The 141682-nt window shown below is 46.9% G+C and overlaps 17 protein-coding genes across 17 annotated transcripts; 10 read left to right on the forward strand and 7 right to left on the reverse strand.

The window, feature by feature from the left end:
- Nucleotides 1-10994: 10994 nt before the first annotated feature.
- Nucleotides 10995-12909, reverse strand: PtA15_1A784 (uncharacterized protein; the record flags this gene model as incomplete). The annotated part of the gene is made up of 8 exons (XM_053165847.1): nucleotides 10995-11006; nucleotides 11094-11136; nucleotides 11207-11276; nucleotides 11349-11581; nucleotides 11653-12109; nucleotides 12201-12396; nucleotides 12455-12591; nucleotides 12651-12909. 8 exons carry the CDS (start codon nucleotides 12907-12909, stop codon nucleotides 10995-10997), a joined length of 1407 nt encoding a protein of 468 aa, XP_053016998.1.
- Nucleotides 12910-13046: 137 nt separating this feature from the next.
- Nucleotides 13047-13874, forward strand: PtA15_1A785 (uncharacterized protein; the record flags this gene model as incomplete). The annotated part of the gene is made up of 2 exons (XM_053165848.1): nucleotides 13047-13145; nucleotides 13206-13874. The coding sequence occupies 2 exons, from the start codon at nucleotides 13047-13049 to the stop codon at nucleotides 13872-13874; spliced, it is 768 nt and encodes a 255-aa protein (XP_053016999.1).
- A 1125-nt stretch (nucleotides 13875-14999) lies between these two features.
- Nucleotides 15000-16693, forward strand: PtA15_1A786 (uncharacterized protein; the record flags this gene model as incomplete). The annotated part of the gene is made up of 10 exons (XM_053165849.1): nucleotides 15000-15092; nucleotides 15150-15188; nucleotides 15255-15324; nucleotides 15399-15424; nucleotides 15500-15792; nucleotides 15876-15895; nucleotides 15972-16204; nucleotides 16289-16297; nucleotides 16429-16537; nucleotides 16641-16693. 10 exons carry the CDS (start codon nucleotides 15000-15002, stop codon nucleotides 16691-16693), a joined length of 945 nt encoding a protein of 314 aa, XP_053017000.1.
- A 974-nt stretch (nucleotides 16694-17667) lies between these two features.
- Nucleotides 17668-18589, reverse strand: PtA15_1A787 (uncharacterized protein; the record flags this gene model as incomplete). The annotated part of the gene is made up of 3 exons (XM_053165850.1): nucleotides 17668-18198; nucleotides 18280-18459; nucleotides 18533-18589. 3 exons carry the CDS (start codon nucleotides 18587-18589, stop codon nucleotides 17668-17670), a joined length of 768 nt encoding a protein of 255 aa, XP_053017001.1.
- Nucleotides 18590-24504: 5915 nt separating this feature from the next.
- PtA15_1A788 (uncharacterized protein) lies at nucleotides 24505-26763 on the forward strand (the record flags this gene model as incomplete). The annotated part of the gene is made up of 2 exons (XM_053165851.1): nucleotides 24505-24589; nucleotides 26513-26763. The coding sequence occupies 2 exons, from the start codon at nucleotides 24505-24507 to the stop codon at nucleotides 26761-26763; spliced, it is 336 nt and encodes a 111-aa protein (XP_053017002.1).
- A 4506-nt stretch (nucleotides 26764-31269) lies between these two features.
- On the reverse strand, nucleotides 31270-34396 carry PtA15_1A789 (uncharacterized protein; the record flags this gene model as incomplete). The annotated part of the gene is made up of 9 exons (XM_053165852.1): nucleotides 31270-31406; nucleotides 31531-31753; nucleotides 31825-31904; nucleotides 31966-32005; nucleotides 32080-32136; nucleotides 32201-32779; nucleotides 33049-33056; nucleotides 33943-34183; nucleotides 34265-34396. 9 exons carry the CDS (start codon nucleotides 34394-34396, stop codon nucleotides 31270-31272), a joined length of 1497 nt encoding a protein of 498 aa, XP_053017003.1.
- Nucleotides 34397-44340: 9944 nt separating this feature from the next.
- Nucleotides 44341-45352, forward strand: PtA15_1A790 (uncharacterized protein; the record flags this gene model as incomplete). Its single annotated transcript, XM_053165854.1, has 5 exons — nucleotides 44341-44542; nucleotides 44635-44668; nucleotides 44818-44898; nucleotides 45027-45070; nucleotides 45204-45352. The coding sequence occupies 5 exons, from the start codon at nucleotides 44341-44343 to the stop codon at nucleotides 45350-45352; spliced, it is 510 nt and encodes a 169-aa protein (XP_053017004.1).
- Nucleotides 45353-59122: 13770 nt separating this feature from the next.
- PtA15_1A791 (uncharacterized protein) lies at nucleotides 59123-59878 on the forward strand (the record flags this gene model as incomplete). The annotated part of the gene is made up of 1 exon (XM_053165855.1): nucleotides 59123-59878. One exon carries the CDS (start codon nucleotides 59123-59125, stop codon nucleotides 59876-59878), a length of 756 nt encoding a protein of 251 aa, XP_053017005.1.
- A 3503-nt stretch (nucleotides 59879-63381) lies between these two features.
- PtA15_1A792 (uncharacterized protein) lies at nucleotides 63382-64976 on the forward strand (the record flags this gene model as incomplete). The annotated part of the gene is made up of 6 exons (XM_053165856.1): nucleotides 63382-63413; nucleotides 63492-63572; nucleotides 63989-64100; nucleotides 64178-64502; nucleotides 64619-64770; nucleotides 64953-64976. The coding sequence occupies 6 exons, from the start codon at nucleotides 63382-63384 to the stop codon at nucleotides 64974-64976; spliced, it is 726 nt and encodes a 241-aa protein (XP_053017006.1).
- Nucleotides 64977-65861: 885 nt separating this feature from the next.
- On the reverse strand, nucleotides 65862-68038 carry PtA15_1A793 (uncharacterized protein; the record flags this gene model as incomplete). Its single annotated transcript, XM_053165857.1, has 6 exons — nucleotides 65862-66143; nucleotides 66254-66959; nucleotides 67055-67238; nucleotides 67313-67484; nucleotides 67582-67717; nucleotides 67803-68038. 6 exons carry the CDS (start codon nucleotides 68036-68038, stop codon nucleotides 65862-65864), a joined length of 1716 nt encoding a protein of 571 aa, XP_053017007.1.
- Nucleotides 68039-68202: 164 nt separating this feature from the next.
- PtA15_1A794 (uncharacterized protein) lies at nucleotides 68203-69894 on the forward strand (the record flags this gene model as incomplete). The annotated part of the gene is made up of 7 exons (XM_053165858.1): nucleotides 68203-68491; nucleotides 68587-68810; nucleotides 68889-69028; nucleotides 69122-69139; nucleotides 69265-69421; nucleotides 69537-69716; nucleotides 69796-69894. 7 exons carry the CDS (start codon nucleotides 68203-68205, stop codon nucleotides 69892-69894), a joined length of 1107 nt encoding a protein of 368 aa, XP_053017008.1.
- A 4702-nt stretch (nucleotides 69895-74596) lies between these two features.
- On the reverse strand, nucleotides 74597-75380 carry PtA15_1A795 (uncharacterized protein; the record flags this gene model as incomplete). The annotated part of the gene is made up of 3 exons (XM_053165859.1): nucleotides 74597-74683; nucleotides 74748-75110; nucleotides 75234-75380. 3 exons carry the CDS (start codon nucleotides 75378-75380, stop codon nucleotides 74597-74599), a joined length of 597 nt encoding a protein of 198 aa, XP_053017009.1.
- Nucleotides 75381-82695: 7315 nt separating this feature from the next.
- Nucleotides 82696-83915, reverse strand: PtA15_1A796 (uncharacterized protein; the record flags this gene model as incomplete). Its single annotated transcript, XM_053165860.1, has 7 exons — nucleotides 82696-82907; nucleotides 82999-83100; nucleotides 83158-83211; nucleotides 83301-83348; nucleotides 83509-83563; nucleotides 83640-83662; nucleotides 83768-83915. The coding sequence occupies 7 exons, from the start codon at nucleotides 83913-83915 to the stop codon at nucleotides 82696-82698; spliced, it is 642 nt and encodes a 213-aa protein (XP_053017010.1).
- Nucleotides 83916-84107: 192 nt separating this feature from the next.
- PtA15_1A797 (uncharacterized protein) lies at nucleotides 84108-84440 on the forward strand (the record flags this gene model as incomplete). The annotated part of the gene is made up of 2 exons (XM_053165861.1): nucleotides 84108-84328; nucleotides 84395-84440. 2 exons carry the CDS (start codon nucleotides 84108-84110, stop codon nucleotides 84438-84440), a joined length of 267 nt encoding a protein of 88 aa, XP_053017011.1.
- A 1353-nt stretch (nucleotides 84441-85793) lies between these two features.
- On the reverse strand, nucleotides 85794-87064 carry PtA15_1A798 (uncharacterized protein; the record flags this gene model as incomplete). Its single annotated transcript, XM_053165862.1, has 7 exons — nucleotides 85794-85975; nucleotides 86063-86167; nucleotides 86245-86301; nucleotides 86391-86438; nucleotides 86577-86645; nucleotides 86725-86787; nucleotides 86914-87064. The coding sequence occupies 7 exons, from the start codon at nucleotides 87062-87064 to the stop codon at nucleotides 85794-85796; spliced, it is 675 nt and encodes a 224-aa protein (XP_053017012.1).
- A 1245-nt stretch (nucleotides 87065-88309) lies between these two features.
- Nucleotides 88310-91739, forward strand: PtA15_1A799 (uncharacterized protein; the record flags this gene model as incomplete). Its single annotated transcript, XM_053165863.1, has 7 exons — nucleotides 88310-88686; nucleotides 88798-89048; nucleotides 89124-89503; nucleotides 89698-90671; nucleotides 90741-91076; nucleotides 91145-91431; nucleotides 91519-91739. The coding sequence occupies 7 exons, from the start codon at nucleotides 88310-88312 to the stop codon at nucleotides 91737-91739; spliced, it is 2826 nt and encodes a 941-aa protein (XP_053017013.1).
- Nucleotides 91740-118117: 26378 nt separating this feature from the next.
- PtA15_1A800 (uncharacterized protein) lies at nucleotides 118118-118487 on the forward strand (the record flags this gene model as incomplete). Its single annotated transcript, XM_053165866.1, has 2 exons — nucleotides 118118-118385; nucleotides 118456-118487. 2 exons carry the CDS (start codon nucleotides 118118-118120, stop codon nucleotides 118485-118487), a joined length of 300 nt encoding a protein of 99 aa, XP_053017014.1.
- Between the last annotated feature and the right edge of the window lie 23195 nt (nucleotides 118488-141682).

Below are 141682 nucleotides of genomic sequence, written 5' to 3' on the forward strand. Positions count from 1 at the left end.
TGATGTCTGATCCATTTGAGAGATTGATTTCAGCTAATGTCTTCCCCACAAGGGCGGCCCGAACCACGGTGTATTTGAAAGATGCCGTATATGGGACAAACATTGGACCTAGAGAAGACAATTACTGTCAGCAATGGGGTACTTGAAAAGATAAGATTAATCTGGTGGTGATGAAGGTGGCAGTGGAGGTGGTTCACGTGTTTTAGATAGGTCGGATTATGGGATCAATTTGATGCAGCACTGGAACGTTCTGATTGCTGGGTAGGATTGATCTGACTTATTCCAACTGCCATGGGGGTGAGTGCAGTATTTCAGCAGGAGACTTGACAGAAGCACAGAGAACCACAGAAAGAACACTTACATGTGCTGGATTGGCCAATGGGATTGACTCAATGCTGCACTGGATGGATCATTCCAATTGTTGTCAGCCATCTGTTCCTTTTTGGAAATATCCTCATGAAATTGTAACCGCAATAGCTTGCATGCCGTTCCATCCGCATATGCTTGATTGGGTCCGCCATACAAGCGGTGGACAGCATAACAATTGAGTTGGGGCAAGTGTGAATTGGACTTACCAGGGGTTGCAACCCGGTTATGATTCAGAGCAAGCAGAAATGGAAGCAAGACCGGCAGCCAATCGTTCCAATTGCTGGGCGGGATCAATTTGTCTGGTTCCAATCACAGTTGTGGTGGCCTTGACGTTGGTTTTGGCGGTGGTGGGTAATGGGTGTAGTGGGTAGTGGGTCGAGGGCAGTGGTTGGCGGTCGGATGCATTGGTGGCAGGCTACACTGGGATCCCCCAAGCACAGTCCGCGCGCACAGCCAATTTCAGCTGCGCAAAGTTTGGCAACTGCGGCCAAAAGTTTCAAGTTTGCGGCAAAAGTAGCAAGCATTTTTGGGCCTGCTGTACCTGCTATCATCAGAGTAGATGAAGTCAGTTTTCCATCTCCGCGGGCAGCTTGGGCTACGGAAAGAGGTTTTCTTTGCTTACCTGATTCCGCAGCTTTTGTGGTTCACGGCGCTTTCCTTAGATTGCGCCGTTTGCCAAGGTCTGTATTCTTACAGCCATTATGTCTTAGTGGTTTCAACCGTGTTCTGATTGAGTTTTGATTGAGTTCTGCATGACTTCTTGATGATTTATGGATGAGTCCAGGATCAGTTTCAGAACAGTTGTGGATGAGTTCAATCATTTTTGATTATTTCTTACACTACTTTCACCAAAAGCATCCAGCACGGTTCCGTAAAAAGAGTATGGTATGGCACTCTCTGGAGAGTGCACCAAATCACCCCTGGTGTGAATGAATTCAGAAAATCTCCTCAAAAGGATTTCTGCACTGATGGATGAAAATCAGATACAATTATTAAAGGATTTGGCTAATTCACCCCTGGGATTGCGGGGCACTCATCTTGGCATGATATGGCTGGGTGATGGTGTATGTGTCACACAAAAGTGCGCGTGTACATTTGTGTGACGCAATGTGTCACAGAAAACCGCACAGGTTACATGGTTTTGTGACAGTTGGCCCCACAGAGCCAAAGTCAAACCATAGTACCAGAGCAAAATCAGACCTCCCCCTAGAGCTGACACTTTGCACCCGCGTATCTGCGGCGGGTGTGGGTACCTGCCTGAATTTTGACCCAGAATGGACACCCACACCCGTACTCAGCACCTGCTGGCAGTTACCTGCAACTTCCATGGGTACCCGCTGTTGAGGGTAATTTGAGCACTTATGCATTTTGGATATGCATTATGTAAATGCAATTGTGGAGGCTGGGTATTTCTGAACTTGCAAACTCTGAAGTTTCTTTTTCTCTTGGCTTTCTTGCTTACAACCACTTCAGTCAATCGGAATCAAGTGCAAGAAGATCAAGACTCCAAAAGCCCTAGTGACTCAAGAACCAGAAGTACAGAATAACTATCACCTCAAGTCGTCAACTAAACATTAACACATTACATTCTTTGAATCAACTCAGCTCATTCAAGTTGGTTTAGGAGGAGTAACATCAAGTAAACACATTAGGAGTAAAATGTGTTGGTTTCTTTTATCTCTAATTTTTAATAACTGTTTTCTTTCCACTAAATCCACATTGTTTCTAGTTATTTGTTCTTTAGTTTTGAGTTCTTTTCATTGTTGTTGTTATTGTGTTCAGTTTCCTTGTTTAGGATATTATCTCTATCCAGTTCGTCGTTTTTTCTTTTCACTCATGGTTGTTTCTTTTAGGTCTCATTTTGATTTATGATTATTTTCATTGTTTAGATTTCTATTACTACTGTTTAAAAATAAAATCCAAGATTTACAACAAAGAGTCTCAACATCACATCATACCCGCCAATGGGCACTAGGGGCAAGCAGGGCTGTGCAGAATGGTGATTTGTGCGCGGGTACCTGACTGAATTTGGATCCAGACTGTACACCCGCACCTGCACCCAGCGGATACCTGCGCACTTCCACGGGTACCCGCCCATGTACGCGCCAACGGGTACTAGGGACCAGCTCTACCTCCCACAGTATCACTACACTCCATCCAAAGTTTTAACCATGTGTAATAGAAACAACTTAGAGATGGCCAAACAGGTCCAGGTACCCGCAATGGGTGTGAGTTCTTGCTGTGAATTTCTCCAATTTTGGACACCCAGACCCAGACACAGCACCCGCCAACGGGTACCAGCAGTACTTGAGGTGGGTACTGCGGTTACCGCACTGGTGACCGATTGAGTGGGGTATGTACACACCCCTCTTGATGGCCGGTCATTGAGCGCAGTACACACCCCTCTTGATGACTGCACATTGAGCGGGGTGCACATCCCACTCGGTGACCGGCAATTGAGTGGGATGCACACTCAACCCAATGACCGGCCATTGAGTGGGGTTGTAGGCCGGTCATCAAGCAGAGTACACACCCTGCTCAGTGGCCGGCCATTGTGATCACCCCACTTGATGTCCGGTCATTGTGTGGGATGTGGAGGTGTATACTCCGCTCAACAATGGCCGGTCATCAAGGGTGTGTACTCCACTCCATGACCGTTCATTGAGTGGGGTGTGTACTTGGTGACCGGTCAATGGTCATCAAGTGCGCATCCCACTTGATGGCTGGTCATGGAGTGCACCGGCCATTGAGTGAGATGTGTGTCCCGCTTGATGTCCGGTATGGAGCTTTGACCGGTGCTAGGCCGGCGAAAGCGCTGGGAGGGGAAAAGATGCCTGGTGGCTGCCCTCACGGATTGGTCCTGAAGGAGTCGTGCGGATTCAAAGTGATAGCTTGTGTGGAGGTGGTTTTGATTTTGTTTTGCCGGGGTTTGGATCCTCGGCGGCGGTTTGGTTTTGTTGAGAAAGGATTCTTGATGAGAATTGGACTCCTTGGATGCTGGACTCTGGGCTCTTGATCTTCTAGACTTGTGATGGCGGATCAGAATGCCATGCCTCTCCCCTCCTCCAAGTTCCGCAAACTTGGACTCGGGGAGACAACATGTCACATACATTTCATCATCTCCTTGCGCGCCGTTGTGGTGATTTATGTAGGCGAGCGCGGTAGAATGTCCACGCGGGGATAGTGCGGGCGGGGAATGCACAAAGCTGCTCAGGCAGAGTGCATTCCGGTGACATAAGCACTGAGGATGAGGTCAGGAAAGCACGCTAGGAAAGCTTACGGAAAGTCACGCGCGGATTGGAATGCACGAATTGCGGATTGCGGATTGCGGATTTCGGATTGGGTATTTGGATTGGAGCGGAAAAGACAGGGCTGGACTGCGGCGGGACTACACACGTGGACTGGTAGCAGCGGCGCGTCAGCGGGTGAGCCATGACAGCCAGAGCGGGTTCCACCAGCGGGTGGAACCGGGGTGAAGGCGGTGTTGAGTTGTATGTTAGTCTGCTACCATGATGTATCACCACAGTATGGAGGGCTGTTGGATTGACCCATGAGCACTACCAACCAACCACCCAGCTGGCAGCCACAAGCGTCTGTAGCCTAGTTGGTAAAGGCAGCACTCTAGTATGTGTCTCAGCATAGCTGAGGTCGTGAGTTCGACTCTCACCAGACACATCTTCATTTTACAGTCTCTACAGGCGGTGGCAAGAGAACGACTGACGGGGGCTAGACAGAGGATGGTGGGAGGACAAGCGTCGGAGAGGAGCGGAGTCTGGGAGAGTGACGAGCGGGATAGCGGGTGGATATGGAGGACTAGTGCGGGAAAGTGTCAGGTGTGCGGGATCGGGTGGGAACGGTGACATGCGTGGAGGGAAGGACAGGGGTGGCTCAGGGTTTTTTCTCTCTTTTCATCATCCTATGATCTTTATCCTAGGGAATTATTACGGATTTCACTCATCATTGTACTTACAACTACGGACATACGAGAGTTATTGGGAGATTATCTGTGTTCTTATTCTTATTGGAGAGTTACTGCGGATTCTTGTGCTTACGAAGTGCGGAGCTTTATTCACTTGCGGATTATTACGCTATAGATCAGGCTCAGTAGAGGAGCGCTGAAGGCTAGCGGAAAGTAGCAGTGCGGAGCCGAGTTACCAACAATCACACAGCCCGGACATCAATATTCTTGAAGAAGGCGGTCAGCGGACATTCTTCACCAGTTGTACCAGCTTTCTTTCTCACACCGTGCACGCGCAACACAACAAACACAAAGAAAATCATAAAAGAAAACAGACCAGCAACACTCAACAGAAGAAAGACAAGAAAAGAAACCAGCCACAGAACAATGAAATAATAGAGAACAATCACAAAATGAGAAACAGAAAACCAGAACAGAGAGAGGAGGAGAAGGCACCAAACCAGAAAGAAGCAGAGAGAGAAGGAAAGGAATCAGAACCAAACAAATAAACCCACAGTACAAACTGTGTTAGGACCAAGAAAATAAAAGAGTCTTGAGGGGGGGGGGGAAAGGAAATAAGAAGGAAGTGAGAAATCAGGAAAAGAAAGGGGAAGGGGAAATAGCCTGAGGACCTTGAGCGCTGAGAGTCTTGATCTTGAGTTTTGAGGCTTGAGGCTGAGTCTTGGACCTTGAGAGAAGCGCCAGTGAGATTGAAGACTGAAACCAAATTTGACTACAGTTTTGTCCACCACATCCCACCACCACTTACAGTCTGTCCCTAGACTGTGCGGTCTCCGCCGAAGATCCCATTGAACCAAGCTGAAGAAAAGAAGCAAAAGGGGACTCGCGGGTGGCTCACGAGAGTGGCGAATGTAGAGCTTACAACAAACTTTTGGTAGTAGATACCCAAGGTGCATACCGAGGAGGGGGAACTTACTTTTGGTCTCCAATGCCCCCACGAGGAAAATATTGCTTGACCTGGTCCGCCGCAAACCGGCGTTTGAGCTCCGTGCCGTCAAGCTCGGCAAGAACATAAGAACCGCCTGAAACTTGCTCAACAATCCGATAAGGTCCGTTCCATTTGTGGGCGAAAAGCTGCCCCCACTGGACTTCCAAAGACCGGTTATACGCCAACACCAGGTCTCCAGGAGCAAGGGGTCTGCGAAGTTGACTAGAGTGCTTGTCCTCCCAATAGCGGATGGACTTGGCCCGTGATTTCATCATTCTCTTGTACGCCACTGCCCGCGCCTCTTTGCTGCGCTCGAGCTGCCGGGAGCGCGCCACTAGTAAATCAGAAGTACTGCGCACCTCCTCCCAATCGACCCCAAGAAAAGATTCTATGTCCAAATCTATCGGAAGAGCGGCACACTGACCAAACACCAACTCGTAAGGGGAGTAGCCCGTCGTGCGCTTGGTTGAGATACGGTCGGCAAACAAAACCAACGGCAGGAACTTCCTGTTGAATTTCAGTCTTGTTCCTCCTCATCCCCAAAATCCCTACACTATTTCCTCACACCATTCCATCCTTTTTTATCCTCCTCTATGGGCTTGTTTTCAGATCAAAGTTATCCAACACTTATGTTGCCCCCTCTCTATGTGGTCTGTCTTTTATCCTTGGTCATGCTTCTCTCTTACTATCTTGTAGACATTGATCCCTGATTAGAATAGAGTATGTATTAGCTTTCCAGGTTACTGCTTATCCTCTAGATTGCGCGCTTCTCTGATGGGGATAATAATGTACCTTTTGACATGTCACAATGAGTTTGAGAAGTTTCTTATTCAATATTCCTTTTTATTCATTATTATTCTCACCCACATTTTGACCACATGTACATAGACTACTTATATGGTGCTAGATACATGTGAATCAAAACCATTGGTTCTCTCCCTCTTTTTCCGCCCTTGAGCCGATCCAGTGAGAAAACCCTCCTCTCACTGTCCAGAATATTCTTGCCGCATCTCCGCCCCCTTTTTGGGTTCTCCGGTCGAAATCTCAACACTTCCGACAGTTCTTACCTGACTCTCCCGCTAACTTGACCAGCGCGGACTTAAGGGGTGCATGCCCGCGCTCGACCATACCTTGAGCTTCGGGATAGTACGGTGTCGAGACCCGATGCTGGCCCGGTAAAGCTCTGAGCATCTCTGCCAGAGCCCCGCCAAACTCTGAGCCCCCGTCAGTCGAATAGGAGCGCGCTAGACCGTACCGCATGGTCCAGTGCTCTTGCAGAAAAGCCGCAACCGCCTCCGAGGTGATGTTGTTGAGGAATTTGGCCTCAACCCAACCCGAGAAGTCGTCGCGGGCCACGATTAGATACTTGGCTGCGCTGGCTTTGATGTGAACAACATCCATAGAAACTCTTCCAAACAAAGTGTCCTCGCCCATCGGGTAGCGCACTTCCGTCGGCCGGCGCAGGTCGCGCTTCTGACAGGCTTCGCAGCTGCGGCACCAGAGCTGGACCGCTTTCTTGAGACTTGGCCACCAGAACCGATCGGGCGATATGTTTCTGCGGTGCCTCGATGACCGAGGTCTTCGTGCAAGCGCTGAAGAATTTCCTCCTGCTTGCTCGGAGTAGTGATCACGATCCGTGGCAGCGGGCTTCCCCTTCGCAGGAGACGACCCCCTTGAACAAAGAAGTCCGCTGCCTTCCTTCTTAAAGCCTGAAACGAAGCTGAATCCATGTCTGTGGGTCGGGCGAATGTCTTGAGGTACTCCTCCAGTTGTCGCCAGAAACCTTCCTGATAGCCCGTGTACGCCGGAGCTGCCTCGGCTGAGAAAGAGGTCAGCGGCCTAATGAGCGGCGCCTCCTCGTCAAATTCTGACGCGGGTGGATCCGACTCGTCGTCTCCCTGCGGCCGACGGGAAAGCCCATCCAGCATCGTGAACGATTTGCCGGGGCGGTGAGAGATGTTGAAAGAGAACAAATGGATGAAAGCGACCCATCGCGTCATCGGGGCGTTGGGTAGGCTTGGCGCGTTGATCATCTGAATGAGAGACTGGGCGTCGACGAGGAGCTCGAAATGTTGCCCCCACAGAACATTTTGAAGCTTCTTGAGAATGCGGGCTACACTGCACAGCTCAAGTTTGGGTTGTGAATATCAAGACTCGACGTTAGAAAATAACAAGGACTCGTATAACACGGGCCTATCTAACCCGTTGGCATCCTCCTGCGTAAGGACGGCTCCCACCGCATGAAAGCTGGAATCCACAGCAAGCGTGAGACATCCCGCTGCTGGACCGTAATTCACCTTCACCAGCACTATGTAAAAGAATCCAAGCAACTGAAAGGTTTTATTGCTTGTTAGAATACTATTTACAAAGGTATAGTTCTGAGATGAGTAGAAAAAGTCTGCACGAGTATGCACCTGAAAGCAGGGCAGAATGTGCCTGGGATCTGTGTCTGAAAGAATGTTTAAAGGGGCAATGCGCTTGGCGCGGTGCTGTCACGTCGACGGTTATACGCGCGGGAAAAAGGTCCTGTACGCCAAGCAGTTTGCAACGCAAGATACGCATGATGCCGGCTTCAGTTTATTTTTCTGTTTTGTTCTTTCTTTTCTGTCTTGTTTTCTACTCACGGGTATAAGTTGAGTTATCGCAATAACTTTGTCTTATCCTGTCTGAACGCTTCCGATGCGTCTGTTTCTAGTGGATGAATGAATCAATGTCTGCGTTAGATTCAGGGTCTTTTCTTTTTGTGCTTGGTCTGGTATGTGCTGTACTGATGGATAGCTGTCGCTTCCAATAGTCTGCCTAGTAGTTCTGGTTGGTTCTTGGGACCAAGTCGTTCCTCAAGAGTTCTGCATAAGAACACGGCAAAGTTAGTCTTAAGGTTTTAAGTCTACTTTCCGCTTGATCTCGGGACGTACAAGGTTCTCCGTCTGGGCTGAGTTTGGCTTTGGGCGTTGACCGATAAGGTTCTAGCCTGGGTTGCTTCTGTAATTGACAAGCAATACTTTCACGTCAGCTTCTGTGGTTAGGGCTGGGGTCTGGGACTGGACTGCAAAAGGCTTTACCTTTCATTGCAGCTGGGCTTGGGCTTGTGCCTTGAGCCAACGGTGGGCCGCTACGCTGCGCTAGAAATCAGCTAACTGCCAATTACAGCAGCGCGGCTGGCAACAGGATTTTCCAAACTCCCTGAATTTTGCAGTCCTAATTGACTGATCCCTCAGGGAGGCTTATAGTTCAATCCACGCAAGGCAAGCAGTTGAATGCTGCAAAACAGACCATGTTAGCTGCACTGTACTCCAAATGGAATTTTGGCTCTGCATCTGGTAACCAGGATGTCCTGACTCCCTGATGCAATGGTCCTGCTGGACCATTTTGATCAGGGAGGCTCCTAGAATATTCTCACCAGTTTAAGTGGTTTAATGCTGCGGAAAGGGCCGCGTAATCCGCTGTTAGCTCATTTTTTGTCGTAGCGTAGCGGCCCACCGTTGCTTGAGCTACCCGGGCATGCTTCCTGGAAGGTTGCTGCGGGGCTTGGTCTGTATTCCTACACTATGTCCCGACCCACTAACGACTTAAGCCGCGCAATCCTCCGACCAGACAAACTCGACATCCTTTCGCGTCAGCCACCGTAGGGGGAGGCAGATTTGAGATAACAATGGGATGAAAAGCCAAACGTACACTACCACGCCTAGAAATCCGCGAACCTTGGTGGCGTCCTTTGGGGTCGGCCACGAGATGATCTTATTTACCTTGTGTTTTGACATCCGTCAGCCCTCCTTGCATACCACATGGCCAACGATCTCCAAAGCCGGGACACACGCTGCCAGTTTAGATGCTGACACCGTCAAACCCGCTTCCTCAATCCAAAAAAGGACTCGCTCCAGAATCTTGGTGTATTCCCAAACAAACCTTTGCACACCAGCATGCCAAGACAGCGCTTCGTTGTCGTAATCCGAAACCGGGCCTTTAATGCCCCCATTGTCAATGAAAACGTCCGCATGGTCCGGGATTTCCTCCTTCAGAACCCACATCATCTGCGCCTGGTAGACGGCGACAGAATTAGTGGCACCCTGCGGGAGATGGGTCAACTGAAATCGGCCCAAGGGGGTGTCAAAAGTAGTCAGGGGTCAAGAAATAGGATCTAAGGCATGTTCGTCGTATCCGCCAAGAATGTTGCCTAGCCCATAGCAGGCGCGGCCCAAAAATGATTCAACAAATTCTTCAGTAGCTGTAGGAACGCCAGCATCCTTGACTGTCACCCGGTTCAACGGCTGAAGATCATGAACAATCCGGAGCTTCCCATTGCTCTTCAGCACGCAAAAAACCAGGGAAGAATACGAGGAGGTCGACTGCTTGTAAAGGCCGTTCCGCACTCGCTCGCGGAGAATTCGATTATATTTGTCTAACTTGGCGGCAGGTATCAGAATCTTCTTCTTTTGCCACGGTTCATGCTTGACAACCGGGATGATTTAGGGCATCCCGTACAACTCCTTCAAGAGACCCCACATTGACTGCTTTGATACTGACACCTGTAATGTGAGCCCTAGATTTGCTGGAGGAGAGGAGCAGCATTGGAGCAGTGTTGGAGCTGAAAACAAAGCTGCATCATGTCACTTCCCATCAAGTGACTACTTTTTTGTCCTGGTGCTTGATGTCTGAGAAGGTTCTGACAAAGTCCCATGCCGTCCCATCATCTGAGTTTGAGCTGAACTCAGACTCTGGGGTTGTGACATCCTGCGGGACAGGTCATCATACACCTGCACACCTCTGCACGCACAACAACAACAACAGAGAAAAAACCAAAGCCACAACCAAGAAAACACAAACAAACAACACATCAAAAAACCAACCCTCCACTCTGAGCCATACCGACACACACCATAAGAAATGCAAAAGGCCAAGAGACAAACAATGAAAGAAATCCAACAAAAACAAAGAAACAGTGAGCACAACAACAACAGGTACTGATTTCTTGAGACTGGGAGGATGTGAGCTGAATATCTTGAGGACTGGATACACTCCCCGCACTTCTGATTTGATCTGAATCACCGCCTGTACCATTTGGCGCACCACATCTCCACCACGCTTGCAGTCTGTCCCTAGATTGCGTGCAAGCCATTGCCATAAATTTAAAACGGAGAAGAGGGGAAGAAACCCTCACCAGGGAAAATGTGATGACAGCTGGTGGCAGGTGACATTGAGTAAAAAATGTTCAGGCGCCTGAGCTACTGTGGCAAGACTCCACTATCAAAACAATGGCCCCTTTGTGGTCATTGGGGAGTCCCACTCAATGGGTTTTGGAGTATGATTGGAGACTGAACAAGAGTCTTCTTCACATCACCTGCCCTCAGGTGACCTCAATTTTTCCCTGGTGCCTACAGAACAAAAGCAGAAAGAGCCAGACACCACCGCAATTCTCACACGTGTGGCTGAAGTAGGGTCTTGATGACAAACAGTAGTCTGGGTAGTGCATACCAGGAGGGGGAACTTGCTTTTGGTGAGAAATGTCCCCGCAGGAATAACCCAACCTCTCCTCGAACCAAATGAAAAGACCTCAAGGTGGTAACACTCAACTCCCCCTCTACGGCTGTGATACACAAAAAGAAAGAAGAAACAAAACATCTTGATTGCATTACAAAAAAGTGAACATGAAGAAATGGAATGATGTTGGTGCCGAACAGCAGGAGTAGAAAAGATAATAACATTCATAAATATTTGTATTTATCGGTCGACCTGCGAAAAAAAACACAAGTGATTCAATCAGCTGCCCGTGCCTCCAGTAAACCAGGGATTGTTGGCGACAAAAGAAAGAGCGAGTACTTCTCCGAACACCAAATCCATGGTCCCGATGATCGCGACCATACTACAAAAAAAGAGCCAACGCGGTCAGAGACAGTGCGCAAATGGGGCGCAAGAAACGGGGGGGGGATTACTCTGGCAGGAAGTGGTGTCGGGACATGAAGTCGGCGCCTGCGAGATGGGCGAAGCCAGGGGCGCGGATGCCTAACGCAGGGCGCAAAAGCAAGGCGTCAGCAGAGCGGGACCGAGAATGGAGAGAGGGGGGCGGGGACGGACGGCAACGGTAGGGACGGTTGGAGCCGTCGCTGACGAGATAGACGCCCATCTCGCCCTTGGGAGCCTCGATGGCTGAGTAAGTCTCGCCCGGGGGGACATTGTAGCCTTCCGAGAAGAGCTTGAAGTGGTGGATCAGGGCCTCCATCGACTCTTTCATCGTCGCTCGGGGCGGCGGTGTTAGCTTATAATCGTCTACTTTGATCTGGCCTGCTGGCATTTTGTTCAGACATTGACTATCCAAAAAAAAAAACCCCCGGATTAGGGTGTTTGTATGTGTTCTTGATTGGGAGGCGGGGGACTTTACTGGATGATCCGTAGAGATTGACGGAATTCTTCGGTTCGACATAAGTAGCGATCGTAACAATCGCCGTTTTTTCCGACAGGCACGTCGAATTCGACTTGATCGTAGGCGTCGTAGGGCTGGCTCTTACGGATATCCCACGGGACGCCGGAGCCGCGGAGCATGACGCCGGAGAAGCCGTAGTTGAGCGCGTCGGTCACCGACACCTTCCCGATCCCGATCGTCCGCTCCTTCCAGATCCGGTTCTCCGTCAACACTTCCTCAAACTCGTCCACCCGGTCCGAAAACGCCGTCGCCCACGTAAAGATGTCGTCGAGCAATCCGTGCGGTAAGTCGAAGGCTACTCCCCCCGGGCGGACATACGCCGCATGGAGGCGGGCACCCGAGACTCGCTCGTAAAACTCCATCAGCTTCTCTCGCTCCTCAAATCCCCATAAGAATGGCGTCAAAGCTCCGACATCTACAATCAAATTCAGCAAAAAAAAAAAAAAAAAAAACACCTCAATTGAGTGGTTTACAAGCTTGGATGTGATAGCAAAACCCAGCTTTACCCATGGCGTGAGTGAGGATGGCCATGAGATGGTTGAGGATTCGGGTGATTTCGCCAAACATCGTTCGGATCCATTTGGCTCGATCAGGCACCTCGATGTTCAACAATTTTTCGACGGCTCTAGAGTAGCACAGCTCGTTGGTCATCATGGACACGTAATCCAACCTGTCGAAGTAGGGCAAGGCTTGGGTGTAATTCTATCAAGATGACAAGATCAGTATACAGAGGATGCGGGTGGGGGCAGCAGAGACTCGCCTTGTATTCGATCAGCTTTTCGGTGCCTCGATGGAGCAGCCCGATGTGTGGATCTGCGCGCAGGATTTCTTCGCCATTCATCTCGAGGATCATCCTCAAGACGCCATGAGCGGCGGGATGCTGGGGTCCGAAGTTAACTGGAGGAAAGCAGTGAGTGATGAGGATGGGAAGATTGGGGAGAGCGAGGGGGGCGGACCGGTGAAGTGTCTCATTGTGCCATGTTTCTTGCCCTGGCCTTCGGCGAGGATGGCTTCGGCGGATTGGCCGTGCAAGTCCTCGACGACGTTGGGGAGGCTCGCGGGCGGGGTTGAGGCTGAGGCGGCAGGCGGGGTGGATGAGCTGGAGAGGGGGCGGTGCGGGTGGCTTGGGCCTGGCCGGAGGAGCGGGGCGGTGCTGGGCGGGGCGAGTCTGGCGAGGGCGGAGAGCAGGGGTCGCTTGAAGGCCGTCGAGAGCATGGTGGCGTGGGGTGGGGGGTGGTGGTGGCTTCCCGGCTGGGGGATGTCGGCGTCCCTCCGAGGGGGGCTGCGGCTGACATCGCCCCGGGGGGGCTTCTTCCGCCAGGGGCCCCCGGGAGACATCCACCCCCCACGAGATGCTCACGCGGGACGAGTTCAACGAGGGATGCCAGGAATTCATCAGCCATGCCGGCAGACACGCCCGGGGCTGGAAGTGGGAGACCCATCGCCCAACAGTTGAGTCGATCGGAGAGGAAAAGAAGACTTGCTGACCCTCTCTCTCTTATTCTGAACAGGCGATACTAGTAAATCAAGATCTGGGGTGTCTGCACAACGAGCCAATCGACCGAACGCTGTTCTTCGATCAAGCACCGGATGGGCGCCTCCGAGCAGAGAGCGACGTGAACGGGGGCACCGTTGACGAGCACGAGGACGAGGCCGGCCTGCCCCCAGTCGCGGCACCAGACCACGCCGACCATGGGCCCCACGAGCGGATCAAATACCAGGCGTCGGTCGTCTATTCGGACACCTATGGCGTGCCCCAGCTCCTCTTTCAGGCGTACAAGCCAGGTCCGTCTGCGCCTCCCGGGCCCCACGAACATGCGGCTGAGATTGGCTATGTGGTAGATGGGACGCATCTAGACTTGCAGGAGCTCGTCGCCACCGATATCTTCTATCGCCTAGACGCCCCGGCTGTCTACCCGCGCATCCTGATCGGCCAGCCCGCCGAGAGGCCCGCACACCAACAGCCCGACCAACACGAGCCGGCCGTCCGGCTCCCGATCCTCACCAGGACCATCCATCCGCTCGACAACCTGCCCTACTGGGGCCTCCATCCCTGTAACACCCAGGCCGCGTTGAAGGACATCTTGGATAACAACCACCCTCGACCCGCTCAGCACCACCATCCTCGCCTGGTCATCGAGTGCTTCTTCGCTCTCGTCTCTAGTCTTATCAGAGTTTAATCCTCTTCTGCGCTTCTGTTCCTCCGGCCATACCTTAATGGTCATATGCTCTCAGAAACGCAGAGACTTCATCTTGTTTGTCAATTCTAACCATCATCCGCTAACGCCACCTTTTTGTTGCGAAAATGGGTCGTGCTAACACCCCAAATTAGAAATCCGAAATGAAAAAAATACTCACTGAATGCACAAGCCATTGGAGAAATTTGACTATAATGTACATGCAGGGACATGTAGAAAGAATCATTGCATATCATGGAATCGGAAATTTGTAGGAATGATCAAAGAGCTGGGAAACCTTGACAAAACACCAGAAGACTTAGCTATTTTTGTCTACCCAAACCAAATCTTCTAAAAACTAGCTTGACTATCAGGCAGTAATGAGCCAACCATAAAATACAACTCCACAGAATCAATAAACCTGATGGAAGAAGATACCAATTTTTGGATACATAGCCTGCTGTTGACACTTATATCCTCCAAGTGTGTTGAAGAAGATGGTTTCCCTCCAGCAGGCCACAGAAAATCATGGGCAGGGAGCTTCAACATAAGTTCATCAGACACTCCGGAATCAGGAAGTGGCTGGGAGGCTGGGTATTTTGGCCCACCAGCACGGGAGATCTGTGTTATGTATATCTGGATGAGATTGCAGAGGCTCAAATATCTGGAGCAGTTGCCCCAATGCCGGGAGCTCAACTGTTACTCCTGCTTGGCTGGTAGTGGTTGGCATTCAGAGGCCTCTAGATGCCACCCCAGATCTGACATTAGCACAGTTCCCACCCAGTCCCACACACATGACAGCCACTTTAACATGGTTCTTTTTGCAAAAAAACAAGCTCCAGGGTGTGTGAATTTAACCCCAGCAGCTTGCTTGAGCTCAGCCGACGCATGTTTTGGAGGTGCCATCTCAACGAACTTTGGCCCTGTGGCAGAAGAAATGAATGTGTGGCGGGTGGTTGTTGGCAAGGTTTCGGGATTTTTATGTACATAGCTGTGGACAGGATTGATGGGCTGTCAGGACGAGGAGGACGGCTCGTATACAACTGAACTGTGGATGAAACTGGAAGCTGGCGCGGCGCTGGGCGAGAAAGTCCACAGCACCAACAGCCACCCTCCCCCACCGCAAGCATGCCTGCGCTCTCCCGGCTGACGCGGAGCTACGAACGGGCCTTCAAGCACCACCCCTCGCTCACCCTCGCCATCACCAACGGCTGTCTCAAAGTAAGCTCGACAATCCTCCACACACCCATCGGCCCAAGCTGACATCTGTTGCTGCAGTGTCTCGGCGACTTCCTGGCCCAGTATCTGCCGGCCTTCGTGAGTCCGCTCGGCCCGATCTGTGCCCCGCACAGAGCCCGCTTAACCCTCGTCCTTCGCTCGCAGTCCTCCGGACTGCCGTTCGTCCTCGACGGCCACCGCTCCTTGCGCTTCTTCCTCTTCGGCTTCATGCACGGTACGCACGCCTCCCCCATTCGTGCACTCTCTCCGCCTAACAAGATGCTCCCCCCCCCCCCGGATGTTTTGCAGGGCCGTGTGTCGGGAAATGGCATGAGGTAAGTCATCTCTCAGCGAATATTCGAAGGGGCTGGAGAGGAGAAGGAGAGATTGACGAGCCGTGCGACATTAAGTTTCTAGAGCGCCGGATCCCGCTGACGGCGCCGAGGGGCGGGGGCGGGCCGACGGACGCCGAGCAGGATCTGCAGCTGGCAGAGACGGAGAAGTCGCTGACGAGCCTCCGGCCGGTGTCCATGCGGAGCCGGTCGACGGCGGCCGACCATGTGCCCACGCTGCGCGCGCTGTCCACCTCGGAGGCCCAGCTCCTGCCGCCGCCCGGCGACCATGCCGCCTCCAAACACAAGTCCGCCGCCGGGTTCCGCCTCCTCGGCCTCCTCAAGCGCATCCTGCTCGACCAGCTGCTCATGTCCGTCCCCCGCTCTCCCCTCATCGCCGCTCGCCCCTGTTGACCCCCTCCTGTCTTCTTCTCGCTCTCTCTTCCGCACACAGGGCCCCTATCTATACCTTCCGTAAGCCGCTCCCAACAAGAGCCCGTCGAGAATAACTGCACCATGTCAGGCTGACGCCTGTCCGCCCCGTCTGCAGTCTTCATCTCCCTCACCGGATGGTTCGAAGGCTTGACGATCCCGGAAATCCAGGAACGATTGCACCAGCTGTATTGGTACCTGTTGACCGCAAACTGGAAGGTCATCCCCTCCATCCCTCCCTTGCATCCAAAGCTTAGAAACTCATGTGTCGCTGGTGGTCTTGTTTTGAAACCCTCGGGAATAGATTTGGCCGCTTATCCAGATCTTCAACTTCAGCTTCATGCCTCTCCAGTCAGTGTCCTGTTTCTCGGCAATTTCAACACAGGCTGGATGAACTGACGTCGGATTGTTCCGGATCTGATTGTGGGTATCCAGATACCGAGTGTAAGCAGGCTCCTCCTCCCAGTCCGGCGAAGCAACCGGCCCAAAAAACGAGAAGCGAGAGATTTTTGGAGTGATGAAGTTCGAGGTGCACGCTGCCGACGATGCTGACGAGCGTATTTTTGTTGATGTAGGCCATGGCAAGGCTCCTGCGGGGTGCTGTGGACGGTCTTCTTGAGTCTGAGCACCCACTCCTCGACCCACCACAGTCCCAGCACAGCCGACCCATCCGGCCCAACACTCGTCGCCTCCACCCTCGCCCGATTCTTCAACGCCGCCCCCGCAAACGCCTCCGCAAACGGCCTCGCCCCCGCCCCTCCCGCCCCCGATCTGGCGAACTCCTCAGCATCCGACCCTGCCGCCGCTATCAAACGCAAAAACAACCGCGTCATCGGTTGATTTTCCTTCCTCGTCTTCTTTCGATCCCCCCCCCCCCCCTTTCCCTCGTTCTTCATCTCTTTCTCAGCCTGCTTCTCACCTTCACCTTCTTGGATCATCTTCTCCCACCACATTCATCTTTCATATGTGAATAAGGAATTCATTTCTCTCGATAGACTGCAGAAACATAAAATTCTCTCGTAATCTTTATCTTTGTCTTCGTTCAATGCATGTGAATAGGCTCATCAATCATCATTTCTATTCTTCTACTTTTCCCCCTTTTTTCCCTTTTTTTGTCAGAAATCTGCGAGCAACTGTGATGCGAGAAACTGAAGACACATTTCCCACTTTCCCTGGTCTATCAATGCAGAACACATCTCCCTTCTCCCAACAATCTCGTTCTTTTATGTTTGCTTATACTTGAATCTTCTTGAGCAATAATTAGGTCACAAAAAAAAAAAACAGTTTATTTTTTTGGCATTTTAGACAGAAAGTGAAAGCTGTGGCCAGCTTGCACAGTTGCAGCCCCTAGTTTCACTTCGAGGCTCAAAACTGCGCTCTGCTGATCGCCATTTTCGGCCCTATGTCTGAATGTTCTGCAAAACTGAATTTGACATGGCACATACACTCTGGGAATGCGCAGTAATGCACTCCATTCTTTTGGAGCAGAATCCAATCCAAATATACATAGTGTGAGCTCTCTATGATGAATCGCATGAAGTTTTCACTCCATCAGTTTTCGAGCAACAATGCTGCATATTGAGAGTGTTCAAACTTTCTTTGAGCATGATACACATTTTCATGAATCTTTTTCAGTGGGATTAGATTACTTGCAACATCTGTAAAGAGAAAATATGATTATGCATGCATAAACCAACTTGTAACACCCTACACAAATGCATGTGGTAAATTGTTGGAGTCCATAAAGGCTTCCCTTGTAGAAATAGATTAACTGGCAGGAAACTAACGAGTATATAGAGTACGTCTTGATGACACTATCTGGTGGGTAAATAACGGCTTACTGTCATCACGACAACAATAAAAAACGCAAAAGCAGATACAATTGCAACCTGTGGTCCAGTTAGAGACCTGATCATGCGGATTATCTTGCGGAAAGGTTCATCGAAATGCAACTTTGGCACGGAGAGCTTAGCTGCCAGCTCCTTTGTCCATTGGACCGGCAGTCGACATACTGGACATGTTGCCTTTTCTCGCTGTTGGTCCAGCCAAGGTTGAATGCACTTTTCGTGGAATTTGTGGTCGCATTCTTTCCCGAAATAAGACGCGGAAGGCTTTTCCGACTGGATGTATTCGCAGCAAATCGGACATTCTGTCATGGGTTTGCTTGGGTCTCCCGATGATTCCACATCAGTCGGCACAGCTTGACCTTCTGGGTTGAACGTGAGGTGGGGAGGAGAGATTCCCACGTTACTGATCGCTTTTGAGGCTTCCCTAGTGCCCTGGCTTGGTCCTACTCCGCCATCCTGGATCACGATTTCTTGAAGTTTTGGCAAAGGCGTTTCTCCCTAAGCCCGCAAATTTGTGGATCAGGATGATGATCAATGACTTCAAATTAGTTTAGAATCAGTAAATAACACACAACACACTTGATCATCCAAAGGGCCAGCTAATGTGTGTGCTCTTGACTCATCTGAGCCACAATTGCTCTCACAAACTGATTTTGTGCTGATTGAATGTAGTGACGCCGAGAAGCCGGTAGTTCCTTCCCGAGACTCGACCAATGATGGGCGATCTGGCAATTCCATTGCAACACGTGTGCCGATAAGCTGTTCCAAAACACAGATAGGTTTTCAGCTTAAAGACACCCGGACAGTAAACTTGGTACCAACAAAAACCTACTAGGATGAGGAATAAGAACAACATGATCAGGGGTTTAAGCACTAGATGGAAACTCATTGCCGAGGACGCAAAAATCGAGCAATATTGTTTCTTTGATGTTGGTTCACAGAGCTTCTGTCTGACTCTTGAGATCACACAACGGACGAAAGTTCACCAACAATGGTGGGGCACATTTTTGCGTTTCACGTTGCAGATCGACTACAATGTTTACCCGCTGCTCCATGTCACGCTTTGAAGATCGCTATGAAGTCACAAAGCATGTCAAAGTAGGTTCATCTACTGCGGCCAATGCAAAAAGCAATATTTCCCCACCGAGCATGTTCCGGCGGGAAGTCCCGTGCTCCTGGAACGGTGAAAAGGATAGAGAGACGTATTTAGCTCAGCTGTCTTGTCTCGATCCAAACACCCAACATGCCAATCAGAAGTGATTAAGCTTTATTTCCGGGCTTGTAAAGTATGTACATGTCGGAAATGGATCTATTAAAATGAATAAAACAAACCTGGAGAATCTCAAAAATGGTTGTTTAGAATTCAAACTGTACTGTTACAATAATAATCAATTGGTTCTTGATAAGAGATGTGTTTTGAATTTTCTCTTGACAGGTTTACTGACAGATCATGGATCAACTCTGTCTACAACAAAGTCTGGGTCAAATTCTGGGAGTCGATGATGTGCAAATCCGAAGAGACTGTTATGATATGTAGTGTCATCTGAAGGGGATTCATGAAGATTTCCTTCCACACTAACTTAACACCAGTCCCCCTGGTGAGAGGCTTGCTGTGGCTGGCCGCAAAGCGGCCCCTCTCGCACTGCGCAGGGAGGAACTTGCCTATTATCCCCCAATTTCACAGGGGACCAGAAAGTACCAAATGGCTGTAAGGTTTTTTCACTTTTTAATAGCACCGCCCCCAGCACCCCCACAGTTCTGATCAACAGCTTTCTGGCCCTTTGGAATCTCCTCTACGTCGATTCTGTCTCCTCAGAATTTTCTTATCTACATTGATGTATTTTTAATACATTTTTGAAACATGACCTCTCAAGAAATGGATCTGCACAAAGATTCACAAGGCTGAAATTCTTGTAGATCCTGTGGATCCACAAAACTGCATGCTTTCTAGGCTGTATGTAGATTCTTGACAGATTTTATGCACATGGGCTAAGATCACCATCCCGCTTCTCTCTGGCCAAATGTGGATCCACAGATGGATCTTCCAAACTTAAGACATGGTTTGGAATTCTTTTTGCTGCCTCTACCTAGATTCCTGTAAATTTTTGCCACTAGAGATTGCAGTCTTTTGATTGGGAGGCTGGAGCATGCGTCAAAAGTTGCGCGTTCATCAAGGCTACAATACTGTCTATTCAGTTTTTTTGTTGTTGTTTTTATTGCACTTTATAGGGTTGTTTTTGTATTTTTTGCATTGAATATCACTTCTGCTCCCGCCAAAATTGAGGGATAGCAAGTAAGCCTCCCCTACGCAGAGCACTCCGCCCGGGTCCCCCAGACTGTTGAGTTGTCTGTTAGTCTGCTACCATGATGTATCACCGCAGTATGGAGGGCTGTTGGATTGACCCATGAGCACTACAAACCAACCACCCAGCAGGAAGCCAAAAGTGTCTGTAGCCCAGTTGCTAAAGGCAGCACTCTAGTATGTGTCTCAGCATAGCTGAGGTCGTGAGTTTGACTCTCACTAGACACATCTTCATTTTACAGTCTCTACATAGAACTTTACTTGAGTGGCTTTGTTAAGCTAGCCTTCCACAAATATTGGATATTTTATCTTTTAGTGATGTGTGAATGGCAAGCCATGAAATGCCACCAGAAACACATTCCAGATTGTGTAGATTTTCAGTTGTGGCCAACACTGGGTAGTTACAATATGCTACAATAACCGCAGTTATATGCATAGAATAATACCTGCCGTTAATATTATTTGGTGTTATTGCTAAAATTAACAAGCATTTTGTGACCTGACCTGTATTTTATTGGGGCCAGTTTTTTATTGTTTTACTAGTACAATAACACACTATGAGTGAGATAAAAGTGTAGCAAGCAGTAAACAAACCTGTCTGGCCAAACATTTGTCAAATATCTGCTCTTTCACCCAGTGGATATTGTATACAGCTGTGGAAATGCAAAGTTCCATGATGGGTGATATTTTATTGCATCTTTGTTACTACCAACAGTAACAATAACTGAGCAAAAATTGCTACAGTACTGTTAGAGCATCTTTACCAGTGGCTAGTTTAGCTTGTAGCTAGCTACACACTGGGGGTACTCCTTACCGCCTCGGATTGTGGATACAACAGGCAACACCTGCTCTGTGAAAACTGTGTGGAAATCACTGTGCCCCGGGGTGGATACAACGGGATACTCAGTTGGCTCCACCCTCCTGGGGTCTCCTTGTTATAAATTCAGGGTGGAGCCAATAAATGAGATGAATGAGGAATACTTGTGGCTCCCACACACAAGGAATCCAAGAATTTTGCTGAATTCCCTGTGGAGTCAATGGGAGGAAACCCATGTGGTTTGCGGGTTCCACGTCAGCTGTGAGGGTTCCATATCACTTTGAGGTGAGAGGTGTCTTGTGATCCTCGCAAGTCCCTCCCAAGTCCCACAAGCACTGAACAAGTCCCACTTTACCCTTCAACTTCATTCCAGAGTCCACTCCCCATCCGACTCTCCCTCACACCCCTCAATCTCACACAGATCAATGGCAGCAGATATAAGGGAGATTTTTCAGTTGATTTTGTAAGCTGAAAGAACAGAAAACAACTTGGCAAGAAAAACCAGTGCATCCGTTGGGTGATCAAGACGCGGACACAGAGGTCAGAGGATGGACTACATGGGCAGACTGATGGAGCAGAGCAGATGGCCAATGACAATTGTTGCTAGCATGTTTGGAGGGGGATATCTGGCTTTCTTCTATACTCAAACTTCAAAGCAAAAAAAGTAAGCCCGCAACCCTTCATCCCACCTTTTTTTCTTGAAGAAGAAGAAAATGATGGCTGAAATGGTTGGGGGACAGTAGTGGTGGTGTGTGTAGTTTAAAACACAGGTTCAAGAAAAAACAGAAGGACAATAGCAAGTGAGAAATAGAGGTCACATAAAACTCTTCTAATACTCAAGTACCATCCGCAAGTGTAAGTACAATCATGAGTTGTAAGTAAGATGATGAAAAAGAAAAGAGAAGAGAAACCGTGAACCCATTCTCCCCCCTCCCCTCCACATTTTTTGGCTTTTTTTCCCCACACAAATCCGCATTAGTCCTCCATCTCTGCATGATTCACTCCCAGGCTCTGTGTCAGCCTTAGAGCCAACATAGTTAGCCTAAAGTCTGCCTTTTATACTCTTTTACACCTAATTCCCTTTGTATATTTTTCATATTGAGAGTTATCTTTAAAAGAATTCAGATAAATAAAATGTAATTTCTTGTTAGACTTCTAAACAACTTTTAATTAAAAGAAAGAAAACAATAATCATTTTCTGAGGGGATTTACCTAAGAGCAGGCGATAGGCCTCTCTTCACTAAGATGAACAAAGGAAAAAGAAATAATGGGGTCTTGTTCACAACTGTTAGCTCTGAGGCATTCTGCAAACAAGTCAGGCGCATTAGTTCTGACTCAATAGCTCTCTTGATTTTTTTCAAGACAAATTGTCTCTTACGCTCTTTGAGCTTGTGGCCCTTAGGATCCTTTTGTTTTGGTTTTGGCAAAACAGCAAAGGAGTTGTGCAATGTTATCTGTAGTAAGATTGCACTCCTCATGAGCCTTTTGTTTCCCTAGCCTTGTTTGGATGCAGCCACTCACCAATTTTATTCCCTTCTCTTTGAGAGGAATTGGTTCGGGTGATCTTCTCCTGGTTGACTTTGTCTACAGGCAACAATGGGTGACTACGCTACCCATAGCGGTAGTGTAATGGTAAAGTAGCTATTTTAAGGTCGCTACTGCTACCTTACTACATTATCTGTGCATAATTTTAAAGATTTTTCATTGAAACTACACTATTGGAAGGTTTTTTTTTTTGCATTACATTACAGAATGGAAATTCATTTCTTTTTGGATGACAGAATTGCCTTCAAAACCTTCCCAGCCTCGGAGAAATCCCCTGTCAGAGTGTCAGCCTTAGAGTCATCACAGCTGACCTAAAAAGCTGCCTGTTCTACCTTTGTTACATATAAATTACTTTATATCTTTTTCATCTTAAGAGATATCCCTGTTTTGACTTCATATTCTGTTTCCTCATGCAATTTTAACCCTAGTTACAACTTACCAATTCATTGTAACTATACTCCTTCCCTGAGTTACTGAGTTGTAGCGCCCTTGCGCAGTTGTGACGTGTCAGCGCTACTAGGCGCGCCAAACCACATGTACATATGTAAATTACATAAGCAAACTGTGAAAATTTTCGTAGTCAGGATCCCCCTTGCCTGAGGCGGATCCACAGACTTCAGCACACCAGAACCACCACCCAGATAACTCTAGGATCACCACCAAAGAGCCTACTATACTCCCAGTATACCTACCGTCACAGGCGCCTAGGATATTGACAGTAAGTAACCTCTTTCACTGAACCTTGTTTATCTCAGAGGTACAACTCTGTGTCTTGCTGGATCTGCCTTTTCTTCTTGCTTTGCTTCCTCCTTGATCACAGGGCTGTCCCTCCAAATCTATAGGCCTTTGCCTCCATCTTGATCACAGGGCTGTCCCTTCTTATCATCAGGCCTTTGCCTCAAAATCTAGGTTCAGGGCTGTCCCTCAGGTTTCCCTTTAAGAACCTTGACTGTCCAGAGAGAAGTCTAAAAAACTGTGGCTGGATTAAGACTTATCTAATCCAGATACCCTCCTGAGAGGAAGCTGTAGCACTTCTTGCACAGATTAGCAGCACTCTTCTGAAGAGTAGCATTGCCAGTGGACGTGCATTCCCACTAGAATAACCTAGTACTTCTCTTCCTTCTTATCCTGCTTGGTTTCTCTCTCTCTTTCTCTTTTTTTCTTTTATAGTTGTAATTTCTTTATCCCAAGAAATCCAACTATTGCCCCCCCATTTCTTGTGTCCTGCTGTCACTATAGAGACTCAGGCTCACACAGAGGGATGTCCTCCCAACGCCACATAAGGCTTGAGACACAGTGAGACATTGTTGAAGGGAGCAGCCTTCCTTGGTTGCTTCTACATACATCCAAAGCTGCAGAGAATAGTCTCTCAACAGCACAGGAGCTTCCAGTTGCTCCAAGGTATGAACAGGCCAAGATGGCCAGCGTGGGTTAGGTTTTCTGGTTGGCCTGTTTGGAAAAGTTGCCAAGTTAGTGACATTCTTTGATATAATCTGACCTTTTGGGGAAAGGAACATACCTTCCACCACTTCAATGGAGTGCTTTTGCAATCTAAATCCTTGGGGCTGAATGGTGTGGCTTTGTGATTTCTAGAACATCGGTATCACTAGTGTTTGGCGCTGTTTTTTTTATCCTTTGCTAGTCTGAAGAAGTGCTGAAGCAATTGAAGGCCTTCAGCAACCTCTGAGCTTTCAATTCCAAAGCCAATCTCAAAAAAAGTCATCCGGTAACATGGATGCAAAATAGTGGCCATGAAGAGGGTTTTGCATTGCATTGCTTCGCTGAGGTACTTCTCCACTCGCTTCAAAATTGCATGGTACATCGGGTACAGCAAGGCTGATTACGAAGAGGCTGCAATCTTGCTGATGAGCCCCTCTTTCAATTCGAGATACTTTGGAATGACATGTGTTCCTGTGGCCAAGTTGCCTTCCATTTCAGAAGTAAGATTAACAAACACCTAAGTATATCAAAGTATGCCAGTCAGTTTGCATGGCAACAGCCTGGATTGAAGACAAAAATCTCACCTCAAGCTCTTGATTGAGATTGTCAATCTCTTTCTAATTGCGCGGTAAGAAGAACACATTGTTGAATTCTCCAGGGCTGTTTTCCTCTTGATCTTCTTTCTTTCTTAGGTCGATATATGCTACGCTATCTGTTTCCTAGGGGTAAAAATGACCCCTGTCCTGAAATCACGCTACGGCTTAAGGTGAAAATTCACCGCTACGGTTAGCGGTCATGTAGCGGGGCAGTCATTCAAATCATTACGCTACTGGGAGATCCAGATAATGTAGTGTAATGTAGCGACCCATTGTTGCTACAGGAGTTTGGATAAAGTGTTAGCTCTTATCTGAACACTCTGGAGTTTAAACATCAGCAACTTACCTTTGGTAGGTGCTGATATTCTAGCTCTGAGTGACAGGGGGCCGGGATTCTCCACAAGCCTGAGTTTTCTGGTTGTTGGAGTTGAGTCTGCATACACCAGAGATTGATGTGTCAGTTTTTTTTGACCCTGCGGAACCATTTTTGGACTGCGGAACAGGTTTGCTTTGCTTATCTGTTTCCGCAGCTAATGTGGATCCCGGTTGCTTACTCAATTTATGAGGGTGCGGCCTTTCACCTGGGTCTGTAATCTCACAATCTTTGTTTTGACTTCAGATTCTTTTTCCTCATGAAATTTTAACCCTAGTTACAACTCACCACTTCCTTGTAACTCTACCCCTTCCCTAAGTTCTTGAGTTATGGCACACATGCGCAGTTGTGATGTGGCAGCGCTACCAGGCGCGCCAACCACTTGTACATACGTAATCCAAGTTTATTAAAGACACAGTTTTTCCAAAATTAAATAAAATAAGATCAAGGGTTCCCCCTTACAATTATACAAAATGAGAAAAAAAACATCATGGGTTTCCCCATCAACAAAAGTTCAAAAAAAAAACAGGTGGGGTTTTCCCACTACAAAAACCAGGATACAAAAAAAGGGGAATTTTACATAAGAAAAATCTAAATCTCTACCAGCCTTCCAACATCGGCAAAGCCGTGCCCCCAGGCTCACCACCCAGCCCGCATCAAGCGCACGAGTCAAAAGTGATGGACATGAAGGCCCCCGGCCCGCAGCTAAGGCTGCAGACCCGTGGGGGGCCCACTCTTCAGCCCCTCAGACTGCGCACGTGCAACAGCGGAGGAGCGCGAGGATGTACTGCCAGCTGGAATTACAGCAAAAACAGAAACACCTGGGGGGACAAACAGAGTGGCCAGATGGCCTCTTTATATATCCGTCCAAGATCTGGCCACCACCCGCCATTACCAACAGCTGTCCTGCCTCAAATTCAGTCCACCCAGCCATTGTCTGACACCAAGCCACTCAACTGTTGTTGGAAGCTGGTTCGGACACTCCACAAATTTCAACTGTTGCTCACGGCCAGCTCCCCGCCAATCGTTGGTATGGCAATAAGTTTGCCTCCGCCACGCCCTTGGTCTCCAGCCAGCCCTTCAAGCATCTGTTCAGGCCTCACCACGTCTGTCTTTGCTGCTGCATTCACTGGGAATACTACACAGCTGGCCCAGCCTCCCTCGTTACAGCCGATCCGGGGGCAGAGAAATATACGAGCGGTCTTCTGTAGCAGGACGGAGCGAGGCCTTGTGCAGGACGACACTGTTGATATCCGTCTACCCCTTCCGCCCGCCGTTCCACCGCTCCCGGATCCCCGCGCCGCTGTGAGACCCCAGCCTGGAGAGCCAGCGGGTGCAGAGCAAGGGCTCCATCCTGCTCGCCGACCTTGTCTGGTCCCATTCCCGCACTGGCGCCACAGCCCATCTCCGCCGCCAGTTCTGCTGCTGGAACACATGGCCGCGACCGCGCTGTCGACGCTCAGCTCGGCCTAACTGAGTAACGGACTGCTCAGTCCTACGGAGTCTGATCTAGCGGCGATGCCCAGACGGCCTCCGAAGACACTATCCCTCTCCCGGCGCCCGTCCGACCGCGTCTTGCTCACCCCCGCTCCCGACCACCTTCCTCCTCATCCACAGCCACACTTAGCTGAGCCGGAGGAGCCCAACCCTGCCGACCCGCTCAAATGACTCATCCACGCCCAATGTCTCGCCTGCCACTCTCGGATTGTCCCCCGCAGACTCGACTCCCCGCTCTCCAGAAGCCGCGAGAGCCCGGCTGGCCGTCGCCGGCGTCGGCGATCAGGCCCGCTACGCCTTCTGGTGCCGCGGCTCCGGTAGCCCCGCCAAGGAGAGGTCGGTCATGTGTAAGCTCGTCGAGGTCAAGCGCCCCGCGGCGGCCTCCCCTTCAAAGCCTTCCCCGCCGGCCGGAGAGCTCATGGTTCTGGTGAGGACGTGCAGCGGGTGGATGGACCTCAACGGCTATTTGCGCAATTTTCTCAACGCTTCCTGACCCTCTCTCCCGCCCATTCGCGTGTTCCTTTTCTGCTGCACCTCCCCCTCTCTTTTGCTTGCTGTGTCTTCTCCCGCTCCATCTTTTTTTTCTCTTCTTTGTAAGTTCAGCAAGTAAGATACATTCATACATGGACTAACTTTGTTTCTGTGCATTTCATATCTCCTGAAGCCTGAGATTTGGCTCCAACTGTTCCCTCGAGTGGCTAGAATCTATTTCCAATCGCTCTGCCCTAAAGCTTATCTAAGTTAAGGCAAACAAAGATCACACACTGACATTCCCACAGCTGATTCAAAACTTGATGATTTAGCCGCCAATTCATTAGACTGACTATTGAAGCTTGATCTTTCCCTGCGCTTGTTGTGTGAAAATGTCAGTCACCAGTATTTTCAGTCAGCACCTGTGCAAAATCAACCAGCAGCTCAACTGTGGCAGCAATCCAATCATGTAAAAATCTCTGGTCAAGTGTCAAGTGTTACATCAACAGTAGCAGGAACAGAAACATCAGCAAGAGCAACACTCCATAAATGCTATCCAAGTGCAGCAATACAATGCTGAATTTCAGGTTAATGGAGCCTCTTACAGTAATCATTAAGATTCAGCATGAATATCACTTGACTTGACTACTGCATAGCATGTACCAATTTCTAAAACACCCAATCAAGTCAAGAATTTGATCACTTTCCACTTCAATTGTGACCATGTTTTCCTGACCACTGTAGCCTAAATTGTTCTTCTCTCTGTTCATCATGTTTTTTCATAAGCATGGTTGAGCTGTCCTATTTCTTGTTGCACTGGATTTTGATCATATTTGCAATAAGTATTTCATGCTTGCTTCAACTGTGCTCATCCAGAAAATTTCTTGAATGAGATGTCAATACATGAAACTTGGCCCAAAAATTTGTTACTGCATTTAGCTCTGATCAACAGTCAGGTCCCCTAACCTTATCATCCACAAGATATTCCTATCATTACCAGATTCTTCACCAAATTCCATTGTGATTATCACATGGGGGACTTGCCTTGTCCTATTGTTAATCTCAGAGATGCAATAACTGTTGTTGTATCTACTATCATACATACACTAACTCTTAGTGCATCTATTTTCAGAGATAAGACAAGATGGTCAACCACAATAAAATATGGATTTAGTTATTCTTAACTTGCTATCTTTTATCTAAACTCACTGCAAAAGAATAAAACCAAGAAAGTATTGTTATTTGCAAAAAATTCAAGGATAAAAGTATTATTGATGTAGTGCAGTGAAAAAATAACAATATGCTACACTAACAACAAATTTAGCATATCAGTCCACTCATAAACAATTATCTCCACCTGGAACAGAAACTAATCCACCTGAAACTTCTGCAAGATCAACCTCTTCTGCTTTCTGCTCAATCAGCTTGGGGGTGTGTCCATAGGCCTGTTGATCCCAAGCTGGATAACTGAGTCTGTGAATATTTCTAAGTTCTTCCACCAATTGTTTTTCATGCTCCCACAGAAATTAATGGGGCCACTTGCATCAGAAAAGCTCATCAATTTAGCATTTGAATCTTAATCAAGGGATGATGCACACAAGGCCTATGTACTTGAAGATTTATATAAACATGGGATTGAAGAAATTTGAAGCAATTATGTGGGGATTAAGCTTTAGCAAGTAACAAGTACATGTTTCAAGCTGCAGTCATTCAAAATTCTAATTCTTCTATAGAGTGAATTGCGACACTTCTTAAATTAGCAATACTATCACAATTTTCTTCAAATGAATATGAACTGCAGTGCAATGATTCAGGTCCCAATTGATTGATGAAAATGGGAGTCAGAGGGAACAACTGATTTTCTCATGTTTAGTCACCAAAATTTAATCTAGCTGAAACAACTGGCAACAAGTGAATTTCATCAGCTAGAGAGACCTGCGAGAATTGAGAGCCATGGAGTTGGCTTGTAAGTGTGGTCTCTTAATCTTCCTAGACTCATTGAATTCAGTCAGACAAGGCACCTGAAGATTTAGACCTGGGATTTACAGCGGCGAAGCCGCCTTGGACTCTAGTTATGTATGAAAACTCTGAAATTTTTGAAGTCAGGATCCCCCATGCCTCAGGAGGATCCACAGACTTCAGCACACCAGAACCACACCCCAGAGACACCCAGGATCACTAACCAGAGGCCACTTCACTCCCAGTATAACCACAGACTATTGAAAGTAAGCACCCTCTTTCACTGACCTTGTTTATCTCAGAGGAAAATCTGTTGCTCTTGACTGCTCTCTCCCTGTTTCCCTTCCTCTCTTAAACATCAAAAGATATATAGGTTATCTCTTGTTAAGACCTTAAAAACCAGAGCAGAGTATAAGTAACCCTACTTCTGATTCCCACCACCGTTTCCTTGGTGTGAGTGGAGACTATTGCACCTTTTCAGCACAGTTGGCAGTCTACTTTTCCAGGTAGAGATTGGACCATATTAAATCATAACATTAAAAGATCTACTTCTCTCCCTCTATTTCTCTCTACTGCTTGTATTTCTTTATCCCAAGAAATACAATCAGTGTCCCCCAAATTCTTGTGTCCTGCCGTCACATAAGAGACACAGGCTCAGACTCTGCTCCCTCTGATGATTGAACTCCCATTCTAGCCCCCGTCAGTCAGTATATCACCAGCTCCACCTGCTGGTGGAGCCCGCTTCAGCTGCCCTGGCTCACCTGCTGCCGCGCTGCTGCTATCCAGTCCACACCTTTTATTGGCCACATTCCAGCTCTTGCCCTTTGCTCCAGTCCGGAATCCGTGAGTTTTCCCACTTCATGCTTTCTGTGTGTGCAACTTTCTGTATGCTTTTTTTGTTGTGCTTTCTGAAATCACCCTCAGTGATTATTTCACTGAATGCACAGTGAGCTCAGCCGTGTGTGCATTCCCACCTGCGCTATTGCCCAGTGGAAATTCCGTAACACTTGCTCATATAAATCACAACACCAGTCATTGAGAGGATTGAGACCTCCTGACAACCAGTCTGTACCGTTCATTTGGAGGTTTGCATATGTATGTTCTACATTGGACATCAAGGGGAGTGCTTTCTTTCCTCAATTCCCAGTGGCTATGGGATATATTGGAGTGTACAGCAGGGCCCTCCCTTATCAGCCAACCAAATCCTCAAAAAAGGAGTGCATATTTGTGCACTCCAAAACCAGCCCTTTTTTGGAGTGCACATGGTAATTTTAAATCTTTAGGTATTGCAAAAATGATGTCCCTTTGAAGTTTTTCTGGTTGCCACTGAAGACCCTAACTTAACAAAGTCCCTCTCAATGTGGAGGGGGGACGCTGTCCCGCAAGGACCCTCCAAAGGAGGGACTTATGCGCTATGTTGCCCCTCTTTCCTGAGAGCATCAAGAAAATCAGGATTTTTTTTAATCCGCTGTACAGCCGCCATCTCTTATTGGGTGACTAAAAAGTCACCCAACAAAATGAGGGGCTTGTCCAGGAGAATTTCTTTGTCTCCTCCTTGAACTTATGAGGGCCTTCAATGTCTGGTTAATTGTGTGTTTTCCAATTTTGTCCCTCCAAAGAGACTGAAACAACAAATCCTGTATCAATTGCCACTCTCATGGAACAAAGATTCCACATTAAATACAGCAGTTGAAATAACAAGCATAAGAGCCCTTGCTACATAAATGTCTATACGCACTCATGGGCTACAGTTATTGAAACAGCATAGTATGTTTCAGAACTGAATACAGTTTTAATGTGTGGAAGTGCCTGGAATTCAAGTGCAATGCCCAAGAGGAAATAAAAATTTTACACAGCAGGATAGTGAAGGCAGCTGATGGGATGGAGACAAAAAAAATAATAGGTACATGGGGACCGTTTGCGTGGTCCCAGAAATGAAAACTAGAATGAAAAGTGTCCGGAGACAAGTGCGTGAGGTTGATTATGAAAAACTGCCCACCAAAAGCTGAAATGCTCTCAGGCCACGGAGTCGACTTAGCACGTACATTCCTCCTTCGGAGGTTGCTGCGCTCCCCCAAGGAGGGAAAAATAGCGAAGTTAGCAAAAGCCCTCAATGAGTACAGCTTCACAAAACTTGAAACATTTGTTCATAAAGGCCTTGAAATGGGCTCAATTTTTTTTTGAAATTCTATTTTGAACCCCCCTCATTCCACTAACTTAACTAAGTCCCTCCCTTTGTGGAGGGGGGGGGGGGGGCGCCGTCCCGCAGGGACCCTCTGAAGGAGGTCGGAGGTCGCTTCGCTCCCCCGAGGAGGAGGGAATTAGCTAAGTTAGCTCATTCCAGCCCCAAGTACTTCAGGAGCTGGAATTTAAAGCATAGCCATAAGGCGGGTGACAAAAACTGGAAAGATTCTTGGGCTTGGAAGCTTTCTCTTGTGTTCAATCAAAACAATTCCAGGTTTCCTTATTTGTGTTTGCAGCCCATTATGATGACCAAAGAACAAAACTGACAACAAGCCAAGAAAATAAAGAAACTACTCATAGAAAAACAGAGTACACATTAAGCCCATCAAACGGATGTGAGTGACTTTGAGACTGGATTGAGCAGACATTCTGAACATCTAGCAACAAACCACAAGAACACTTTTGCTTCTTTCCAAATATTACAGATAAATCTCAGGACGTGTTTGTACATTTGGGTGAGTACTAGATACGAGGAGGGACAGCAGATGTTTTGACGGATGAATACAAGTAACAGATATTGTTAGATGGGGCTGAAAACGGTGGGCTTGATTTGATTAGATTTTACCCGGGAATGTGTTCTTTCGACCGCATTTTCCTCCCTTATCTTCGGTACTCGTGGCGCATTTGATCGCCTTTCTTGCCACTTTATTCTTGTTTGGTTTTGGTTTGATCAATGACAATGAGTTTTCGTCTCCTCGGCGGAAATGGGGGTGCGAAAATCCTGAAAATGAGGAGGTGGAAGAGTTTGTTTGGACATTATCAACTTGATCGAGTAGTTTGATCGTATTTAAACGCGTGAAGTTGTAGAGCTGAAACATTTTTTACAACGCCAGTCAGCCATTCTTTCGGTGGAACTAGGGGAGTTCATAGGCCAACATACGTTTAGCTGCCGAATGAAAGAAGAGACATTACTGTGCCGAAAGAATTTAGGCAAGATCATCGTCGCAAATTCGGTGTTCGCTGCATGAAAAAAGGTTTAGATTAGTTTGTCACACGGGATTTTAGATACAACCGCACGCACCATGTGCCAGAACAAAGGCGTCCCCCGGACCATTCCAACGCTGATTGGGCAAAGAGATCAAGCAATCAGTAAACAGAAATGCACCTCATCGCTTTCGTTGCTAGTTACACTTACAATGTATGGTCTGTATTCTTCATGGCCGCAAAGATGGTAGAGTTTGCTTATGAAAGCCTACATGAGGACAAAGTCAGTAATGAGCAGTGATGGATCGACGTAATAAATGATTCCAACTTACAGTACACTGGGGTGTTGCACTTGGCTCCGGCTTCGGCGGGCGCGATATGTCAAGGGCGTCGGGAGAGTCACTCTTGATTAGTGTCATTTGTCCGTATCTGGTAGAAAGACCCGGAGACTCGAGCCGAGAGCGACTGGCGATGGGCAATAGCTCATGGGAAGACACGGGAAGATTGTGCCTGCGGGACGTAGGTGGCATCTGCGACATTTTTGAAATGTAAGGTAGCCCAGAGCTTAGAGGCATCGGTTGGGCATTGGGACTAGTGATATAGTCGGCATTGTCCTGGCGATGGTAGTATTGCGTGGATTGATTGTGGACATGATGTGAGTACGGAGAGTGCGATACAGGTACGGTTGAGTGGAAGGGGTAATGAGGGGGGTGGTCACCACTTTCCGCGGGATTTGGGGATTGAATCACTGATTGATGGCTGTTGACATTTCTAGGTATAGACAGACTAGGTGAGCGAGTTTGAGGAGAGTGTTGACTATGTTGGGAAGGGGCGTTGTTTTCAAGGTTCACCGAATGGTGATGGCTATAGCTTTGATTACTCTCGACTCCATCGTTGTATTCATAAGAATGCTGTGGTGGGGAAAAACCCAAGGTTGGGAATGGAGCCGGGTCAGCTATGTCGCTGATTTCAAATCATGATATGGTCAAGTAGTTCTTTGTTCACGCACAGACAACACAGGTACACCTCTATGTGGTTTCAGAAATCATCAGATAAAAAAGGTAGGCAAGATTCTCTGATCAGTGACCGTCTCAGCTTTCCGCGAGATCCACGTTAAGGGGTAATGCTGGTGTTCGCCCATGCATGCGAAGTTTTAGTGAGGTGGTATGTGAAGACTTACGCTGGCGTCTATAAGCATGGCCCAGGAAGGTATGAATGACGGGAGTTAGCGCTAAGTGGAACAAGGAATAGAATGGCAGAGAAGACTGACGTAGGCTGGCCACATCAGCAGAGAAAAACTAGAGCAATCAGCCTAGGCCACACGCGGAAGGGTATTGAAGCCAGTACTAACCGCAGTGCAACATCATCAATTTTAGGAAATGTCCTGGATTTCAATTACGCAATTGACTAGAAGGACGCGGACGGGTTATGAAGAACCTAGGGGGAGCCGTTGTGAACCAGGAAGGTAGGAAGCAGTAGCGTTGAAAATGGAATTCAGAGGAAACTTCGGATTGAGACAGGACCTGTGAGATGATAGTCGGAGTGGAGCAAAGAAGAGGCAAGCAAAAAGGGTACAAAGGTACTGGCAAATGGAAGACCTTCGAAGCCGACTCGGATGCGGAGCATGCAGGACCCTCGGGTCTTCGTTTTCTTAAGGCAGTGTCTGACTGGTGGCGTCAGTTAGTATGAACAACAGGGCTCGTCGTGTCAGCAACGGTACATGGTATCATGGTACAAGCAAGTCTTTGGGTCACAAACACCTAAACCTTCCAGATCAGATTTCCGCCTTGATGTTCTTGCCTGTTCATTATGTATTGTAAAACCCACCAAACAGGAGGAGACTGATGTACAGCTCCTTGAAAAGACGCCATCAATAGATCCGGTTACCAAAGCCATGTGGTTTGGGCCTAAATTACAGCAGACATACATGTTGCACCCCTTCTTTGTAGGAAAAGAAGATCCAGGAAGAAGTGACATGTTCACTTGCCAGGCCTCGCCTCAGACTTTCTACAGCCAAACGTGTATGAATGTACTAGGCCTTGTAGAGCTCCTTGCAAAATCAGCATGGAAACACCGTGGGCCTTCAGAATTCTCGACTGTGGAGTCGTGGACCCGCCCGGTAAGCTAGCCGCTTGGGTAACGTACGCGAAAAGGGAGTTTCTGATAAGGGCGCGGAATTCTGGAATCCCGCTGAGACCGGAAGGGCGCCGGTCGAAATGTGCAGTGGACCGACCGGCGCCTTTCCCTGAAATTTTCACAGCCAATGCGAGAACAGCGCTATGCGCGCGGCTAGTACTCAGGAACGCGAATGCCTCCTAGAGCGAATCTGCGAGGGCAACTTCATTGTGAAGTGCATATAATATATGCCACTTATTCACCTTAGGCCGTCTTCTTACATCATTGAGGTCTTTCTCCGCCCAAAGCCCGGCGGACCGGTCTGACCCAGCAGTAAGCCAAGTCATGTGTACATGGCCGAAAGCAGGGCTTGCAGACACTCGAGTAGCTGCTTCTAAATTAGGGGGGCTCATGATGATAAGTCTACATATATTTATTGCAGAAGCGCTCATACGCTCAGAGATGAACAGCAAATCATGGCTACTTGAGCACTTGGCCACCAACTCGACACCTAAGTCACTTCTCCAGCAACCTTTTAGAGCCTTCAGCATTAGATTGCAATGGTTCGCTATGGAATCCCTGGTAAAAGGTGTCCCTTCTCACATTGGATATCAAATTTTAACCAGACTTTCTACACCCGAAACTTCAACAGATAATAGCAGATACAAGTACTATTTGGGTGTACGAATCAGAAGCGAGTGCATGTTCAAGCGGGCAAGATTCGGCAACAAAGAGTAGCTGCTATGAGAAGCAGTCCAAGTTGGATTTGAACGGTGTATGCTGGTTGAATTTTGGTTTAGAGCATTCACATTTGTGGGGCTAAGTTGACAATTTTGGGAAACTTAACCCAGCCAGCAATCACATTGGTTGGGGCTAACCCCGGGTCAAAAAACCGGCTTGCACAGGAATTAGGCTTGCTAAATTTAGGTAGCCTAAACCTGAAATTTATTCTCAGGCTACAGGGCCCAAAATTGGTCGGGGATTTGTTGGGGAGTTGGAATAGAAATTCTGACATATTTTTTGGGAGTCAGAATTTTACGTCCAACGAGCTTAACAAAGCCTGCCAGTGTGAGAGCCCCGAAGACAAGCTTACAAAGCCTCCCAGTGCGAGAGCCCCGAAAAGCAACCCCGCAGGGTCTCTGTCTCACAGAGAGGCTTACCTGCGAAAGCCTGTACCTGGCCTGAGAGCCCCAGGAAGATCTGCCTGTATCAGGCTTTTTTCTTCTATTTTCCTCTTTTAAAGACAAATTTTGAATGGTTTGAGAACCCCACCAGGATGAGAGAAGTTCTTGTCAGTGCGCTTCTCCTCATATTTTTTGGCCTCCTAGCTCCATATCCAAGTCCTGATCCTACCGTCCAGGGGCGGGACTCATGTCTTTTGGGGAGTGGGGGGTTTGGGGGCACAAAGTTGGCCACCTGCAAAAAAAAATGACTGTATGTGAGGCTCTCATGCCAGGAATCAGGGATTGCATGGCATTGGAAGTCCCTCCCTGACAGTAGGTCACATGTGTGAGGCGCTTTGCGTCGTGCCCCCGGCAGGCCAGGGACTTGTGCTAAGTTCAGTCCAAACAGGGCCTATAATAATAAATTCCCTGAGCTTGCACAGGCTCATAGGGGGCAGATTGGTTACAGAAATCCACCATGTTTATTTAGCAACATTTACAAGACAGTTCTTCCCAGGGGGAATGGATGTTGAGGATTTTGAAGTGGGGGAAAATAAGCTGAGAAGCTTTTGATTCCAATGTGCAAAAGGCACAGCAATTATGGTATTCAAAATTGCATAAGAATTTTTGACATAAAATCATAAACTGCAATTTTGGCTGGGAGATGTCACCTTAAGTTTTATGCACACTGACATCTCCCAGCCAAAATTTGCTTTATGATATTATGTAAACAGTGACATATGCAATTTTGAGTGTACAGAGTTTTTGGGGGGAATAGGCAAGTGTGACATCTTCCCTGCCATTTTCTTGATCCTTTGGGGCCAGACATGACAATTTAGAGGCAAGTCCTTCCTTTGGAGGTTGCTACGCTTCCCCAAGGAGAAACTTGTGTTCAGTTTGGGCCAGCTTGGCCCATTCACATCCTTGGATCTTGACAAGCTTAACAAAGTCTCCCTGTGAGAGCCCCAGGAAGATCAGCCTGTATCAAGATTTTTTTGCCTTTTTTGATTTTTCAAAGATCAATCATTGGCCTGTTGAGCTTGCCCCTCTGTAATTAATAAATCCCCTGGAGTGTGCTTCTTTTCATGTAATTTGGGCCTTGTAGCTACCAATATAAGGCCTGACCCTACAGTCTGAAGTTTCCAAAAGCAGAGAAAAGCAAACCATATATAGAGAGATCTTTTGATAAAGCCCCCTGGATAACACTGCATGAATATGAGACATTCTGACTGCACAATTCTAACAACTGCTCTAGTTATGCATACAAGATAACATTATTAATATTACAGAATATCCTGTTTGAATGGCGGCAGAATATTGGATTTGGTGCTTATCTTCAACAGTGATTTCCCATTCCCTGGGAAAAAATTCCATAATCCCCCCCTAGGCAGATAATGAGTCTGAAACTCTGCAACCTGGGAGGAATCAGATGCAATAGCAGGTCTATTTATAGCCATACTGCATTCCTCAAGCACTTTTGTTTGCTTAAATTCCCCATTCCCTGTACTGTGCTTTGTTCCCATTGCTAGTCAGCAATGCTCAATTTCCTTTGTTTTACTATTCCCTTATCCAAAACCAACACTTTGCCCCAATTCCATGCTGATTCTTCTTATCAGGCAATTCCACCAATCCACTTCAACACAATTCAGTCAGCGGCAACATTCCTTCTTCATCAGTAGCTTCAATTACACATCACATTCACATTTACTGTGGCGTGTTCCCTATCTTTGACATCCAATTGTTATTCCATTAACCAAATCCACACATAACTGTGCAGCATGCTACCTTTCCAAAATTTTTGACCATTAAAATCTAACCCTATCTGGACCTGGCATTATTATTCTGATTGTACTTCAAAATTGGCAGATACAGAACTGTGACCTGCCATTATTATCCTGACTGTCCCCTCTTCTTCCCTACTTTACAAGTTGCACATCAAACAGTGTCACAGTTACATATATCCAAGACCAACACACTTGGCTCACCTTCAGCGGACGACTCATTGCTGATACTGTAACATCTCATCATCTATGTATCACCATTGAAATTGACTCCCACAAGTGGGACATGTTTTCTCATATCCTGCCGCCCTTCAACCCTCACCTTAACTTTCAGCTGGTTATGTCTGTGACTAAATTTTTTCCTTGCCTCCATGGCATCGACCTCGACAACAGAATAGTAGGTTAACAGCTCTTCAGCCAATCATATTTACACTGTGTTGAAATCTACATTTCCAGAAATACCATATTTGTGTGACAGACAGTGATCACTTGTCAGTCTCATCTGGTTGTCAGCTTAATGATTTAGTTCTGGTTACAGGGACCATTGTTGGCCAAATCAGAAGAGGGGATATGATTTTGCAAGGGAAGATTTGTATGCTGAATTCACCGCTAAAGCCCTGCCGGAGTAGTCCTTGAATAAGGTTGATGTGCCTAATTTTCCCAAACATAGACTAGAATTGAAAGTTGGGCAACCATTGGTTTTGCTGCAAAATACCTGCTTGCAGGACGGTCTAGCCAATGGAACCAAACTATTACTGCTTGAAGTTCAAAAGACGGTTCTCCGGGTAAAATTCCTGACAGGAAAAGTTGTTGGTACCACCAAAGCTCTCCCTTGAATAACACTCAATCATGAACCGGATCTCAAATTTGTGTCCCCCTTTTCCTGATTTCAGTTCCCGGTTGCGAGTGCATTTGAAATGAAAATTAACAAATGCCAAGGCCAATCACTGGATACTGTAGTTGTGTTTCTCCCGAGGCCAGTTTTTGCGCATGGGCAGCTTTATTTTGCCGCATCTAGATCCACTTTTGTGGGAAGCCTAGGGATAGCATTTGTATCAGATTCAACGAAGGATGAAACTGTCAACATGGTTAACAAGCCCCTCTTTACAAAACCTTTGAAGATGACCTTATTGTAATAGTACTTGTATTTCAGGGCGTTGAGTTGTGCACAATGTAATCTTGACTCTGTGCATTCAAAGCTCGCGGTCCAGCCGCATGTTCTCTCAATGGTGGGCCGCTAAGCTAAACTATCCGTAGCGTGCGCTATCCACTAGTTTAGTGTTGCGTAGTTCCTGACACAGTGCTTTTAGCTGTAGCGCCCGCTACGGGCCGCTAATAGCACTATCAGCATTTTTAGTGGTTGAATAGCACTGCTAGCGCTGATAGCGGCGATAGAGGCCCTGTAGTTTCAAGGGGTGCCTGTTAGCAGTAGCGGGCAATCACTGTCCGCTATCAGAAAACCCCGTCATTTGTAGTTTAGATCCGCTACGCTGCGCTGAACTACGGACTAAATGTGTCGTAGCAGACCACCGTTGGAACTTCTCTAGTATAAGTAGAAATGTGTTTCAAAAAAATTGACCTTTTTAAAACCACTCTGCAGGCAACGGTGGGCCAATGCGTTACGTTACGATGTTTAGGCCTAAACGTGTAACGCATCAAGCGTTATTTTTAAGAAAAAGGTGTTAATTGTATCAAAAAAATATTGAATTTTTGATACTTTACAATAAACTACAATATGTTTTTGGCTGTATCTATGAAAAATGGCCAATATTTGCTGTTATTTAGCGTATTTTTGCGTATTTTTGCACCCGTGGGTGTTATAGTTAACTTATTTTATACACTCGATAATCTTAATTTTCTGTATTGTAACTTATTTTTCAATACTTTACAATACTTTACGGTTACGTTTAACTGTAACGCCCACCGTTGCTGCAGGACATGGACCATCAGGCTGTGACTGTCACCATTGAGTAGAGGTGCACCTGTCAATGATTGCAAGGGTGGGAGCCATTCTCTGTGGGAATTGGGGCCTTTTTGGGCACAAAGCTGGCCAGCCGCACAAATCTGAAACCGTATGTGGGGATTTCACACCAAATATCAGGGATTGCATGCAGTCCCTCCCTGATGTAAGGTCACACTTTGTGCGAGGCGGTGCGCACCGCGCCCCTGGCAGGCAAGGGACTTTGGAAGTGTTGAGCAGTATCAAGTAATATTTAGCTGTACAAACCCTGCATAGAAGTTTATGGAAATTTGTAGTACATTCTACTTGTCATGTATTGTTTTTTCCAAGAAGTTTGGACCATTTCATTTTTTGCCTGTTTTATTGTATGGATTTATTTTTGTTTTCCGGATACACTTTGGGATCAAATATCCCACAGCTCTCATTTAATTGTAGCTTGTGTAGCAGTCTGGTGCTTTGTTGGACCCGCCTTTTGGGAAGAGGGCAGCACTGCCAGGCGGTGGGCAGATACGTTATCCAGAATTCCGCATTTTTTGTTGTAAATTCAAATTTTGCACACAACAGTTCAAGGTTAGGGTTAGGGTTAGTATTCCATTTTTACTGAGTAATTTTCTTCTAATCATCAATTACACAACAAATTTTCTGTTATCTGTAACTAAGTTACAGATAACTGAAAATTTGGGGTATAATCAGTGATTAAAACAAAATTACTCAACAAACATGGAATTTTTTTTGTGCAAATTAAAAATACTGGGAATGCACAGCCCTGATGTTTAAATCTTGCTGATAAGTTGAATCATTGTGTGCAAAATTTGAATTTACAACAAAAAAATGTGGAATTCTGGATAACGTATCTGCCCACCGCTGAGCAGCCAATTGACACAATCTGCGGCAGGAAGGGTAAAAAAGCATCTCCAGTTACGAATATGAGGTTTTTTTTACAGAAGTCTACTCCCTGACTATCATCTAGAGCATAATGGCACAGGGATTTGATTTAGCCTTGGGTCTCATCTGTCACTTATCAACACTAAGCATGGAGTGAACAAGGACCCGGGAAATAACCCATGGAACACAGTAACTGTAGAGACTGTAAAATAGCACTGTTCACGTAAGAAATCTATGACCATGTGAGAGATATACATCAGCATACTTTCCCAGCCAAATTGGCTGGCACAATGGGATAAACTTTATTTCAATCTTGCTGATGTTTAGCTTACGTGAACAGTGCTAATGAAGATGTGTCTGGTGAGAGTCAAACTAACAGCCTCAGCTATGCTGAGACACATACTAGAGTGCTGCCTTTACCAACTAGGCTACAGACGCTTGTGGCTGCCAGCTGGGTGGTTGGTTGGTAGTGCTCATGGGTTGATCCAACAGCCCTCCATCCTGTGGTGATACATCATGGTAGCAGACAACTCAACAGGAACTAAATCTCCTGCATTGTTGAAAAATTCATACATTTTTGGAGCTTATCCATACATATTTTGTGTGAAAGTTCAGAGCTAGGCCAGAAAATTCATACAATTGTTGTGAGTAACTTTCAAAGAGAATCTGCCCAGTGGACGGTTGGCTGAGGGGGGGGGGGGGGGGAGGACCCTGGCAAACCTCTGCTAAACTGGCTCATGTAACTGGTAGTAATACACCTTCTCTCCAAGATGCTGCTTATCAAAAATGCTTCAGTTCAGGGAAAAATGTACTCAGCAGGCCAAATAAAGTTGTAAAAAGTAGTAAAGCAATGGCAGAAAGGCATGTGGTTTGGTAGGCCCAACTTTTAGGCTGCTTGTTTCAGTCACAAAGCCTTTATGGCTCCTGCATGTTGGGTATTCCATTAGAAGAAAAACTCCAGTTTCTTTGTGTTTAAGTTTGGGACCTCAAAGGTTGCACCATTGGAATCCTGGACTGATTTTATGCCAATCCAACCCTTTGCCACACATCCCTTGCCACCATGGCCAGCCTGGCACCCTCCTTGAGCTGACCCAGCCCCCCAAAGGGGTTTCAACTTCCTGTAAAGTGAAGCTGTACAGGCCTGTGGCTGAAATTCAGAAATCATTTTCAGACACACAAATTGGCAAGCTTTTCTGCCATTGCTGTAAATGGCTTAAAATTAAACATCTCATGGAGGGGGTGAAGGTTAAATTTGTGAGCATCCTCATGTAAATGGTATCAAAAATCAATTTTCAAGCACAAAACCCAATTTCTCCCCATAGCAAAAGTGCATTTTGGCCCATATTTACATTATCCAGCTCAATAGAGGCTTGCTAGGGTCCTGGGGTGGGCAAACTTAGCACAAGTCTCCTGCCTGCCGGGGGGCGCAGAGCAAAGCACCTTGCACAAAGTGCAACCTCCCGTCAGGGAGGGACTTGCATGGAATCCTTGATTCCTGGTGTGAGAGCCCCGCGTCCAGCTCTTTTTTTTGCAGGTGGCCAACTTGATGCCCCCAAAATAACTGATTCCCGCCCTGGATACCAAAGAAAGGCTTGCTTCTCCGCTTTAATTTGGCGGCAGTCACAGGCTGATAGCACTTGGTGCATAGCCTGGAGAGCAGTTTGAAAAAGGCCTATTTTTGAGACACATTCCTGCTAATGTAAGCAAGAATTCAGTATTCCACTGCCTTTCAATAGGGGGATTCAAAGTTGGCCATGCACTTTTGCAAGTTAGTGTTCAAGACTTTTATTGAACACCAAATTTCAAAAAAACATTCAAACAGGCTTGGGGGTGTAGTACAGTGTGGCTTGCATGCACTTTTGCAACTTGGTGTAATGAACTTGAACACCAACTTGTAAAAGTGCATGCAAGCAAGGGTGTAACAGCTACGCTACAAAAAGCATAGCGTAGTGTCTTTCTTAAATCACTGTGCTGTGCTGAAGGTAGCGGCCCAACTGCTGCACTACCGCTTTTTGGGTTGGAGAAATAGCGGGGACCCGCTATCTGCAGCAGTAGAGCAACACTGGACCCGCTACGCTACCGCTTTTTGGGCTTTCTGTGTAGCGGTCCCCCGCTGCGCTGCGCTGAATGAACGCTTTTTTCAGAAAAGTGCAGCGGTTACATCATTTCTGGCGCAAAACTCCATAAAAAGTAAGCAGAGGTGTAGCTAATTTGCTGCAAAAAGCGTAGCGTAGCGTTTTTTGGATCGCTGTGCTGTGCTGAAAGTAGCGTACCCGCCCACTGCGCTACCACTTTTTGCGTTAAAGAAAGAGAGGGGACCCGCTACTTTCAGTGGTAGCGCAGCAATGGAGACGCTGCGCTACCGCTTTTGGGGCTGGATGCGCAGCAGTCTTCCGCTGCAATACGCTAAAAGGGTGCTTTTTGTAGCGTAGCGTAGCGTTTACACCCTTGACAAGTCGCATCTGGCTATCTTTGAAACCCCGTAATAGATTGAAACAGATTTTGATACAAAGCCACATGGATTTACAAAAGATTTCTCTCTCAATATGGTCTGCTTTTCTCAGTGTTTGAAAACTTCAAACGCAAGGATCAGGCCTTATATTGGCAGCTACAAGGTCTAAATTGCATCAGAAGAAGCACACTCCCAAGCACTTCTCAAGTCCAGAGGGGCAGCCTCAGCAGGCTGACGGTTGATTTAAAAAAAGGAAAAAAATGAAAAATATTGATACATGTTGATATTCCTGGGGCTCTCGAGCCAGATACAGGTTTTTGCAGGTAAGCCTCTCTGTGGAACAGAGACCCTGCGTGGCTGCCTCACTGGGAGGCTTTGTTAAGCTTTTGCGGGGGCAGTGCAAACAAAAACAAATGTGGATGACTTGCTGTCAAGATCTGAGGGTCATCCAGAAGTGATTCAGAGCCCCAAAAGCTAAAGCTAGATTTTGCTGAAAACATCTTGACTTCTTTGGTTCTAATGGAGCACTTGCCATCAATCTTCAGCTCTCTAAAGAGTCAGATCTGCAGCCAGAAAACCTTAAATTTTGCGGGGAAATGCTATCCCAGTGGCTGCAGATCTGGTCCTGCAGGGTCTGTAGATCTCAACGGGAAGTCCTCCAATCAGATTCTGCAAGGGTCCCATATTTGAGGGGAAGTTGTCTACTGAACAGGGGACTGCTGATGGGGGAGGATTGAGCCACCACTCCATCATTCCCAGATTCCCATACATTTTTGGTTACTACCTCCTTCCCCTCAAAAAAACTTGATACATATGGGACAAGTACCTTTACTGGCCAAAATGACCATTCATACATCTGGGGTAAGTACCTTTTATAGTTTTTGACCAAAAATTCATTCACTTTGGTTACTGTGTTCCATAGGGGCTTTCCTGGGTCCTAGTAAACATGAAATATATGTGATTTGCAAGGATCTACGAAAACAAATTTTTTTAAAAGTGTCCAAGCTTCTTGGAAAACACAACATATCTTTAGTTTTCATGTATGCTATGAGATCAAGGGTTTTTGTCTTTGTCTCTTACAACATGAAGTTTTGGATCATGAAGGAAGTAACTTCATCGCAAGCTTAACAAAAGCTCTCTGAGGAGGTGCAAAGCGTCTCCAAAGGAGAGGCTTACCTCTAATGTCACATCATTGGCCCTACAGACTTGAGTTTTTCTTGTAAAAAACAGTATACTTGTTTTGAAAATAATTTAAAAAGTGTAGTTTGTGGTTTAAAAAATAGCTGAGTAGAAAGACTTGTAGCCTGCTATCTCAGCTTTCATCCCTTGTTTTTTTAGCTTACTGCCCCTCAGAATTACTAGCCCAATCCACCTACTGTGGACTGGTTCTGAAGGGGTCTTGCAGGCATTTTTGAGCTCAAAATTTGAAATTCCCTGAGCTTGCGCGGGCTCAAAGAGGGGGGGATTGGTTACAGAAATCCACCATGTAACAACATTAACAGGACATTTTTTACCTGGCACTGCCAGCATAATTGGCTGGGTTGAGGTTATCCCAGTTAAACTGGGATGAACTCAACCAATTTAAACTTGGTTGATCTCAACTCATGAAATATAAATCCAAGGTGCCCCCCTTGGGTTTATATTTCATTGGATGAAATCAACCCATTTTAAATTGGTTGAGTGCATCCCAGTTAAACTGGGATGACTTCAACCCATCCAAATATGCTGGCAGTGTGGGGGGATGGATAGTGAGGAGTTTGAAATGGGGGAAAATAAGCAAGCACCTGGTGATTTTAATGGTGCAAAAGGCACAGTGAAAATCAGAATTCTAGAGGGAGGTATTGGGGAAAATATGACAGGGTGACATCTCCCCTGCCATTTGGCTCGTTCCTGTAGGGCAAGACATGCCATGATGCCACTTTGGAGGCAAATCCCTCGTTCGGAGGTCGCTACGCTCCCCCGAGGAGGGTATGCTTGTGTTAAGTTCGAATTCATCGCCGGTTTTCCGCGGCCGGAAACCCCCCGGGGAGTTACAACAGCACTTCGGAGAAAACGCTGACAAGAAGTTTCCGTCCTTGTCTATCGCACAAAGGTTATCGAAGGCGCACGAATCACGATGACTATCCAGAACCAGGACGAACCTCGAGAGCTTGGAAAGCAAGAAGAGCTGATCAAATCCAAGTTGGACAACGACTGCATATTTTGTAAAATTATCAAGGGATCAATTCCTTGTTTCAAGGTCTTCGAAAATCCGACTACCTTAGCGTTCTTTGACATCAATCCAATTAGTTTTGGCCATGCCTTAGTTATTCCTAAATGTAAGTTCCTTCCTCTCTATATTCCCTGAAGATTCACTGGGTCCGTTAGTGGCCCTTCGATTGATCACTCTTCGTCTATATTTCGTTGGCAGACCATGGTCCAAAATTGCATCATTTGCCGGACTTGTGAGTACAAGTTATATCGGCCTCCATATTTCCGCAACCCTGAAACCGGCTAAGTTTTTTTATATCGACGCATGTAACTCTTAGAATCCTGTTCGTCTAAGTATTGTTAAACTAACGAAATAAAACCATCGCTCCAATTCATAAACCAGTGCGCTCCAGGATATTTTACCGATTGCCAAGAAAATTGCGGTAGAGCTAGGACTGACTGATTATAATATTTTACAGAACAAGTTGAGTGATTTATGAATAGTTTCTTCAACCAATATATCATCATTTTGGTCAGTGTTACATTTACTGAGTTCATTGGTCTTGTTTGTTGACACGGTCATTGTCATCACGCCATCATGAAATTCCTCAGTGGTCGAATTGCTCACCAAGAGGTTGATCACGTCCATTTCCACAGTAAGTAGGAAGAAGTTGAATGATTTAAACATGAAAATAAAATGTCTTTTGAAAAATGTATGACCGATGAGCCTGACTGTAACGATTGGATTCCTGTGCTCTGAATTTTCCCTTTGAAACTGGCAATCAAAAGTTATACCGAAGCCGTCTGCGACAGATTCAGAAGGATTGGTGATCGGCTGGCCTTCAAAAAAAGCAGACATGAAACTTTTGGAACAGAAAGCTCAGGAGGTCAAATCGAAATTGGACAGTCAATCTGCCTCTAGTACTAGCAATCTTTGAAGTTAGAAAAAAAAAAACCGTTCTTGAGCAACAAATCTACCCATGTTGTGGTCTGTCATGTGTAGTTGGATGGTTTCCCATTGGCATTTAGAGAGCTCTAGATGCCCCTCTAACTCCTAAATTAAGATACCAGCCAAAACAACAAACAGTGTACATGAAATCAATAAACTACAGGCTTGGGAAAACATTTCCCTTTTTACTAAAAATTAAGAGTTTGGGTGTGTAATCCGGCACTACCTGATCAGATGTTTGGTCGGGTCGGATGTCAGCAGGGCTCTGTGTACATCTGGCATCTGGCCGGGTGGAAAGTAGGCCCCCGCTGGGCCTCAAAGTGAGCAAAATTCTTTGTTTTAAACTACAATCACATAACTGCAACCTGCTATCTGGACCAGATTTGCCGGGTTCTGATGTCGGACAAGCTCTACCCAAGCCCTATGGGCACTGTAGCATGCTAATTCTAACACAATTTGGGACAGTTGGAAAGTTTCTGAGTTGGTACTCCAATTTCCAAAGGTCCAAGGTTCAATTTTGCGCGCAGGACACAATGGACCCAGCACAAGTTGAAAAGCTAAGATCTGGCGGGTACCTGGTGCCAAGACCAGATTTGCCGGGTTTGGAGGTTGGACAAGGTCTACCCAAGCCCAATTCTCTGGGTGGCATCCTTACCCAGACATGACCAGAATTCATCCACTGAGGCATCCACATTGGTTGCTTTAAATCTGGCACTAAGCCAAATTTAGCAATGGAAACACCACGCAAGTGTTGTTAAGTCCCCTGATATTGTTAAAAAAATTGGCTTTTGTTGACAAAGGTTGGCAAATATAGCAAGGGTGATCAATGATGCTATAAGCTCTCCCCCAGCCAGCTCCGCATTGCTCCAACTGAGTGCAACCCAAGAAGGACATACAGCCCCTCAATTACCATTCATTGAGAGGACTCAATGCTGCATACTCAAGCCTCTCAGTGAAATGTACAAACTGTTAACTCGTCATTGAGAGGTAAACCCTTGCGATTAGGGATGGCATTTTGTACCCAGGTACCCGCCATGGGTGCGGGTACTACCCTAAAATTCCACTCAAATTGGATACCCGCACCCGCTAAAGCAGGTCAAAGCAGGTAAAAAAATAATGGATAATCAGAATCAATTAATAGATTGACATGTGAAATGAATGATAAGAAATGAAAAAAATGAAGTCCAAAATCCATTCTGAAATTTTGTGGGCAGTGAAAACACATCAAAAAGTACAAAACTGCACTCAGCCAACAAAAAACCAGTGTTTGATGTGTTTTCACTGCCCATGAAATTTCAGAATGGATTTTGGACTTCCTTTCTTCATTTATTATCATTCATTTCACATGTCAATCTATTGATTCTAATTATCCATTATTTTTTTGGAATGGTATTGAAGATTTTCCAAAATTGTCATTTAATGCAAGCAATTCTGTAAATTTTGTGATGTTCCAAATACTTTTTATTTTGTTATATTCATTCTTCTGAATTCATTTTAAACACTTTTCTTGAATGCTCATGACTTCAAGTTTATGGGTTGGCCTTCTAGAATGAGCTTTTGGGGGTATGTATCTGTCCAGTGACTGTACATAGTCAAGCCTCACTCAACCCTCTTGATGACCGGTATAAATCAATCATTGAGAGGACCCAAGCTGTTCAATGACTGGTCTGGTCATCAAGAGGTTGTATGTTCTCTTGATGACTGGTTAGACCGTTCATCAAGAGGACAACCGGTCTAACTTAGCTAATTCCCTCCTCGGGGGAGCAAAGCAACCTCCAAAGGAGGGACTTACAGGCTATGTCAACCCTGCAGCAGTAGAGAATTAGCACTTTTGGCAGAGACTTTTTTTAAAATCAAGCTGCCGTCTTTGTTTCTGAACCTCTTTTTCTCGGGTCAGCCTAAATGCACTCCAAACTTTTACTTCATGCACTCCACATTTTTGGCTTTGGGGGGCCAGCACTCCAAAATTGACCAAAATAGGGGAGTGCAGCTAGATGCACTCCAAAAAAAATGGAGTGCAAGTCCAAGCACTCCACCTTTTCAGTAAAGGATTTTGGCTTTGCACTCCAGCTGGCAAATACCAAATGGAGTGCATTGGGATGCACTCCAAGTCTTTTTTTTTTTGGTGTGCCCACAGCAATCACACCTCTCAATGACCGGTCTGGACCGGTCATCAAGGGGCACACAACCGGTCATCCAGAGGACTCATACCTCTCGATGAACGGCGCGGACCGGTCATCAGTCACACCTCTCGATGACCGGTGTGTACCAGTCATCAAGGGGAGGTGCTACTCTTGATGACCGGTAAAGACCGGTCATCAAGGGGACTCCCACCTCTTGATGACCAGCGCGGACCGGTCATCAGTCACACCTCCCAATGAACGGCACAGACCAGTCATCAAGAGGACTCACACCTCTCGATGATTGGTCAGACTGGTCATTGAGGGGACTCACACCCCTCAATGACCAGTCATCACCGGTCATCGAGGTGAGTCACATCTCTTGATGACCGGTCAGACCAATCATCAAGGGGACTCACACCTCTCAATGACCGGTCATCACCGGTCATCAAGGTGAGTCACATTTCTTGATGACCGGTCTGACCGGTCATCAAGGGTAATAACACCTCTCAATGACTGGTGTGTACCAGTCATCAAGGGGAGGTGCTACTTTCAATGACCGGCTGGTCTGACCGGTCAGCAAGAGGAGATGTTACTCCCCTTGATGAACGGCACAGACCGGTCATCAAGAGATGGGACTCACCTCAATGACCGGTGATGACTGGTCATCAAGTGTTATTACCCTTGATGACTGGTGATGACCAGTCATCAAGTGTTATTACCCTTGATGACCGGTCTGACCGGTCTGACCGGTCATTGAGAGGTGTCAGCTGGTGTGAGTCCTCTCAATTACCGGTCTGTGCCGGTCATTGAGAGGTGTGAGTCCCCTCAATGACCGGTCTGTGCCGGTCACCGAGGGGAGTAGCACCTCCTCTCAATGACCGGTCAGACCAACCGGTCATCAAGAGTAGCACCTCCCCTCAATGACTGGTACACACCGGTCATCCAGAGGAGGTGTTATTCCCCTTGATGACCGGTCTGACCGGTCATTGAGAGATGTGACTCACCTCAATGACCGGTGATGACCGGTCATTGAGAGGTGTTATTACCCTTGATGACCGGACTGACCAATCATCAAGAGGTGTGAGCCCTCTTGTCAGCTGGCTACTATGTCAGAGCCACCAGGACATAATATCAAAAGCAAACATGAAATATCATTACATAAGAAAGAGACATTATTACTACCATTACTTATACTTACACATATAAAACCCGGAATATTATTCCATATTCTTAATCTAAGCCTAATTTAACCTAGGGTACCTCACTTCAAGGTACCCTTAATTGTTATTCCTTCCTTGTGTAAATTGACTTCAAAGTTTAACAGGTGCACCACGTCCTGTGTGAATGCATCTGTATGCTTACATACATATGTACATATGCTTATAACACTTCAATAACCGCGAAACTGAAGTGTTATGTTTAGTTTAGAAGATAGCCCAACTCAGGTTGAGTTAACTCTAAACCCGCAGGCTGCGCGCTACGTCTAAAGACGGCGCAGAGCCCTAAAAATGAATGAAACCCTAAGAGGGGCTACCTGTACATTACAGCACGCCCACCAGGGAAATAATGACATCAATTCTGCCCCTCCACGTGAAACACTACACACATTACATAAGCTGTACACATGTAATGATGTCACATGGATGCAAACAGAATATTCCTGACGCACTAAAACAATTCAATACCTAATGCATACACAGTACAGACCAATTGGGAAGCACTGTGGCCCATTTGAATAAATATGAGACACGTAACAGCTCATCTGCCTGGATGAGGGAATCCTGAACTGTAGGCGCCCACAAATGGCCAGTACATATTCCAAAAAGAAGACTAGCTTCTATGGCGCCATCAGCCAGGCTGGAAATCCGCCTGAGGGCGCCCCAAATAGGCTAGTACATCTTCCCAAAGAAGAATTAGCCCTTGTAGCGTCAACAGCCTGGCCAAAAAGCGCCCACAAGTTGGCCAGTGGCCCTGTAGCTCCCCCAGGCGCCCCAGAGAGCTGCCACGGGTATTTAAAGGGCCCTCTGGCCGCCCCAAAAGGCCTTTCCTCACGCTTTTACATACCTACTTGAATTTACCCGCCTTCAACACGTGCTCAATAGCCTGTTTCTAGCCTGTTAAGTCCCTTAGTAGTTGTTTTTAGCCTCATTTTGTCGCCAGAAACTGCCCAGTGTCCACCAAGCCTTCAGAATCAACCTCTTCAAGCGCTTTCAACTGCCCAGTTTCTACCCAGAAGAACCTCAAGACTTTAAGGGCTTTTTACTAGTAAGTTCAAACCCCTTTCTCTTGAGATTCTTTGCCATTCCTTGCTGGGATTTAAACCACACCTGTTTACAGGCCCCAGTGTTTGCTTTTGAGGGATTAAAAACCCCTGATTTTATCAGGCCCCTCTTTATTTAATTATATTAATTTTATTAATATAATTACGCCATTTTTTCATATATTTTACGCCATAATTACCAATATATCCATTGGAATTATCCCTTATACTTTTGTCTTAGAGTTTTATACTCTTTTATCTTATTCTTGCACCACGTGTAGCTAGAAGGGTTTGTCCTTGGCATCACGTAGGCTGACACCTCTCAATGACCAGTGGTGACTGGTCATTGAGAGGAGGTGTTATTAGCCTTGATGACCGGTGTGACCAATCATCGAGGTGTGAGTCCCCTCAATGACCGGTCTGTGCCGGTCATCAGGAGGTGTGACCGGTCCGCGCCGGTCATCAAGAGGTGTGAGTCCCCTTGGTGACCGGCACAGACGGGTCATCAAGAGGAGATGTTAATGCCCTCGATGACCGGTCTGTGGTGATTTCCCTCAATGACCAGCGGTCCTGTACAGACCGGTCATTGAGAGGAGATGTTAATCCGCTCAATGCCGGTCTGTACCGGTCATGGATATCAGGAGGATAGAGTGGGGTGTGTTTGTACATAGCCCGGTTGAAGTTGTAGGCACTCCAGCCAGAGCCAGAGTGCACAGTACTGCACTCCCCTTTTGAGGAGGAGAAATATCAGGAATGGAGTGCTGGGGGAATGCACTCCAATCTGATGGAGTGAGACTCATGGGCACTCATTAGATTTCCTGGCCACTGGAGTTCTTTGTGGTGCACTCCAAAAAGTCTTGAGTCCCCAGTTCTGCACTCCAATTGACTTGGAGTACTCTAGTCTGTAATCCAACAATCATTGGAGTGCACACTCCATACAATGGTGTATCCGCTGCGCTGCATATAGCATAGCGAAGCGGTTAGCGCAGCAATTTTTTGGGTCGCTGCGCTACGCGCTACGCGCAGCGGGCAGATCGCTGCGCTACGCGCTTTTTGATTTTTCTGGAAAAAAAAATCAAAAAATAGCGCGCTAAAGAAGCAATCACGTAGCGGTCAGCGCCGCTTTTCTCCATGCCATGTGGGATCCAAAAAAAAAAAGGAAAAAGGGTTTAACATACATAAAAACATGTTTAGAACATAAAACTGTTCCGCTATCCGCTAATTTAGGCTAATTTAGCGGGTAGCGTAGCAAATTTTCGCTTTTGCTAATGGCCCTGGGAGGGTAGCGGACAATCGCTGCGCATAGCGAGTAGCGCAGCAGTGTTCTTGCTGCGCTATTGCTTTTTGGTCTGGTCACGTAGCGGTCAACCACTGCGCTACGCTAAAAGGCCGCTTTTTTTAGCGTAGCGCAGCGGATACACCGTTGCTCCATACACTCACTTTTGGAGTGCTTTTGGGATTTTTTTGGAGTGCATTTAGGCTGACCCTTTTTTCTCTAATTTACATTTCTGGGATGGCTTAAGCTGTCCCCTTCTTTCGACTATTTTTTCTCATCCTCAACTCCTCTGGTGGAGCTGCAATCATAGCTGTAACATTATCAATTTCAGATTCTGTACAGTGCAAAATGTGGAATGCACAATGAAGTGGGCACTTGTCAGTCACAAAAAAGGACTTCATGGGGCACCCAAGGCCCCAAAAAGTTTGTAAAATATGTACAAAGAAACTCCATGATGTTGTGCACATTTTGCTCCCCCAAAATTATATTACGTGGTGACAAATGACGCGTCCAGAGAGGATTGAAAAACATCATTTTTCTAATTCTCTACTGCCACGGGGTTGACATAGCGAAGTCCCTCTTTTGCAGGGTCCCTGCGGGACGGTGTCCCCCCTCCAATAAAGGGACTCAGTTAAGTTAGACAACCGGTCATCGAGAGGACCCTCCGAGAGAAGGCATGGGTGGTCTGGTCTACCAAAACCCGTCGGTTGAAGAGCCTGAACTGGCGAGCTTAACCAAGCCTCTCTGGAGGAGAGCCCTGCAGGGTATCTGTCTAACAGAGAGGCTTGCCCCCAAGAGGCAAATTCTGGCGTGAGAGCTGACAGACCGTAGTCCTCGCCAACACCCAAATTCCACTAAATCAATGCCTACACATTTTTCACGCAACATACGGGGTCATGAGTAGCACGGCCTTGTAGCCTGGCTGCTTGCGCAGCCAGCCATCCATCCATCATCTATCCATCCCCCCAGAGCAGTGCTAGACATCCTTTCAAAAAACACAATGAGCTGTTTTCCAAAAGTCAAACTCTTGTTTTTTTTCACTCCTGTACACTCCACTATCCAATAAACTTGCTGTATCCTACCTGTACTGTGACAAAAACATAGTACAGAAGCCACCATAACTGTACACTTTGGCATGTGTATTTAGCTCTTATGTACTTGCCTTGCATGTACAAAGGTACGGACAATCCAAGAATCTTGGTAAGATGATGTTACAAGCTTTGTAACTTCAAGACTGTTTGAGCTAATGACATGTGATCTATGTAGGATTGAAGGCAAGATGCAGGCCTTCAATCTGGCACCAGGGCGGCCTGATTGGCCCGCAGGAGGCAAATTTAGTGTTGTGTTGAAGTTTGACACCAGCCAAATGGTTGGAGGTGGTCCGCAGCGCTCACGCCAAATTTCCCCGCTTACATACTCCCAAGTCCCTCCTTCGGAGGCTCGCGCTTCGCGCGAGGGGCGCCAGCCTGCCAACTCAGAAGGGAGGACTAAGTTCGCTGAACTGGATGCATTGGCAAGCTCAACGGCCCCTTGGCCAATGCATCCGCGATACTCCTTGCTGTCGGCACTGAAGCATATCCCAACGCCGGCGGCTTCGTTCTTGCCGGGTTCTCAAGCGAGCCTAACAGGGTCTTCTGCGCCAAATCCATCTCATTCATGAAACAGACCGGGGACAGTCCCTCTCAGCCAGCAAGGCTGCATTCTTCCGGTTGACAAGACCTAGGTGTGCAGCATAGGGGACCCCGGGTGTGAGTCCCTGTTGTACATACAAAATGCGTTACCATTAACGAGTAACGGGCCTTTTTCCCGTTACCATTAAGCTCCGTTACTGCCACGAGGGAAAAGTTGATTTAGAGACTCCAATAAACAACGTATCAAAACAAAGAAACAAAAAGAGGAAAAAAACGACTATCGGTAACGCGCTGCCGTTACTGGTAACGGTAACGGTAACGCGCAAAAATCGATAAGTTGCCGTTACTGGTATCGTATCTACCCAGTGTTGCTGCGCGTCGTCTGGACGGGCAGGATCTTCATCGATTGCTCCCGCCGTGTATGTTGTTTGAAAGATGAGAGAGAGAACAATCAAGCCCTGTTCTTTGCAAAATCAGTTGAAATCAGTTGTGGTGTGAAAGGCGGACAAGGGGACGAGGCTTGGAAAGAAGGGAGTTGGGAGCGATTGGATCAGAGTAGATAAGGTTTTAAAATAGATTTGTCGTCTAATTCAATGAATTTTACGATCAGGTCTGTGAATAAATTTGGTTTCATCTTGTGTAATGGTCCGTAGGATCTGGGAGGAGAAAACGATAGGGAAGAAGTGATGGAAGGAAAGGCTTACGGTTGAGCAGAAGTGAGGACTGCCACCATGGATGAGACTACCATGGATGAGACTGCCAGGTTGCGGGAGTCGAGCGGCGATCGGCTGGGGACAACTGACGAGCTTTTATCTTGGCGGTGTCGCCCCCACAAAAGCAAAACGGCGGCCTGCTTGTGGTTTCCAAGCGCAGACGAGATTGCATTTTTTACAGCGTCCGCAGCCGCAAGGAAGCCGATGGGCCGCAGAGTCGGTGAACCGCGCACACTTGAAACCTTGAGCCGTGCGGGATATCCGGTAGACAATCCGGGATAGCTGGTAGATGACCGCGGATCACACCAGATATCTAAGATCCGAGGTATCCAAGCCCGCGGCTGTGGACGGATATTCCTCAACCCCACATTATCATAACTTTGGCACACTCCTATGTATAGGGATGGCAATTGGGCGGGCCCAGCAACAGGCCAGGTTTGGGTTGGCTGTTGGGGGAAATTTGCAATGTCAGCCCAACCCAACAGACCCACAACCTCAAGCTTAACTAAGCCTGTACAGGCTGGAAGCAGTATCAAGCAGCAGAGCTGTCCACACCAGGGGAGGCCTATGCCTTGAATGTCATAATTCCCACATGATGATTTTTTTTATTTGGGCTGAAAACCCTTTATTTTGCCTTTCTCAGCCTGTAGCTGCTTTGCTGTTCACATCATGATCCACCCAAAAGCAACAAAGGGTAGTTACGTTACGTTGTGTTATCCGCGCAATTTTGGTAACGTAACTACCCCCGTTATCCGGGGCCCCCTGTTACTTTACTAGTAACGGGGTCATTTCAGGCCCCGCGCGTAATGTAACGGGCCTGATTTTTGAGGCCCGTTATCGCGTTATCCCCCGGATAACGCGATAACGGACCATTTAAGGCTTTTTAGCCTCATTTTTTGCCTGTTCTCAAGGGCTCTGCGCGCCCGGATAACGCAACAAGTATAAAAAAAACCAGCTCAACGTGTTGCAATAACGTAATCGCACTGCCGTTACGCGTAACGCGTAGATAACGACGAAAATTTTGTTACGTTACCGTTTCCTACGCGTTACGCGTAGCGTAACTACCCTTCGTTGCCAAAAGTCAATTCTAAGGCCTTTTTCAAGATTTTTTCAAGTCTGGCAAGTTGTACAGGACTCATGGGTATCCCCTGAGAATCAGAGCAAATTCTTCATTTTTTAAAAAATGGATCATAAAGGCCTTGAAATTAGCTCTAAATTTATACTTTTATCCTATTGTGAACCCCCCTAATAAAGACATACTTCTTGTTATTTTTTTTTGATCACTGCTCATTATTTTTATAATGATTTTTGAAAACCATCAGTTTTGTGTCCTGATATGACTTGTTTTGGTGTGCCTGGGCTGCTTGATCCACTTGTCTCAGTGTAAAAAAGTTCAAACTGTGATTTTATAAGGACTAGAATTCATGGCGGCTGTGCCGCACTTTCAAGTGTCCAGCTCACCACCAGTGTGGCAGTGATTATCTCTCCTACATCTTCTACAACTAAGGCTGCGGAGTCAATCCAATTGTCTGCCCAAATTTACAACACATCTTCACCCTCCCTATAGAACCTTTGTTATCATACACTAATAATGATCTACGTGTTACGCGCAGCAGCGGTGCAATTAACTTATTGCACCACATTAAGCCGTTTTTTTCATGCTCATTGCGTTATCCTGGCGCGCAGAGCCCCTGAGAATGGGCAAAAAATGCGGCTAAAAAGCCTTAAACGGTCTGTTATTGCGTTATCCCCCGGATAACGCAATAACGGGCCTCAAAAATGAGGCCCGTTACGTTACGCGCGGGGCCTAAAATGGCCCCGTTACTAGTAAAGTAACAGGGGGCCCCGGATAACGGGGATAGTTACGTTACCAAAATTGCGCGGATAATGCAACGTAACGTAACTACCCTTTGTTGCCTTGTCCCTACCTAGATTAGATTGTCAAACTTTCCCAATGCCCCTTATCCTCTGATTTGTGCGCGCTCTGCTGCAACAGATTTTCATTTGTGATATCTTTGTTGAGATTCCAGATCCTTCTATTCATTTTCATATCATATTCATTACTGCCCTCACCCACAAGTTGTTGACATGTACATAGCCTAGTCCATTTCAATCAACTCATTGGTTCTTTTCTCATCTTCTCCGCGCCATCATCTGAGCCGCATCCGGTGAGCACTCCCATCTCAAGCTCTTGAGGTCATCTTTGAGTATCCTCTGAGATTGTGTTAATCAATAATTATTTTAACAAGTTCAGTCACCAACAAAACCTCATGATAATAGGGGGTTTCACAATAAGGAAACCTGGGAAAGTTTTTGAGCGCTTGCGAGTATTGTTATGAGGATGCTCAGGGCAATTTCTTGCGGGACTTCACACCAAATTTTTAAGCGAGTATGTCACCTGCGAGTAAAGAAATTTAGTGCTGTGGAAAGCAAAAATGCTTATTGCAAAACCCCCTAATTGTTCTCAGGCCAATTCAGTGCCTTCACTGATTGGAGACAAACTCATATTGTACAACTTCAGGCAACAATGGGAAGTTACTTATGTTATGTTATCCAGAGGGATTTGTTGGATTTCCATTTCTTCCTTCTGCCTCTTCTCCTCTCAACAGTCCTTGTGTGCCATTCCATCTTGTCTTATGCTTGTCTCCACCTGTGTTGTCCCATAAGTTGTGGTCATACTAGCTTGTCTTAACAGCCTTGTGACATCAATCCCTGACTGTACTTGCCTGATTAGTTTTCCATTTATGTTTGACACTCTTCTGCGCGCGCTCTGCCTTTGATTGCCCGAATGTCACCAATCTCTCCCAGAGCTCCATATGTTTCCATTCCCTTCTATGAATATTCATTTTCACTCACACCCACAAACTGATACATTGTACTTAGTCTATATATACATAGCTTAGCACATAACAATCAACTCATTGTTTCTTCTTCTTCATTATCCGCGCCTCCTATCAGAGCCGATCCGGTGAGCTCTTATCCCCTCACTGTCCCTTCTTGAGCCCAAAGGCTCATCTCAGTGCTTTCTTTGTGCGGCGGTCTTCACTTGAAATCCCTTCAGGATTTTCATAATGTAACTTACCACGTTTACCAGATAACACATTATTTTGATCTGGTAAAATGTGCCTGTGAATGTTTGGATAACATAATGGAGGGGGCTTTCCCCCTCAATACCACAAAAAATAATGCCAGTAACGCGCTAACAGTGTTATCTGGCGCAAAAATACTGGGAAATGGGCAAAAACCCCGTGTTATCTGCATTTTATCCTCCTAAGATTGTGGTCCTAAGATTGCAGTGGATAATGTGATGGGTCTAATCAGGAAAAAAATAGAAAATTAATGTAACTGAAATATTGTTGCCATTAGCGCAACAATAACCATACCAATTAAGTTATGTCATCCGTTACTTTTTGTTACATATAATGTAACTTCCCATTGTTGCTTCAGGTTGGATTGGTTTGTTGAAAGATTTTTCAGGAACTCACAAACCGGCAAGCAGTGGACCTTGGAGGAAAGGGACTGTGCTTATTGGAGTTAGCTAGTAGAAGGGAGTTGCTTAGAAGCACTGGCATGGTGTTGGCTACAGCAGGGTCTGTGGGGGTGAGCGGGTTTCAAGGAGGCCAAGGTTCTTCTGGTCCCCCCACTGCTTCTGCTGCTGTTGGAATACAGTTTTGAGTGCATTCTGGGCCTAGCCAAAGGCATTAAAGGCCTCAAAGATGAGCTGTGTCTCTGCCACCCAGCACCGCGGGAGCTTCCTGTGGTGCTAAAATTTTGCCATGTTTAGCAATATCCTGAGAGCTAAACTTGGCTTTCACCAAGCACGGCCGAGTGCTCCTACTTGAGTTAGTGGCTGGGTGTCTGGGGGTGTGCATTTGGAGCAGTGAGATGTCACCAAAAAATGAGGTGTCACAGTAGCTATTGGGGAGCTCAGAGCCAGGTGTTGCTATGTTTGGCACTGCCTGAGCTCCCAAGGCTCCTAACACCCTGGATAGCGACCCGGGTGATTCAGCCATCTTCAGCACCATAATACCATTATATCACTTTTGACCAATATGAAGTGATATAATGGTATTATGGTGCTGAAGATGGCTGGATAAGTTGATTCTGGGTTCACAGTTGAAGAGACCAGCACTATAGGTTGCCTACAAAAAAAATTTGGAGGCTTTATGTTGAATTTTGTATTTTTTATTGATTTAACCGGTGATTATATCACCTATATTTATATCAGTGCCAAACGGGGCCTGTTCTGCCAAAAAAGGCGAGAATTTCTTCTAATTTGTCAAAACCCCGAGCTGTTTTGATTTCTGGATCACTTCATGCATGTCTGTGTTGCTGCCGAGCGCCCTGACAAAGAGATTATTGTTGACCCACCGGAAAACAGCTACCAGATCAGAATACGCCTTCATTATCGATTTCCAAGCGTCTGCTGGCCGGCCAAAAGACCCGCAGCCGGCGCCCCCCCCCCCCCCCCCCCCAAAATATATCCGTGTGTCTAGCAAGAAATTCCCCTCAAAATCCTTTACCAATAGGTATCTCCATTGGTCCATTCTGGTGGGAATTTGCCGGTAGGCTTTTTCCCAATCAAAAAGGTCAGATAGCACCGCAGAATAGCACCCGCGGATGTTTCAGCTGGCGCACGAGTTGCAAAATGAATATAACTGAATTCATGTAGCCCAATTGCAATGGGTTTTCACAGACAACGTGGCCGAGCGGCTAAGGCGATTGACTAGAACTTCGCTTCTAAGACTTTATGCTCTGTATTCACCTGTCTAACATCAATTGGGATATTCTCGCATAGGTTCTAATCCTGCCGTTGTCGAATTAGTTTTGGCCCTGCCGCGTAAATTTTGCTGTTCCTCAATTTCATTTAGTGAATCTATAGATCTATCGAGATTATTTGAGTAGATGAGTTTGACAATATGCCAGTTGGCATGACATTTTTTACTTGGAGGAAGCAGCAGCACACGACCGAAAGTAGATGAGTTTGACGATATGCCAGTTGGCATGGCATTTTTTACTTGGAGGAAGCAGCAGCACACGACCGAACAAAGACATTCACCACTGATGAATGGCATTCCAAAAGATGATTGCAGAAATCGTAATTATCAGCTACCAGCCGGTCAGGAGTTCACGGGGAAATGTAGCACAATTTATCCAGCCGGAACGAGGATGCATCCCTTATTTCTCTCTTTCAGCGTGTTAGATCACTGGTTTGAACCAGAAGCCACAAACATACACACCAATATTACCATGGTAACTACCAAAGGAGGTCGGGTGTGTCAGAACGAAGAATTCTTGTCCAGAATGCCTGAGTATTGATGCGGCGACGAATGTTGCCACGGTAAACTCACTTGACCTGTTTCCTCGAGCAGAGGGACAACAGCTGGAGTAACTCAAGAGTGGCACCGAGGTGGGTTGCTATAATCTTGAGACTTGGCTACCTCGATGAGGGTTGACAATCCAGCGCGTCAAGTTATTGGACCAGCAGCTTATAAAGGCTACAAGGAGACCACTTTGTGGGACATTTTTCCATCACACACGACTGCTTCTAAAGTCATTCCAATCTTTCAAAATTAACCTTCATTCACCAAAGTAAACTGTTGAAGATCAAACTTCTGTCCTTCTTTCCCAGATAACTTTAATCTGGTATCTATTTCATCAGGAAAACCTCTCGACTATCCTCCCCATCAACTCGGGTGGATTGCATACCCTCATTTCTTTCTTCAAAATAATATCTATCATAGGATCTATCGAAAATGTTCGCAAATTATACGTCCTGGTACCTTTTTCTTTGCTCATTCGGTAGTCTCTTGCAAATCACTACCGGGAATCCTGTTGATCCCCACTTGATCGACCAAAACAAACACAACCATGTACCGCTTACTAAAGTCCTGAAACATAAAAAGCGCTCTTTGGACCATAATATCCCAACCCAACGCGTCATAGCATGGGAAAGAAATCTTGGTGAAACGGCGAAGGTAGCGGGCGAGTCTTCGAGTGCGAAGGAGGTGAAGAATTCTGAGTACACTTTCATTGAACAAACCAAAAGAGAAAATCTGTCGGTCACCAAATTTCCGGATCCCGAAGGACGTCCATTGAACGATGCTATTCCTAGTCAACAACTCAGACTATCGCGAAGAAGTGTTGGCGATACGGTGGAGGGATCAGGCGAGTCTGGGAATGAGGAGAACGGACAGCCTCTGGAGTACATGTTCACTGACCAAAGCCAACGAGAAAGACTACCGGTCACCAAATTTCTGGATCAAGGAACGAGCTCTTTAAGTTCCATTTCGCGGGAGAAGCTCAGATTATGGCAAAGAAGTTTCGGCGATACCGCCAAATTCGCTGGAGTATCTGAGAATGCGAAGGATGCTGGTAAAAGACTTAGACAGCATCGCAGAATCACGAAGGCTCAGAAGCACTGGCGCGAAACACACAAACATGGATGTACTGCTACGGACGAAAGCTGCGTCGAGATCACAAATGAAGGCACTGTCACATATTCCAAATAGCAGATTTTATGAAAATTAAAATCATGCAGTAAAAAATTTGAGTGTGGGCGAGATGTATTCCACATATAGTGGCATTTGTAGATAGAATTATGTAGGCAAAACAGCCTTGTAAAGCAACCAAACTAGGAATCAGATGGTTTAGCATGCAGCATCAAGGATTTGAGATGTCTAAAGTTGTTGCAAGATAGCGCGTTATAGTTGAACAAATTTTTAATCAAATCACAAAAAATTCAACCGCAGGCTGATTCAAGTCAGACCACAATCTTGGTTGAGATGAAAAGTTAGAGGGTCCAAGTTTGTGGACAAGTTATTCAGCTCTCTCTACATGAGTCTAGGAACCTCGCACTCTAGTTTCTCTCCTAACCAAACGGAAAAACATTATACATAGAGCTCGTGACAAAAGAAACACCATTGTGATCATCATTTGCGGCAGTAGGGTTTTCTTTTGATTGCACAATTGTACTGCAGCTTGCAAACTAGTTGGACTCGCAAACACATTTTTTTGCAGGGCTCATGCAACTTTCCATCATAGCAACCCCATCAGAACATAAGACAGACTTATTATGGAAAAAAACCCTATGTCACATGTGCTGTTGAATCAATGAGGCCTGATCAGCATTATTATTATTCATTTCATCAATTTTTAAAAGTCTAGTCCGCTCACATAACACACCCTCAACATTATTGCAAGAGAGCCCATTTCCCCTCTCATAGGTCATATTATGTACCACAAATACTTGTATATTTGCCTTGACTAAGTCATGACAAGGCACTCTTTTCTCGTATGTCCTGCAAATCTTCGTACTGAAATACCAAAGGATTCGACAGGAAAGGGCATCCATGGCATATATTCAATTATTCAAGATTAAAATGAGCTAAAGAAATAAAACATGCTGATTATATTTTGTGTTTTCTTCCTACTACTACTAGTACTGATGAACAATTTTTCCATTTGATCAAAATCAAAATAGAACACCACGGCACCTACAGCACCACTTTATTTACTAAACTGAGCGCTTCCTCAGTCGACCTCTATGCTTCGTTATTGGTGGTCTGTTTTGAGCGGTTGAGGCTGAGCAGGACTGAGCGTCCGTTAACATCGTTCTCCCAAAGTACCCATCGGATTCCCATCTACTTCATCCTCGTCTGTCGAGACTCGAAGCCATAAGCAATGATCCACTCTTTGGTTGGGTCGCCTTAGCCTAGCTTAAAAGCACGCCTACGAAAGAAAGAAAGTGGACATGGTGAAATGATCGAACTCTGCTGACTCTACACCGACCCACAGCCCCTGATTATCTAATCTTCATTGCCCCATCGACTACATATGTATGTATCTCTTGTGCTGGTTGTGCTGACAGAATGAGATGTTGAACCTCTCAACGAGCCATCTCTTTGGGCGTATATGTAGCCAAATCATCTTTACTTCCGCACCCAAACTCACGCGTGCTTAGCCAAAATGAGAACACGTTTATTTCCTTGGCAGCTGATTGAAGGCGGCTAGGGCCCTTTCCATCCCGAGAAGCGGTTGGAACGAAAGACTGACGTCGGTCGAGCGATCCTTGCGTAGTTGGGACACTGTACTGTAGAAGATAGATACTGTTAGCCTTGTTCACGGATCAGAGTGTCCGGCGATCGGGCGATGCCTGCTAGACTACTATGCCAACAGGATATGAAATTGACCAATGACGAAAGAAACGTTCCGTCACCCTTTGGGCGCAAATCGGTTGGGGTTTGGGAGTTCGATGAGGGGCGATTACCTGGAACTGGACTCTAAATTGTCAATCGGAATCAGTTAATCGCGATACCGCATCGAGAAATATAAAATCTTTGAAGGAAACCGGGTCTTGCCATTCCAATGATAAATCACCATTGCCGCAAACATGTCGCGGTTCAGCACAAGCTGGTCATATGTAATGCTATTTGGTTATTATGTATCAGGGGCTTGCCCCAAGTAACTCGAAGACAACTGAAAAAAAAAAACGAGTAGACAGTTTGCGTCAGCGGAAGGTTAAACAGTGAGTAGACCCAAGTAGAATGCTATGAGCAAACAATCTCTTCTTTGTTTAGCCCAGGTAGACTAGCACGCTATGTAGGCTTGGTCGGCTGATTCATGTCCACGGCTACAGGTGGGGACCAGATATTGTATTTGCCCTCGATTTCGTCTATAAAAGGAGGACTCCCCCCGCCTGTTCGATTTTTATCCCCATCAGCTCCTAGAAGGATCCCAGGTCACTCTCTTTTTCCTCCCACATTCGTTTACCGTTCTTTCTGCTTGCTTAGGCTTGCTCTTTTCTTCCAATTCTCTTCGCCTCTCACATTCCTTCATCGAGGCTTGAGTTTGGACCGGCTAGACTCCACAGACATTCATTCTTTCGCGTCTTTTCGAGTCAGGTCTTCTTTCTATTGTCGTCAGAACTGCTCCTTCCTCCATCATCCCTGGGCATCGTTGTTGCTCCTAGTGAGCCTTACCTTGCTCGAAGATATGGCGGACGCGATCCAAGGTACTTATCTTTCGCCACTCTTCATCTTCATCATCACCATCCCCTTGACCCAGATGGGATTCCTTGTCCACGGCTTCATCGAACCCTGGTGGTGAAGCGCTAGCAGAACTTGACTACAGATTATCCATCTATGTAGCACGTTATAATGGCTTGACCTTGATGCAGTACATTTCCTTTCATCAATTGCTGCCCGTTCCTTTTTCATTCTTCGAGACACTTCATCCAATCCACCGTGGTGAATGTCCTAGTCGTGATAGGCCGTATTTTGCGCGGAATGCTGCTATATCGTTCTCAACCCATCACCTTCAACGTGATCAATCGATTTTTTATCTCGGGCAGCAAGGTCCAGCGTTGATATGCTCAGTTTACTTAAATATTTCCTCCCGATCAAAGCAGGTCGCATCCTGGCTCATCTTGAATTTTCTTCCATTTGATCATCGCTCCCAATATGTGATCAAGCATCGATGTTCAGTTCTGATCCATGGATTCATACTCTTCCTCTTGACAGCCTTTTGATTTGATCGGCCCCCGATCTCACGTTTGGACTAGCAGAATATGTCTGCACTACCCCTGCAACATTTTTGCGCTATCGCGGATGATTCTTCGACAACACCATTCCTTCTCCGCCGAAACGTTTCGCAGTGCGACGTTAAGCATCTGGACTTGAAGTCCATGAAAAGAACACGCTCTTTAAATATGTATTAGTATTACCAGCCGTTGGGCATGCTGGATTGTTTATGTGAGTCATGGCTTTCTTTGGTTCTCATCTGGAGAAACAAGCTTAATTCTAACTCTCACTCCACAGAAGCGGTCGACAGGGCGACAGAGAATGCGCCCGGACTACGGGTCCCGAAGATTAATCCAATCTTCATGTATATTGAGTGTCATGTGAGTCATAGTTTTCTCTTCTTATCCGAAGCAAAACACTAAATTCTAGCTCTTACTCCTCAGGCGGGGTGGAAAGGATGACTGAAAGTTCCCGGACTTGAAGTCAGGAATACTATGACCAACTGTTGCCCTCGTTGGTTTATAGGGTCAGTTTTTTTTTATCTTCTCCTTCTCGGCACAAGCGAACTAAAGTCTGCCTCTTCCTCTTCAGCTGCCCTTCACAGGGTAGACCAAAGCGCCTGGACTTGGAGACCGATGTCAAGACCAGTATTTTTGACCGTTATTAGTCGCTTTGAAGCAATGTCGTGAGTCTTTATTTCATCTGCTTATAATCGACACCAACTGATTTCCGGCTCTTACTCCTCAGATGTGCCTCGTGGGGCCGATGTACCGCAAGAGCTAAATCGTTCGCATATGTGTGGGCATATCCACGTTGCTTAACGAGATACAGCTGTTATGCCTCTTTGTCCGGGTCGATCGGTTTTTCTTCTTGGGAACGGAGCAACTTTCTCCGGAGAACCCTTTTCTCGCCGAATCACCACTCCGACAAAGTGGACCACTTCGTTGCAGAAGCGCAACGAAGACGTCTGACCCGATGAGCTATGTCAGCCCGAAATTTCCTCTTCTCTTACCTTAGAAGCATGCAGCTTTTGGAACTCAGGCATGCTAACATGGTTCCAATGTCTTTCGTTTAGCATCGGACTTCATTATACCGGGATAGGTGCAAGCGGGCGTATCCGCGGGGGCACCCCGAAGAACTGCGTGTTGCATTGATATCCCATGATGCATCCCAGTTAGAATTCCAGGAAAGAGTTGGCAAGCTTTCCCTAAGGGTGTGTAATCTCATTTCAATATCAAACGGACCAAAGGATCAATAGTTATCCTGACAATCCATTCTGTTTGCACCTAGGTCTTATTTTGCTTTCCTTTTTTCTTCTTTTTTTTCCACACCGGTTCCTTCGCTCCGGCCCCTTCACTCCGGCCCCTCCACGGAGTCCTTCACAAGCATCACCGCTTCCGCCGAGGTACTGGGATCCTAGCGATAGGACCCAGCTCGCGCCCATCGTTCAGTCGGACCGCCTTGTTCTTGGCGCTGATCGGGCTTTCATATCAAGCCCCTCCGACGACGACTTCGTGCATTTTCGGTCAAGACTTATTGACCGGTCGAGGGAGAATATATCCCGGAAGGGTTCCTCGATTCATAGCACTCGGCGCTCGGAAGCGTGTTTTTGGTGGTAAGCAACACTTTTTGTCGACAAGTAGTCGCAGCAGGATGGCAGCTAACTTCAACATTGTTCTTTCTACTTCCATCGGCCCGTCTCATGCACATTTAACGAGAAGATGAGGCAAGCTCATACGCGATTGGTCGCCTCCGAACTTCCCGATACCCACGACCAAGTGGAGCGACGATTGGAGTTGGACAAAAGCCATCGGATGTACTTGGCAGATGTGAACTGTCCTACACCTGCAGAACCGACCAATCGCGAACAACAAACCAGTCTTGTGAGATGATGATATAGACTGTGATTTGTTCGCTTGCCTCCTTTGCTTGTTAATATCCCGCTCTCTGGTTCTCGGATATGACCGTTAAGGGTTGAAAATCAAAGATATTTCCTTCTTAGAGGAGATATTTTTTCCTTTTCTTTTATCTCATTCTTCTATATTTCAATGAAATCCCCACTCAGTGTTTGAACCAAAGTGACAGTTGATTCTATCGATTGCGAGAGATGTGATTCTTGATTTGGGAGAGATAATCCAAAAGCGAACTATCTGGCAGGCAGTATGTGGGGGGGGAGAAAAAAGACCAACCAGGAATAAAGAGGCCGATGCGTTTAGCCCACGGCTCCCACCTCGCCATCTTCTTTCGTTCCTGCTAGGTATCCTTGGGAATTAGATTGTGAAGAAATGAGAGAACGCGACAGCTCGATATGGTTCCGCCGGCGCCCTAGAGCAATCCTTACGTAAGGCTCTCCAACTTAATGAGACCCTACCTGACCTTACATAATCAGACTCCAGATTCTCCTGCGGGACGGCGTCCCCTCTCGGCTCCAATAGAGGGAATCAGTTAAGCAGCCCGTTGGGGTGCCGAAGCTCTCCCCATTGCCCTGCCCATTATGATTGGCGAAGTATTTTGGAATTTGCAGCCGACCAGGGCAAGCTTTTTCGAAATTACACGATACATACATTTCGAACCATCCAGAAGGCTACTTCCCAACCTCTTACATTTTAGGGGTTTGTGATGTGTATTGACTCCGCTCAACAAGCTATTCAACAAATGTTACCAAACCTTTGGGTGGACTCTTACGCATGATCACAGTTCAGAGGAACCGTGATTAATGAGATGAGACGACATATGTGTACCAGTTTGGGCAGACTCCAAAGCCATGCTCAACTCATAGCTGCGGGTTGTAAAATTACCGCTTAGCAAACTTTGCAGGAACCTGTCTGGATAAAGAAGGCCAAGCTTTTGTATTACGTATGCGAATCTCTAATCAATCTTCGAGAAACAACGAGAACACCACAAGATAGATATACACATGTGCACTCGGGTTCGAGAATGGAAAAAGACTGAAGCCGCCTCGAAAGCGAGATTCTTATCGGCGAATTTGGCGGAACGAGGTGATCCAAGCGAGCTCGAACTGAGCGACGCCGAACTTACGGAGTGCAAGTTGGCGGGCGGCGGCTTGGATCTTGGCGCGCTCGACAGCGTTGAGGGATAGGAAGATGTGGTTGAGCTGTTTCGCGTATTCAGCGACGCCATCGGCATGGAATCCGGTGCATGTTTCTCCCTCTTGGCTCGAGTCTTGAGCCAGCGGAACGACAATGTCGAGTAATGGACCGGCTGAGCGATGGACTAATGGAATCATACCAGATGCCTACATAATATGTTTTTTTTTTTTCGGAAAGAACATGTCAGACTCTCGACTGCAACCAGTCTAACAAACCGTGCATGGGTTTCTTTTTACAAAAGAGAAAAGAAACGGACCATGAATTCGACGATACTGATCCCAAAATGTTCGTCGACCATGGTACTAATACCAACCAAGGAGTTCCTCAAGAGATCCTTCAACTGATCCCAGCTGATGTTGACTCTAAATTCTACAGCCCCAGCGAGGCCGAGTTGTTGGGCCAACTGTTTCAACTGATCGACCCGTTTTTGGTCCGCATCGTCTCTGCAACTGCCTGCCAGGACCAATTTGATCTCTGTTCGTCGAGGATCATCGGCTTCCAAAGACGAGAAAAATCGTGCAAATGCTGCGATCTGTGTTGCCTGATCTTTCTCTGGTCGGAACTGGGAGATTGAAAGGATTGTTGACGTGCGTGGGGAGATCGGGAAATCAACAAAGCTTTGAACATCACACGGAGGATAAACCACAGTCGCCTGGTCGAATTTCCTCTTTTTGGTCGGAATGTTGATCGTTTTATTCTGGCCATTTTCAGCTGAAGGATCGGAAGCAGGGATCCGTAAACGAAGGCCATCAAGTTTCTGGGACTCGCAGGATTGAGGTGGATTCGAAGATCTAGTCCAATCTTTGGCAGTTTCTTCAGTTTCCTCTGCGTCTTCCTCATGTCGATATATCCATGGCTTGAGTAGCCGGTCGATGTGATTTTTTGTCCAACTCGAGTTGACCATGAGGTGATGAGCCTGTCTGAGGCAAAGTGAGTAAAGCTCTGCGAAGATAATATAATAGCTGAAAATCACCCAGATCAATTGCGGGTGAGCATTTACACCCCCAAAGAAAAAAGAATGTGATGAGACAATGGTGGGAATAGTTTGGATACTGACACTAATTTGGCATAGCTTAGGGCCAGGCTATTACTGATGGTGGAACTGTTGTTATGGGCCGAATTCCTGCTCGAGACTCGTTTGAGCATGTCATTACTGATCGTGGGGTAGTGAATGTAGGCACCTATTGGTACGTCGGTGAGCAGCCGAAAGACAGGAAAGGTGAACGCATAGCCCATCGTATCTGAGGATTGGATGTTGATAATTCAGCTTGGATTGATGATTTTAATTATCTTATGAGGAAGTCAATGAGCTTACCGATGTAAATGTCTGGTGTGAGAGCAGAAAGAGCTTCATGACCCAAGACGAGACTTCCGAGAGACTGGCCTAATAAGGTGAATCGAGGCCATGTAGATGCTTCGACGAGATAGCGGGTTTTCAAGGGGACCAATAGCAACGCAGCGGGATCAAGAATGATTCCAAAGCGACTCTGGATATATCGTAAATTTGGGTTATTTTATTCTGAACGATCCAAGAGAGCAAGACGGGTGGTACCTGATAGAATAGCGGCTGTGGTCTTTGCTGACCTTGACTTTTTCGATTATGTCGTGCTTGGAGACGCCCAGATCACCAGTGTAGATGGCACATATCGTATCAGGTTCAGTTCGTTGATGGAGGGCGACCGCTGTCCAGAGTACCCTCTCGCCTCCACCGCCAGCATTACTAAGCGCTTGGAAGAAATGAATAAGCCCCAGTCAGTTCTACATAAAGTAATATATTATGGTTTTTCGAGTGGAAGGAGACTTACCAATAGGGATGTAGGAATCCGACAATTAGTTTCTTAGTTGAGTTCTTATCATCCTTAATTCCGATCAGCGCGAGCAATCGTGCACGATTTTTCAGATTTCGTCTTCGGAGCAAGCCGGAATAGCTCTGGAGGATGAATCTGGATAGAAAGAGGTTGATGTAGACAGCCGTGGATATTGATGAGATGATGAGGATGAGTGAGACGGGTAGGGGTAGCTGGTGGTAGAGTGAGGTCATCGTTGTTGACCGTTTCCACCGAAGTTGCGGGTAGAAGCCAGCGCAGACCGGGTCACCCGCAGCCACCCCTCGGGCACCCTCGGGGCAAACACAAGCTTCAACGCTCAACCACACCGACAACCACACGAGCAGAAAGACCATCACCAACACTTCAGAACACAAGGATGTCGTTCCTCAGCCAATTCAAACTGTCCAACTTCTCACCGACAACCAAGAAAGCATTCTCGGATCTCACCCTGCTTGCCATCTCCCAGATCTTCCTGTTCTATGGCGTCAAATATATCCTGGCTAGGGCCGACCCATCCCGACAATCAAAGGACCATCTGCTCAAGAAGTCTAAGAAAGTGATGAAGAGTATGGGCCTGGACAAGAAGACCTTGGAGCTGGATGATCATGAGGCCATGCTAATTGGAGAAGTCGTCCAGCCTGATGAAATCGATGTCGGGTTTTCTGGTTTGCCTTTCATTTATTTATTTTTGAATTTCCATCATGCTTTGAAGATCCAAGGAATGTCATTCTCACCTCCCCGGTCGTTTTCAACTGACCAGATGTCGGCGGACTGGACCCAATCATCAACGACCTAAAAGAGTCGATCATCTTCCCACTATGTTACCCATCGACATTCAAGTCATCAGCCGGACTGTTCAGCTCACCCAAGGGAGTCCTTCTCTACGGCCCACCCGGATGTGGAAAGACCATGCTGGCAAAAACACTGGCTAAGGAGAGTGGGGCCATGTTCATCAACATCAAACCCAGTGACCTTAGCTCAAAGGTATCTATTTTCACTCTATTTCATATTGCATCAAGCCTACATCGACAGGTTGTTAAAACACTTCCTCTCTCTTTTCAGTGGTTCGGCGAATCTTCTAAACTCGTCGCCGCCCTCTTCTCATTGAGTCAGAAACTTCAACCTAGTATCATCTTTATCGATGAAATCGACTCCTTCATGCGCGAGAGATCAAGGACTGATCACGAGGTTTCTGGAATGATGTAAGAATTCCATGCTTGCTATGATATGCATGCCTCGAGTGGTTCTGATTGCTCCCTTCTACATCTTCATATCTTTAAAAACCTGAATTCAAGGAAGGCTGAATTCATGACGTAAGTTCCAGTGTCTGATCAAAGAAACCCAAGTCAAAACTAGGACTCGTTCGAGGGCGTATACCAGTCCGTGGAAATGAAACATCTAAGCTAAAAGATTTACTTTTCTGTATTATGTTTATTAGATTATGGGATGGTCTCGCTACTGGAAGCAGTAGGATCCTAGTCTTGGGTGCAACTAATCGACCGAACGATATTGATCCAGCAATCTTGCGTCGGATGCCGAAACGGATTCCAGTGGGCTTACCAAATCTACAACAACGGACCAACATCCTCAACCTTGTACGAGCCCATCCCTCCCCATCTTCTTGACTTGAAACTTGAACCCAACCTACACGTCCTCTCCCACAAATCTGACTGTCCCCCCTTTTTTCGCGTTGGAACAACAACAAAAAAGCTGCTGAAGGACATTAAGATGGAGGATGGCTTGAGTATAGAATATTTAGCGCAACGGACGACGAATTACTCGGGCTCGGATTTGAAGGAATTTTGTCGATCGGCAGTGATGGCGCCGGTCAAGGAATATGTGCGATCGAAGGGGGGCGACAAGTCGGCGATGTTTGAAGCCAGCCAATCCGTTCGTCCCTCTTTTCCCTCCCTCAATCAAACCCTTCCTCAAGTATTTCTTTTATTGATCCGTATGTGGGGGTTTGTAGGAGCTTGAGCTGAGGCCTATCCGGTTAGAAGACTTTGCGCTCGAGGAGGCCTCTCGCAACGACCCTAGCTCCGTCATCCCTATCGCCTCGTTAGACTGACCCACAGACACCTCTCCTATTTCTTGACAACAAGTAACTTCAATAATTGGCTTGGTTCCTTTCTGGATGTGATGTTCCAGTGAAGATAGAGATTTTAGTTCGGTTTGTGCATTGTCCTTGTTCATTTGAGAAGGATCCGAATCCCACCATATGTAGATCAGTGTCTTGTGTTTGGTATTGTTTTTGAGAAAAGTAGGAAAGAGCCATGATTGATGTGACTATGTTCAGTTTAGCTACGTACTGTAGACATGCCTTGTGTGTCATTTTTCTTCTGGATAGAGTTTCAGTTAATACATTTCAAGAATGCTACAATTTTTTGTTTTGTTTAAAAGTTGACCCATGTCTACCTGCGTTTCAGCGACACCCGGAGAGGGGGGGGGGGGGGTTGATATCATTTTGAGAGATCATACAAAAGTCTCTTCTTCCAGACTCCTGCAGATAATGATTTAGAGCCAAAAAATCCGAGTTTTTGCAGGGGGAAATGCCCAGAGGCTCCAGATCTGGTTCTGCAGGGCCGTAGATGTTGACAAGAAGTCCTTCAATTGTGGGAGGCAACAGAGCAAGGGACTATGAAGGTCACATTCTTACAGACAACTTCAGATGTCAATAGGAATCCGGGGGCCCGTGGCTAACTTAACTAAGACCCTCTCTTTGTGGAGGGGGGACGCTCCGAAGGAGGGACGACACTATGTGCCAGTGTTTGCCCTACTCTTTTTTTTTTTTTTTTTTTCTGTTTTCCATTCTATTGCTTGTACCTCCTCAGTCATGAGGAATAGCATGAAGGTTCCGCTGAGCCAAATGACCACTTCCTTCTCCTGCATCTTGTAGGATATGTAGCATTATTTTTGGACCTTCTCACCATTTTTTACTGTCATAATAAGACTTTCAAAGTGCTCAGGTTTGATGGCACCACTCCCTGTACTCTGACTGGTGGCTTTACATCACGTAAGCAGCCTGCGGATGTATTGCCCATGGAAAACAAGGAAAAAGACCAATGTTAAAGTGAGTGGGACACTTGATTTTTGGCATGCTTGTAGAGGAAAAGCAGGCGGTCGTGGGACACTGAACAAGAAAAAAAAGGTTGAGTGGATCAAATTTGATAATGTTTCTAAAATAATGCCCTGCCAAATACCAAAAAGAGTAGGGCGGGTAGGGGGGTATAGGGCGCAAGTCCCTCCTTCGGAGGCTTGCTTCGCAAGGGGCGCTCCGCGCCAGCCAGGCTCACCAGGCCCTCCAAAGACTGTCTTGTGTTAAGTTAGGGCCCATGGCAGGTATAGGTACCCGGGCTCAACTAAGCCTCTGTGAGGAGGCGCAAAATCTCTCCAAAGTTTGTATTTAAATTTATTTTAGAATTAGCGTAAGCTTTTACTCCAAATCCTAGTGCACCATGTTGCAGCCCTCAATCTCAGCTATTTTGAAATTTGTACATATATTTTCAAGCATTTTCAAGCCATTCCGGAGGCACTTATCATAGTGCCGGATGTCAGATGCGGAAATTATTGCTAAGATCAGAGAATCAACCCTGCTTGAAAAACAGCTTACCCAAGTTGACTGGGTGCCACTTCTAGCTATGGAAGAGTTTGCTTATAACAACAAGGAGCATATTTCAACAGGATTCTCCCGATTCAAAGCAAATTATGGTGTCAAACCAAAAAACAGCTGGGTACCCCTGGCAGAACAATGTGTACCTGCAGGCGGAGCAAACCTGACAACTTGTGGAGGTAGACTGAAGTGAGACAGTGATAGGAAGATACGTTCCAATTGGATAACTTTGGATGTAACATGAAAATTAAAGTTATGTTATCTACAAGTTACAGATACCTTAGTCTTATTTATTTTATCAGCTGCAGAACAAGGCCTCCATTTTTACTAATTACATTCCCAAGACAGTTTGAACAAAATGGGTCACATTAAATTTTTGCTACAGATTGGGTAAATTTTAACTTTCCAAGATATATTATGGCAGTGATAGCTTTAGTCCATAGAAGCAAGAGTTTTGGGACAATTGAACACTAAACATTCATCCATTTCCAGTATCTGCAAGGGAAGAAAGCTCAAAAGAGCTTCTGAGTGACAATTGAACCCACAACCTCATGTTTGAAAGGTTTAGATTTGCCATTGTGAAGTTATTACTTCTGGAGTTGGTTGTCTGGGCAAGGATGTAAAGAGACAAAGAAAAAGTCAGGTTTGATTGTATTTCAAGGAGGGAGAAAAATATTAGAAGAATTCAAAAATGATGAGAAGAATTATCTTATCATGGATACCATTTTTTACTTGTACTTTGGCAGATGAATCAGCCAAGCAACATTATGATTCCACTTGATTGTGAGGTGCTGGAAAACGTAGTTCCAATTCTTTTCTATATAGCAGCGCATGATCCCTAAAAAACCTTGTGGCTTTCCTTTGTGGTCCACACATCAGATACAAGGGAAATCTTCAATTCTGAAGCCTAAAAGTGAGATGAAGAAAGAAAGATCATTAAAATCAGGACCTCATAAAACATTGATTAATGATCAAGCAACTTACTTTGAGTGTCAGCTATGTTTATGAAACTTAGGATAAAAACCCGTCAGAAATGAGGGTTTTTACCCTAGTACTATAACTGTACTGAAATAAAACACTGGCAATAATGTGCCAAACTTGTTACGTGGTATTTAGCCACTACAAGGGTTTAAACACTCTTATATAAGAGGAGGATATTTGTAATTAATAAGGTTTACTTATTAAGAACAGGGATATATAAGGTTTTGACGTAGAAATAGCTGGTAAGCGCTTAAGCTGATTGGCTGCGCGTCAGAGGCGGGAGTCTTACAGCAACTATTTATAAAGATTTAACTGTAATAAATGCTTATAAGGGATATTGGCAATTTTAGAGTTAAGATCTAGTGGGTTTTGTGCCAAAAGGGCAGAAATAAAGGAAGTGGTGGCTTTAATAAGCCAGATGAGAATTTTCACGAGTTTTAACTTACAGGTTAATGGGTGGTGAAATGTCTGTGGGGACAATTACAGTGGCCCAATTACCTCCTTAAATACTGGAGAGGTCTTTGAGGGCGCTGAAATATTCCCATTGGTTTTGGCTATGGGTAAATGCCAAGAGTAGACGTGTATTCTGCCTTGGTTATGGGTATTTTATTTGTACAATATTACACAACTTCCCTTACTCCCACACGTGACATTTGTATAACCAATTGTCATGTGAAATAGCTTAATATGAAGTGTAATATCAATTTGTACTAAGTGTTACTCTCACCCGTGGTTCCTGTTTCACGGGGGAAAGGTACTTTACTAATTAATATAATTTTATGTATTTTAATTTATGTAAAGATTTTTTATGTAGTTTTCCTGCTCTTTGGAGCGCTTTATGGCTATATGTACATGTATGAAAAAATGTATGAAGGAGTAGGAATGAGGGGTTACTTTGAGTGGGTGACCCCCTTTAATTTAACACGAGTATTCTGAATATTCAATAATATTTCAGGATTTGTAAATGGTTTACTAGTTTTTGCAGGCTTTAGGATACTTGTTGTATCTCTAAGGCTGACATTGAGTGCGTTGATGACATGTTTTTTCTGTTTGAGGTAGAGTAGGTGGTCCTGCATTGCAGCCAAGATCCAAGAGTGAAGCTTTGATTTGTTTACAGTATAGTCAAAACACACCCAAAGGAGGAAGTCCTCAATACAGAACCATGGGAGTGATTGCTAAACAATCCAGAGGAGAAGTAGTTTTTTGAGAGTTTCTTTATCAAATTTGCCTTTGGTGGTATAGGCAATTCGAGTTTTAGTTGATGCGGGTTGGAAATTTGACTTTTATTTTAACACTTTGGCTGCCATTGGGGGAAGGTGCGCTCTGGCAGCAATAGCCTTTTCATGGCCTGGGCAAGCCCATTGGGTTTGTCCTTTGTTTTTGGCCCTATTGCAATGAGTTTTGAGGTTGTTTCTTGTATTTCCCAACACCTTAAAACTGCTTAGGAACCACTGGCCACAATATGCAGTTGAATTTTCATCTTGTAATCATAAGAAAGTTAAACCAAAACAGATGTGCAGTTAATTGACAACTAAATCAAGTAATTTAGGCAACAGCCAGTCATCCATTGATTGATCTCAAGTTTTCACCAGCAAAGAAGGTCTTGCAGCCTCCTCTTAATCAAGCCTTTTAGGCCACAGGTAGTCCTTCAATATTTGATAACTTTACAAGCAATTTTTGTTAAACAATTTTACAACCAAGAAAACTTCCACTGCAAAGATTGGGACATGACTTAGGCCTTGTTTGGAGCCAATATAATGTGCAATCTGGGACTCATGCAGATGTCAAATATAGACCCAAAAAGTCTAGATTTTCACAGGGAAATCTAGCTTTCTGCAGTCCAGATCACTTCTGGGAGACCCGCAGATTCCGACGGGAAGTCCTCCGATATATGAGTTTTTTTGCCTGACATCTTATTTGACATCAGATCAGGCCAGCCAAAACTTGAACAGAGATGTCACAAAAATCCACATTCTATCGCGCGATTATATCGGCTCTAAACGGGGCCTTATATGTAAGCCTCTCCGAGATAGTGAATCACGCGGGGACGCGCGGTCCTTTGGGAGCCTCCATTCAAGAGGCTTGATTGAGCTAGCAATATGGGCCTCAGTGAGAGTTATAGAAAAGCAGCGGTGAGGGGACATAGTGTTTGTGGTCTCATAATTGATTTAATTGCAAGCTAGTAACCGAGGGCAGCAAGTTGGGATTGGACAGTTTGAGTAGCATCTTGAGCAGCAACTTGTTTGCGGGCCTTGAGGAGTGCGACCTGAATCATATAAGCCCAAGTGATCAGATCGTGTACCCACTGAAATAAGAAATGGGGTGCCCACCTTGCGCTCATGGAATGCCTGTGCCTTGACTTTTCGTTTGGCTTCGAGGGTGTCAACAACATCCTTGTAGCCCCAACCGTACTCATGACTCAGTCGCTTGATGGTGCACCACTTGCGGCCGGGCTTCAGTCGCAATACACGCAGAGCTTGGGGGACGACCATCTTCTTCTTGCGGTCGTAAGGAGGAGGCATACCTTCGAAGAGTTTCAACCGTTGAAGGGCAGCGGCACCACGAGCAGTCTTGTGAGGAATCATTCCACGGATGGCCTTGTAGAGAATTCTCGATGGGGCTCGGTGGTGGAAGGGACCGCTTTTCTTGGGGTTGACCAAATGTCGCTTGTGCATGTGGTCGGCCCAACGAAGCTAGAGCGATCGAGGTGGGGAATAGCGAGGCGGTGGTGGCAGCAGTTTGAAAAGTTTGAGTAAGACAAACCATCAATCATCTGCGGGTTGGTCCAAGAGGGGGATTGGGCTATAGTAACAAACCTTCAAGCGGAAAAAGCTGCCAGATACGTTAATTTCTTCACAACGAACCACCACGACCTTTTGGCCGGAGATGGCCTGCTTGGCAACGATGGAAGCCAATCGACCAAGGAGATGGCCCTTGCCGTCGATAACGATTGGGGCTGGCATTGTTGGCGTCGTCGGGTCTGTATGTCGGGTCTTGAGAGTGGGTGCCGGTGGGCTGTTCGGGCAGCCAGCAGAGGGCGAGGCAGCTGGGCAGCGCAGCAATCCCCATCGGTATGTGCGCTTGCCGGAGCTCAGGTCTGCGAGCTTGGCAGTCTCATCAATTAATCCGCGACCACCGCACCGCGGGCGGTGAGTGTAGGCCCCCCCGAGCCCCCTAGCCCTAACCCTTGGGGCTCACAGGGGCCTGCTCAGCGCCTGCGGTGCAGCAGCAGTGCGGTCGCTCCGAACTTAACACAAGCATACACAACTTAACACAAGTCCCCCACTTCGGAGGGCCCAGGTACAGCCTGGGCTGGCGCAAAGCGCAACTTCCAAAGGAGGGACTTGGGACTAATAGGGGGTTTCAAAATTGATCCAGGAAGCGTTCCAGGTCGGAGTTTCCAGGAAAAATGAGCGACCTGGAACGCTTCCTGCGGACCTGATCTCCTTCTTCCTATGCCCTTCCAGGACATCCAGGAAAACAGGAAAACAGGAAATTAAAAGAGGACAAAAGAGGATAAATCCCACCTTTCTTCTCAAACCCCGGACCCCCGCCTTTTTTTTCGACACCCCTACATCATCTTTCCCACCACCTCACACTAACTTCGAGCGAATTTTTGTCCACCGCCCGCCATGCTAGAAAATACCTCCCACTCAACAGTAATATCAAGCAGTCAAGACTCAACCCAGAGGAGTCCCTCCCGGTCAACAGCCATATAAGGCAGTTGGCCGGGAGCAGTACCTCCCGGTTGACAACCACATACATACAAGAGTTGACCGGGAGGAACCGGGAGGAGTCCCTCCTGGTCGACAGCCATATCAAGCAGTCATCCGGGAGGGACTGGAGCAGTAGTACAGTACCTCCCGGTTGACAGCCATATAAGGCAGTCTACCGGGAGCAGTATCTCAAGGTTGACAGCCATACAAGGCAGTCGACCAGGAGCAGTACCTCCCGGCCGACAACCACATACATACAAGAGTCGACCAGGAGGAGTCCCTCCTGGCTGACAGCCATATCAAGCAGTCATCCGGGAGGGACTTCTCCCGGTCAACTGCCTTATATGGCTGTCAACAGGGAAAGTCCCTCCCGGTCGACAGCAATTAGAGTAGTCGGAATTGATGCAGTTTGAGCTAATTTGAAACTGCTGATGAAAAAAAAAATGTACAAGAAAGTCCGATGAGGTCAGATCAACTTGTGGTTGCGTGGGGGGGAAGGAGCTGGTCCTTTGGGGACCCCAAAGGCATGGGACAAAACATGTTAAAACAGATAATCATTTCCAGGTCTTGTTCTCCTGGGTTCAAATGCAAGAAGTTCCTCTTTCTGGGGGTCTCAATGTAGAACCTCCAGGAATTATTTTTTGGCTGTGTTTTGGTTTTCCTGGAGTTTGGACCTGGAACGCTTCCTGGATCAATTTTGAAGCCCCCTAATGTCCACATTTTGGCCTGAGAGATTCCAATCTTGCAAATGTTTTTGCAGGCAATTTTGTGCCTTTAAATTTTTGACCCTGTTCCCAAAGGGCCCCAGACATGCCCTTTGGATCATGAAACTTGTCTCACTATTCTTTAGCTTTTGCCACTACAAATGTTCCTGGAAGTCCAACCATTGTTGCTCCATGACCCTTCAAAGTTATGTATTTTCAAGGTTCCTTGAGCTGTATGACCTGTGCAGATTGAACTGAGCACGGAAAACAGTATGGTTTTTCAATTCAATCACACAGGAACCAGGCTCTCCAAGATCTGGTTAAGAGCATCTCTAATGGAGTCGCGACTGGGCGTTTGGGGGCAAACTTTGGCCGCCTGGGTTCCTTTCTTGCAAGCTAACGGACCCACAGAACAACCCTGGGAACATTGCCGGGGGCAGTCAAACCCACAATCACCTGCTGAGTTCTGCGGGTCACCTCCCAGCCGCAATTGACCAGACACACCTCCATCCACTCCACTTCATACCCCACAAAGATGGTCAACACGGTATCAGCACACGCACCAACTCCAAGACTCCTCTTGATAACCGGGCCTGTTCCGGTCATTGATAGGAGAAAATACTCCTCTTGGCCGGTCATCAAGAGGAGTAAACAATCAGCTCAATGACCGGTTCTCTCCGTTCATCAAGAGGAGTAAAAAATCTCATCAATGACCGCGTTCCATTCATAAAGAAGAGTAAAATGTAACATAACTCCCCTCAATTACTGGTCCGCTTGGGTAATCAAGGAGTGTTTCCTCCTCTTGATGACCGGGTTTGCTCCGGTCATCAAGATACATGTGTGGTCCTTGGCAGTCATTGAGAGGAGTAAACAACTCCACTCAATGACTGGATGGTTATCTACAGCCATCAAGAGGAGTATGATATAAGATGAATCCTCTCAATGACTGGTCCGCTCAGGTCATCAAGAGGATTATTTCCTTTTTTTGCTCCGTAAATTGAGATACATGCGTCCCAATGACCAGAACGTTATGGTCATCAAAATACATGCGTCCTGATGACCAGAACATTCTGGTCATTGAGGGGAGTATGTACTTCTATTGATGATTGGAACAAGGGTGGTGGGTGGTTCTTGAGGACTGATCTGTCTGTTGTATTGTGGCTTGAACTGCCGGTCCATAATTGGAGCTGAGCCACAACTTTTGTGACATGTGCTTGCGGGCCGGGGAACGCAGGCCAACTGCCCCGCAGACTGTTAGAGATGCTCTAAGATGCCTTGGCCACTACAGACCCTGGATCCAATCCTCATCATGAGGACAGGGACATGAAGCCAAGATGTTCATCTATCTTGAACCTTTGGGGCTTCAGCAGAGGTTTCCTAGTTTTTTTCTGTGTGAAGGGTGAAAGGAAAAAAGGGAATAAAAAGTCACAAAAACCCCAATCTCTCAGGCAAGAAGTATGACAGAGGTCATAGGTCCCTCCTTCAGAGGTTGCTTTGCTGCCCCAAGGAGGGACTTAGCTAATTTAGCAAGCATACCCTCCTTGGGGGAGTGTAGCAACCTCCACCAGGGGTGATTTTGACACACTCTCCAGAGAGTGCCATACCGTACCCTTTTTCTGGAACTGTGCTGGATGCTTTTGGTGAAAGTAGTTTAAGAAATAATGAACAATGCTTGCACTCATCCACAACGGTTCTGAAACTGATCCTGGATTCATCCATAAATCATCAAGAAGTCATGCAGAACTCAAGTGGAACTCAATCAGAACACAGTTTAAACCACTAAGACACAATGGCCACAATTGCATCATAACTCAATTTGACCTGTTTGTTGATTGGGATGATTTCTTGGGGTTCAATTCATATTATTCACATGCTCATGAAGGTGTTCATTGTTTTCACTTTGCTAATTTTTCCCTCATGTGCATGCATAAAAGGTTGTTACAAATTGTAGGCTGGGCCTCTTTCAGATCAACAACACGTACACACCGGCAAGAATGATGTGAAAGGCCTGCCTGAATTGTCATATTTCCCTAAAAAAGGCAGGTATCATCTATAATTGAGTCAAAAAAGGATGAAAATAGGGTGAAAGTATGTTTCAAGTCAAGCTTGGAGGTTTGTGGTACCAGATTTCAGCTAAAAAAATTGGCTTCTTAACATATATAAGCTTGTGAGTTGGTTTTATGGTTTTTTGTTTTCCAATGTCTCCATGCACATGCATGTGAGCTGTTTTCCATTTTGACAATGTCACCTTTGTGTACGCGCGTACATTGGGGTGACAGATCACCAGAGGGGACTTTCACAGCTCCATGACAAGTAAAAACTGGTCAGAAAGCCATTAAAGCCCCAGCTAGTCACATTTATGTTATGTGACACCCCTTGCACATAGAGAAATTGGTCAAAATAAATTCACCAGCAATGATTGATAATTAGGCATTGAGTAAATATCATTTCATTAAAGGTTGTAATTGAGTTATCCTTAAAGAACAAAACAGTTCTATACAAGATTGCATGAGGTCCTGGGATACTTCCTCAGAAATTATGACAGACTTCCAATTGACTTCTGAATAATTTATCAATCATTTCCTAATACACATCTGACTGACATCAGACCCAGAACAACATAAAATTACAGTCAGGCACTCTCTAGAGAGTGCGTCAAATTCTCCCCTGGTTCTCCAAAGGAGGGACTTGCCTCTAAAGTGGCATGTCTTGCCCTACAGGATTGAGACAAATGGCAGGGAGGATGCCACTCTCTCCTCCTAGACTTCTAGTTCTCACTGTGACTTTGACATCATTAAAATCACCAGTATCTTAGCTTATTTTCACCCATTTCAAAATCCTTTTTATCCCTCCCCTCTGGCAAGAAACATCCTGTATTTTTTTTCCATGCTGGATTTCTGTAACAAATCTGCCGTGTTTTAGGCCGGATATTTCAAGACAAAAACCCGGTCATAAACACATACTTTTTCAGGTTGTGGTTCTGCTACTCTTAGATTTATCATACCTGCTGGTGTCACTCATTCATGACCTGTCATTTACAGGTCTTACCCTCAATTAGGGATCTTCATGTGACACCAGTGGATGTTCATTGACCCACCTGCAGCCATTCATATCCAAGCATCCTTAGTACAGTGTTTAGTACACTTGACATGGATATAAGAGACATGGGTTCAACTCCCATAGGACACATAATATTTTATGGAGTTTCACATACTTTGCTTACACATACTCTATGAGCATCCCTGATCACCCCATGACTCTATGAGTATCCCTGATCACCCCATGCACTATGTACTCTGAGAGCAGCAAGCCAACGCATTTGTTTTTATTGGGGAACAGATACTATGCATGTATAATAAAATCTGTGAGATGCTACATGATCCAACATTTGGAGATTTGAGAGCTTAGAAAATTTCAAATTTTGTGAGTTCAAAAATATCTGGAACAACACTTCAGTAGAAGTGGATTGGAACAGTAATTATGGGTGGAATTGGGGTAAAGAAAATGTGGAATTAAAGTTGAGATGGCAGGCTACAAGTCTTTCTACTCACCTTTTGTTTATACGCACAATTTATTTTTCAAATAATTTTGAAGTGAAAATAGGGTTTCTTTTACAAGAAAATCTTGAGTCTGTAGGGCCAATGGTATTGGGGGAAGCCTCTCATTTGGAGAAGTTTTGTGCCTCATCAGAGAGGCTTAGTTAATCTCACGGTGATAGTCAGTCCCTCTTCTGAGGGGCGGGCAGGCGCCCCTGTCAGCAAAATTAACAAAGTACCTTGAGACTTTGGGCCCCTGGGGGTTAGGAAACCAATGCAACAACTGTGTGAAAGTCTGAAACCAAAAAAAAAAAACAAAAACAGAGAACAGAAATACAAAAGTGGAGGCGGTCCACAGACCATAGGAAAGAGAAGAAACAAGTGGAGTGAGAGAGCAAAGGGAAACATAACCAGAAAAGAGAGAACCAAAGAAAACATAGACAAAAGAGTGTGAGTAAACTGAAACTGAATTTGTGGAGGTGGATTCAAAACCTTGAATATCTTGGCAGAGGCAGAGGCAGATACAGGGCTTGATATCCCAATCCTAAAATTTCTTGAGGGTTGGTCTGCTGGTACTGCACTGAAAATAATCTTGCATTTTGCTTTGTGTACCAGTCTGAAAAACACATCTCCCCCCTCCCCCCCTAGACTACCTTGTCCTTTTCTTGAATAAAAAAAAAAAAAAAAAACTGAGAGGAAATTGGCAAGAAGTAGAGTTTCAAAAAGCAGTAGAAGCTACCAGGCAATGCATACATGATTGCGAAGACTGAATTTAGGTCTCCTATCCCCCCGTAATAATGGTAACTCTTGAACTGGTCCGCTGCAAAGTGCTGTTTCATCCCAGAGCCATCCAGCTTCTCCAACACACAAGATCTCTTGTCCACCTGTTTAACAATGCAACAAGGCCTGTTCCACTTGTGTACAAACAGCTTTCCCCACTGTGTCTCAAGAGATTGGCTTTACTCCAAAACCATGTTGCCTTCCTTGAGCAAATTGTGGAGCCTGTCATGTGCTTCTCCTCCCAATCTCAGACGCAGTTGCCACAAGATTCCATCGTTTTCCGGTAGGCAATGATGCACATCTCCTCACTTTTCTCCAACTGAATGGATTAGGCAGCAATGAGTTCCACCCTTGAATCAACGCTGCAACAATTACAATACATGTATTGTATTTTCATGCAGATACATTCAATTACAATAAATACGTTTTGTATTGGTTTCACCAAATGATTCCAATGATACATATGTACAGTTTTTGGAAAAAATTATGATACAGATACATTTATTTTGATATTTTTCCAATACGATACAGTGAAATACAATTACATGTATTGTACTTGTTGCACCGTTGCTTGAATGAACGGAATCCCAATCCACACCAAGTTAGGAATCAATCTCCAAATCCACAGGAAGCGCCACACACTGACCAAATACAAGCTTTTAAGGTGAATACCCCGCTTGGAAAGTTAATACCCCGTCGTCCACTTACAGCCATTCTCGAAAAGCTTGCGGGCTCGAGGCCAAAAGAAGATTTTTTTTTATTTTAGCCACAGGCCTGTACAGCTTCACTGTACAGGCAGTCAAAATCCCTTCGGGCGGCTGTTTGGCTCGATGATGGTGCCAGGCTGGCCACAGGGCAGGGGAGGGGGATGCGGCAAGGGTCCGATCAGTGTAAAATTGGTCCAGGATTCCAATGGTGCAACCCTTGAGGCCCCAAAGTTAAAAACAAAGAAAGTAGTGATTTTCTTACAATCACATTACTGTATGCAGCCTTTCATACAGGGGCTATACAGGCTTTGAGGCTGAAAATAGCAGTCCAAAATTTGGGCCTACCCAACCGCAAGCTTTTTGAGAATGGCTGTAGTAGAGATCTGGTCCACAAAAAGAACCAATGGAAGAAGTTTTTGGCAATTCTTTCCCTCTCTCAAATGTGGAAAGATTAACAAATTTTTGAAGAGTTGTTCATAAAGGCCTGGGAATGTGCTTCAAAGTTCTTTTAAATTACATTGTGAACCCCAAAATTGCTTAAATAGGGCTTATACTTGTTCTCTGGTAAATCACATTTCCTGAAAGCAATGTGGCGTGTGAAGAATGTCTGGCAAAGTTAATTTTAAGACCATCTGGCTTGTGTTTTGCAAGTGCAAAGTTGCAAAATGTCTGTTTTAAAAGCCCCTTTTGGGGGCTGGACTAGAAAGTGATACTTGTAGGCATATTTTATGTATTTTTGCGGGCCATATGGTTTGTAAAATTACGGACACCCATATGATGTAAAAAAGTGGAGGATACATCATCAATGATCATATAGATCTTCTGAATAGGCTGATCATTCTGCTGATGGTAATTTTAATTTCAGACGCTCTTCCTCAATTTGCTTGTTCCTTTCGCTAATTTCGTTCACCTTGCCGTCAATAGATGCGACTATCTTTTTCTTCTGATCCGAAATCCTCTTTTTGAAGCGCTCAGCCTTGCTCGCAATTCTTATTCTCCGGTTTTCTAGGGAAACAGATAGAATGTTGATGCCCGCTCGTCGTAGACCTGCAGATTTTTGATGTTTGGGTTGTAAATGTGCTTAGATCAATCTCAAAACTTTGATGAGAGGATCATGAGAATGTTTCTTGAAACTCACCTCCGGATTCTATTACGGGTCTGGATGACGATTCAGAAGAATGTCCCGGTGGCACATTCTCTCCAAGGTGGTCAGATACCTCTCTCGCATCTCTGAATTGAACTGTGTGGGGTGAACCTTTTTAGTATCCTATATGACACCCCGCAACGGTTTACTGACCATTTTCTTCCTCAGGCCTATCTATAATGACAGTTTGCTTGCTGGATCCAGCCCCTTGTTTAACAAATGTTATTTCATCAGTTTGATTTGTATTGCTCCATTATATATGGATAATTAACCGGTTGATTCACTACTAAGCTTACCGTTCTGTCCAATTGCATCTTGAGAGTGGTAACTGTCTCGGCTGGATTCTGTATCAGGCGCAACATCGGACCGCAAGAAAGTCACGTTGTTGAAAAATTGTTTTCGTTCACGTAAGGGTTGAATCACAATGTCAGTTTTTGTGACTTTTGTGTGGATCTACACCAACTGGTCTATCAAGAAGAAATCTCGCATTACTAGATGATTCACCTTCTAAATTCAACGAAGGTGATGGATGACTAGATGAAGATTCGGCAACCATGGACTTGGGTGTGGAAAATATTCCTTCCAATGAGCAAAACTTTTCGTGATATAGCCTCTACGTTCTCTACAGGGCTTACCCTGCCTCCAGGTCTTACTTGGCCTAATAATATGCATTGGATCATAAGTCAGTATTAAAATTCAAAATGAGACAACGATCTCGGGTTGCTATCCCTTGCGCAAAGGCAGGATCGAAAGTTCAACTTACCTTGGTCCAAAACTTTTACGACTCCCTGGGCAACTCCCTCCTGCGCTTCCATTCTTTTTACGAGATGGCTTGACTGCGAAACTGGAAGCGTCAAAGCATTGTAGAAATGCAAGAGCTGAAGAGTCAATGTTATCTTGCTTAGTAACATGGCTGTGGATTGATGATTTTCTCTGTGGGCTTAAAATTGAAGCAGATGGACGAAGGATGATGGTGCCGGCAGCTGCACAAAGGGGTTATTTATAATCTCTGCCTCTATACCTGTACTGCGCTCTTTTGCATTTTTTCAGCACCCTGGCACTGCCATTCTCGAAATGTAATACCGGAGTTTCATCAACGTGAAATGAAAACGCTCTCAAGAAAATACGTTTACAAAACGCAGGCCAGTCTGGAACAAGTTACAGGGCTCTTCCCGCTCTGGTTGGTACAGTCTGATGTGCCTACCGGCCGAGGAGGAATCGTCCTTACTGCTCGCCGAGTGACTTGGCAAGGAGGGCCCCTCCTCGGCCAGCAGATACAGCCTCGTGTATCGACGGCCGAGGAGGATGCTTCATCGGCAAGCGGGTCCCAAAACTACGTCTCTCTATTGGAGGGGGGACGCCGTCCCGCAAGGACCCTCCGAATGGCAAGTTGGAAGCGGGTCGGCGAGGAGGATTCTTCTTCGGTCGGGAAATGAGGGTGCAACCGAACCCCAAACCCCGCAATGACTATTTCTCCACGACGGGTCCGGCCGTCCAAATCCTCCGGAGTTACCCTACAACCATCGAAGCTCAAGGCCGCCCAAGCCTCCCCCTCCGTTTTGGCATGCACAAGGTGCTTGAAACGCGTTTTAAGGCACAAAAAAGGGTCAAACTCGTATTCTCTAAATTAGCAATGTCATTTACTACTTGTGGTTTTGGATTAGATCAACAAAAACATCTAGCTGCCCTATAAAAACATTTCCGAGGGTTTGAGGGGATACTGGGATTAATTCCAAGTTGAATTTTCTCCCACCAAAACAGTCAAATTCCACCCACTTTGTTGTGCTATGACACAAGTCTCCCCTGTAAGCTGTGCGTAGGTTCATTTTCAAAACCACCATCCACACTTTTGTTAACTGGCACTGATTAAAGCAGGAGACTTGTATCAATTTCTGGGAAGTCTTAACTCTGATTTGTGTCTAATTTTGCCGTAATTCCAGGTAGTGGTACATCCTCACACCCGTCCGCTGTTGCATTCGTGCACTCTGGGAGGTTGGAAATTTGCTCCCCATTTTGCATATTGCCTTTATGCACTTCTGGGAGGTTTCAATCCCACATTTTTTGATTCATCCTATGAGATGGTCTGGAGTGCAATACACCGACACTTCTGGTGCTGGGAGCTAGCTGGCTGGTCAAGTTATTGGATTTCATTATGATTGTAGAGTACAATGGTTATGTCAATTTTTTTGGTGTGAGATTTGAGGGGAAAATTTTTCCAAGGCCAAGCCTATCCTCAAATTATCTCTTGACATTCATTTTAGCCATCTCAAAGATGTTGCAATCACTTGAGGGCTAACTGCTTTGGAAACAGGCAGCTTCCAATAGTTTCAACCATCTGCAGCAAGTTTCAAGGAGGAAGCTGGGCATGGTCATAACCAAGATACCTCATGATAGTGTGGCGGCAAAGCTACCATGAACTTTATTTTATCCATGAAGGATGAGGCCACAAATATATTTTGTTCAAAACAAAAAAGGAAAATGAAGTTTTGCAAGGCAAAGACTGGCAAGGATATGCACAATCAGATGATAGCACTTCCCTTGAGAAATGAATGTGCACGCGTATCTAACCAAAAGTGTAATCAAAGATGCAAGACAATACTGGTCATGAGATATACCCAAGTAGGAAGAAGGAGCAAGACAAATTGAAATGAAGATTAATGGTGTAGTATGTAATATTCAGTATGTTTAGTGTGATAAATAAGTTAAAGTGAGGATAAACACAGGTCAACATATAATTATATTGAAACCAACAATCACATATATATGCTACTGATTCTGATGATCCTGGTTTATTGCTTGGGATGACCTGCACGAGTTGATTTTATCTTTTCAGCGATTCTTCCCGTTTTTCTGTCGAGAGATGCCACCACATTTTGCCTAAAATTCCGAGCGCCCACAGCCTTGCTTGAAATTTTCTGCTTTGCGAGTGTTGCTGTGCCCGTAAAGTAATTTTTGGCTGCGTCTCTCAAACCTGTAGATGTTTGATGTTTGGATTGCAAATGTGGGTCAGTCTCGATGCTTTGGGGGGATGATGATAAGCACATCTCGTCAAGCTCACCTGTGGATCTTAATTCGGGCGCACCGGATGGAGACTTGGAAGGATATCTCGGTGGTAGCCCATTTGAAACGTGGGCAGATACCTCTGGCGCATCTCTCGATTGAACTGTGTGAGGTAAGTCATTTATATGACTCCATCAATCCGACGCACTTTCATTTTTAATCATCCGACAATCCACTGACCCTTTGCTTTGTCAGACCTAGCTTCTATGGGATCTTGCTTGCTGGATGCAGCCCCTTCTTTTATTTATTTATTTTTAGTTTGTCAGTTCAGGTTTTTATTCTTCATTAAGCAATGCTTTGATAAGCAGTTGATTGACGAGACTTACTATGCCATTCAAGTGCTGGCTCATAACTGAGACTACCACCTGCGGAATCTGTATTTGGGGCATCATTGGAATCCAACGAAGTCAAGTTGTTGAAAAATTGTTTTTGTTCATATAAGGATTGGATCACAATGTCAGTATTTGTGGTTTTCGCCTGGATCTAAGGAGGAAGGGGGGAACATTGCCTACCAGCTGCTAGTTCCTCAGAAAGATGCGGGTCCCCTTCCTTAAATGACCGGTGTCTGGAATCTATCGGAGCTGATGGATAAGATAAAGATTCAGCGGCTCCGGAGTTGGATGGAGCAAACAATTCTTTGCTGAGATTGAATGAGCAAACCTGTGTGAAACAAATCCTCTGCAGTCTCTCCAGTGCCTACTCTACCCCCAAGTTTTGCCTCGTCTAACGATACACAATCAATTACCAATTTCATTATCAAAATACCGAAGGAAAAAAAAGTGATCATCTCATATGTGTAAATAGTTATCACTTGCAAACAGATTGTCCCGGATCAACAATCCAACGTACCTTGAACACCTTGTAGGGCTTCTCTGGCTTCCTGGACAGCTTTAACCTCTTCCATTCTTTTTACGAGATGGGTTGACTGCGAGACCGGAAGCGCTGAAGCATTATAGAAATGCAAGAGCTGAAGAGCCACTACGATTTTGGTAAGCAACATGGCTGTGGATGGCTATGGATGACTACAAATGGCTGTTGATGGCTATGGATGGCTGTCAATGATTATTGATGGCTATGGATTGATGATTTCCTATATGGCTTCAAAATTCAAGCAGATGGATGAATGATGAGGATGCTGGGAAGACGAGGGCAGTTAAAGAGCGGGTTTACTTATGCTCCTTTGCAGAAGTTGTTGTATAAGGACAACTGTGTACGCCAAGGCCATTTCCTTCGATGAGATAGGTGCTTGTGTTATCCAGAAACGAAACTTGGATTGCTCTGTATCTATATCCTGCCTCGAGATACAAAGGCCCCAGCAATCTCCTGGCTCGCACCTTTTCTCAACTCTTGTAAGCGTGTATTTTTTTCGCTGGGAGGGTATCCGTGTCTTGCCAACCGACGCGAGCAATCCGGCTGTCTTGTGTGCGCTATGATTCCGCGGTCGACACTTGTTGGTTTGGCAAGCGTCCCCTCTCCATGAAGCAGCATCGGCCTCGGATTCCTCAAGGATGCCGGCCTCGGAACCCTCAAGCCTCGTATGTGGTACAGAGGTCTTGATAAGAGACCGGCTCTCTCAGACGGTCGACCTTGTGACCCTTCAAGCGGTGTCTGCACTGGCAGTATCTCGCTCCGCGTCGAGGGTATGCTCTCACCCGTCCTGGTATCTAATGCCATCGATGGTCCGGTCACGGTGTCTGTACTCAGAACCGACTCGAGCAGACCGGCGACATTATGTACACCGGAAGGAATATAAGCCTGTATTGCTAGTAGAGATGCTGAAAGATGCTTCGACGTGTATGTACATCAGTACAAGGCGGTGCCACTGTCGTGGCCCGAGCTGGTCGGACACTTGTGCAGCTCGGGACCAGAGCCCACGAAGCAATTGATCACGATGTTATAATCTTTCCGGTCCCTTGGACGGGGGTGAGAGTGGTCCAATGAGGCTGGTATGAATGATACTTTTGATCATCATGTTGTTGGTACCCCATTAAGTACTTAAATATGTATCGAAAGAATTGCGAGCGAGTGGAAGAGGTTTGGCTCAAGAAAGGGGGCATTTCTTCGAGGGTGGATGGATGGGCGCTCCCCCCTGGCAGCTGGACTGCGTGGGTGGTTGTTGCGCATACACGCTGGCCTGGCCTGGGTGGTGTGCCGGAGATGGTAAGCAGATAAGCAGATGTGCGTTTGGGTTTGCGGCTGGGTTTTTGTGTTTCAGCCTCCGCCTTACCCAGCAACCACCCAGAGCATGGCGCGCCGACCACCGACCCGAGCCAGCAGGACCTTGAGCACCAGCCAGCACCCGGCAGGCTCGACCAGCAGCTCCACCCTCGTCAACAACGAGCTCGACGAGATCGAGAAGCAGCAGGCCGAGTACCAGGCAACGGCGGGGCTGCACGTCTTCGAAGTCCCCGAGGGCTGCCGGCTCCAGCCTCCACCGCCCCAGCGAAAACCATCCCAGGCCACACGCGATGAGACCTTCCTGACAAACCGCATCAACTCCCCCGGCAAACACCTCAGACCGACCGCCCTCCACCACCGCCGGGCCCACCATCCGTCCACAGAACCGGAAGACATGCTCAGCAACACCAACAGGCGCGATCTCAACACTCTCAGCTCCGACGAGCACAGCAACAACAAGCACGAGCAGGAGCCGGAAGAAGAAGAAGATGATGATGAGGAGGAGGAGGACCAGCACGACGAGACCTTCGTGGTTGATCTGCAGGACGGGACCAGGAAGATGGGCGCCCTCTTCGACAGCGTCCAGGAGAGCTTCCACAAATCAGTCACCCCAAGCATCCAGAACATCCCCGAAGAACCGCCCTCTCATCAGCGCGACGACTATCCTGCTCGGATGGCCCGCCAGATCGAGCCCACCCCCAAACAACGGCCCCCATTCGCTCATCTCCGCGGGAAGGTCGACCTGTCCAGCAAGCCAGCCCAGGAGACGCGTCAGGCTTCTTCTTCGCACGCCTGGCTTGACAACAGTATGTCCCTTCTCTCCCCCAAAAAAAAGAAACCCTAATCTCAACACTCCATAACCCGCGTGTCTGCTGCAGTAGATCGCGTCACCAACCAGTCCGCAAACGTCACCACTCGCTCCCAGATCCCGTCCAAATACCTACCTGCCCACCGCGCCCACGCACCCGCGTATCCCTCCAGCAAGTCCGCCAGCTCGAGCGCCCAGAACGTCCCCCCCAAGACGGCCAATGGCCCGGCGATCAACAAGGATGGCTGGCGACTGGGACCGATGACGACCACCGGAAAGTCGCCCTCGGACACCGAAAGTCCCGAAGACACCTTCCACCCCCCCACCTCTGTGCCCCTCGACCCCGCACAGAAACCCCTCTTCCGCGGCGCCTCTGAATACCATAACAAGAAAGTCACATTCTCTCAGGTCCTGGCCGATAACAACTCCCTGCTCGCCTCCGGGAGCGTGCTGGTAAGCTTCCTCGATCCCTCAACCCCTCTCCTTTCCTCCGTTCTTTCTCCCTCCCACATGCTCGGCGTTGCCCACACAGTACTAGTACTTGCGTGCGAAAAATGCTTAAGTATTTGCCACTGGTCCTTTGTCGGCACGCCAGTGATACTCCCGCGTCCCATGCTCAACCCCCGCCTGCTTCCGTTCCCCAACAGCAGCAGCATCAGTCTCGCGCAGATCCTCCGGAGCGCTCGTCGGACACGACGACCGAGGACGACGACCGGCCCCACCAGCAGCGCGACCGGACAGAGCAGACTTTTGTTCGCGCGGACGAGCCCGGCCAGACCACCCTTGCCACGCCCAAGATCACCGGCTTCTATCCCAGCACGCCGGCGACCCTGCGTCCCCAGGCTAGGCTCGGGGCCGGCGAGGACGCGTCAAGACTCGAGAAGCTCAAGAGCCTCAAGAACGTGCCTTCCCGGGCCCGGCTGAAGCGCGTCTCCAGCGCGCTCGACGACGAGCCCGGCCATCTCCCCCCCTCTTCAGCCAGCCTCACCTCCAAGCACCATCCGGGGACGACTCGGACGGGCAAGGGAAAGGAGAAGCAGGTCGACGCCGACGCCGACGCGGAGCCGCTCTTCGGCGCCGATCCTTCCCAGCCAGCCCCGGCCGACCCCGCCCCAGCCGCGCAGCCAGCCGAGAACTACGACCAGACCGTCCTCAACACCGACCTCACCCTCGCCTTCCAAACACCCCATCCCCCCGGCTGGTTCGTCCCCGACCCCAGCGGCTCCACGGACCGTCCCCCGCCAACCAAACCCATCCGGCGCCCTCCCAGCGCCGCCAAACTGCGCAAAACCGCCGCCTCTTCCTCTTCCCACCCCTTCTCCTCGGCCGGTGACCGCGTCATCTTCCCCTCCAATGCGCGGCCGCCCGTCGTCGACGATGGGACCCCCAGACCGCGCGACGTCGACGAGGGCCCGCGCGAAGACCCTGCCTTCTCGTCGCCCAGCTTCGACGGCTTCGCGCCCCAACAGCGCCGCCCACTCACCAGCACACCCGCGCCCCCTCCCAAACCCCTTCCTCGTCCGCCACCGCCTCCCGGACCGGTGAAGACGCTGAAGGACTTGGCCGCGACGGTCATCGAGTTCATCGTCGACAAGAAGCCCCTCGACGTCCTCGCCACCACGTCCGTCTCCCCTCCCGTCTCCCCTTCCCATCGTTCTAGTGGCTGATTGTCTGGCTTGGGTTTCTGCAGGTTCTCGCGGACGAGTCAGGACCAGCTGGCCCAGAAGAGCCTCGTCCAGAGCCGCAAGCAGGACATGCGCGCCAAAGAGAGCGGCCAGAAGGAGCTCGAGACGTTGCTCCTGTCGTCCCAGAAGGTCGAGGACGAGCGGCGCCGGATCCAGGCCAAGCTTGACGCCCTGCAGGCCGCCAACGGGCCCGGGCGCAGCTCGTTCCTCGCCTCCCTGGTCCCCGCTTCCCTCTTCTCCAGTCTGCCCCGGAAGAGGGGCCCGGCAGGCCGCAGCGGGCGCTGGAAAGTCGTGCTTGTGGGGCTCGTCGTGCAGACGCTGCTCATCTGGATGGCCCTCCAGTCAGTACTCCTCTCTTTTCCCCCCGCCTGAAGATGCACACTGACCGGCGGGTTTCGCTGGGCCCCAGTTTGTCGACCGTGCGTAGCTACAACCGGATCCTGGACGCTTCCGCCAGCGCCCCGTCCGCGTCGTCGGCGTCGTCGACGGCCATGGGGGGAGCGCCGGGGATGAAGGTGCCGGGCAGTCTGGCCTACATGAGTCGCGACCGCCTCGCCCGCGTCCTCTCCGCCCACCAGCGTGGCCCGTCTACGGCGCTTCGGGCTCCGGAGGCCGCCGGCGTCCGCGAGGGCGTCGCCGAGCTCGCGCGCTTCTTCGTCGACTGGCTCGCCGGCTTCGGCCGCTTCTTCCATCCCTGTGCGCGCCTCCTTCCCCCGCCCCCCCTCCTCCCTCTCCCCCCTCCCCCTCCACCGCCCCCTGTCCACTCCCGCCCGCTCAATACAGCCGCCCGCTGGCTCCTCCACGTCTCCCGTCTGCGCCCGCTCCTCGCCTTCTTCCGCTGCGTCGACCCGCCCGCCCCGCCCGCGTCCCCGCCCGAGCCCCCAACGATCCCCTCCAACCGCACCCTCGTCTCCTCTGCCGCACCCTTTGACACCCTCGGAACCGACCATTCCCGCGCAATCTTGGACTTCTACCACCAGTTCTTCCCCTTCGTTCCCACTTGAACTCCCCCTTTCACATATTTGTACCCCCCCCATCCCCGCTTCTTTTGATGTATCTCTCTGTGTGTGTATACGTACTCCCGACAAGATTATATAGTGGTTTCACGTCGTCGGCTTCTTTCTTGGTTTCACCCCTCTCTCTGCCACGGCTTGTTTCTTCTAGAGCACTACCCTTGATTGGATCCAGATCCGCACACACATATCCGCAATACATTCGATGTTCCATGGCGGCGCGTTGCCGAGGATCGTCACCGGCCTAGCATAAGACCTGTGTGTCTCTCATCTTCCGTCTCGCGGCGCCTGGATGGAAGGCAAGTTTGTATTTTTTGGGGGTGCGTGGGTTTCCTGGGCAACGATCGCGCAGGGAAGATCGGCGAACTGTGGCGAGTTCTGTGCACATTTCTCCATTGCCTCTGCCTAACCGCGCTGTCCAAAATTGCACAGGATTCCTGCACGTCTGCTATTTCGCCTTGGACATCTCAGCGTCCACGAAACTTACTGCTAGACTGTGCTAGACTGCAGAACCTTGTTTGCACGCACAAATAGGCATCTGACCTCCATGAAACACAGGTTACTCCCCGTCACTCTGGAACCCTATATTTTCCCAGATTTTGCAGGCAAATCTACATAGGCAAGTCTGGCCATTCGGACAATGGAGCCCAGGCTTCCCTGCAAAATCTGCAAAAATCTGAGTTCCCAGGTTGACAGGAAGTCCTGCATTTGACAGACCCTCTAAAGAAGGTTTTATATTCTCATGGCATATGCGGTGATGACTCTTTATGTGTTAACTTGGGATCCTCAAAGTAATTTTAGTTGAGCATGCCCCAAGCACTCTCCCAGCGGTGCACACAACTGCATCAAACAAAGAAAGAAGTTGGAGAGATGATAGCTCTGGTGTGTGATTGCAAGACAAGCTGTGCTTCTGCGGCTCCAGAAACAACAATGGGAAGTTACTTCTGTGATGTTATCCAGAGGGATCTTTGTACCATCACTTCCTAACCAGATAAGGTGTTCTATCTGGTAAAATAGGACAATTGGGTAACATAACAGAGGGGGCTTTCCCCCTTGCTACATGAAAAATAACACAGATATTATCTGGTGCCATACATTATATCCTGCTAAAATTGGGGAGATAACACAAGATAAGAGAGAGAAAAAAAGGAACAGAAAATGTAACAGAAGCATTTTTGCCGTTATTTTAACAAAGCCAACACCAATTCTGGTATGTTTCTGTTATGTTACTGTTACTGCTAACATAACTTAACATTGTTGCCAGAACTGACCTCATGTGTCTGAGTAGAGGATCAACTTGATTCAATTGCCTGTTTGCTCATTCACATGGATTTTTTTTTAAAATTACATGACTAATTCTTTGAATGATGTCACACTACAAGAAAAACTTGGGAAACTGCCAGCAGTTGCCATAAGGCATACTCCAGTGTAACTGCCATTGTAACTCCACATAATTACATTGCACCCTTTCATGCACAGTCACGGTGCAATGTGCCCAGCAACTGCGCATTCAACCTTGGTTGAAATAAGCTTTGAGAAAGGCTTGAGTATCACCTCAAGCTTCCTTTCAGCTTCTGCATCTTAACTAGAGATGGCCCCTGTGAACCCGGGTACCCGCCAGCTTTTTTGCCAAAAGATTGACACCCGCACCCGCAACCGCACCGCCTGGGGCAGTCAGAGCGGGTACCGGCGGGTACCTGCCCCTTCAAATCAACCGGAAGGATTCCTTCCAGTGAAAGAGTTTACAAAACCTCTTTGACCGGAGGGATTCCTTCTGGTCAAAGGGTTCTGTAGCCTCTTTGACTGGAAAGAATCCTTCCGGTCGAAGAGGTTTTGTAACCTCTTCAACTGGAAGGAATCCTTCTGGTCAAAGAGGTTTTGTAACCTCTTCAACTGGAAGGAATCCTTCTGGTCAAAGAGTGTAACCTCTTTGACTGGAAGGAATCCTTCTGGCCAAAGGGGTTACAGAACCTCTTTGATTAGAAGGCCTTTCCAGTTGAAGAGGTTACAAAACCTCTTTGACTGGAAGGAATCCTTCCTCTCAAAGAGGTTTTGTAACCTCTTTGACTGGAAGGCCTTCAAAGAAGTTTTGTGACCTCTTCAACTGGAAGGATTCCCTTCCAGTCAAAGAGGTTTTGTAACCTCTTCAACTGGAAGGATTCTCTTCCAGTCAAAGAGGTTTTGTAACCTCTTCAACTGGAAGGATTCCCTTCCAGTCAAAGAGGTTTTGTAACCTCTTCAACTGGAGGGAATCCTTCCGCTCAAAGAGGTTTTGTAACCTCTTTGACTGGAAGGCCTTCAAAGAAGTTTTGTGACCTCTTCAACTGGAAGGATTCCCTTCCAGTCAAAGAGGTTTTGTAACCTCTTCAACTGGAAGGATTCCCTTCCAGTCAAAGAGGTTTTGTAACCTCTTCAACTGGAAGGATTCCCTTCCAGTCAAAGAGGTTTTGTAACCTCTTCAGCTGGAAGGATTCCCTTCCAGTCAAAGAGGTTTTGTAACCTCTTCAGCTGGAAGGATTCCCTTCCAGTCAAAGAGGTTTTGTAACCTCTTCAACTGGAAGGATTCTCTTCCAGTCAAAGAGGTTTTGTAACCTCTTCAACTGGAAGGATTCTCTTCCAGTCAAAGAGGTTTTGTAACCTCTTCAACTGGAAGGATTCCCTTCCAGTCAAAGAGGTTTTGTAACCTCTTCAGCTGGAAGGATTCCATTCCAGTCAAAGGGGTTTTGTAACCTCTTCAACTGGAAGGATTCCCTTCCAGTCAAAGAGGTTTTGTAACCTCTTCAGCTGGAAGGATTCCATTCCAGTCAAAGGGGTTTTGTAACCTCTTCAACTGGAAGGATTCCCTTCCAGTCAAAGGTGTTTTGTAACCTCTTCAACTGGAAGGATTCCCTTCCAGTCAAAGGTGTTTTGTAACCTCTTCAACTGGAAGGAATCCTTCTGGTCAAAGAGGTTTTGTAACCTCTTCAACTGGAAGGCCTTCCTTCCAGTTGGGTCAAATAGGTTCTGTAACCCCTTTGACCAGAAGGATTCCTTCCAGTCGAAGAGGTTACAAAACCTCTTCAACCGGAAGGAAGGCCTTCCCAGTACTTCTGGCCATTGTGGTAGCCGCCACCTGCCCAAACAAGAGCAGGTACCCGCTAGAATACCTGGGTACCCACTTGATTTCTCCCAGAAATCCAGCATCCGCACCCAAACATGCACACGCTGGCGGGTACCCACCAGCGGATAGCAGGTACCCGCAACGGGTTCGTCGGGGCCATCTCTAATCTCAACTGCTCACAGTTTCTAGAGTTTATCTTGTAGTGGATCATAAGCTGTTATTTTGGCTGGAATGCGGCCTTCAACCATTTATGTACACCTCTGGAGTCCCTCCATGAGGAAACCACTTGGAGTCCACAAGGACTCCATGTGGTACCCGTGTGCGAGGCCGGACCAGCGGCTTGCGGTCTAGGGAAACACAGGCCCCCACTGGGAAGGACCATGTGGGCACCTTGTGATGGCCCCAAGGATTCCACGGATATTTAAAGATATGTACCCGTGGAATCCATGTCGACCATATAGCCAGGCCTTCAAAATGCAGTGGGAGAACAGCCTGTTAAAAACTTTCATTTGTGGGGCTCAAACTCACAACAGGATGGAGAGCCTGGATGTGAAACAGTGCAACACAACTCAGCCATTTCCCATTGTTACCCTTTGCTTCTTTACACTACATCATTGTAAGAGCCCAAGATGCGGGGCTCTTCACTGACTGGGAAGACTGGGGCAGACAGACGGGAAAGTGGTACAGGAAAAGGGCTCTGCCTTGGAGGGAGTTCTAGAACTTATACTGTTGCTTTGAATTGCTAGCTCAGAGGGAGTAGTCAGTACAGCCCTACTATATAAAAATGATGATAAGAGGAAAGAAAACAGAAGAAGAAGGAGAGTGCTCACCTAGCTCAGGGGTAGTATTCAGTACATCCCTACTAAGCTAGGGGGGCGTGGCTGGTCAAGGTCTGAGAATCCTGTTGGAGGTGGATCTGTGATTTCTCTGTGACTGTTCTTGTGAGCTCAAGGGGGGAAGGCTCACAATCAACCCCCCAAACAATGGTTTGCAATTGGTTTTTTTGTTAAGTTTTTTTTTTTCCTCCCTTCAAAATCAAGTTTTCCTGGACTTTCAAAACCTCAGGACCAGCCTGAGCTGGTCCTGGCTGGAAGTAATTAAAACAAAAGAAAATGCCGCCAAACCAATGTGAGAAACAAGCTGATGTGGTCTCCATGCGTGCCAGGAAGGCACATTGTGGAACCAACGGGGAAAAGTGTGAAGCCCATTGGTTCCACGTGGAAAAAAATTGTTTTGTGGAACCAACGAGCTTACCAAGGGGTTACTGAGCCAATCCTTGTTGGCTGGATTAACCTCCTGTTTTTGGTTCCACAAACAGGCAGGGCAGGAAGTACCCCCGCCATGTACATTTATGGTGTTCAAAGTTGGTTTGCATAATTTTATGCATGCATAAATCATAAAATCATAAAAAAGAAAATTAAAGGGGATATGACTGTCTGATTATGTAATACAAAATTTCCTCACCAAAATATTTTCATGATTTTATGTTTGAACACCATAATTGAAATCTCCTGGCCAAAACTTGATTTATTTTTGATGTAATTTTGGGCACCATTATAGTAATACAACTTGGATACACTGGAATCAGGCTGAATTGTCTTGATGGGGGATCAACATTTCCTACATGATTCATGTGTCTGAAACCTGTGCCTAAATATAAACTTGAAAATCACCTACACAAGTATTTGCATGTTGACATAAACTGACTAAGGGCTGTTGGTTTAAGCTTTATTACTTGGAAATCTCCCAAGCTAAATTTGGTGTAAGATTTTATGTAGCAAGAATTGTATCTCACAATAATACAACTTCCAATCAAATTTGCAGTACTCACAGATGCTGATTACACAGTAAAAATTTCATTTTGAAAGGGAAACCAAGCTATCACAGCTCTAATCAGGATCTTTGTGGTTTCCATATGTTGACAAGAAATCCACCATTTCCAGCCTTGGAAATTCACTAGCTCAGATAAAAATTGAACTATTTAAAGGGTGTCTTCAGAACTCTCTGCCTGCTAACTCACTTGATAAATAGATACCAAAAATGAGGAACTACCAAATTATTACTTTTTTCAGGATGTTTCTGTCCTGCAATGCAATGCATGACTCTCTTCCTGATTCACTTTCTGAAATTAATCCATGCAGTCAAGTAATGCAGCACCAACTTCTGAATCCCTCAAGTGGAAGCACTCCCCTTTCATTAAGTCTCTCAATCACCCCTGCAAAAAACAATAATGAATGGTCAAACTATATATCTCACACCCCACCAGCTCTGATGAATTTGAGAAATGAAAATACCATTTCCTCACTAGAAGAGCTAAAAAACACCGGCCAAGAGTTACAACTCACTTCAAGTTCAAATGGTCAATTCCAGGCTCAAAAATGCCACTCTGTCCCAACAGCTCCTGATCCTTTGCACCAACAAGATTATCAATGGTTTTCTTCTGCAACTTTGACCTATCAACCTGGTTGGGGTACTCCAAATTCAAGTCACCATACTAGTGGAAAATATCAGAGTGAATCATCTAGTATTCATGATATTTCTGATGATTATCTTCCATTTCAGAATTTGGCCATGGGAACGACCAAAGGTTTACCCTTTTCTGAGGCTTCCAAATCAAAACATGAACCCAAAAAATCAATCAAGACAATAGATTTCTTTGGAAAATCTTTGGGACCCCCACAAACAGAACCAAAATGCATACATGAACTTGAAATTAACAGTGCACATTCCTACTCTAACAGTAAATCTAAATTAAAGAGGCCTGTAATGCAAGAATCAAATGTAGATTCAGAAGCAGTTAATGAATACAAAAGGGCAAAATTAGGTAGCAATTTGCCAAAATCCAGTCTAAAAACTGAAATTGACCACCAGCCTGAAAGAATTGGCTTATCAAACAAAGATCCACAAGAAATATCTCTCAAGGCTGAGCCCTCAATCCATCCCAATCAAGAATCCATAGAAAGAGTTGTTTTGCCTCCAAAAGGCATGATTCCTAGAATTGGGTTTGAAGAAAGTCTGGCCAATAGAAGAACTGAAGCTTCCCAGTCCCATGAAATGGTTTTGGCAGGTCAACATAAAGAATTTGTAAAAATGGATGCAGAGCCCTCAATCATAAACTTAGATTTTGATCTAAATGCAATCAAGGTTAAACATGGATCAAAATATGTCAGAGAGAGATTGGAATATTGTTTTCAATCACTCATACCACATGGAGGAAAAAATATCAATGTGAAAATTGAAGAAGCCCACAAAGTTTTTACTGACATGAATTCAGCTTACTATTTTGGGAAGGATACTTGCAGTAGTTCCTCCAGATCTCTTATCAAAAAAATGCTTCGTAAACTAAAGTCCAATCAACACCAATGGTTTAAATTTTGGGAAAGAAGAACTGAAACCAAACTTGAAGATGAAATGGAACACATCCACGGAAATGAAAAGAGTTTACTTCTGTACTGTTTGTTCTTTGTTGATATGATAAATACTATCATTCCACCATCTGTTGAGAAAGCTTGCCCATTGAATCAGAATGAGAAAGTATTAATGAAAGCAAATTTGTTCAAAGAAGCAATAAGGATATTTAAAGATTTCAAGATCAATTCATCAAGTTACAAATTGGAGAGAATAAAAGAGTGTGTATATTTTTGGGATACAGCTTCCCACTTGATGTGGAATTACCTCTATTACTGGATTAAAAAATCAGAAGAAAGAAAAGATTTGTATGATGTTGCTTTCCACTCAACAGGCAAAGAAAGTCAAAACTTCACAAAATTCTTCAACACAGTTTTTAAATTTTCTGCAGAAGAATTGAACAAGAGATTGACAAAATCTTGGGAATCCCCACAGGCAGAACTCACATCCATCCAAGACCTTACAAGTAACTGTGCACATTATTCCTCTCATGGTAATTCTAAATCAAAGAGGCCTATAATGAAACAATCCAATGTACCTATAGAATCAGTTCATGAATACAAGAGGGCAAAGTTAAGTAGGAATCCTCCAAAATACATTGTGAAAACCCAAATTGACCACCAGCCTGAAATAATTGGTTCATCAAATAAAGATCCAGAAGACAGATCTTTGGAAGATGAGCTTTCAATCTAATACATCAAAGATGAGCCCTCAATCCATCACAATCAAGAATCAAAAGGAGTTGTTTTGCATCAGAAAGGCATTATTCCTGGAGTTGGTTTTGAAAAAAGTATAGCCAGTATCAAAAATGAGGCCTCCCAATCACACAAAATCAGTTTGGCAGGTCAACATAGAGAATTTGTAAATCCACACCACTTGGAGGCAGAGCCCAAAATACAAACCTTGGATTTTGACCTAACTACACTTAATTTCCAACACTCATCTCCAGATGTCAAAGAGGGATTTGTAAAGCTAAATCAATGATCCCATGCAATGGTCAAAACATCAATTTAAAAATTCAAGATGCACAGTATATTTTTACTGAAATGAATTCAATTTACAAGATGGGAAAGGCTACTTCTAGAAGTTCCTCCAACTCTCTCATTAAGAAAATGCTCCATGAAATAAAATCTAATCAATACCAATGGTTTAAATTTTGGGAAAGAATAACTGAAATAAAAATTGAAGATGAAATTGAATTCAAACATGGAAATGAAAAGATTTTACTTCTGTACTGTTTATTCTTTGTTGATATGATAGATACCATTATTCCACCATCTGTTGAGCAAAGTAACCCATTAAATTCAAATGAGAAATCATTGATGAAAGCAAAGTTGTTCAAAGAAGCAATAAGTACATATAAAGATTTCCAAATGAACCCATCAAATTATCAATCTGATAAATTGAAAAATACAAGATATTTTCAAGATAGAGCTGCCAACTTGATTTGGCTTTACCTCCATTACTGGATTAGCCACTCAAAAGAAAGAAAAGATTTGTATTATATTGCATTCCACCCAAAAACACAGAAAGAAAATCATAGCTTTAAAAAATTCTTTAACACAGTTTTCAAATTTTCTGCCGCAGAATTGAACAAGAGATTGACAGAAAGTCCATCATCTTCCCACATATTATCCAAAAAAATATAGGCTTCTTTTATTTTTTTCAATTCATCTGAAATTTAGCCAATCCTTCTCATTAGTGCCATGGAAGCATGTTGTTGTGACTAAAAACCTTGTCCTCCATTGCTCCACCCCAACCTCCTCTTGTCTCCAGATACTCCAAATGTGGAGTTTGTCCACCCCACACTCCAACACCCCCCCTCAAACTCCACACCTCTACATACATAATTGATGAGATTGAGATAGGAAACAGGCAAAAGAAAATAAAAAAACGGGTGTGATTGAAGGAAAACAAAAGGAAACAACAATAAAAAATTAGTCATCTGAAAATCTTTTTCATGGAAATAGAGTGGAGGTTTGCTCAAAGAGGCTTAGTGAAGAAATTGGCGATGTTGTCGGAAGTTGATACCCATTTGAGTTTGACGTTGTGTTTGCGGACTGCATCGTTGACAAAAAAGAAGTTTCTCTCCAAACTCTTCATCCTTCCTTTTGAAGCATTGTCGTCAGATACTAGAACCGCCGCGCAATTGTCGCATTTGAGAATTAAATCCGGTTTGATGTCAAGAGAACGGACAATCGGTAAGAGAAAGAGAAGAAAATCCATTGCAGATCCAATCAAAATGAACTTCGTAGCGCATGTCGAAGTTGCCACAACCTTCTGTTGTCTAGAACCCCACGCAATGGGACTTCCTAGAAATGTAATTACAAAACCTGATGTCAAACGCTGATATTCGCCTCCCCAACTTGCATTGGACCATGTAATCAAACGATCGTCCGTACATTCCAATTTCAAACGCTTGTCCTTTGTCGTTGCCAAATATTGAACCAAATGTTTGAGGCCGTTCCAATGGGAGTCATCCGGGTTCGAGCTGAACCGCGCGAGATAGTTCACTGCGTAGCTTAAGTCTGGTCTTGATCCAAGAGCAATGTAATTCAACAAGCCAATTAGGGATTGATACAGCGTTGCATTCACCGGCTCTTTGTTAGAAGTTGTTAAATTGTTATCCACGAGGGGTGTGTATGTCGGTATGATGTTTGGTTGAACCATTTCTTTAAACTTCGCGACCGTTTGATCCGTCAGAAGGGGTTGACCCAGAAAAATAGTGTTGTCTTCGTAATCCAATTTGATGCCAACCAGTTTATCTGGTTTGTTGTCCCATTTCACGCAAAGGTTTTTCTCCATGTTGTTACGTAACAGGTCAAGAGCTGATGAATCATTGCTGAACACTATCCCGTCGTTGACATGAATCCACACCAGGAAAAATTTCAGGTCAAATGGGGGCAGGTGACGTGAAGGCATCTCCAGTTCAGTCTCCATTCCAACTCCACTCGGCCCACCACTTGTACTGCTCATGCAATGAGCTTGTTTCATGTTCAGCTAGTCTGCTCACCTCCATGTAGGTACTTGGTTAGCACAGCTCATCAACACATCAGGCCATATTATGCTCAGAACATGTACATACATGTATGTATGTATGTATGTATGTATGTATGTATGTATGTATGTATGTATGTATGTATGTATGTATGTATGTATGTATGTATGTATGTATGTATGTATGTATGTATGTATGTATGTATGTATGTATGTATGTATGTATGTATGTATGTATGTATGTATGTATGTATGTATGTATGTATGTATGTATGTATGTATGTATGTATGTATGTATGTATGTATGTATGTATGTATGTATGTATGTATGTATGTATGTATGTATGTATGTATGTATGTATGTATGTATGTATGTATGTATGTATGTATGTATGTATGTATGTATGTATGTATGTATGTATGTATGTATGTATGTATGTGCATACATATATACAAATGAGCTGGGCTTTCCCCTTCTCTGGTCATCCAGCTGGGGCTTCCCTTCACTAGATGGCACAGCTCCTGCTTCCAATGATACAGGGGCCTTGGGGTGGACTTGGCCAAGCCCTTGCATCGAGAAGGACAACACAGGGCCGGTGTGTATGGGCCATCAAGCAGAGGCAAGCCCCTGCTGAATTGCCAGTGTGTATGGGCCATTGAGCAGAGGGAAGCCCCTGATTGATGGCCGGTATGTATGGGCCATCGAGCAGAGCGAAGCCCCTGCTCAATGGCCGGTGTGTATGGGCCATTGAGCAGAGGGAAGCCCCTGCTCGATGGCCGGTGTGTATGGGCCATCGAGCAGAGGCAAGCCCCTGCTTGATGGCCGGTGTGTATGGGCCATTGAGCAGAGGCAAGCCCCTGCTTGATGGCCGGTGTGTATGGGCCATTGAGCAGAGGCAAGCCCCTGCTTGATGGCCGGTGTGTATGGGCCATCAAGCAGAGGCAAGCCCCTGCTCAATGGCCAGTGTGTATGGGCCATTGAGCAGAGGCAAGCCCCTGCTTGATGGCCGGTATGTATGGGCCATTGAGCAGAGCAAAGCCCCTGCTCGATGGCCGGTGTGTATGGGCCATTGAGCAGAGGCAAGCCTCCCTGGATCACTGGATGGTGGACATGTTTACCGGTCATCAAGCAAAGCCCCGCTGGATGGCCAGTATGTACGGGCCATTGAGTGGTGTCAATGGCAATGGCCAGCCACACAATAACCATAGTCAAGAGAGATCTGTCTCAAGGTGTAAATGCATATCCTTGCAACTGAAGCTGAACAAAAGTCTGAACTCCAACTTTTGAGCTCAGGAGTTCAGCAATGTTGGTGGATGAGCTGACTCAATCTTACTCACCAGTGCGCAAATGAGTAAAACAAAATGTTGCACAGAGTCATGCTGAAATGCGGCAGAGTCTCAGCCTGTGTTCCTTCATGTCACCTGCCCCCAGTTGACATGAATTTTTTCCTGGTGCCAGATGATGATGATTGAATCGCCTTTCCTGTATCTGTAAAGACATTCCTCCACCTCATTGCAATCAAATCCCCATCCTTGTAACAAACCTTTGAAGTGTTTCCACCAGCACCTACTGGCCTGGCGTGTACCATAAAGCGCCTTCTTGAGTTTCAGGACTTTGCCCGCAAGTTGAGAAAAAAGTTTGACCGGTGGATTGACGTAGATTGTCTCATCAATGGGGCTATGTACAAAAGCTCCCGTGATGTTGAATGAATTGATCTTCCAGTTCTTCTTGATGGCAAGAGTAATAAGGAGCCTGAGTGTCGTGAGTGAAGCTGTAGGCGCGAATGTCAATTTGACGTCTCGGCCGAGTCTCTGTTTGAAACCCCTGACCACAAATTGTGCTTTCAGCTTTTCGATTGCACCGTCTGATTTGCGCTTGATGTCGAAAACAAAACGTGTACCAATGGAGTGTTTCCGTTCCTTGTCTTCAATGTCGAAAGTGTTGATCTCCACTAGTTGATCCCATTCAGATATACAAGCAGCTCGCCAGCGATTGCTTGCAGGACCTTGTAGGGCTTGACGTAGATTGACCGGAATGTCCGCATCGGAGATTGCTTGTATCTCGTCAATCTGATTGTCTTGAGCATCACATATTTCTTTGGTCTGCTCTTGGCCAAGGACAAGGGTCCTACAAACAGAAGAAGTGTTGGGGGATTGTTCTGGTGTATTGATCAGCGGCTTTCCCTGATATTCGAGAAACTCAGCACACTCTGAGTTTATGACCCTCTTTGTCTCCGGGTTCCAAAAGAACCAACCCCGTTCGTCGTCCTGGTACCCCACCAAGAATCCCGTCCAGCCCCGCAAGTCCATCTTGCGCCTACGTTCCTTGGGGATATGTACACAAGCTTTGGTCCCAAACGGATAGAACAAATCCGCCGAGGGCTTTCTGTCCGACCACAGCTCTAATGGACTGGTTTTGCAGCGAGAGTTGAATAGTCTGTTGATCAAGAAACACGCACACCTGTACGCGTAAGACCATAGCGACGCAGGTAGTTGAGAATGTTTCAGAGTTGTCCGAGCAATGTCGCCCAAGGTGCGGTTTAGCCGTTCCGCCTCTCCATTCTGCTCGGGTGTGTAAGGCGAAGTAAAAATAATCGACGTTCCGACCGATGATAGATAATCAAGGAAAGATTTAGTCGTGTACTCTTTTGCATTGTCGCAATGAATATGTTTTGGAGCCGATTTGAAATGTGAAATGATCTTTCTTATGAGAGAAATTATAATGGTAGGAAATTTGGCCCGAGATTTCATAGGAAAAACAAAAGAAAATGTCGTTGAGTGATCTCTGATAGTCAAGAGGAAACGGTTCCCGTGTATGTCTGGGTCAAGCGGTCCAAGAACATCCGTAACCAAAAGATCGCAGATGAATGGCGTCCAGGTCTTGAGATCAAAAGTTGGAACAAATCGCTTGAGGAAATCTTTGACGACTGCATCCGAGACATGCCCCAGACGACAGTGCCAGTCGAAAGACGGTGATGATAAGAGAACAGGTGAAATATTTCTGACCGTTGGGAATCAAGAATGGAAAGAATTGGGAAAAAGTATCCAAGACCGGTTGCGATAATAAGCCGTGATAGTCAAGAAAGATGAGTTCAGCTGGATATCGTTATTTGGAAGGAAAATCGGCGTGAAACCCAAGTCAATGAGTTGTCCCAGGCTAAGAAGAGTGCCTGTCATGTCTGGGCTGTAGAGAACCCGCGGGACCGCTAGGATACCATCCCCATTGGTTATCTTGAGGTGCCCACTATGTGTTGCCATCATGTATCCTGCCAAAGACGCAAGATTCAGTCTCATGAGAGGTTGCAAAGCTTTCAAGAAAGAAAAATTATGGAGAGATCGGCTCACGTGGTGGGTCGCCCCAGAATCCAAAACCGTGCCTGCGCCGGCGGCACCCGTCGCATCCGCGCCCACCGTTGATTGAACCGCCACGTCTTGATCAGATCTGATGGGCGGGTTGTTCGGGGGTGCAGCCTGGCGGGCGAAACCGGAAGCGGGGCAACCTGTTGTTGTGGTGTCCGGTGGCGGCAGGTTGGCATCCCTGCGGAGAGTCAGACAGCTTGATCTCCAATGCCCCGGAACGCCACAATAGACGCAAGGATTCGCGTTGAGCATGTTGGTGTCGGTGGGGCCGCGATTGCCTTTCTGGATGTTTCCGATTGCCGCTGCGATGTCTTCAACTGTAGGATGTCCTGGTCTTCCGACATTTTGAGGACAAGGTCGTGTTGCTGCGGAGTTCGATTGTGGGTTTTGACCCGGTCGTTGAAAAAGTCCTTGGCGTTGAGTTGTCGAACCCTGTCCTTGGGCTCCCCACTGATTGGCTGGTTGTTGTTGATTAGGCCAAGTGCGAAAGACTGTTGGATTAGCGGGGGAAAGTGAATCGAACCGTATAGCCTCTCCATACGCCGAGGTGATGATTGTCTGGATGTCGCGAGCCGTGACGTCTTTTCTATCACCAAGCTGTAAAGAAATGTTTTGAAATAGCTGAGACCAAGACATGGATGGTGGAGGTGGAACAATTGACTGGAGTACAAGGCTTTTAACAAGGGCCGGCAAGCCGGCGCCAACTTTCTGAAGGTTGGAAAAAATGTTGAATAACTTGTTGAACAAACCTGGAAGCTGGGACGGTTTGGTTGATGGGCCGGACATACAAAGTTTGAGTAGCTTGTCCATAAGCTCCATTTGACGAAATCGGACTGTGCCTTGAAAGTTGGTTTGGACGGCTTCGAACGCCGCGGTTCCCGTTGTATGACAATTGACCAAGGATGCAAGTTCATCATGTACAGTGATCTGGATGAGGAATAGGAGACAAGTGTTTTCCTGCGTCAAAATTCTTGTGTAATTCTCCGGATTATCAAAAAAGTTCGCATGGCCGAGCGTTAAAAGGATAACCCGTGTAAGAGCCCGTTTCCACTTGCCGAAATTTGACCCGTCAGCTGCCAGTTGTTCAATTTTGGACTTGTACACACTAGGCTGCTGTAAAAACTTGTTCCTGGGTGAAATCTTGGTCTGGTTGTTCTGTGACATGAAGGGAATGGGCGATGTGGGAGTTGATAAGTATTCTAACGTGGACGCTGATGCCTCTGATAGAGAATTGGGGGAAGTGCTTTGTATTAAGTTTGTTCTAGGTCGATATTCAGGAGTCGGAATGATCGCTGTGATTGGTAATCCTAGCGGATAGACGACGATGCGCCTATCAGACAATAATGATTTTGATGTCGATGTGCCTTTGTCAATATGTCTGGTTATAACTTTAGAGAAGATGTAGGAAACAGTCGAGATGAATGGGGAAGGGGGACGGTCGTGATCAAGAGGATCAGTTCTCTCTTTGATCGAGGATGGAGGTAAAGGGGGTAGTTTGAGGAGTTCCTTGTATGCCTTCGTCTGTTTCGGATGCTTTGCTCTTGTTGGTGGAGGTAACGGTCCCGCTAGTTCAGGTCGATCACTTCGAGCTGTCACCATAAACCAAATATTAAGCCGCCAAAAGTGGTGTCAATGGCTAGCGTCTTGTTGGTAGAACGAGGACTCTTAATCTGTTGTGACTAAAAACCTTGTCCTCCATTGCTCCACCCCAACCTCCTCTTGTCTCCAGATACTCCAAATGTGGAGTTTGTCCACCCCACACTCCAACACATGTCACATAATACATGTCCTAATGTTACACATTAATGACACATCTCCGTCCGCTTTCTCTTACAATGCTGAATAATAGACCCTCTGCAGTTATTCTTTCCCTATCAGCTTCCACTTCTGTATTTCATTCTTTCCCCCTCATATTTTGCACTTTCTATTGATTGTATCCCTGCTTTTTCAAGCTTTGAAAAACAGTCTGTTCCCGGAGAAAAAACACAAGCCTGTGCCAGAAACAACCCTGTCTGAGAGAGTGGTAAGTGAGTTTTAGTTTACATTAATGGAAAGAGATTTGGGGCGGGGGGAAGAAAGAACATGGCAACTTGGTGACGGCAATACCAGCGGTTGGCAAATTCAACACAGTCTCATAGGGGCCATTGAACACGCTGAAATTGGGGCTTGTGCCACTCATATTCAGGAAGATGATGCAGATCTTATCAATGGGGGTGGTAAGAACGTATTCAACAATGGAGACGACCAGGTGAAAGCTGGAGGAGCTCACCACATTGGTTGGCACACCATCCAAGCGCATGAACTCCAACCGCATCGTCCACCACTGCCGCCCTGTCAGACCCTTGGCAGTTGGGCAAGCTGATTGTGCGTACTTGTTAGTCTGCTGTCCTGGTTGAAAAGAACCTGCTGTTTGTAGATTCTAGGGTCAAATTTTAAGCCAAGCAGATTGACCGCTTCTCAACCGTGATGAAGGCCGCATGTAGGAGGATTTGTGGAAGTCTTGTTAAAAAATCCAACAAAGAACCATCATCAAGACAAAATTGGGGTATCAAAGAAGACATGTGAAAAAGACACAATGGAGGGAACCGACGTAAAATTTCAAAATACATCATTACCCACCCTAGTCTCGACGGGCATATCAGCATCGTTGAGACTGCAACGTCAGTTGAAAGCCGTACTTGGGCCATGTCCTCGGCTACCTGGACAGAGCTGTCGGAATCGCGCAACGCGGCCGGCTGAAAGGATTCTGGCAAGGATAGGGGAAGTGGTCGGAGAGGGCGGGCGAAAGAGGTGGATTGGCCCCTCCCTCTCCACTGGAGAGAGAGGGGCCAAGTCCCAGGGATCAGATGGATGCAGTGAGCAAAGACAATGAGGGTGTTAATGGCGCAGAGAAGAAGCTGTCGCCATTCTCATCTGCATCTGGCCCAACCACGGCCACCCAAACATTGGGTTTGGTTAGATAACAGGACCAAGGTCTCTAGTTGAGGGCCGGCTATACCAAACATCATGGGCGCGTGGGATGGTTGAGGTGCCTCTGCAAGCAGTCAAGGATACAGCTGTAAACAAATGTCTATGATAAGCACAACCGCAGGGGGCAACGGTGGGCTGCTACGCTACACTACGCTATTTCAGCGCTACGCGTTAGCGTAGCGGCAAAAAGCGCCCACCAATTTTGGATAGCGTCAGCGCGCTGTTAGCGCCGCTACACTGCGCTAATTTTCAGCGGCGCTAACAGCACGCCAATCCTTTGTTAGCGTTAGCGCGCCGCTACAGTTGCTAAGCTACGCCACGCTGCGCTACAGCGCTTTTGGCGGAAAAAAAGGCCTTTTGTACCGCTAAAAGCCCTGTAGCGCAGCGTAGCGCGCGCTCTTTGGTGCCCTCTGTGTGTAGCGTTAGCACAGTTTCTCCCATCTGCGCTAACGCTACTCTAACAGCTAAATTAGCTGCGCACCGTTAGCGCGGAGGCGGTACAATTTCGCCAACACTACGCTAACTTTTAGCGGAATTCCGCTACGCTACGCCACGCTAACGCTACGGTTAGCGTAGCTGGCCCACCGTTGCAGGGGGGTAGTGAATTTGCGAGGCAACCTGACAGATGATGAGGATTGGACTGGTCAAATTTACTGCTGTATTTAATCATGCCAGACGACAACAGTCAAGAGGCGGCTAGGGGTGAGTGGACGGTTGCACTTACCTGTGGCATGGCAAAGGACAAATGGAGGCTGAAACACACAGTGAATTCTTGAAACTATCAAGGAAAAGGTTGGCAAGCAACTGGTGTGATGGTGAAGAGCCTGTGGCAGATGGCGATGATGGGGGTGGCATAGGGAAAAATTTGGGGCAGTGGCAACAGGCAGAATATTTTTGGGCAACAAGCGGGGTAATTAGATATTGTTGACTGTGCTTATTTAAAAGGGAGGGGAGTTGGCAGCGGATTGTCCCCCCAGGAGTTTTGTCCTACCCCCTCCCTGGGAGCCCACTAATCACTTGATTAAGGCCTTCCTGGACTACTCTAACAACCGGTTCACTTTTCCTTGTTGCTGCGGCACAGCTGGAGGGTCATCCATAGGGCCTTTGGGGATTTCAACATGTACTGTGCAATTTTTAGGCTGTTGGTGTCATTTTGTGAGAAAAAAAACACCCTAAAACTTAGATCCAGAGGTATAGGATTGTGTGGATTTAAGAAAGTGCGATTATTTTCTCAACAAAATGTTTAAAAACTTTGAGTTAAGAAATAGACAACCTGAAAAATGTGTAAGATGTGAGAAAAAGAATGTGATGTATAAACAGTTGGTCTTGTGAATGATGTTTGAGAATTACATGAGATACGGCGGATGAAATAAAATGAGGACTGAAATACCTGGTTCTCTCAAAAGAGAATCCCTGATAAGTCATAAGTCCCTCCGGCAAAGCCTCAGGCAAGAGAGGGACTTTGTTAAGTTTGAGCCTGAGAGCTGTGTATCATCTTCCCAATGATTGTCATTATAAAGATGAAAAAGCTATCAGTATTGGTTCCGCGACTGACTGGATGAGTGCCAAGAGAGATAATATTGCATTAATAAAGGAAATGAAAGAAAACAAGTAGAATATATAAAAAAACCCTATAAAGATGAAAATTATATGAGTATTGGTTCCGCAACTGGCTGGATCAGTGCCCAGAGAGATGAGGAAACTCAGACAGCCAGCCGCGGGTGTGGTTTATATGTACACTAGAGTCCAAGGCGGCTTCGCCGCTGCACTTTTGGGGGTTCAACCTATTCAATTTTCACCCACAAATCCTATTCCTAATAATTTATCCTTCCAAGTTTGTAATACTCATGTGTGGCAGTGGCATCCAATTCAGTTTGAAATGGGGCCATCTTGTTGTACTTCAGATTCTGACCATAAACATTGAGAGTGGCCAGCAAGGGTAAGATGATAATGAGTTTAACATGCACTTTTTGTAGTGGGCCAGCTCAGCTAACTGGAGCGCAGATGTGGTCCAGTGTAGTGGACACTGGAATCCTGCTTACTCATAGTGGCTTGAGTGAAATTCTGTGGGATTTTTGCTAACGCTACGCAAACAGAGCACATAAAGAACACCTGGTACAGCTGGCTGTGTTAAAGCACATTCTAGAGGCTCTTAGACCCATCACACTACGTGCACCTGGGCCAACAAAAATGAAAAAGGAACAGAGAAATTGCTGCTCAGTTCCATATACACATACCTTGTAATCTCCTTTTTTGTTTATCTGGGAACACTCCAGAATCTCCCACTCAGTAAAACCACGCAACATCATCCTTGAAGGCATATTGTCCATTTTGAATCCTCAAGATTCACCAAAAGATGACAAAGATGCTTTAATGCTGAGATTATAAAGGCTCGGAAATACCCCCACACTAAAGATGTCACTTGGTACCCGGGTACCCGCCACAGGTGCGGGTACCTCTCCATGAAAACCCGGGATTCTCAACACCCGCACCCGCACCCGCACCTGTTGAGGTGGCAGAAAGCAGGTACCCGGGTACCTGCGGCAAATACCCGCGGGTGCGGATATTTTTTGCTGCCAAGTAGGCTCTAGCGAGCTGATATATGTATACCAGCCCGCCGAGGGGAAGCCCTCTTGGCGAGGTGGTAAACTTATTCCAGCCCGCCGAGAGGAAGCCCTCTCGGCGAGCTGGTGAATGTATCCCAGCCCGCCAAGAGGGCTTCCTCTCGGCGAGCTGGTGAGCGTATACCAGCCCGCCGAGAGGAAGCCCTGTCGGCAAGCTGGTGTATACCAGCCCGCCGAGAGGAAGCCCTCTTGGCAAGCCGTGAACTTATTCCAGCTCGCCAAGAGGAAGCCCTCTCGGCGAGCTGGTGAACGTATTGCGGCCAGCAGAGAGGAAGCCCTCTCGGCGAGCTAGTTTATGTATTCCAGCCCGCCGAAAGGAAGCCCTCTCGGCAAGCGGGTGAACTTATTCCAGCCTGCCGAGAAGAAGCCCTCTTGGCGAGCTGGTGTATGCATACCAGCCCGCCGAGGGGAAGCCCTCTCGGCGAGCCAGTGAACTTATTCCAGCCCGCCGAGAGGAAGCCCTCTCGGCGAGTTGGTGTATGTATACCAGCCCGCCGAGAGGAAGCCCTCTCGGCGAGCCGGTGAACTTATTCCAGCCCGCCGAGAGGAAGCCCTCTCGGCGAGCCGGTGAACTTGTTCCAGCCCGCCGAGAGGAAGCCCTCTCGGCGAGCTGGTGTGTGTATACCAGCCCGCCGAGAGGAAGCCCTCTCGGCGAGTTGGTGTATGTATACCAGCCCGCCGAGAGGAAGCCCTCTCGGCGAGCCGGTGAACTTGTTCCAGCCCGCCGGGAGGAAGCCCTCTCGGCGAGCTGGTGTGTGTATACCAGCCCGCCGAGAGGAAGCCCTCTCGGCGAGCCGGTGAACTTATTCCAGCCCGCCGAGAGGAAGCCCTCTCGGCGAGTTGGTGTATGTATTCCAGCCCGCCGAGAGGAAGCCCTCTCGGCGAGCTGGTGTGTGTATACCAGCCCGCCGAGAGGAAGCCCTCTCGGCGAGTTGGTGTATGTATACCAGCCCGCCGAGAGGAAGCCCTCTCGGCGAGCCGGTGAACTTGTTCCAGCCCGCCGAGAGGAAGCCCTCTCGGCGAGCCGGTGAACTTGTTCCAGCCCGCCGAGAGGAAGCCCTCTCGGCGAGCTGGTGTGTGTATACCAGCCCGCCGAGAGGAAGCCCTCTCGGCGAGCCGGTGATCTTATTCCAGCCCCCCGAGAGGAAGCCCTCTCGGCGAGTTGGTGTATGTATTCCAGCCCGCCGAGAGGAAGCCCTCTCGGCGAGCTGGTGTGTGTATACCAGCCCGCCGAGAGGAAGCCCTCTCGGCGAGTTGGTGTATGTATACCAGCCCGCCGAGAGGAAGCCCTCTCGGCGAGCCGGTGAACTTGTTCCAGCCCGCCGAGAGGAAGCCCTCTCGGCGAGCCGGTGAACTTGTTCCAGCCCGCCGAGAGGAAGCCCTCTCGGCGAGCTGGTGTGTGTATACCAGCCCGCCGAGAGGAAGCCCTCTCGGCGAGCTGGTGTGTGTATACCAGCCCGCCGAGAGGAAGCCCTCTCGGCGAGCCGGTGAACTTATTCCAGCCCGCCGAGAGGAAGCCCTCTCGGCGAGTTGGTGTATGTATTCCAGCCCGCCGAGAGGAAGCCCTCTCGGCGAGCTGGTGTGTGTATACCAGCCCGCCGAGAGGAATCCCTCTCGGCGAGCTGGTGTGTGTATACCAGCCCGCCGAGAGGAATCCCTCTCGGCGAGCTGGTGTGTGTATACCAGCCCGCCGAGAGGAAGCCCTCTCGGCGAGCCGGTGATCTTATTCCAGCCCGCCGAGAGGAAGCCCTCTCGGCGAGTTGGTGTATGTATTCCAGCCCGCCGAGAGGAAGCCCTCTCGGCGAGCTGGTGTGTGTATACCAGCCCGCCGAGAGGAATCCCTCTTGGCGAGCTGGTGTATGTATACCAGCCCGCCGAGAGGAAGCCCTCTCGGCGAGCTGGTGTGTGTATACCAGCCCGCCGAGAGGAATCCCTCTTGGCGAGCTGGTGTATGTATACCAGCCCACCAAGAGGAAGACCTCTCGGCCAGCTGGTGAACATATTCCAGCCCGAATAAAATCTCTGGGGCCGGTCGGGCTGGTATCCGTAAGCACTTTGTTGGCCCGACTGTAGATGAGGTGATCAGCATGCCGAGTTCCTGGAACTTGAAGTCAGAAGAGAAACAGTTTGGTCAGCTGCACCTTCCCGGCCGTCATTGGCTCCTTGACTTGTGCATTGCCGTGGCTTGGGTTGGTAGGCTTCAGGAGTAGTGACAGTGGCTATGGATACAAGCAAGCCCGAGTTTGGAATTGCTGTATGTATCATTGCAACCATCACCTTGCAACGCTCACAGTGGCGTAGTCACTGAAATCAGACTGCTTGAATATAAAAGGGGGCTTCTCCTGCACCGAGGTTTATGCCCCAGGTGATCCACCCTGCTCCTGCATTTGCAGAGCACTGGTGGTGATCCTCCCCCTCCCCAATTGCACTTGCAATTGGCTGAAGGGTTTCCAGCCCCGACTTTTGCCCCACGCACTTGCGCCAGGCTGAGCGGGTTAACACCGGTCTCTTTTCACCTGTGGCATGTCACAGGCTGGGAGTTCGTTAAATCTATTGCTTCTCTTGTATATTAGTCTATTATAAGTGGTATTTTATGTTTATTTGTTGGTTTAGCTTGTTTCTTTTTTTGCTTTTTGTGATTGCTTGGGTATAGGGGAAACCCTTGAATTTTTTTTTGGTGAATCTGTGGTTTTAATAAACTTAGATGATTTATGGGTTATGAGGATAGAGAATGGGGCTGTTTATTTTTACAAATCCTTTTTTGCAATGTGGGTACAATGTACATTTTAAAACCCAGGAATTGCAAAAATGTATAACATCTTGAATTTTTTTTTATTTTTACAATTTCACCCAGCCAGGGTGAAAGTGTAAACAAAGCCCTTGTAAAAATTCAATTGGAAATTTGAACCTGGTAGAAAGTAATGGGCACAATTACAATCTAATTTTTGCCATCATTGGCCATTGCAAAAATGTCCAATGTCAAATTGCACAAAGGAGAGGAGAGAATTAGTTTTTCAACTCATTGATTTCACAATGCAGGTACTTTGCAAAAGTGAAATAGTAAAAATACAACCCCCACCTCAAAGATGCAATTTTACAATGTCTGGAAATAAGGCCCAATGGCCTGAAAAAAAAATACAAAGTAGCACACATCTAGAGGGGGCGATCAGAAATAGGGAAACAAATTACAAGAGGAAAGAAGAGAAGGGGAAGGGAGAAAGAGGAAAGAAGAGCCATCATGATTTCCTTTGGGATGATCTCTGCGTACCCACACGGCCTTCTGAGCGGCGGTAGATTCCGCGCTTGCCTGCAACTGGGTTGGTTCCCAAGTAGCAGCGGGATGAAGACTTGAAGCAGGCGCCAGGCCCAGGTCTCCAAGGTCAATGAGTAGGGATTTCTTGTCCCCACCATTGTTTCACATTTGATCTTGGCATTTTTGGTGGTGACACCAGGGGGGAATGTGTGGCACTCTCTAGAGAGTGCCAGAACGTAATTTTATCCTTCAAATGGTCTGATGTGAGTTCAATTTCAACTGTAACACTTTGCTCAACTTTCTTCTCAATCCAAGCGTAACTTTAGGTGAAGTTGTTTCCAACTGATCTCCCTCAACACCAACACATGAAAATCTCTCTTGTGAAATTGTTTTTCTGGTCAATCTGGATCACATTCTGGATGTTAACTTCAATGCACAAGATGTGGTGCCAAGCATTTGAATATACTTATGCTAAAAATATCCTTGACTAAGTGACAAGGAATATTTTGGAGAGCTGATTTCTTTCATTCAAAACACATGTAAAATGAGATTGTGGAAAAAATTTTGTAAAATTTAGCAACTCCAAATTCTCAACCAAGTGGTAGATGAATCCTTCCGGCATGTTTCTGTCATGCCTATTCCTGTAACAAATTGGGAGGTAAGTGATGTTAAAACCAAATTTCTATTCTTTGAGTATCAAACAGTGCCAAAGCTGGGAAAAGCTGTGTAACTTATAACTTTCCACATTGCAATGCCATGAAATGTGAACAATAACAGGGGCTGTTTTCCCTACCATGTTTAACAAAGGATGGAATACTCATGAAAGGTAAAGTTTGAAGTTTCATCAGCTGTTATTTTTGTACTACACCTGGCATATGAGAATACACATTGCAAAATTTTCATAGTTTTACCGCCACCTGACTACAAAATGTGGCTAGTTGTGAAATTAATCAAGTCTCTCAAGAGAAGGTGGGTAGATTGGTGGATATCAACAGGTTCATCAATATTTCAGGGATCCTGGAACCAGCAGGCAAAAAAATTCAGAAACTGGTCTGAGAAATCCAAGGTGAACAGTGAATTCTGAAATGCCCATGCATATCCCAGCATTGGTAAAACCTTTTGTCTTGTAGATTGAGTATCTTCACATCTTTTCCCTGAAAGTTTCGGCCAATTTGTTCCTACAGGTAGCATGCTTTCATCACAGGTACCATCATGTTGATGGGCATTGTGCAATAACATGGTGTTGATTGCTATTATGACATGGTACTTAGTTTCCAAGTTCTTAGATAACACTGATGCACTTTGTAGTAGTAACTGCTTTAACCAGATCAATCAACATAATTCACATTGGAGGAGGAGCATTTGCACCCATGTACATGTGGTGAAAAGCACCAAAAAAAATTAGGGAGTTTCAAGGTGGGCATGAGTCAACAGCAGCTGCGGAGGGACGACAGAGATCAGCCATGCATCCCCGTGTGCCCCCGGGGAGTGTTGATTTTTTTCTGCAATGTCCACAGTCATTTTTGGCCAAAGATCAGGGAGGACATTTGCAAGGTGCCGATGTACCCAGACTCACCAAGCCCTGCTTGCTATCATTGAGCTGGGTAAACCCCCCACCCTCAACAGTAAAACACATACTGGACATTGAGCCTGGCTTTCCCAGCCCCCATGACCAGTATGTGCTGCCTACAGAGCTCGGAAAACCCAAGATCAATGACCAGTATGTTCTGGTCATTGATCTAGGCCTCCTCAAACTTGATGGCCAGCACAAAATGGTCATTGAGTGGGGAGAGGCCGCGCTTGATGGCTATGATTCCCCAGTAATCAATCTGCGGCGTCTCCGAACTCAAAGACAATGGCCAGCACCTGGTCATCAAGCCAGGGAAGCCTTAGCCTGATGACCAGCACATTCTGGTCATCAAGCCAACCTTTCCGAGCATGGTAGGCATATATACTAGCCACCTAGCTCGGAAAAGCGCAGCCGCATGGACGGTATGTACTGCTCATTGAGCTGGGACTCTCCCAGCGCAATGTACAGCACGTACCTCTCCGTCAAACATGGAAAGGTAAGGCACAATGACTCCCATGTAGTGCTGGTCATTGAGGCGGGTTATTCCCACCCCAGTGACCTGTCATCAATTGGAGGGTGTCTCCGCTCAATGGCTGGTAGACACCAATCACCTAGTGGAGAACCCCTCCACTCAATGTCCGGTACACACCAGTCATTGAGTGGAGAATCCCTCCACTCAATGGCATTCACCACTGGTCATCAAGTGCAGTATGTCTTCACTTGATATGTAGCTGGTAATGTGCATATGTTAATTGAGTGGACACACCCTCCACTCAATGTTTGTCCAACAGTCATAAATTGGAGGGTATCTCCACTCAATGGCTGTACACCCCAATCATTGAGCGGAGGGTGTCTCACCTTGATGGCTGATACACACCAGTAAGTGTAGAATCCAAGAGTTTACCAAGCATCAAGTGGAGGTACCCTCCACTGAATTGCCAGTGTGTACACCATGAAGTGGATCTATGATCAGCCTTAATTGAACATAAGTTCAACATATTTGAAGCCTGCATCACACATGCTCACACAGTTGAAATCAATCAGCTTTCCCAAAGAAACATACGGCTTCCCTGGTGTGAAGTGAGTCCTTCAGTTTGCAGCCAAGCGGGCGGCAATGCGCTCCCAGTTGGCATTGAATAGAGGGGCAGGATGAATGGTCTTGCTAGTTGGGGGTTTCTTCTTTGGGCCACCCTGTTTGGCGGCAGGCTTCTTGGATGCGGAATCTGGTAGGTTATGCAGGGCCATAGTGACAAGTGGATAGATTTCGCTGACTATTGGCCAATCAAAGTCATATCTTGATGGGTTTTGATTTGAGATTGATTTTCTCTTGGTGGAGGAGACACACATCCTCAATGTTCAGAATGATAAGAGGGGCTTCTTGATTTTGTGAGCCTGAGTCTCTATAGTGACAGCAGGACACAAGAAAAAAAGGGGTAATATTTGGATTTCTTTGGATAAAGAAAATACAAATATAAAGAGAGAGAGAAAAAGAGAAAGAAACTGAGCAGGATCAAGATAAGCAGAAGTTCAAGGTTATTATGGTGGGAATGCACGTCCACTGGCAATGCTAACTCTTCAGAAGAGTGCTGCCAAGCTGTGCTAGAGAGTGCTGCAGCCTCCTCTCACCAAAGAAACGTGGAGGGATCCTGGATTAGATAAGTTTAATCCAGCCACAATTTTTTAGCTTCCTTCTGGATAGTCAAGGTTCTTTAAAGGGAAACCTATGTGGTTTGTTTCTTGCAAAAAACACAGAAAAAGAATGCAGATATGAAGGGACAGCCCTGTGATCAAGAAGAGGCAAAAGGCCAGAAGATATGGAGGGACAGCCCTGTGATCAAGAAGAGGCAAAGGCCAGCAGAAAAGAGCAGATCAAGCAAGACACAGAGTTTTACCTCTGAGATAAACAAGGTTCAGTGAAAGAGGTTACTTACTGTCAATATCCTAGGCGCCTGTGACGGTAGGTATACTGGGAGTGTTGTAAACTCTTTGGTGGTGATCCTGGGGTTCTCTGGGGTGTAGTTCTGGTGTGCTGAAGCCTGTGTATCCGCCTCAGGCAAGGAGGATCCAGACTACGAAAATTTTCACAGTTTGCTTATGTAATTTACATATGTACATGTGGTTTGGCGCGCCTGGTAGCGCTGACACGTCACAACTGCGCATGCGCGCCACAACTCAATAACTGAGGGAAGGAATGTAGTTACAAAGAATTGGTAAGTTGTAACTAGGGTTCAAATTGCATGGGGAAACAGAATATGAAGTCAAAACAAGGTTATTTCATAAGATGAAAAAGATATGAAGTAATTGATATGTAAAAGTAGAAAAAGGCAGGCTTTAGGTCAGCTGAGTTGACTCTAAGGCTGACAGATTGCTTGGTTGATTCCTCACGTGAGCCTTTGGCTGATTCTTTGCTCCAGTCTTTGGCCGTGGCATCTTTGCCACTGTTGCTTGAATCTTCAGAGTTGGAAGATTCTGATGTGCTGTCACCAAGGTATTTTGCAGTCTTCTTTCTGGTCTTACCCACGAGGTTAGAAGTTTTAGATCAAGGTCTGCTGATTTCCCCCCGTAAAGTTGCCATTTATGGTATTCAAAATTGCATATGTCACTATCCAACTAACTTAAATCCACAGAATTCTGGACATTGAGATGTAAGTTTTGGCGTCTACAATTGTCAAAAAAGAAACTTAAATCTATTATATACACACTACAATTACACAAAACTACGGATGTTGAAAAATCCCCGAAGACCCGAAGGCCCTATGGATGACCCTCCAGCTGTGCCGGAGCAACAAGCAAAAGAGGGCCGGTTGTTAAACTAGCCAGGGAGGCCCTAATCAAGTAATTAGGTGGCTCCCAGGGAGGGGGCGGAACGAAACCGAATCCCCTGGGGTTCCTTTGACTCTACACACCCTCCTTATATACCTTTCGGCCATCAACTCGACACACCTTCATCACAAAGCCGCATTAGCCACTCGTCGCGCGTTCCTCAATCCATCACCACGCCAACAGTCTCCGCCCCACCGTCTGCCCAGATTGTCTTCCCACTTCCAACCAACCGTCCATTCAACCCCTGCGCCACATTACATGACCATGGCGCACGGTCCCAGTTGCAAACACCTCCTTGTCTCCTTCACCAGGGCACAATACACGCCATTTTTGACCACTTCAACCTTAGATGTCTGCCCTTCACTCGCCTACATCAGACCATTCACTACCACCACCCCGCCCAACAGCGCTAGGACTACACAATTAATTCAAACCGTACGTGTCACTTCTGCCCCTTGTCTTTATTCTATCAACTCACCGGTCCTCAAATGGCCCGCCACTACCAACCAGACCACGCCCGATCACTCTCAGCGTATCCGTCGCAGTTGTGACTGGACTGGCATTTCCTCACCTATGCTACCAAGACTTTCTGATCCCTCCAGACACAAATTTCTATGGCGACGAGCAACAATAATCTCCCTTTCGACCTGGTTCAGTTAATCTACAACCCTACTTTCGCGCTGTTGCGTGCCACGGTAAACCACGGGCACTACTCGCTTTGCCCGCCACGCGGCCCCCTCGACGTGGCACGCGAAGTCAAGGAATCCCACTGAGCGTATCTCACACCAGCAACCTTGTTTTGAGCGTACATCTGCGCCCATAAAAGTTGGCATCTTTAGACACATTAATGTATAACTCACGCCACTTTTGACATACTGACAATGTGACTACCAGGCCTTGCAAAGCTTATCACCAGATGGTATATCGGAGACAAATCTCATTTCCAGCGTACTGCCATGCAACGGTTGAGCAACAAGAAGTCGTTCATACGCCGTAAACCTTTGTTCGAATTCCTTGATGGGGTTCAACCTTGAGGTGGGTAATATCTATTTTCTGAGTGGCACTATTGCAAAGTCAAACACGCCCGACGTGCTCGACCTAAGATTTAACAACGCGGTTCCCGAACCATCAGCACGACATTCGCAGGGCCGTGTAGTTCGTCGCCTGGTAATAAATGCTGTTGGTACTATCAACAGAATGACTCGCCTCGTATCGGAATAAACCGGGGAACTCACATACGTGATAGGCCTCACGCATTTTGCCGCAGTGAGTCACGGTGTATCCTTGCAGATGCCACCCGAGTCAATTGCGGTGCTGACGGATTGTTGATTAGAACTTGCCCAGCATCGTACATAGCACTTACATGATTGATCCTTCAACATCTCAAAACGTTTATTTGGCTGACGACGTGATGGGCCATCGAGCGTGGTTCACTGGCAGATTGATTGGTGGGAATTGGAGTACTGGCCAACCAGTGATCGTCGTGAGTGGCAGTCTGGTGAATAAGTAATGAAAATTTTGTCTACTCACGTTGACATCGGGAATGGGTGAAGGTAACCTCCGTTTGCATCAATTTTCCCAACGTGTGATCGCGTGATGTGTCGGTGTTGAGGACAGTTTTGTACTCGAGGTGCCTTGAACAAGAGTAGCGCTTTTTGCACGTGCAATGAGAAACATCGGGTTAATTTATCTTCAATTTTTGACCTGTGGCCCATGTAACTCTACAAAATACCGCCAACGTTGAGTTGGAACTGAACACGTGTTAAAGATGACGCTCGGAGGACTGAGACCGCAGTAAGCTGGCGGTCGATCGTGGAATTCATGCAAAGTTGTGTAGTGCCAGTCCCATTAATGCTCTATTCATGGACAAGTAGGCCAAGCTGTCCGCTATATATCAATATTTGCAGACCAGCCAGACTGCGGATAATAATGGCGAGGCATAACAAATTCATGCAAGTGCTGCTTTCGACATTAATGCCATCTTGTCGCACAACATGCCAAACAAACAACCTCCATTACGTCTTTGGCTCATCACCATGAACACTCCGAAAGGACAAGAAGTCCAGATTCTCGTAGATGAACTGTCTGCGTGTTCCACCATCAATCTGGTTCACTTTGTCTGCAATGTACGGCTTGGTCACCAGAAGTCACCGGAGTTCCTCAAGCTTAACCCAAATGGCAAGTAACTATCCTGTTTCACTCTTGTCAAACTATTCAGTTGAAAGTATGTTCTGCAGGACAAATACCACTTCTCATGGATAACAATCATGGTGCAATCAACACACCCTCGCGCCAATTCTGCGTCATGGAAACGGGCGCCATCGCAAAAGTTAGTCGCGCCGTTAATATGTCGAGTAGCAAATCGCCCGATGCTAATAAATCTACCTGAAACAATTGGTCAGTACTTGTGTACATCGATTGATCTGAGTAACAAGTTCAAGTTCGCTTGCGGGCGTGAACAATCCCAAATGGAAGATTGGATTGCGTGGAGCCTCTCAGATTTGAGCGTATCAGTGAACGAATGCATTCATTTTGTTTGTAAGTCAACCCCACAACAATAACTTCCCGACATTTTTGCTTATGCCGGTTTTATCCGAAGGCTACGCAACGGTGAAGGGGGGTTACCCAGAACATCACTTTCAAAATATGGTGCTGGAAGCCTTCAATCAACTTGATACTCATCTCAGCGGGGCGCCGGGGAGCATCCAAAGAGACTACGTATGTGGAATCAATTGGGGGATATATTCCTTTGCAGATATGTTCATTTGGCCGTAAGTTCCGCACTTGTCTCAACATTGGAATGGAGGCGTACCTGACTGAGAACCGGCTGCAGCTGCGTAGATGGGTGAACATCAGCCACCTGTGCGGCTTTCAAAAGAATCCGCTGGACCAATACTCGTCACTTCATGCCTGGTTCATTCGTGTGAGATCGCAACCAGCGGTCATCATGGGGTGCTTGAGCAAGTACGAGTAAGTGAGGAATGTCTCAAATCTCCCTATTTGGGCGTTAATAATAACGCTTTGCAACGTACCGCACCGTTCCTGCTTTGAAGGCTTGGCAATTGATAGGACTCAAATGTGCCAACAGCAAGTCATCGACGATGGTTGTATTTCAAATGTACTCTTTGTGCTACGCTGTCCGCTATTTAACATGTATTGTAGTTGTGTCGCGCCTAAACCCAAAGGTTGGCCCACAATTGACGTTACCCTTCTCTGAATCCTCTGACGGAGGGTAGGGGGGGGGGGGGCAAATACAGTTGGGTGGAGGCGCGGCGGGTTGTGCCCCTGCGGCGGCGTAGCCGCCTTAAACTCTAGTTTACATAAAATCATAAAACCAATTTTGGCTGGGAGATGTCAGCGTGCATAAAACTTAGGGTCTTGGAAAAACGACTCCCAAGTTTTGGGAAAACGACTCCCATACGTCCGCGCAACTATTTTTCGACCAGCACTAGACGTCGACATAGACCCTTTTTTTGGGTACGACTTTTTTGGGAGTCGTCAACCCAAAAAATTTATTTTTTGGGAGTTGTCCCCACTAATTTTTCGTATTATTTTTTATTATTTTTAATATGTATAACTTTTTTGTTCCACGTACTAGAGACATAAAAATTTGAGAGCACAGAGAAACATACATAAAAATACAATACTGAAAGTTTTAGCATTATTGTCCCATCAGAAAATTAGATATAAGGGACTAGGGTTGAAATTGCATGAAGAAGCAGAATCTGAATTAAGAACAAGGATATCTCTTAAGATGAAAAAGATATGTAGTAATTCATATGTAAAAAGTAGAAAAAAGGCAGACTTTAGGTCAGCTGTGTTGACTCTAAGGCTGACATGTGGAGCTTGCTCCCAGGAAAACTGCTTTTGCAGTTTGCCTGTGGAGTTTGCTCCCAGGAAAACTGCTTTTGCAGTTTGCTCCCAGGAAAACTGCTTTTGCAGTTTGCTCCCAGGAAAACTGCTTTTGCAGTTTGCCTGTGCAGTTTCCTCCAGGAAAACTGCTTTGGCAGTTTGCCTGTGGAGTTTGCTCCCAGGAAAACGGCTTTGGCAGCTTGCCTTGCTCCCAGGAAAACATCTTTGGCAGTTTGCCTGTGGAGTAAAAATGGCAAACAGGACCTGGGTACCGCCCGCGGGTCCGGGTACCAGACTGATTTTTGGGCCAAACCTCATACCGGGCACCGCACCCAGCACCGCCAGGGCGGTGTCAGGCGGTACCGCCCTTAAAAAAACCACTCAAAAAAAGGTTTAGATTGTGTTTCTTTGGTCTGTACTCATTCTACTACTATAATATTCCTCCCCCCCTTGTCTCTTGTCTCTGTTGCCTTTCCTTTCTTTGCTTTCTGAATATCATCCTTGCACTTAGCCAAGGTCCCTACCGCAATCTTTCCCTTCTTTGAATAGAAAGCCACCGTCATACCTTTGCTTAAAGACTGAGCTGAGAGCTTGTGCCTTCTTGCCGAAATGTAATCGCGCCCAAAGCTGAATGCCCACTCCACATCAACAGAGGTTGCTGTAATTGTTTAGATGGTTGAATCAGATGATTAGTTAATTCAACACATGAAAGATTTCTCTAAATTTCAAACTCACCCGGACAGCTCAAGACGTCCAGTGCCATATATAAGAGACCCCCATGAGTGTTTCCAGAAATCCTTTGCTGGAGCCACCACCTCAGCGGATTTACGGGTTTGTTACCATCCAGTATGAGTCCCCCGGCAAGCCAAGCATCCAACGGTTCAGACAAGAGGTGTCCGCCTCAAGCTGCAGCAGCACTACCAAGTCTGGCAAGCATGCTGGTCCTAGGCTGTGGAATATTAAGGTGGATATTAGTCTTCAGGATGACAAAACCAACTGAGTTTGATTCAAAAAACGGAGAAATTTACCTTGGAAGTTGCGTTTACTGTCAATGATGCCACAGGGGTTGAATTTGGTGGTTCAGGCTTATAAAATGTTACCCACATATCCCGAGTCAGCCGTATAGCTTTGGCGATCCATTCCGGCTCCCATTTGGCTGATTTGAAGTACTTGTCCCTAAAAGATGGATGAAGGACTGGATTGAAATGTATTAGATCAAACACATGAGATGTAGATAAGAAACTTCAACATACCGATTGCAATCCTATAAAGAGGGGAGGTATTGGTTAGGCTGTAATATTTGTTGGTTATTTTCAAACCAAGCCAACAGGCATTCCTTAAAGCAGGTGGATATTTAGAAAAACTGATTGCTGTTGATAGATGTTCAGTTATTTGATCAATGAACATGACAATGTTTGCCAAGCAATCCAAGCCTGTTACCAACACTTGAAGCGTAATCTTGTAGAAACGGTTGAGCACATCAACCAAATCATGAGCCAAGTCAAAGTCTGACTGGTTCAAATAGTACTTCCGGTCAAACCCATGCTGTTTATGTCACTGCCACTTGAGGCTGGGGTGAAGCATTAGTTGTAGATATATGAGGAAACCTGGAAAAATAATGACTTACATGGCGGACTCGCATCTGATAATGCCCTGGAGTTGCAAAAGAGTTGAATTCCATCGGGTACGTACGTCGCGTTGTGGTAGACGGAAAAGTGGAAAAATAAAAAGTTTTTTCTATGCCACATAATTACTCATACTAGGCCTCAAGATACCATCAAATGGACCCCAGAAATGGATTCTACGGCCAATTTCACCCCTAGCCATCACTGGAAGCACCCCTGGACCCCCTCTAGTGTGGAAGTTACACCTCATGGACACATATCACACGGCCAGCCCCAGTAACCCAGCTGTCATCTGCCCCAACCCGAGTTTCACAGTAGTACACTTATACATATCACAGGATACAAACATACATCTCCCTGTCAGGCTACACTCATTACATATTAACTACATACACTCCTTTATATACATAGTATGACATCATTTACACTGTTTCTGCAGCCTCAGACTTTGTGTATACACTAATTCCCCCTGTATGACAGCTCATGCAGTCTACTGTTACCTCATGCATGCATTAGAATGTTCTGTTGTATATTCTGACACCATTCATGTGCCCCTGAGGGGTTATGACATCATTTGTATCTACTCCCACCAGCTAAAATCCCTCACCCTGTTGTCTAGATTAGCTGAAACCCTAACCCACAAGCCCCTCAGGGGCTCCCCTTTTGTCTATAAAAGGAGCTCTCTCCACCCCCAGTGGCCTGCTCCCCAGTTCCTCACCCAGAACTCACAAGTCACCCAACACTCATCCACACTCAAATCCTAAAACCCTTATAACAATAAATCAACCCTTATAACAACATTTCAACCCTTATAACAAAGTAATTGAAACACTTACACGTTGCCAGTCAAACAGATTTCATCTGGAACAGACCAGACCTATCACTTAATAAAACTTGCCAAGCTGAGCTTGGTGGGTCTTGTTGACTGATAACAGAAGGGCAGAGCTTGCAACTCCATCATACCCTTCACCATTCAGCAAAAGGGTTTCATTACCACTTTTGAGTCTTACAGCGTTCAATTGTATGAGGTGTTGCACCCATTTCAGCGCAGATATTGCAAAAGTGAGCCTTGGAGTTTGGGGAGTACCTCAGTTTCTTAGCAACAGCACAAAACTGTAAAATAAGGTGTCAGTTCTGATTCCTTCAATCAAAATAATCAAGTTAAGGTCTTACTTTAGCCAGAGATATTCTGCAGCAATCACTTGTATAGCAATCATCATTGTCCTCATCGCTAGCATTATCAATGTTGTCCAGACTGAGCTATTCAGTATCATCTGAGTCTTGTCCGTTGATAGAATCCCGCTCGCTTCCAATATCTTCTTCATCAGATTGGTCGTCTATCTCGCGGGTGAAGCTGGGAGAAAAGAGAGACTGAGGGGCGAGGGCCTGAATCCAAAACAAGGTGGAGTGGTGCTTACGGCCTTATCTGCAGTGCTGCATTGTCATTGTCGGATGATTCCAAAATGTCTGAGCCGTCAGGGTCTGTTGTTGTTGGATTTTGTGAAGACTTTGCTTTCTTGTGAGCTCCAAAGGGGCGGAGGATACTTTGGACAATCAAGTTAAGCACATGGGCGAAACAACGTACCCACTGTGCCTCCCCTTGGAAGCGAGTCCACTTGAGCTTCTTGAGCTCGTTTACCATGACTTTGTTGTTGGAAGCGTTGTTGCTTATCATCCCACATATCTGAAGTAAATAAGAATGTTCAGCCTTTGGAGCGATCAAAAGAAGACAATGTGGACCAAAAAAAGATGATGAAAGTCTAACCTTTTGCTGAATCCCAAATTTCTCAACTACCAGACGTACCGTCTCAGCTAAGTATTCACCAGTGTGACTCTAGGAGAGACGAATAAAGTCAAGAGGCATGGCCTCTAGCGTTGCTGCTGTATCTATATTGCCGGTTTCATGGAGTTCTAACCGGTAGATCACAACCCCCAGGATGTCAAACCCGTTGGGGGACTGCCACACATCCACACCTAAGTACATTGCCCCGGTGTGTGCCTAAGATAACATTGAACAAGGGTCAGCCAACAAATCAATATCAAAGGAAACTGACTCACTTTCAAAACAGAACAGTAGCTCTGTTGTATTGCTGAGTAAAGCATGTGGATGTCCCTTGAAACCGTTCGTCTGCATGGTAAGTTCTTGTCAACTGTTGGATGGAGGATTGCCCGATGGCTAGGATCAGCCAGAGCTGAAAAGGGCCTCGCCGCCTTGGCACACCATACCGCACAGAGTTGGGCAACTTAGTTGGGTAGTTTAAATGTCAGCTTTCTTATCACAATCAATTCACACATTAAGATTTTTACCTCTTTTGAATTGATGTCTCCGGTCCCCCTGATTCCACAACTGGCCAAATTGGATTTCTTTTTGTCCTCGGCTTGTTTCCAGAGGCAGATTGAAGCGTGTTTGTTTAATTTTCCACAAGAGGAGTCCGATGTTGGGCGGTTGATCTTTGTTTCACATCTGATTAAGGATGTTAGCTCATAGATTATTTTGGAAGAGAGACTTAGGAGACAGATTCAATCTTACATTTGGCAAGGATAAGCAATCATTCAACAACCGTGCTTGTCAAGCTGATTGGACAGCTTGGGTGTCGCATATGATTTGTAGCTGGAACTGATTCCATTTGTAGCTACTTTCTGAGCCTTTCCTGGATAATTACTTAGTCAGAAAGCAATGTCAAACTATATTGAAATAGAAAATGGAAAGTTTTACACACGTAACTCTTCCTTGTCAGTGAGAGGGCGTCCTCCAGAAGCAGGCGGCTGACTGCTAGATGGAGTAATATTGAGAGGAGTATTGCTGGCTGCCTTGGGTTTGTCATTTGCAGGGGGTGAGGCCGATGAATCGCGGGATGGGTTGGCTTTTTTTTGCTTGCGGGTGGCCATCGGTTGGATGTCAAGGTGGAACTTGATTTCCGGCTTGGACTTCCCGTCCAGATCCCCCTACCCCCGGCGGGGGTAGGGGGATATGGACGGGGATGGCGGGTATGTCTGGGCAGTACCCGGTTGTGTGCCTTTTTTTTGGGAAAATCACGTACCCGGCACCGCCTGGACGGGTATCAGGCGGGTACAAGCGGTACCCCCTGGGCGGTACCCGGTACCTCCAAACGGGTACCTCTTTGTTATCCCTACTGTGGAGTTTACTCACACAAAAACTGCTTTAGCAGTTTGCTCTCAGGAAAACTGCTTTAGCAGTTTGCTCCCAGGAAAACTGCTTTAGCAGTATTTGTAGCGGCCGGCCAAGATTTCCCCATGCGCTGAGAAATTCAGATCTGCGAGGCCGATACATTGCAGCAGTAGCGCATCGTTACAGCAATGTGCTACAACTTTCAAAAAATACATGAATTTTTTGCCGCTTGCGATGCTCTGTATTGGCCATTACAACACATGTGTCGTAATGGTTTCACGGTTGCTGCTCGGCGAGCAGCACATCCATGTACCTGCTCGGCAAGCAGGTACTTGTTCCCGCTTGACTTCGCAGCGGCTACAGGTATCTGCTTGGCGAGCAGGTCATCCTGATGGCCGAGCAGGTAGAGGTACCTGCTCGGCAAGCTTTTACCTTCTCGGCGAGTAGGTCAACCTGCTGGCCGAGCCGGTACTGTTACCTGCTTGGCCAGTAGGATGACCTGCCGGCCGAGCCGGAGCAGGTACCTGTAACTGTACCTGCTCGGCAAGCAGGTCATCCTGATGGCCGAGCAGGTAAAAGTAGCCTCTCGGCGAGCTTTTACCTGCTTGGCGAGTCGGTCAACCTGCTCCGAGCAGGTACTGTTACCTGCTTGGCCAGCAGGATGACCTGCCGGCCGAGCCGGAGCAGGTACCTGTAACTGTACCTGCTCGGCAAGCAGGTCATCCTGATGGCCGAGCAGGTAAAAGTACCCTCTCGGCGAGCTTTTACCTGCTCGGCCAGCAGGATGACCTGCCGGCCGAGCCGGAGCAGGTACCTGCAACTGTACCTGCTCGGCAAGCAGGTCATCCTGATGGCCGAGCAGGTAAAAGTACCCTCTCGGCGAGCTTTTACCTGCTCGGCGAGTAGGTCAACCTGCTCGCCGAGCAGGTGCTCAGGTGCCTGGCGACAGGGTACTGTTACCTGCCTGGCCAGCAGGTTGACCTGCTCGCTGACCAGGTACCTGAACCTGCTCGGCCAGCAGCTTGGCAGGTTGACCTACTGGATACAAAGGTGGCCAGTCTACAATAAATGTGATGCAGCTATCCGCGCGCTAGCATTAACAATAACTGCAAAAATGATAAGCGCAGGGCACTAATTTACTCTACAGCCCTGGATTTTTTAGAGTAAAGTAGCAACACACCATTATTTCTGACAATGTTCCAGGTCATCAATATTTTTCTGTCAATAAGTAGACAGACTTGCAACTGTATAACTTTGTTTGTTTCAGTAAATTTAATTTATTCAGATGCTTGAATTGTGCCATTAATTCAGCTCATCATTGTAGGAAAAACATGTTCATGCAACAAAATATTTAATTTGACAAGCAAAATACTGGTACAGGAGAATGAAACCATAGATGACTAAAAGCATAGATGTAAGACTAAAAAATACAAATGAAAAATCATACTGGGGAGTTGGAAGATCAGAAAAGACTTGAAAAGAGAACAGGGGTGTCAATACACTTTTTGATGATGTCAGCATCCTCTCAATTTCTGGTCATGAGGATCTGTCACAACTTGAGTTGGAACTTTAAAACCAAAAGGGAATTCTCAATCTAGAAAATTTCTGGCAAGTTGAAGTAGGGAGGGAAGTAGATTAGTAAAAAGAAACTGCAAACGGTCAAAGCTTCCTTGAAGATAAGCCATCCTCACACAGCTGTGACTGTCTGCAACAGCCGTCCCTGTCAGTAGTTGTATAAGTAGCATCAGCAATGTGGAGTCAGAATTGGAGGTGGAAGAGCTGGGGACTGTTGATGGTGCTGCTCCTGGAGCATGGTTGGCACTGTGCGCCGGATGCAAAGTGCCCTGCTGATTGTGCGGCTTTTCCTGACCTTGTCAAGCCCAAGGCCAGGCATCAAGCCCCTTCCCATGCTCATATTCTCCGTCCTGCTCTCAATCCTTGACAGCAGAAGTGGTTTATGAGGGGGAGGTAAAGACAGCGCCAATGGGGCAGGAGACATGGCTGGCGTTGAGGGAGCTCGGGACCGGCTGCTTGGCCCGGCCGCTGCCATCGCCCACCGCCACTGCCCTCATCTGAGTTATTGTTCTTGCTCCGGAGGCTGGGGGCGCCCATGATAAACATTGCAGCAGAGGGGGAGGGGTTCTTGAAGAGCTAAGAACGCACAGAGGTCAGATAGAGGGGTATGAGGGTGCATGGTGAGGGGAGGGGGGAGGAGGAGGACGGACCCAGGAGTGGAGTTTCTTGATAACCTGGTCAAGCGGGCTGTGGGGCACAAAGGTATGGGAAAGGGGGCCAGCAGTAGCCGCCGCTGGCAAGTTGATATCATGCTGTTGGTGTTGTTGGGAGGAGGAGGAAGGACATGGAGGGTTAGAGAATGATGGGGGGCAGGAGGCGGCGGCAGATGGGTGGGTAGAGAGGAAGTGGTTGCGGACAGCGCGTTTACTGAGGAGAAGCTGGCGGTGGACCCAGGCGGAGAAGTTGAGGGAGCTCAGGAAGGCGTGTAGAAGGTAGAGGCGGAGAAGCTGGCCATGAGCCGGGATCAAAACTCAAATGTGGTGGTGTGTTCCTTCAAGGACTTGAGGAAAAGATTGGATTTGAAGGAGGCTGTCCGGCGGGGCTCTCTGCCTATCTCTCTGTCCCCCGTCGAAAATATGAGCATATACTACTGCACAACCAAAATAAAAGATCCAGGAGGAGAAACCACTCACTCGACCACTGGCAGCAGGGGGTGAAGTAGCTTTGGCAATGGAGGTGCTTGGGGAACTGCTTAGGGAGCACGGAGAAATGCCAGGCAATGAAGATTTTGACCTGGTGGTAGTCCTTGCACGCAAGACAGAGCGGGAGCTGCTTGACCACCACATTGTTCTTGTGCAGCACCTGCTCCGCTCCGTCAGCAGCCCGATGTCGTGGTTGAGAGTTGCAGACACAGCACATTCGGCCAGGGATTCTCCTGCTATTGAGGTCGCCACCATTGTGTCGCCGAGACAGCTGTTGGATGAGAGAAATCAAGTCAGCCATAATACACATAGCAATTGTGGAAGATTGAGGGACCAGACAACAAACAAGCCACTGAAGCTACCTCGGCGCCGAGTTAGTACTTGTTGATTGACGACCCCAGCCTGGCAAGAGCAACGAAAGCGCCCAGGGAGATCATCCAATGGCGAGGGCACCGCCTAGCGGTGGTCAGAGAATAGTATAGTCTGGTCAGGTTATGCAACAGTTGGGAGGAGTTCATCTTTGTGCTCATGCTTACATATGTGTTGAGTGCTTTTGCCTGCAATGGCCATCGTGGCGCAACATTGTTTTGTGTAATTGGGAGCTTGGCAACGGCCTAATGGTTGAAACTGGGTACCAGGGTCGAGGCGTCGAGCTGGAGGGGAGAAGTTGGGCAGTTTTGTTGTGTCTGAATGGCTATTTAATGAAGCCTGATGAGTAGTATTGTTTGCCCCAGGCATCCTCTGCTGCTGTAATTCCAGCGCGCGGTTTGTCCTCAACCCCCTCCGCTGTTGCACTTGCACAGTTTGAGGGGCTCTACTCGGTGGCCCCCCTTTGCATAATGCCTTTACTGCGCGCGCTGGGGGTCATCCACCCACTATTTTAAACCCTGCTAGACAGGGATGGATAGTGGGTCCAGTTTGTGGTGTTTGGATTTTGTTTTTTTGAAAGGGGGAACCCTTGCATTTTTTTTTTAATTTGGTTAATTTTTAGGGGAAACCCTTGATCTTTGTTTCTGTGTTTCTCTGTCTTTAATAAACTTGGATGTGCGCCAAAATTAGTAGGAAAATAACTGCTGACTGTGTAACTTTTGCGTTACACACCCAAAATGTCCACAAATTTCAGGGATATCTTAAGACTGCATAAACTCTGTGATATAGAATTTCTGGCATTATTGTTCCATCAGAACATGACACATAAGGGGTGTGCCAAATGCTCAGTAGGAAATGACTGCTAACTGTGTAACTTTTGTGTTACACAACCAAACAGTCTAAAATCTTCAGGGATATTTCAAGACTGTAACTCCTCTACGCTATAATGTTTGTGGCATTAGTGTGCCATAAGAACATGAGATATGAGGGGTGCAGCTCCACAATAGACATGCTCCCTACCAGCGCACAATTTGTACCTCATGTTTGATGACACAAACTCTCAGAGCTGCCAGAAATAATGAGGACAAGAAAATATAAAAAGTGTTTATTCAAAAAATACTAGAGAGGAATAATATTCACAATATTTATTCAAAAAAGACTAGAACAACCACCAATACATGAAAACTACAAATGGAAATACTAGTAAAATTTACCACTCTTATCAGGAAAGAGGAGCTTTCTTCCACCTGTTTGAGCAAAACAATCAGAGTATCTTGCCTCCCAACCTCGTACCTCTGGGTTGGCATTTAGCTTCCAGCTCTTTTGTAGGGAAGGGGCAGGGAAGACGTCAGGGGAGGATAGTTCTAGAGCCACAAAGTGATCAAGTCGCCGGATGAAAGCCAAGAAGATCGGGGGGTTTTGGTTAGGAGGGCAGAAGGAGGGAAGGAAAGTTTGAGACCACTCTTCAGTGAAATAAAAAACTGGCCGTTGGAAAGTGTTGGCCAGTGCTTTGCCGGAGGAGGGCATTGCCATCCAATGAGCCATACCGCAACCTTTGGTACCGGAAAAGTTTATTCTGGCCAGAGTCGACTTGATGTTGTGAAAATGTCCCAACTTCACGTACCACTCGCCTCGTTTGCTGATTTCGTCGGCTAGAGCTTCTCGGACTGCACTCCAAGCGCCCTGACCATTCCCCAAGCACCATGCCACCGCGCAGAATCCACAATGGCCATCTGACTCGACATCAAGTATCCGCTTGACCAAGGATCTGATGATGACTGGGAGTTGATTGAGCCAATTCGGTCGGTCAACTGGTTCTTCGGATGGGGGTGGGGGGACTGGTGCTGTTGGTGGTGGAGGGACTGGAGCTGTTGGCGGTGGAGGGACTCGCGTGGCTCGCGCGGGTCGCGGCGGAGGTACCCAGCTAGATTTCGGCGGAGGGGCGGGGGCAGACGAGGTTGATTGAGTAGGAGCGGAAGGTGGAGCTGGCTTCTTAGCGGTGGCGCGGGGGCAGACGAGGTTGATTGCAAAGGAGGGGAAGGGGAAGGCGGAGCTTGCATCTTCCCAGCGGCGCGGGACGTACGTTGCTGCGGAGGGGCAGTGGCAGACAAGGCAGAGTTCACAGGAGGGGAAGGGGAAGCTGGCTTCTTAGATGCAACGCGCACCGGTTTGAAGCGCTTTGTTGGGACTTGGGCTTTTGGCGGCGGAGGAGGAGGAAGCGCAGGTGAGGAGGGTGGTGGTGATGGAGACGGCGACGGAGAAGGAGTTGGAGAAGGAGACTGAGCGACTTTCTTGGCGGTCTTTGAGTTTTGGGGTGGGAGTTTCCTCTTCTTGGGTGCTGGTTCCTTCTTTTTCTTGTCTTGCTTCTTCTTCTTCTCCTCCTCTTCTTTCTTCCTTTTTTGTTGCTCCTTCTCTTCTTTCTTCATTTGTTTCATTTCTTCCTTCTCCGCTTTTCTGGTTTCCGCTAGCTTCTGTTTCTTGGACTTCATCATCACTCCTTCTTCATTCTTCCTTTTATTTTCAATGTGTTCAAAGGCGGAGGGGTCCCTTTTCGTAGTTTTTGATTTGTTTGGCGCGCCTTTTGGACGTCCACGGGTGGTCTGAGCTTGTGTTGGTTCCTGGATCTTCACGACGGTTCCAGAGCCTTCCAATAGGCTGTTGAGAGCTTGTAACTGGTCCGCCATCTGCGCGGGATTCATCTGCAGGAGCGTTTTGCGGATCCGGTCGACTTGCTTGATTTGGGTGAGATCAGCGTTGGTGCCAAGAGCATGGAGATCCTGGGGGGAATGAAAAGACTCCAGTTAGTAAGGGAATGGCGCAGGGGAGGTTAAAAATTGGAGGGAGGGGTGGCAGAGGGGCAGTGGCAATGGCCGGACGAATGGGAGTCGGCGGGAGTGGTTCTTCCAATTGAGGGTCCGCGGCATGGCGATTTGGGAGTCGTTGGGAGTCGTTATTCCAATTCGCATGCTGCACGGACCAAAAATGGGAGTCGTTTGTGTCCCAGGTGCGCGCGGGGGTAAAAGGGAGTCGTTGGAGAAAAATGGGAGTCGTCCGCCGAGAAATGGGAGTCGTCATAGGAAAAATGGGAGTCGTCCACAAAAACCGGCCATCCAAGGCCCCCCCACATGACAAAAAGATAAAAAAAGACCCAGATCTTACCTTCATGTGCCACTGGACATGAATATCCTCGGGAAGTATCTTCTCGCCATTCATTGCGCGCTGCCGGAGTGTATGCTTACAAGGAATTCCCATCCGACTTTTGTAACACCCGTTGCACCTGTGCCAATTCTCCAGGTCAACACTTGCTCTCAGATTATCCTGCGCCTTCCGGAGAGCAAAGTGGGTGATCCGGCCGTGACAGAGCAAGAAAATCTTCCCTATTGATCGAAGGCTTCTGATCTTCTCCTTGTGATGCGCTGCGGAGATTTCGTGGGATTGAGCTTCAAGCGCATTCGTGATTAACTTGATGACGGCGGCAAAAGAATTGTTGGGGCCCAGGAGATAAGATTTGATGAAAGCATGCAATGATTCAATTCAAGACGTTGTCCGATGGTCGAAATGAGGTATATCCTTTGTCCAAGCGTTAGCATACTTTTCACACACCGGAAGCCATGTCTCAATCATGTAATCTCCAAAACCTTTGCTGTATTTTGCGCAAAAACGACTGAAGCTTGAACGGAAATCGCCTGGACTAGTCATCTTGATTAAGTTGCTCCAGTGTTGAAGCATTTTGAACTCCTTTGCCTTGTTCTTGATGTGTTTTGCGCCATTGGAGACCAAGTTCTTCTGTATGTGCCAAGTGCAAAGCATGTGAGTCAAATCCGGAAAATTGGACTGGAGAGAGGAGATGAGAGCTTCTTCTCGGTCGGTCAGAACAACAGCAGGAAGGGGAATCTTGTTCGAGGTGAAAACTGTCAGGAGGGATTCGAGCGCCCAGTTGTAATAATCTTGTGTCTCTTTGGCGAGAAAGCAGAACGCCAAACTGAAAGACTTGTTGGCTCCAGTAACACCAGTGATGTGGAGGAGAGGCATCCAATACTTATTTGTCTTGTACGTACAGTCAAGGAAAAGGATCAAATGGTACTGATGGAGAAGCTTCACAGAGAGGGAATGACAGAAAAAAAGGGCCTTGAGCTCGCCAGATTCGTTGACCTTTGTCATTGTTGTGAAATTGGTTCCAGCCAGAATTTCATTCAGGTGAATGATGGGACTGATTCCTTGCAGCATCTCTTGTGCAGCCTGCTTTTGTGCTGAGTAAATCGTATCAATCGTGGCCAGGATTGTCTCGTCAGGGTGCAGCTTCTTGAGGAATTCAAGTATTTGTGCTGGTTGCAATCCGGCCTTGCCAAGTCTTTTCATTTCTTTGTAGAGAGTGTTGCTGAGCTTACGGTGAACAGTGTGGGCAACGGCGGCGGTGGGGCGGTGATTATGAGTCGAGTTGGAGACTGTGAATTTCCAGTGGCCCTTCTTCTTCTGGTTGTATACAGCCGCAGCGAACGGACAGCCAATCAATCAAGATGATATATTTTCACGAGTATCACCTTTACGTTTGTTTTTTGCAGGATCACCTCCTCTGTATCATTTCAATGTGGATTTAATGTCAGTCAATACTAACAGAAGAATGAAAAAGAACTGGGAAATAACAGACCTGACACATTTAAAATGGACACTCTTTCCAGGAACAGAGTGTTTGACCGATATCCCATAGCCATGCGCCCAAGCAAATTCCTGGATGGTCTCCTTAACTGATTCAACGTCGTCATAATTTCCAGCTGGTGGCGCACAAATGTTGTTGTAAATCGTCCTTTCTCCTTCTTCATTTACTGAGTCTTCATTATCCGGTTGATTCTTGTTCTCAAGCTCCATTTCTTCGAGCTCCTTCTCAGTTCTCTCTTCAGCAATTTTCTCGAGTATTTTCTTGATTTCTTCTGGGTTTTTTTTGGGTGGAACAGTTCCAGAGTTTGGATCATTGTTAGTAGTATTATCTTCATCTAATTCTAACATTACAATACAATCTTCGATAGTTTTCTCTTCTCTAGCTAGCTCTACATATTCCTTGAGTGTCTTCTTCTTGTCTGGATTATCTAAGCTATAATCTTCATCTTCTTCCTCATTTTCTTTGTGGATTTGATTTTCTAGTTTTTTTTTGGTGATTTCTTGAGTAAGTTGAAGGAGGAGGGGGTCTAGGGTGACGTCTTGAAGGGCTTCAGTGGTCTGAATGCAAGCTTCGACGGCGGAAATGGCCTGGGAGTTGGCGGCTGCGGTTTGGAAGTCGGCGGCTGAATGGGAGTCGGCGGCTGCGGTTTGGGAGTCGGCGGCTGCCGTTTGGGAGTCGGTGGCTGCGGGAGGCTGGGAGTTGGCGGCTGCGGGACGTTGGGTGTTGACGGGGTCACGGGAGTCGGCAGCGTAGGCGGGCGCTAGACCTTGAGCACCGCTGGCTAGGACGGCTCCTTGGGGGTCTAGAATGGCCAGGGTGGCTGCGTGGTCCTGGGCCGCAAGGCCTTTGGCGGCGTCTTGATTTGCACCTGGATCAGGGGCAGGAACAGGGTGTTGGGGGCTCAATGCCTCCATTTTGGATGGGAGGGAGTCGGCAGGGGGGAGGGGGCTTACCTGGCCCTGCGGCTTGGGTTTCCTCGGCGTGCTCGCCAGCCACTGGGGGCTCGGTGTGCTCGTGCTCGCCAGCCACTGGGGGCTCCGTGTGCGCGCCAGGCATTGGGGCCTTGGTGTACTTGATGGCGGCGACAGGGGGCTCGGCGTGGTCAACAGCGGCCATTGGGGGCTCGGCGTGCTCCATGGCGGCAACAGGGTCCTGGGATTCCTGGTCGTGGTCGACGGCGGCCATTGGGGGCTCGGCGTGCTCCATGGCGGCGACAGGGGCCTGGGATTCCTGGTCCTGGACGGCGGCGCGGGCGGCAGGATTAAACATTTCTTTTTGTTTGATCAATTGGGCGGTTGGGGTGGACGGGTGGGGGTGATCGGGCGGTTGGTGTGGCGGTTGTGGTGTCTGACTTGTGTGATGGGTGGGGGACTCGAAGGGGAGTCGGCAAGGGGAGTCGTCACGACTCCCTGGGGGCTCCCGTGGCCCCCGCGGCCGACTCCCAAAATAACGCGGGGGGCATTCCTTTTGGGTGAACGACTCCCAAACCACCCGGGAAAAAAATATTAAAAATATTCATAAAAATTGGTGGGGACAACTCCCAAAAAATAATTTTTTTGGGTTGACGACTCCCAAAAAAGCCGTACCCAAAAAAAGGGTCTAGGTCGACGTCTAGCGCTGGTCGAAAAATAGTCGCGCGGACGTATGGGAGTCGTTTTTCCAAGACCCAAAACTTAAAGTGACATCTCCCAGCCAAAATTGCAGTTTATGATTGGGGTTTCAAAGTTGGCCAGATGCAACTTGCATGCACTTTTGCAAGTTGGTGTTCAAGTTCATTCTTGAACACCGAGTTGCAAAAGTGCATGCAAGCCACACTGTACTACACCCCCTAAGCCTTCTTGGATGTTTTTTTGAAATTTGGTGTTCAATAGCCTTGAAACCAACTTGCAAGTCACGCATGGCCAACTTTGAATCCCCCTAAAAATTTACGCAATTTTGAATACCATAGTTGTAAAGTAGAATTTGTTCATGTAGTCAAAGGGGAATCCAGACATGATTGACCGGTCCTTGGCCACTCCCTCAACCTGATCTTCAACCTCACTGATCCTTCTCGGGTCCTCAACTTCTACTCCCCTGACTTGCTCTTGTCCAAGATCCTGATCCTGCACCCAGTGGGCAGCCAGAACCCAAACGCCTATCAAAACTAACTTATCAAAGTCCCTCCCTATGCGTGAGGTTGGAGTTTGGAGTTCGGGTGGAGCTTAGGTTTGGCTGGTGGCAAAGCCACCCCTCCCGCAGGGAGAGACTTACACCACGAAGTGCAGTTGACACAGCAACAACGCAATGAATTGCACCAGCGCCCCCCCTCCCCCCCACCCCCCCCCCCCCCCCAACGCCACCAATTTGATTTTGTGGTTGAAGTGATGTCTCTACGCGGGAGGCAATTGGCGCCGCCGTTGGCACTTCCTTGACGGAAGCCCTGCGTCAAGGTTCGCCGTTGGCATTTCATTGACGGAGGCCCTTGCATCGGCACATCCTTGACGCAAGCCCAGCGCAACACAAAATGCATTGTGCCAGGCTTGCGCAACACAAATTGCAGTACGCAATGCCTGCGTACAATTTGCACTTGCTTGGCTGGAGCAAAAAGTGCCTCAAGCTCGGGCTTGAACCCAGAGCTATCAGATACCATCTGGTCCAGCAACCAGGGTTGTACTTCCACTGATAGACTAAAGACCTTCTTGTTTGGTCATTGAGTGTGCTAAACTAACCCCCACATTTTCTTGTTCAGTATTCCTGCTGACAACCATTTTTCAACATGTTCTCTTTTTTTTTTTTTTTTTTTTGAAAAATGGAACTCTCATTACCTTTCTCCTAAAGCAAAATCATATATAGAACCCTCACTCAAAAAAAAAAAACGGTTGCTTGCCAACCCGGACGGCGAGCCAATCATGACCAATGTTCAACGCGGGCCCAACCAGCCAACGGCGTTGGCTTGCTGCTGCTGGTTTGCCGTGTCAGACGCTCTTCTGACACTCAGTCGGGCAGACGGGGCCGTCAGGTTGGCCCAACCCAGCCGTACTGTTGGCCTGCTCAGCAGGGCCAAAGGAGGTTGGCTGGTCCATTCACGGCCTGGACGCCGCGGGGAAGTCGCGCTCTAGGGTTGTATCTGTGTACAGGGGGAGTCCCACCGTACTTGCGAGACCCCTCTGCGCGGGCCGGGAATAAACGGCGCGCTTCAGGCGTGCTCTCACGCCGGACTAGCAGCCAGTAGATACATACAGATCTTTTGGACAGGACAAGCTGTACCAGACTGCTAACATTGAGGGCGTCCCGAAGACCAGGAAGTGGTCTCCCAAGACGCCCGTGTGTGGGTCGGGGGGAGGAATTTTTCCCCCGATCTGCTGGCTTGGTCATTTCTCTCCTGTGGTCCTCCGGGAGGGAGGACGGAACAGGGAGGAGACGTCAGCAGACCGGAGCCTCCCGGAGCAGAAAGGCACCCGAGGGTGCGGGGGCGGAGGCGCTAGACCCATTTCTATGGGTCATAGACCCAGAGCCAGGCGCCAATTGATTCTGCTCAGGTCCCTGGACCCTTCCTGGAAGGTTATAAGTAGCTGGATTGCGGGGATTCATTGCATAGAGGGTGGCCCTACTTCGTCCAGCATCTCCGGAGTTCGCGCAGTATGTTACTGCTATCTTCATCTTCCTCTTTTGAATAAGCTCTGATGTATAGTTTATAACATTCCGAGGTCCACCTTCCTAGTGTGAGGACTCGGGTACTACTCAGTTTGCTATGTAAGGCTATGAAACTATCCAAGAGGATAGTTCGCCGATGCTTGAGTAATAACTAAGATTATAGTTCTATGCGATTGCAATAGAAGTAAGATTCACAATGGTAATGTAGTCTGTCAGCCTACGTGATGCCAAGGATATTATCCTTCTAGCTACACGTGGTGCAAAGCAAAAGATTAGAGTTACAAAACTCTAAGACAAGGTTATAAGGGTTAATTCCAACGTAATTGTTGGGAATTATGGCGTAAGAATAAGGCAATTTGAGCCAATTTGGGCCAATTTGACGTAATAAAATGAATATAATTAATTTTTAAGAGGGGCCTGATAAATCAGGGGTGTTTAATCCCTCTAGAATGAAGAACTGGGGCCTGTAAACAGGGGTGTTTCAAATCCCAGAAAGAAATGGCGGAGAATCTCAAGAGAAGGGGCTTAAACTTACTAGTGTAAGACCCTAGAGTCACTTGAGGTTCTTCAGGCGTGAAGTTGGGCAGTTAGAGGCGCTCAGAGGAGGTAATCTTGAGGGCAGGGTGATTACTGGACAGCTTCAGGGCGGAAATTAGGGCTAAAAATCACAAAAGTAGGTATTTTACCTGGCAAATCACAGGCTAATGAGGCTGTTGAAGGCGGGTGAAATTCTAATGGGTAATGTAAAGCTGGGGAATCTCCTTTTGGGCGGAGAAAGGGCCCTTTTTATAGCCTAGGCAGGCCTCCAGGGGCGCCCAGGGGACATGGGGACACTTGTGGGCGCATTCTGAGGCAATTTGGTTGCGCTAGAAGGCGCTGTGGGTCGTGGAACCTTGGGGCTTGGATACAAGGGTTGCCAAGGACCATTTACAGAGGTTCTGCGTGATTTTACACATGCCTTACACGTCATGGGGGCTGGTTTGGGGGTTCTGTGATGCTCATTTCCGTGGAAATGTGCCACAGAAGGTACTAGAACTGGCTTCTGTGTACTTGTACACGTGTCAGCAGTGCTTTATACATGTTCTGGAGGCGCTCATTGATTGCTCCAGTTCATTTTATCCCTTCTACACATTTACTACAGTTGTAATTTACGTGTAGTGAGGCTTGGGAGAAGCTGGGGCGCTTTCTAGTGTCTCCTGTGCACGCTGCAAGAGTTCTTTTCCATCTAGAATGTTTTATATTGAATGACGTGGTAATTACATCTTGTTTGGTGATTAATTACATGTGTACAAGCCCTATAACACATGTAATATTGTTATTGGGGCGTATTCTGGCCCATTCTTACTTATTGGTAGCCTGAGCGCTTTGGTTGCGGGCTAGTTTATGCATTATGCATATATGTACACTATGGGCGCGGGCTTGAGCTCTAGGCAACAGAACACGCGGGCTTGGGTGCGCCACACAACAAATAAAGCTATCTTTTGAACTGTACACAACACCTCAGTTACGTCACTGGAAATGGTTGTAAATATATATACTTATATATATATGTGCATACAAGTGCATTCACGTGGGGCGTGATGCACTTGTTTAAACTTTGAAGTTAGTTTACACAAGGAAGGGATAATAATTGAGGGTATGTGTAAGTGAGGTACCCTAGGTTATTTTACCCGTAGAATAAGAATCTTCTATAATATTTCACATATTAATTACAGAAAGCTGAGTAATTAATTATTTATATATGTATTTAATGTTTTTGCGTAGTTTTACATATGTAAGAGTAATAATGTCTCTTTCATATGTAACACTACTTTTTATGGTTTTGTTTGTATTATTTCTATGTCACGGTGGCTCTGCCATAGTAGCCAGCTGACATAGTCTTTCCAAGAGGTTGGAGATTTCTCGGATACACGAAGAAGATAGTAATGGATGAAATGAAAAAGAATATATCGATGGGGAAAAGAGGACAACATGAAAACCAAAGAAAGATAAAAACAAGAATCCAAATCGAACCGACAAGGATTGTGAAAGAGATACGTCATGATCATTTGGATAAGCTCAATTAATCCACCATTAGGATTAGTAACCCAAAGCGCATGACAAGAGATTTGCCAACCAGCAAATTCGCCGGATGAATAAGCATTCCCCGCCCAGTAACAAAAAACAAGACATTACACCTAGGGCGCAGAGTTCTTCTTTAGAGGATCTGGTGGAGTTCCTGAAAGAGGTACCTCCGACCCTGAACGAGTGTCCTGAGATTCCGGAGCAACCTTTCATCATCCAAAACTGAGTCAGTGCCCTACAGGCGTCGGACTTAGTGATGTGTATTCGTTTCCCGGACTCCCGATACCCAAAGAGAGAAGTATTTTGGCCGTTTGCGTTCTGGATTCTTCTTTCTAGTGCCAGTATTGGGCAGAGCATTATTTCCATTGAGTTTAAGCTCAGCTCTTGGGTGACTCCCGGGGCTGCGGTCTGTGCGCCTCTGATCTCAATGGTTGCCTTCTTCCTGGGCGCAGTGTTCCAGATAGCCACGTCGCTAACCAAAACTGACGCAGACCGGCGTAAGGGGCCGGTCCTGTCGTTGTAGGTGAGTTCGCCTAGATGGGCTAGTCCCCAGAATGCCACTAGGCAGAGGTCTGGCAAAGCCTTTTGGAACTCTGTCCCTTTGATCCAGGCAGTGGTTAGCATGACCAGGTGTTGCAACATTACGGCCTTCTTCTTGGATTTGAGGGCGGATTCTGCGTCCACGTAAGCTGACGATCTGAGAAAGACTGTGACCTTGTTCTTCGAGTCTTGCGGGTATTTTGCATTGTGAAGAGTGTGCCACATCTGTAGCCCGGCGATATATTTGGCTAAGGTAACGGAGGAAACTTCGTGAGGTTTAGGCGACTCAAAGGTCCTACTGGCCCAGCAGCAGAAATCGTAAATATCTTTCTCTGAGAGAGGGAGAGTGAAGGGGATACGTCCTGTTGCCTGAGCAACCTTGAGGTACTTTTTCACAGCGGAATTGTAGCAAGCTAAGGTGTTCCAACGGTAGCCAAGGAAGAAGTGCTTGTCTTCTGTGGTTATGTCCCTGGGGCAGGAACCTTTCCTGATCAAAGCGGTCAGGTTGGAGAGGTCCTTGGCCGATTTCATGATTCTCGGGTGAAGGGACTTGTTCCAAGGGGAATTGGTCTACCTCTTATCAGGGGGTAAACATCTAGTCTTTTTAAATTGCATTGGGGGAAGAATGGCAGAGGGGGTACATGATCATGAAACAAACACAGGTGTAAGTCCGAAAACATGTCAGACTTGATACAGTCTGAACTCCAAGTCCCATGGGACTACTACTGCTATCTGATACATGGGGTCGTGCCCTGACCTGTCTCCTCTAGATAAGGCGTTGGCGGCGTTCTTGGCTGATGTGACACGTCTCGAGACAATATCTATCTCCATTTCTACTAAAGTCTTCTGTATGAGTTTCCACTCTTTTTTGACTGCTGGGTGTCGAGATTTCCGCTGGCGTATGACCATTTCCGTGGTCGTGTTGTCTGTCCAGACAATGAGAGTTTTCCCCGGTCGGATGTTCATCTGTTTTAGTGCTATTAGTCCAAGTCTTATCGCCACTGTCTCTAGCCATGCAATATCTCGTTTGGGTTCTGGACCTTTGTCCCAGTTTTTGGCCAGTTGGAATTGGGCCCATCTTTTCCCGATGAGGATTCCTATGCCGAAGCCGGTAGATGCGTCGCCCACCCACCCAATTTCCACTGGGTGGGATCATACGTGTCTCCTTGTACTGAAGGAGGGTTGTGAGCCAGTATTCCAGGTCCGTCCGGGCGTCCTTGGGGAGTGTCCGATCCGTGTGTC

Source organism: Puccinia triticina, chromosome 1A (assembly GCF_026914185.1).
Source record: "Puccinia triticina chromosome 1A, complete sequence".
NCBI lineage: Eukaryota > Fungi > Basidiomycota > Pucciniomycetes > Pucciniales > Pucciniaceae > Puccinia > Puccinia triticina.